Below are 142,558 nucleotides of genomic sequence, written 5' to 3'. Positions count from 1 at the left end.
AATCGTTAAAAAACCCGGTGTAATCACGGACAAAGACCCTCTAACTAATTAAAGTTACAAAGTGGTGTGTTTATTTGGGAGTGCCCGCCCCGAACAAGGTTCTTTGCCATGTATTTATTCCCCAAGGTCTCCCATACAATACACCTGCAGAACCCCAGCACCTCCCATCCCCACCCCATATTAAAATGAGCCCATTCGTCCTTCACACGTGCGCAGCTCTTCTCTTGAATTGGGTCGGTGGTCTCGAAATGGGTCAGTGGTCTCGAAGGATGAAGTCAGGAGAGTCTTCATCAGGTCTCAGTGACCCTCGGGCACCATCCAAGGCTTCATGATTAACGGTTTATTATTTTACGTTCTTCTGTACATAAACTTATAATAGCAGATAATTATACCAATTAGCTCTAGCCTAAGCATCTCGTAATTATTAACCTACCATTTACCTACCTCACTTACATCTTGGCCATGGAAAATACTTCTACCCTTAGCAAAAATCGTAACTTTTTAAAACCATGGTTCAGCAGCTGGGCTCAGCTGCCCCTGCTCAGCAGGGCTGTCCTGAAGGACAGGCTGTCATTGTCACCCAGCCTGGTGTGCCCCACTCGGTGTTTTCCCTTGGAGCCCGTGGTTCTCCCAAAACCACCCAGACCTGGCACAGGGTCCCAGATTTGCTGTGGCTGCCCCTGGATCCCTGGCAGTGCCCAAGGCCAGGTTGGACATTGGGACAGTGGGAGGTGTCCCTGCCATGGCAGGGGTGGAATGGGTGGGATTTGGGGTCCCTCCAAAGCCATTCCATGACTCCCTGACTCTCTCTGTCCCCAGGTTTTCCCAGGCAGAACATTCCCATTCCATTCTGAGCACCTGGCTGAATTTAGGCTCAGACCCAGGGCAAGGCCACGGCTCAGCTGCCAAACAACAGAGCCAAGAGCTCCAGTGATTTCCTGTCCCAAATTCACCCCCAGACCATGTGGGGTAAGCACCATCCCTCATTCCCCTGCTCTGCTGCTCCCTGCATGCAGCTCCAGCCCAGTCTGGGCATTTTAGCTCAGCACATCTTGGGTGGGACTGGCTAAACCCTGCCTAACTCTGAAATCTCAACTGGAGAGAGAAGAACTCTCACTTAGAGAGAGTTGGGGAAAAGTAAAATATTGTAGAGTGTGAGGATCTCACCTGTACAGTTTGTAAGGCTGGGGAATCCATTGAAAAGATGAATGATTTAATATTAACACCCCCCTCACCCTATGGGCAGGGGAAGTGGGTAATGTATGGCACAGGCACAGACTCTGCCTGCCCCTGCAGCCAGCATTGCCAGCGTTTATTTATTGCCAATATCATCAGCAATGTCCTGAGCCTGCGAGAGGCTGCTGCTCACAAACCACGGGAATGTTTCTAGATGAAATAGAAGATGGATAAAAAGGATCTTTATCCTGTCAGGTTGATGAATAATTACAGGATGGCAGCGACTAAAGAGCTGTGCTTGATGCAGGTTTCACTGGCAGGGTTGGGGCTGACAGAGAAATGGGGTTTTTTAGTGGATTAACAAAAGCTGTGTTTACAATCCAGAAATTGACTGGATGGCCCCAGTCCTTTATAGGGGTATTAATGCACGTTTAATTCAAATATATGGCATTGATCTGGGTTTGCTGAATATAATGGAGCTCCCAGCACGATGGGGCTCTCAGACTGCGAGTCTTTGCCTGACTCCACACTTTCCAAGTCTGTTTTTCTGCAATTAATGGCAATCCATGAGCTGCTGCCATTGGAAATCAGTGCTGTGATGAAGCTGTGCCACACCAGGAGAGGCTCCTTGGGGGTCACCTCTCCTGTGCTGTGTCTGTGTCTGTGTGTGTTCCTGGAGCTCCTCTGGGTGACTGAACGCTGAGACCCCGATTTGGACCCCCAGAAATCCCAGCTGGAAATGTGATCCTGGGAATGAGTGAGTGCTTGGAATCACTCTGCTCTGCAGGGAAGGGCTCTGTGCAGGCAGAGTCAAACCCCACTGATTTATCCCTGGAGACTGGGAGAGCACAGTGGGGATGGGACAAGGGGGGACAGCCTAGAGCTGGAGGAGGGTTTAGAGTGTGGATCGGGAAAAATCCCTCCCTGGGATGTCCAAGGGCAGCCTGGGCAGAGTTTGGAGCACCCTGGGACAGTGGAATCCCCAGGACTGTCCCCATTTGTGCTCCTGAGTGCTCTGAGCCCTCAGCTCTTTGCTGAGATCAGGATTTTGCTGTCGGGGAACAAAATCTGCCATCACCAGATGAGAAAATACGGGCAGGATGTCCCCAGCAAAGGCTTCAGCAGAGCTGGACTCGGGGTGATGTGCTCAGTGCCTCCTCACTTTTTGAAGAACATTTAGCTTGGAATTTAGCCCGGAAAGTGCATCTGCCCCAGCAATTTACACCTCATTGGCTAAGCCTAAGGAGGGAGGAAATGAAGGTGATTAATTAAGGACAAATAAATTAGTCTCACTTTGTGTGGACCGTGGCTGATTTGCCTTTGTAGAGAAAAGCTGTCGGGGGCTGGTTTGGCCTTGGATTCTGCAGCAACACCTGAAAGTGTGTGAGGGAGTGCCAGGGAGCAGCTCTGGGAGCTGAGCAGGGCTTTGTCGAGGAAGGGAAATGTGCAGTGCAGCTCAGAAGGGCTCTTCCCCCGTGCTGCCATTTGTCTTTCCATAAGGTTTTGTTCTCACTTCATTCTATGCTAAGGTTGATGCCAAATTTGCTATTTTTAAGACGTGAGAGTCTAAAGGAAAGTTAATCCTTGAGAGTGGAGAAAACTTTCCTGAAAGTATATTTATTTTGGTGAAAAAAAATAATCTTCTAATGGTGTTTGGGCTCTGGGTGGGATTCTTTCTTGATGCTGGTGTAAATCAGGAAAAAATCAAGACAAGTCTGGTCTGTCCTTGGGAGAGACTGAGGGGGGATGTTCCTCGAGTGCTTTGTGTGAACCCCTCAAACCATGGCAAGCAGGGGTCCCTGGTGCCCCTGAACTCCCATCCCAGGGGCTCTGGGGGGGCTCTAACTCAGTTTTTTTTGTCTCAGCAGCTCCCTGGGTAACTCCTGCTCTCCTGTGCCTGAGTGCCCTGGCATTGCAGAGGTGAGGGCATTTTATTCCTAATAAAGCACTCACAGCCTTCTCTTCTTTTAAATTTTAATGGGGCTGGGTTCTGTTGGTGGTTGGTTATTCTGTGTCCCTCATTACAGGGAAAAATCTCCTTTGGAGGATGCATCCAGGCTCTCCTTTGTGGGACACCAAAGGTTTGAGTTCATTTTGATATGTCAGAGTTAGAAAAAAAAATAAATTTATGAAGATGAAAAGACTCACGACCATCTCCTTTGGACTTTGCTCTCCCTTCAGCAGCAGCATCTTTACTGGCTCCAGAAGGAGGAAAATATTCTCTGAGATAATGAGACTGGCAACTTCAATCTAAATATGGTGGAGCTTGGAGCAGGGCAGAGATGGCCTCGTGCAAACTCTGGAGTTTCATTGCCTGACCCTCAAACTCACAAGAGAAGACCCAAAGGTCACCCTTGGGTGAGAACGAGCAAAGGATGTCCTGAGATGGGGACAGCAGAAAACTTGAAGCTGATCAAGCCTTTTGAAGTTAGTTTTGTTCTAGCTAGACTGAAACTTGTTTAAAAACCGGTCAATTAAGGTAATAGGCAGCACATTCCCGTGCTAGGGAGAGCCATAAATGAGCAGCACAAAAAAGAGAAGCATTTCCTCTGCGAAGCCACTTAGATGAAGCAGATCAATAAGGCACCTGTATCAGGGGAAAAACAGCCACGAGTGCCTCAGAACTCCTGGGTTTGAACAAATCTTTGGGCAGATGGGCACAGCCAGAGCTGCTCTGGGAGCTGTCCCTGCCCTGGCTGCGTTAATTGTTGTCACAGCACAGGAGCATGGCTGGGGAATGAGCCTTGAGGGGACACGGAATAAAGGAGCTCAGGAGTTCTGGGCCCTGCCGTGGATTTCACATCCAGCCTCGGCTCTGGCTGGGAGAGTGGGAAACTCCATCCCCCAGCACATCAAACTCTGCCCTGGAGGGAAACCCAGCTGTGAAAATGCATCTCCAGCTGCCTTCAGCCTGCCAGCCTGGGAGGGACAAGGGCCACTTGTGGCAAGTGCCTTCCTCCAGGGGGAGGGTCCATTGCTCTGACATTCCCGGGCCTGGGGGTGCTGAGGAGGGGATTTGGGGGCACTGGGATGGTGCCAGCAGCCCCAGTTTGGGGGCAGAGGGACAGCCCAGCAGCCCCAGTTTGGGGGCAGAGGGACAGCCCAGCAGTCCCAGTTTGGGGGCAGTGGGACAGCCCAGCAGCCCCAGTTTGGGGGCAGAGGGACAGCCCAGCAGTCCCAGTTTGGGGGCAGTGGGACAGCCCAGCAGCCCCAGTTTGGGGGCAGTGGGGCAGCCCAGCAGCCCCAGCAGCAGTTCCAGGATTTCCCAAGGAAAGGCCATTTCCAAGCAGAGCTTGGCCGGGTTCCTGCTGCTCCTTCCTGGCTTCCCAAAGGAGCTGCTGGCAATGTGGGGTCCGGGCTCACCCCTCTGTCCCCCTGCCAGGCTCTGTGGCTGTACCAGCCCGTGCTGAACCTTCCAAGGGTTCTTCTGCTGCTGGGAATGGGAGGGAGTGAGCAGGACAAGGACAGGGGACAGGGACAGGGACTGCAGGAGAGGGACAGGGGCTGCAGGAGTGAGGGGAAGGCACTCAGGGAAGCAGAGCTGTTTTTTTTTTCTCCCCTGCTCTCCAGTTCTCCTCAGGATAACAGGAGCTGCTGTTTGGAAAACAAACAAGGGCTTGCTCAGGTGTGAATTCCCTGTCCTGGGGCTGTGCAGCTTCACTCCCAGTCAGGCTGGAGCAGAGAAGCTCCAGGGAGAACTCAGAGCCCTTCCAGGGCCTAAAGGAGCTCCAGGAGAGCTGAGAGGGACTGGGGACAAGGGATGGAGGGACAGGAATGTGTCCCTGCCCATGGCAGGCAGCAGGTGACCCTATAGGATCTTTAAAGGATCTCTTCCAAGCCAAGCCATCCTCTGGCTCTGTTCCTTCTGCTCTGCAGCCCAGTCTGAAGAGATGCAGAATTTTTTCCATCTGACTTCTGCTAAACGAAATTTGATGGCAATAGTGCATCAATAAGCTCGCAGGGTTTGTGCTGAAGATGCTTGGCAGAGCTGAATGATTCCTTGGGGGGATTGCTCTGCACTTTGCAGCCTCCTCCATGAATCTCTCCTGGGGCTTTAAAGGGAGAGGCAGCAAAGGGGAGGGTGGGATTCGCCCATCAGCGGTTTTATCAGTTACCTCCAAAGCCGTGCAAAGAAAATGTTTTATAGGTGGCTCTGTTATCTGCTACTCCATCTTCTTATTACAAGAAATTTCTTAGCAGGATGTTTTAATATCGCTTTCTCTTGGCTTATCAGGGGATCTAATGCCGGGCAAACAGGTCCCAGCTGCTTGGTGGGGTTTATCTGAGCTCAGAAATGCAGTGTAATAACAGATCTTTAATAATGCAGCACGGGGCTGTGCCTGGCTGATTTATAAACTTCATAGCTGCAGCAAGTCCCAGCTAACAGGGATTTACTGCTCCCTGAGCACCAGCGTCCCAGCCATGATGGGGGAGCAGATGGGGACTTACAAGAGCATCACCATTTGTTCCCGCAGGGCTTGGGATAAATCTGTCCTGCCTTGCCTGTGGGCCGGGCAGAACCTGGGGACAAGGAATAAACCACGAGGGGAGATACAGCTGGGGAGGGGCAGGGCAGCTCAGTGCCCAGGAACTGCTCGTGTCCACCCTAAACCTTCTCCTCTTTCATCCTAACCCCTGAGAACTTGGCTCAGCGGTGGCACACCAGGGCCAGGAGCCCAGGCTGAGGCAGGAGAGGCCATTTGGGTGCTCGGTGCCCTGTTGGGCTGGGCTGGCCCCCTTTGGAGCCCTTGCACAGCCTGGTGCCAGCCCAGAGTGCTGCCAGGCCAGCACTGACCCTCCCTGGGCAGAGCCTGGCAGAGGGGAGCCTTTGGAACACCAGGAGGGGTTTGGGAAGAGGCTTTGGAGCAGCTCTGGGCTGGAGCTGGGAGAGCCTGGAGAGCTCTGAGAGCTCCATCTCACTCCAGCCTTGCTCTCCAGAATTGCAAACCCTCTGTTTTACAGAGCCTGAGTGCTCTGGATGTGTGCAGCCAGCTGGGCTTTGCCTGGGGGATAATCCATCATCCCTGTGACACTGCTCCTAACAGTGATAACAGCTCCAGATGGCACTGGGGGAGCTCCTGCCCCTGCAGTGACAAAACATCTTCAGTATCAGCTTTGAGTATCCACATCCAGGCCTTCCAAGAGAAGGATCACTGAGGTGAAGGGGTTAAATGTGATGCCAAGCTGGGAGATCTCAAGCTCTTGGGCCTTTTCCATCTGAAGGAAGGAAAGCTGCAATTGGAGATTCAGGGCAAACAAGGATTTGGGGTTTTTCCTGCAAGGAGCTTTTCAAACACCTTGGGTTATGTTAAAGCATTTGTACAAAGTGATGAGTGGGGAGGTTTGTCAACATCTTCAGTCTCAGCTGCCTTCAGAAACCCAAATGTCAGAGCCAAGAAAAACACAGTGAGAATTGGCTGAAAACTTTGAACTTTTCGGGGGAAAGAAACAATGACGACATTATCTACAAATTCCCTTGAAGGAGATCTTTGCAATGCTCCCAGGGCTCCTGAGAAGGAGGAATCATCCCTGCACTGGAACAGAAAGGAGTTAACTGCTGAGGGGGTGAGCCGAGCTTTTAAACAGACTGGGACGAGAATTCTTCATCCACCTCTTCTCATTCTTCAAATGAACAAACGGCAGAAATCTCCATGTTGTGGTTTTCAGCCCATTATTCTCGCTGGTTGTCAGGGCAGCTGCTCGCTCTCTTACAGAGCAGGGAAAGGGCTGTGCGAGCTCCAAAGGGCATCCTTTCACTTCTTCTGTTCCTGCTGCCACTTCCAGGGGAGATAAGGGAAATGAGGTTCTATTTTTCCCCGTGAATACCTGTTTATCCTCGTTGTCATGTCTCTGCTCTGAACCCTGGGGATGCGGTGGGAGGATTTCTCTCGCTCCTCCTGGGGCTGTTGCACAACTAAATCACAGCAGAAGGCAGAGGGTTCTGGCACAGCCTCCTCAGCTCGTGTGTGTCTCTGCGGGGAAAAATAGAATTGTGGAATCAGGGAGCTTGGAAAAGACCTCGAGGATCATCACAAACAGGCAGGGGCTGGGGAGGAGGGGTCAGGCTGAGCCTGGATTTTGTGGAGTCATGGAATGGGTTGGGTGGGAAGGAACCCCCAAATCCCACCCATTCCACCCCTGCCATGGCAGGGACACCTCCCACTGTCCCAATGTCCAACCTGGCCTTGGGCACTGCCAGGGATCCAGGGGCAGCCACAGCAAATCTGGGAATTCCATCCCCACCCTGCCAGGGAACAATTCCTGCCCAAAATCCCATCTCAGTCTAATCTCTCCTCATTCAGACACCTTGGTGGTGCCTCTCCAGCATTTCCTCAGGCTTCTCTGCCTTGCCCAGCCCCAAACCTCTCCCCTGCTCCTTGAAAGGCAGTTTTATGCCCTTGGTTCCAGCAGGAGGGCTCGTTCCCCCTGCTAGGTTGGCTTTTCTCTCAAATACATGGTTGAGAGCTTTAATCTGCTGCAAGCAGGTGTCACTGCAGGTGAGCTCTGCTAAGAGCATATGTTTAATTATGCTGCTGAAGTCAGAAAAAGCTGTTATTTTAAAAAACTTCCTTTAATAGTCTGGGTAAGCGTTGGCAGCCAAACATTCTCAGCTGCAGATGTATTCAGCTTATTATTTCAAAACAAATTTCAGACTTGCAAAAATATTGAATTGAAGGAGCTTAAGTACAAAGGGAAAATTGGAGAGGTTTCATTCAGGGAGCTGTGGTCAGCTCCCAGAATCCCTCAATTCCCAGGAACTCAACTGAACAGAGAAGCCTCAGCCCTGGAGGGAAATCTGGGATGAGAAGCTCTGGGTAAGTGGCTTTAAGAGATCAAAGAATGAAGGTGTGTGTGTGTGCTTGAAATCAAAGAACCCACGGTTTCCATGTCCCCAGGTGCCACAGGCACAGCTCTGTGCAATCCCTCCAGGGATGGGGACTCCCTGCACGGGCTGTGCCAGTGCCTGGCCACCCCTCCAGGGCAGGAATTTTCCCAATCTCCAACCCAAACCTCCCACGGAGAACTCCAGGCTGTTTGCTTTTGTCCCCTGCGAGCAGAGCCTGGCCCCAGCTGGCTGCAGCACCAAGGCTGGAGGGCTCAGGAGCCGGGGGGGACTGGGGGGACAGGACACCCCTCCATCCAAAACAGCTGGAATTTCCTGTGGTTTTCTGGGAAACAACAACTCACAGCTGACTCCAACATCAGTGAAATGTGGGTCTGTGCTTCCCAGGAAGCCTTTGGAGGGAGCAGGAAGGAGCCTTTGGAAGGGGAGAGGAGCCTTTGGAAGGGGGAAAGAGCCCTTGGAAGGGGAAAGGAGCCTTTGGAAGGGGAAAGGAGCCTTTGGAAGGGGCAGGAAGCCTCTGGAAGGAGCCTTTGGAAGGGGAAAGGAGGCTTTGGAAGGAGCCTCTGGAAGGGGCAGGAAGCCTCTGGAAGGAGCCTTTGGAAGGAGCAGGCAGCCCACGGTGGGAGTGCTCCAGCAGGATCCCGTTCCAGCTGCAGGGAAGGCTCTGCTGTGCATCACTGCAGACTCAGTGACTTGAGGGGAATTTTATTTATGGGTGAATAATCCTCAGCAGCGAGCATTAATCTCAAAGCAAGGGCTTTGCTCGCACATTTCCTGCTGCTGTGAAATGCCAGGTAAGATGCACCGGAGAGTGCTGCTCCAGTCTGAAGTGTCTGGGTTTGGTGTTTGCAGCCACAGCTGCACTCGCTGAGCTCTCCCCAGGCACATTTCCTGGGAGCCTCGTCTGTCTCCGAGTTCAAGCTGTAACAACCAGGTGCAAATCCGAGGCGATGTTTCCGCTGTCTCCTCTCCCGCTGAATTAGAGCCCTCTAATGATGCAACACTAAATCCATCCTGAAGGCTCCCAGCCAGCAGAGTTTCTCCGGGAAGTGTTGAATCATCACAGCAGACGAGTTTGGCTGCAACACAAAAGGTGATTGTGCCTCTCTGGATGTCGGTGACCTGGTTGCCCCCGGGGCAGGTGGATCCAATATCTCCTGGGCTGCTGGGACAGGAATTGGCAGCAGGGCTGGCAGGGGCAGGGATTGAGCCGGGAATTCTCCCTGCACGGGAGGCAGCGCCCAGCCCTGAGCAGGGAGACGCTGGAATCGCCTCCCTGGGGACATTCCTGGGGACGATTGTGCCCCCCATGTGCCATCCTGGCAGCCTGCTTGGTGGGAATGCCCTTCCAGTGCTCGTTTTTAGGAGAAAGTGTCACTAAAATGCCTCTGTGTGAGCAAATATCTCTGTTCACTCTGCTCCTGCCTCCGGGGCTGCTCCAGGGCTGCAGGGTCCTGCTGGGAATTCCCTCATTTCCATTCCAAACCCCTCCCTCCTGAACTCAACCTTCTGGAGACAAGGCAGTAAAATTGGGCTCTGAAGCTGCACGGAGCTGCTGCTGAAGCTTCTGATGCTCCAAGTGCCCGGTGTGCAGCACTTTCATTGATTCCCAGCCCAAATCAGCAGTGGGGACACAACTCCCACCCCTGGCATCAATCCCCACCAGTCCTGGGAATTTTGACCTCTCACAGAGCCGGGGTTCACTGCTCCCACACCCCCACTTAGAGATTTACTGGCCATGAACCTGTCTCAGAACGTCTTTTAACAAGAAATGTGCTCATTTACCTTTGTGGTGTGATGCGACATTTGCTTGATCCTGGTAAAAATAGGGAAGAGTTCCAGAGCTGAATCGAGCGAGGGGTAAATTATTCATATGCAGCGTCTGGAAATCTTTACATTGGTTTCCTGAATCGGAGGCACCAGGAAAATTGGAAAGCTCAGCTAATACCCTTGTAATAACGTGTCACCCTGGAAGGAATTAGAGCTCGGATTTTGTCACTTTTCAGCACTTTCTGCGAGAGCTGCTGCTCGGGAGGCTCCGTGATCACAGAGGGAAAGCTCCGTGTGGAGACTGCAGGGCTGGGAATGTTGTGGGAATGTCGCAGGGCTGGGAATGTTGTGGGAATATTGCAAGGCTGGGAATGTTGTGGGAATGTCGCAGGGCAGGGAATGTTGCAGGGCTGGGAATATTTTGGGCTCTCATCCCGAGCTACCCTGGGAAAGGATTCCTGGAAGAGAATCCCCAGAGTGGGGGAAAAGCAGGTCCCTGTGAGGGGAAGCAGAAGGAGCTCAGGAAGGGGAAGCAGGAGCTTGGGAAGGGTCAGGAGGATGCTCCGGGTGGGGATGAGGGGCAGGAGGAGCCTTGGGCACTGCCAGGGATCCAGGGGCAGCCACAGCAAAGCTGGGAATTCCATCCCCACCCTCACAGGGAACAATTCCTAATTCCCAAATCCCATCCAAATCTACCCATTGTCAGCTTAAAGCCATTCCCTGTGTCCTGTCCCTCCATCCCTTGTCCCCAGTCCCTCTCCAGCTCTCCTGGAGCCCCTTTAGGCTCTGCCAGGGGCTCTGAGCTCTCCCTGGATCCTTCTCCTCTCCAGGTGAACATTCCCAGCTCTCCCAGCCTGGCTCCAGCCCTGCAGCAGCTCCGTGGCTCCTCTGGATTCTCTCCAGCAGCTCCAGGTCCTTTTTGAGTTTGGGAATCCAGGGCTGGATGCAGAAGCAGCAGAGAGGGGTCCAGGTGGGCAAGGGCTCCTTAAAACCCATCAGGACCCTGACCAGGTGGGATCCATCTCCAAATCCCAAAATCCCAAAATCCCATCCCATCCCAAAATCCCATTATCCCAATATCCCATCCCATTATCCCATTATCCCACCCCACCCCGAGTGCTCTGTGTGTCCCCATGTCCCCTCAGCAGTGACCAGGAGCAGGCAGGGTGGCTTTGGGAATTCTTTCAGCACAGCAGGAATTCCTCTCAGCTCCGGTCTCGCCCCCCGAGCTGCTCAGGAGAGCCCGAACCAGATGGAGGCTGACGAGGTAAACATGGAAATAAAAAGCTCAGATATGGCTTTAATGTTCACTTTGAAGCAAAGTTATTTTAATGAATTCCAATTAACGTTAAAAAAGAAAAAAAAAATCCCTTTTGCTGGATGGTCCCTATGGTTAACAAGGGATGCAGATGTTTTTGGCACTAATTGTTCTAATCTAAGTGTTTCCCTGCTTTGCATTCTCAGTGCAAAACTCTCACTGCCCCACGGTATTGAAATAGGAGAAAGTGATTCCATGATGTTTTATTTCCCCAAAAAGCAGAAAAAAAATCCTGCTATACTTTGCATTTCAACGTTATCAGGCAATCTTGATGACCTTCCAATTAAAAAAAAAAAAAAAAAAAAAAAAGCCAGTATTTCAAAGATCTTTCACAACACAATAACCAAAACATCCCAATTCAGAATTTTGTTTATTGTCAAAACATTCATTTCACCCAACTCTTGTCCTGTACCCCAAAAACTCCTCACTCGAATGTCCTGTTCGGTGAGATCATCAAAGAGATTTGATGCAAAGAAAAAATAAACTGGAGTCATAAAAACCTGGTTAAACAGAACCTGAACCTGCACTTGCCTATAGGTGTTTGTTTATTTATATATTGCCAGGTCACCACAATTTCAGGGGAAAATCTTTTTAATCACAGCCAGTGGGGTTGCTTATATATTCATACATTTTTATATTTATATATTTGTATATTTATACATTTATACATTGATATATTTATACATTTATATATTTGTATATTTATACATTGATATATTTATATATTTAACACCAGTAGATGTAGCATATATAAAAAGCAAGTGTATCTACCACATAGATAAAACTAATATATAAGATATAGATATAACAAATATATACTATATACATAACAAATATGTATAGTATTTATACAGCATATAAATCAAATATATGCTATATACATAGAACATACATACACTATACATACATAACACAATTATATACTATATATAAAAAAAATCTATATATAATATAGATATAACATATATACTATATATAACACAAATATATCTAATATATACAACAAATATATGTATACACTATATATATAATATATATACTGTATATATAGAACAAATACGTTTACCATGTATATAATATATACACTATACATATATAACATATTTACATATCATGTATATAGAACAAATATATTTACCATATAGATAGGACAAATATATAGACTATATATATAAAAATAGATTGTGTATATATATATTTGTGTATATATATATATATATATATATATATATATATATGGTTTTAAGTGCATGTACACATGAACAGACACTAAATGGGAGCTGGGAGCCCATCTCACATTAATTAATTGCACTGATCTCTCCATTAATTCCAGCGCAGGGTTCATGGCTGCAGTCCCTGCCCTGGCTCTGTCCCCAGCGGTTCCTGCCACACTCAGTGTCCCCTCAGCTGTCCCCAAGGACATTGCGGATTTCTGTGTTTGTGGTGTCACTCAGGGTGCCCAGGGGAATTAGGAGCAGCCCAAACACACGCGGTGCAGCTCCTGGGCTCCGAGCTGGCCCTGGCTGGGCTCAGCCCCAGCATTTCCCAGTGCCGAGGTGCCAGGCAGCTCCCAGGGACACGGGGATGTCACACAGGGACACGGGGATGTCACACAGCTCACGGGCACATGGAGCCATGGAATGGTTGAGAGGGACCCCAAATCCCCTCCAGTGCCACCCCTGCCATGGCAGGGACACCTCCCACTGTCCCAATGTCCAACCTGGCCTTGGGCACTGCCAGGGATCCAGAGGCAGCCACAGCAAATCTGGGAATTCCATCCCCACCCTGCCAGGGAACAATTCCTGCCCCAAATCCCATCCAAATCTACTCTCAGTGTGATGCAGCACTGCAGTCAACTCTAAAAGCAGGGAATGTTCATGGAATGAATGTGTATTCCTGCTTTTCCCATTTAAAAACACACACTCAGTGCATGAACTGTTGCCATAAATCAAGAAAAAAACTAAACCCAGCTTAGACCTCAGCTTTTACTGAGCCCAATTCCTCCTGAGAGCTCTGAAGGCTGGGCTGGACAGGGCTTGGAGCATCCTGGGCTGGCTGGGCTTTGAGGTGCCCTGCCAGGCTGAGCTTCCCTGAGCTCCCCGAGTTCCCCGAGTGAGTTCCCGGCCATTCCAGGAACCTCAGGCACGCTGCCAAGCCCGGAGCTGCAGGCACCCAGAGAATTCTCGGTGCTGCGCCTCATTAGCAGCGAGCAGCTGCTGGTTCATTCACAATTAATGGCAGGGATAATGAACGACACCCACTGCAGGAAGGGCTGGAGCTGCTCCTGGCGCCAGGCACGGCTGGGTCACGTCCAGCCAGCCTTGGGAAGGGATGGGAAAGGCAGGGAATGTCCATCCACCCTCCTGAGCCACATCCACAGCTGGGAATTAATGCAACAGAAAGAACAGAGGCCGTTGCTGGCATGATTTCAAATACTGAGCCCTCAGAGATACAGATTTATATATATATTTTTATATATATTTATATATATGTGATGCTGTTCATGCGTGAGACAACCTGACTCTGCTGCTGCTGCATCAGAATTTTGCCCTGGAGAATATTTGAAAAAAAACAACCCCTCAAACCCTTCTGAAATGAAACTCACTTCATTTGTTTTCCACTTCTGAAAATATAGGAGAAGAGTTTACAAATCCTTAACCATTTTTCTGCCTTTTAAGAATTCAGAAGGAAACAGAAGGTCTGCAGTGAGAGTGTTCATTGTGTTCCAAACCCAGGAAACATAAAAGCCAGGCAAAGAATTTGCTGGAGGAAATGTGTTTTTATACAAATTACAGTGTCTATACAAATGACAACTTCTATCCAAATCACAATTTTAATTCAAATTACCAATATTTTGCAGAGATGAACGGTGATGGTGCCGCTGAATGAAGGGAGCCCAGGGTGAAGGAGAAAACGCCAGTACCCAGGGGTGGGGTGGGGAGGGGGGCAGGAGGCTGGGAGGGTGAACTGGGGGGGGCTCCAGGGTGAATTTTGGGAGCAGCTAAAGGTTTTAAATTCATCAGCCCTGCAGAGTGATTCTGTGGAGGTCAGACCCCCACGAGAGCACTGCGTGCTCCTGGGACACCCCGAGCTGTTCTCAGAGCAATGTGTGGGCTGCTGGAATCACAAGGAGCAGCGATCAGCCCAGGAACATTGAAATTAAAGCTGTAAAGGCACCGATTCCAGCACACACAAGCACGGGCTGGTGTCGTGCCGTGCCCTGGAGCCACGGTGACCGGTGTCACCCTGCCTGGCCCCTGCTCCCTCCCCTCTGCTGGGTGACAGCTGCCACACCGCCACAAGGAAAAGCCAAAGGACTCTGCCACTGAAAAGCCCCTTCTGAGCAGATTCGGGGCAGCTTTGCAGGTTTTCCTGTGCCAGCTCCGCAGATCAGGCCCTTCTGATCCTCCCCCTGCTCCAGGAGCTGCCAGTCCCTGAGGCAGAACAATTCCATGAGCAAAACCCTTCCCACCTTTCCCTGCTGGGGCCACCCCCGGCCACAGAAACAGGGGTGACAGAAACAGGGGTGGCAGTCACAGGGGTGACAGAAACAGGGGTGACAGAAACAGGGGTGACAGAAACAGGGGTGACAGAAACAGGGGTGACAGAAAGAAGGGTGACAGAAACAGGGGTGACAGAAACAGGGGTGACAGAAACAAGGGGGACAGAAATAGGGGTGACAGAAATAGGGGTGACAGAAACAGGGGTGACACCCCAGGGGTGACAGTCACAAGGGTGACAGAAACAAGGGGGACAGAAATAGGGGTGACAGAAATAGGGGTGACAGCCACAGAGGTGACAGCCAGAGGGGTGACAATCAGAGGGGTGACAGCCACAGGGGTGACAGCCACAGGGTTCTGGTTTGGGTGTTTCTGCAAGAATCCAGAGGGATGTGCAGCTCGTCCATGGGCTCTCCTCCAGCCCTGTCCCAGCAGGTCCCAGCTTTCAGCTCCCCTGGCTGCTGAGCCCAGGGACCAGGACAGAGGGAATTTGGTCCCTGGATGGCAGCAAATAACGGGTGTCAGGTGGGCTTTGGGTCAGCCCCTCCCTCTCCCCCTGCTCCTTCTCCTCACCAGGAGCTGCCCTGCCACTCCAGCAGGGCACTGGAATATCCAGAAAAAAAAAAAAAACAACCCTGGGGGAAGCTCCCACTGGCAGGATTTTAGGGTCCATTCCTGTCAGCACAGCTCTGCCACTCCTCAAATTCGGGGTGTGGGGGAATTTTGGCCACTCGGTGAGTTCTGTTTGCTTTTCCTTTTGCCTCCAATGCTCTCATGAGCTCATCAGCATTAGCTCCAGCCACATATTTTATGCAAATACTGGATCAGTTTATGAACTGCTCCTTCTTCTCAGTTTCAGGGGGGGGATAGTTATAAATACCCAGACCAAAAATAGGCTTATTACAAAAGCTCTGGGCTCATTAGGAGATTGAAAAGCACGCTGATTTCTCCTGTACATATATTAACTTGTCTGGTTTCAAGGGTTCCCAGGGAGTGATGTTATGGCTGGGCTTAGTCTGGGGGTCACAAGTGGTGGAAAAACCCCAATTTTTTCTATGTTGTTAATCTGATAAGAAATTAGAAGGTAATTTGAGCATGCAATGGGTTTTTAATTTTGGTTTTTCTGAAGCTCTGTGCCTTCTCCTGACCCTCCAAACCCCTCTGGTTTTGGGAGAGGGGCTGAGGTGAGGACGGTCCTTTCTCAAGTTGGGTGTTTAAGCTTAATGGAAAAAAAAAGTTCCAAAATGGGCATCTGTCATGACAGGAAGAAAGAGCCGAGTTTATTCACAAACACACTTGGGTTTATAGCAGGACTGCAACTCCCAGAGCAGAGAAAAGGTGATTGGTTCAGAGAGAAGACACCCCATGGCCAGGGCCTGGGCACACACCACAACAGGGCTTTGATTTTGGTATTAATTCCTTTTTATTGTGACCAAATCATCACCCTGGCAGAAATTCTCCCTGGCCTTGAGCTGGGAACAGAGCTGAGAAGCTCCAGCCTGGAAGATTTTTCAGGCTGTGATTTTCTTACTTTCTCAATATGTGTCTTAAATAGGGGGTCTGAGTTTCTTGGGCACACACGGGACTGGTTACAGTCACTCATTTCCTTGGCCAATGTTGCTGCATTTCCCAGGGACACAAATTCCCTGGGCAGGTGTGTGCAGGGGCTGCTCTGTGCCTGCTTTGCTGGGGAATGTTCTGTCTTCACTGAGGGACAACCCCATTGGTGCTTTAAATTTCAGCTTTTCTATTTCCCACATTCTGTCCTGCCCTGGGTGTGACTCTGAAGTGCACACAAAGTGTTCCCAGCTCTCCTCCCAGCTCAGGCACACCAAACAATCCTTTGCCAGCCCCACAACCAAGGACACGCTGCAGCTCCAGCCCCAAAAAGTGCAAAGAGCAGCGAGTGGAGGAGAGAATGTGGGAGGATGGGAGTGCAGAGCCTGGAGCTGGGATTGGACAATGAAGCCAAGGTGGGAATGGACCCAAAGTGATCCAAGTGTGAAACTCGGGACTCTGAGCCCATCTGGGGCTCCTGCACTGCCCAGGGTGGAGCCTTGGAAAGGCTTTTAATAAATCCCTGCTTTATTCCTTTTAATGAATCCCTGTTTTATTCCTTTAGCCCTGTTCCAGGTGGCCTCTTTGGGCATCACAAGGACAGCAAAGGCTCCCGAGGAGATCCTGGTGCTGCCAGGCTGCCAAAAATGAGTGGAGAGTTGAGCAAAGCACCCATGAAGGACAAAAGACAGCAGCAATAGCAGCAGTGGTGACACATGTGAGGCAACCTCTGTCACTGTGGGACTCCTGAATCCCACCAGTGCCAGCAGCACAAATGGAACCAATGGATGTTTTTATCCATCCTGTTTTACTCACTCCTGTGTCTCTCAGTGAGAGCACGGCTGTTTGGATGTGTCAGTTCTATGTCAGCTCCTCCTGCCAGCACCCCCTGATGGCTCCCAGCTGATGGGGGCAGGCAGTGGGGCCAGGTTTCCTTTATTTTCCATGTGATTGCTGTGATCTGCTGCAACCCTGAGGGCTGGGCATCCTGCTCGGCACCTGCATTCCTTCTATTTAGCAGCAGCAAATAAATCACAGGAACGGATGGATCCGTGCTGAGAGGGACTCCTGAAAGCTCTTTAGGTGAGGACAGCACCCCTGGGTGCTGGGGCAGTGCTGGGATGGAGCCAGGGCTGGCTGGGATCTCTGGGATGGGCATGGGGAGAACCCTGAATCACCCCAATAACCTCTGCACCACCCCAATGACCCCTGCACCACCCCAATGACCCCTGCACCACCCCAATGATCACTGAACCACCCCAATGACCCCCTGAATCACCCTAATGAACCCTGAACCACCCCAATGATCCCTGCACCACCCCAATTGCAATCATCTCTGTCCACATCCCAAAGTGATGGCTCTGTTCTCCTGCACAGCATCCCGAGATGGGAGCATACATCTTCTGCCAACTGTCCAATGAATATTAATCTGCTCATAATAAACTGTCTCATAAATAATTCCAGCTTCACAAAATGAGGGAGTTTAAGATACTGTGAAGTTAAATGAACCATTAGTGATGTGTCTCTTAGAAGTGCCACCAGTGATTGGATGTTGTTTCAGAGAGTTTTCCATCACGTACTTTTATTCATTTATGAACATGTGACAAAGAACCCTTAGCTTTTGTTCCTTATCTGTCTTTTTATTGTTTCTGCTGAAAGGTGAGATGGATTTATTTGGATTACAGTGGGTATGGCCCAGTTCTGAGAATGAAAAGGCTGCAGTGCTACCAGGCAGTGGAGAGCACAAAGCAGGAGATGGCAAAGCAGCTTCATAAAATCAGGCCTGGCTGGAGATTTTTGGATCTGCAATTCCCTGCCTTAGCCAGGACAGGACTTGCAGCCATCCCCATATGATAAAGTGAGGATTGCATTCCCTATTTTGTTTGAGAAATCCTTTCCTGGTGAGGATCCCTGGGCACGCTGCCCTTTCTGCACGAGTGTGGGAGAACACTCAGGGGAGGAAGTTCTGTTGGATTTCATTAATACCAAAGACTTGGCCAAGTCTAATCAAACGCAGCTTAGATAAGTGAAAAAATGAAATAAAAGCCTGAATGGTTGGTGTCAGGGCCATCCCATTGCACCCCTGCCATGGGCAGGGACAGCTCCCAGTGTCCCAAACCCTGTCCAGCCTGGCCTTGGGCACGTCCAGGACTCCAGCCCTGCCCTGGGCACTGTGCCAGGCCTGCACAGCCCCTTCCATGAGGAATCTTTTCCTCTTCTTACCATTGCTCTCTTATTTTGAAATAGGACACGGTGCTGTAGGTGAGTGTTGGGTGGGTGAGATGAAGATTTGCCTTTGAAATCACAGAACGAGTCAAACCACATGAGCTTAATTATCAATCACTAAAACTGCAGAGGAAAATTTGTGAAACTGCCTCCTCCAAAATAAAAGGTCTAATAAACTGTGGAAAAAGCAATTTTAAGGGAAATGTTTATCGCAGTGAGATGATTTATTCCCTGGGAACCACTCTCAGCTTGACTTTTCTGAATCTCTCAGTACAAAACAATAAATTGCTGCTTCAAGCCATGAAAAAATCTGAAGCAGACAAAGTCACAGTGACAGTGGCCGACTTTAACCTGCCATTTAAAGTGAATTAAAAGCTACCCTATTGATAGGTGTAGGTTTGAAAGCTGTTGGCATATCTGGTTCTAGGAATGCCTCTGGGATTTCTGAGATTCTCCCCTTTATGTTGTGGGCAAGGAAATGCTCTGGGTTTTGTTTGCAGGGATGGACAGAGGTTTTCCTGGGGTGAGCACAGAATGTTCCAGCACTGCCTGGGATTCCCAGGGAGTGCCAGAGCCTGGCTCTGCTCCTCTCACACCTGGAGAATCCATATTGTGGAGGGTTCATCCAACCCTCTGCAAACCCTGCACTAATTAGGAGGCAGCTGTACAGTGGCCATAAATCCATTTCCTCTGGGAAACGAGGTGAGACACGAATCTCTCGGCTCCCGAGCCGTGAGTGGTTAAGGAATTCAGTTATTTATAAAAATATGCAAGCTGTACCGAGGGAGATAAGCCTTGCTTATGAATAACATTACCCTAAAGTGCTCAGCTGAGCTCTCCTTCCCTCCCTGGCACTGCTCTGCAGATTGGAGAGGAGATAATGGCCATTTGTAAGGGCTGCTGGAAGTTACTCGAACATTTCAGCCCCGTTCTGCTTTTCCCACTCGCTGTTAATTCGGACCTGACCCCTTCCCATCTCTCTTGGTGAGGGGCCCAGCTCTTGGTGCCACCTGCCCCAGGAGCTGCCACACGTCGGGGGTGACCCCTGGAGAGTTTGGGCATGAACAGCAGAGGATTTTCCAGAGGATTAAACTTTATCCTCATTATTCCTGGCTGGCACAGGGTGCCCAGATTTGCTGTGGCTTCCCCTGGAGCCCTGGCAGTGCCCAAGGCCAGGCTGGACATTGGGGTTGGAGCAGCCTGGGACAGGGGGAGGTGTCCCTGTGTGGGACTGGGTGGGATTTAAGGTCCCTTCCAGCCCAAACCATTCCAAGATTGCCCTTGGATGACGCTGGTGCTGGAAGAAAGGACAGGTCACAATTCCTGAAGGAAGGACAGGTCACAATTCCATAAACTCTGCACAAAGCCAAGCTCTGGAGCCCAGCTCTGCCCTCCCCGGTGTGTCCATCCCCCCCTGGTTTGTCTGTCCATCCCCCCGGGCACAGCCATGGCAGTGTTGGGTACCACTGAAGATGCAGTTGGGTTTTTTGGAGGTGATTTTCCCACTTTGTTCTCTGACAGAAAATGTCTGAATTTCTATATTCATTTCTATATTTTTATATTTCTATATTATTATATTACTATATTTCTTATAGCGCATAGAACTATTTAATACATCTATTGCTATATTTTTAAATAAATATATAAATCAATATGTCTGAATCCCGGGGCTCCTCAGTTGCCATTCCGGGGTGTGTGGGTGCAGTCCTGGAGGTTTTCTCCATCCTTTCATCACCAGCCACGAGCGCAGCAGATCTGGAGGAGATTTGAGGCAAATATCAGCCGGTGGGGACGGGGGATGCGGGGACCCCTCAGCGCCTGCGGGGAGCACAGAAACCCCGAAAGAACAATTCCAGCTTTGACTCATCGCTCCGGGACACGGGGACACGGGGACACGGGGACATTCTGCTTTTCATGTCACTCTCCTCTCCAATCTGCCTCCACCCCGGGGGGTTCACAGCACCTTTAGCACTGCCAAGAGCTTTTTTTTTTTCTCCGCTAAAAAACCCAACTTTTCTATGTTCCCTCCTGGAAAAAAAAACAACAAAACCCTTCCCGTTCTCGCGTGGCTCCTGTGATTTCTCACTCAGGTTGTTTAAAAACAACCGCACACAGGGAAAGGGGTGGGAAGGGCTTTTAACCCTTTAAGTGCAGCAGAAATAAGATGCTCAGCTCCATGGGCGTCTGTCACGACAGGAAGAAAGAGCCGAGTTTATTCACAAACACACTTGGGTTTATAGCAGGACTGCAACTCCCAGAGCAGAGAAAAGGAGATTGGTTCAGAGAGAAGACACCCCATGGCCAGGGCCTGGGCACACACCACAACAGGGCTTTGATTTTGGTATTAATTCCTTTTTATTGTGACCAAATGATCACCCTGGCAGAAATTCTGAGCTGAGAAGCTCCAGCCTGGAAGATTTTTCAGGCTGTGATTTTCTCATTTTCTCAATGTGTGTCCCCCACACACAGGCTGGGTGTCCCTGGCACAGGAAAATCCCTTAAATTCCTGTTTCCATGGAAAATCCGCACCCGTCACCCAGCTGGGACTGGGGTTTGCTCCATAACCTCTATTTATTTATTAATTTATCTATTTATATACTTGATAAAAACATTTTTATATAATACAAAACTATTTAATACATTATTTCTATATAAATATATATTTTATATATATTATATATATATTTTAATATTTTTATATATTTATTTTTCCGTTTAAATAATATATAAAACATTTTTATATCACATGGAACTATTTAATGCAGCTATTTCTATATTTCTATATTTCTATATTATTTTTATATTATTATATTACTATTTTACTATATTTCTTTATTTTCTATCTATATATTTATATATTCATATATTTATATCCCTCTATATTTATATATTTATACAATATGTTTAAACCTTTTATATCACATAGAAATATTTAATACAGCTTTTGAGATATTTATTTATATATTTATAGAAAATATATTAATATCTCTCTAGATTTATCTACTTATATATCTAGATTTATGTATTTTATATTTAGATATACTTACATATTTATTAAAATATATTTATAAATTTATATATCTCTAGATTTATATATCTTTATATTTGTATATCTCTCGATTTATATACTTATATATAGATTTATATATTTTATATATATATTTATATCCTTATATATTTCTAGAAATTTATTTATATATTAACATATTTCTAGACTTCTATATTTATATCTCTCGAGATTTATATATTTGTATGGTTATTATATATAGATTTATATATTTATGCACTTATATATTTATATCGCTCTAGATTTCTATATTTATATCTCTCTAATTTTTATATTTCTATATAAAATAAACCTCCCCAAACCCAAGCAGATTTCATGGGTGGCTTCCAGATCCCTTGGATGGGCAAATAAAACATCTGGACCTTGGCACACCAAATTTCCTCCAAAAAAAAAAAAAAAAAAATCATCAGGGAAAGACCCGGGGCTTCTTTTTCTCTGCTGACCCAAAAGTCTGAGCTCTGAAATGTTAAGGCCCGTTTTAATTTTAATTTTTATTTTAATTTTTTAAAAAATTTAATTTTTTTAAAATTTTAATTTTAATTTTAATTTTTATTTTTATTTTTTCCGTTTTATTTTCAGCTGTTCCCAAGCCAGGGGAAGGAGAGGGGCTGGGCCAGGGGGGTCAGCATTCCATGGGGTGGGGAAGGGAATGACGGGAACCCCAGAGCACAGAGAGCCCACACGGCTTTGGGGTTTTCTTCCTTCCCGGCAGGGAGGGGGCCCTGGGTGGGATTTGGGATCCTCCCAACCCCAACATTCCAGGATCCCATCATCAGCCCCTGCAGCGCTCCCCGAACCTGCAATGCCACAAGGATTGCTGGGGCTGCGGATTCTGAGCAGCCTTTGGTGCCAGGAAAACTCCACCAAAGCTCTTCTTGTTCCGTGACCATCCCTGGATCCTCCCCGTGCAATTGTGGAGAGCTGGAATTCTGATCCCGCACGGAATTCTGATCCTGCACGGAATTCTGATTCTGCACGGAATTCTGATCCCGCACGGGATTCTGATCCCGCACGGAATTATCATTCTGAACGGAATTCTGATTCTGAACGGAATTCTCATTCTTCACAGAATTCCGATCCCGCACGGAATTCTGATCCTGCACGAGATTCTGATCCCGAGGACAGGCATTAGTCAGTGAAAGAAATGAAAACCCCATCTAATAACCTGTAATAACTCATAATGTCAAGCCCGAAATTGTGTTTCTGTGGCATTGAGATTGGCACTGAGATTACACAAAGGTTTTCCTCCAGCAGAGGCTCCGGGAAACCTGAATATTCCGTGGTGTTGATGAAGACAAATCCTCCCCGTGCTCCGCGGGGCTCGGCTGATGTCTGAGCGCGTTTCCTCTGGAAGATGATGATAAATGAGAGGGGCTGGAGCTGGGCACACGTGTGCAGGGTGAGGTTCTCTCACACACAGACCCCCTCTCGCTGTAAATATATTTCTATTGATATTTTTATTTCATGTGCTGCTGCCATCACCTCTGCTGCTGCTCCTCCCTGTCCGGGCTCAGCTGAGGCTTTGGAGTTTTCCAGACCCGTCTTTGCCCAGGATTTGGACTCAGTCCTGTGGGTCCCTTCAAACTCAGCTCTGCTGTGATTCTGGGATTTGCCTCTCCTGAGCAGGGCTCACCTGACGTGGAAAATTCCTCTGGAACCTTCCACCTCTGTCCAGCCTGGCTTTCCTCATGTCAGAAATGTTCATTTGTGAGGTGGTTTAAAACATGTTCTAACTGACTTTCCTCGTTCTCTTTGTTTTATTTTCCTTCCATCATGTTTTATACATCAGTCTGTTTCTCCCCTGTTTTATTTACCTTTCTTGGTTTCTTACCCCAAGGACAGGACACGGGAATTGCTGTAAGTGAAAGAGGGGAGGACAAGATCGGATTTTAGGAGGAAATCTTTCCCTGGCAGGGTGGGCAGGGCTGGCACAGGGTGCCCAGAGCAGCTGTGGCTGCCCCTGGATCCCTGGCAGTGCCCAAGGCCAGGTTGGACAGTGGGACAGTGGGAGGTGTCCCTGCCATGGCAGGGGTGGCTCTGGGTGGGGTTTGGGGTCCCTTCCCACCCAAACCATTCTGGGATCTTCTCTCAGTCCCTCCCTCTGCCTTTCCCTATCATTGCTGTCTTACATTTCCCTTTTCCAGCGCTCCCTTCTGGATACACGATTTGAAAAGCTGCCAGGGTGCCAGGGTGAAGTCCTTGGAATGAGGTTTCATCCACTCCCTGCTTTCCATCCAAGCAAAAATCCAATTCCTGCTGCCAGCCTTGAATGCAGCTGTGCCTTCCAGAGCCGGGCAGTGCCAGCCAGGTGTGAACTCAGAGGTGATCCTTGGTGGCACTTGGGGACTTTGCTCCCATTGGGCTCCCCTGGGGAGGGTGGCCCTGGTGCTCTGCACCACTCAAGGGCTGGTCAGATGTCAATGGAATCATTTCTCCTGATGTCATCTCCTGCTTCTCTAATGCCATCAAAAGGAGGGAGAGAGGGAGGAAAAAAAAGTGATTCAGAATGGGTTTGACTCAAGAGAACGCTGCTCCTGCCTCAAACACAGCTTGACCATCTATGGAAGAATTATGATCTATTTAGTTTAATATTTCAGCCTTCTTCACTTCCAGCGAGTGCAGCAGTAATGAGTCACTGACCCTGGAAAAATATCACTGATTTGATTAATTAGCACTTAAAAAGGACTCCTCAGAAAGGCAACTTTCAAAGGTTGGCAATAATGCTGGTATTTTATTTGTCCTTTCATTAGCTGGAGCACTAAGAAATTCTGACAGGAGCTTTATGTGATTACTTTCCAGTTGGTGCAGTGCAACCCCTGAAATATTCCTACACGGAGATCAGAAGGAAAATTCAAAGAGAGGGAGACTGAATTTCTCTTTAAACTCAACTTTTTAAAGTGAGGAAGCAGGGGATTATTCAGGGTGGGTAATGAACATTTTCCTGCTCTGCTGCCCCTGCAGAGCTGGGGCTTTGTGGTGTTATGGACTGGTTTGGGTTGGAAAGGATCCCAAATCCCATCCAGAGCCACCCCAGCCATGGCAGGGACACCTCCCACTGTCCCAGGTGCTCCAACCCCAGTGTCCAACCTGGCCTTGGGCACTGCCAGGGATCCAGGGGCAGCCACAGCAAAGCTGGGAATTCCATCCCCACCCTGTCTGTAGAAGAACTCCCCAGAGAGCTCCCAGAGCCTCATTAGTGGATCCAGTTAATGAACGAGGCAGGAAAAGCTCCCTTGGAGAGCAGCCCTGGCTGTGCTCCAGCCCTGGGGATGTTCCCCAGCAGGGCTCGGGGGGTTTGGGATTGAAGCTGTGCCAGCAGGACAGGGGAGCTGGGGTCTGCAGGAGCTCACAGAGGGTCCCAGGGCTGGGGACAGGAGGTGACAGAGTCACAGGGCTGGGGACAGGAGCTCAGCCCTGCTGGGGGCCCCGAGGGTGCTCAGGGTCAGGCACAGACACCCACAGGAGGATGAGGGTGGGAAATCTCCAGTGGAATTGCAGGAACAGGAGGATGAGGATGAGGATGAGGATGAGGATGAGGATGAGGATGGGAAGTCTCCAGTGGAATTGCAGGAACAGGGATTTCCCAGGCTCCTGCTGCTGCTGTCCTGCCTTGGGGCTCCTTCTGTCCCTCTCCTGCATCCCAGCACTGGGATCCCTGTCCTTCCCACAGGACCTGGCCCCTGCCCAGGCTGATCCTGTCACTGTCACTGTGTCCCCAAGGATGGGGCTGACAGGGAAACCTCTCCTGAGCCCCACGGGGCCAGCGTGGCTTTGGGTTTTTCCAGCAGAGCAGAGTGGGATTTCAAAGGGCCCAGGGTGACAGGGAGGGAAGGAGAGGCTCAGCTGGGCTGTGGGCACCTCACTGGGAGGGGATTCCCAGTTCCCTGGGAGGACTGGGAGGGTGGGGATGGGAGATGGGCTCCAGATAAATCCTTGGGTGGGAAAAGAGCTGAAATGCTGGAGGGGTGTCAGGAATGGTGGCCGGTGTGGGGGTTTGGTCACCCTTTAGGACTTGGGTCAGGTCTGGGGATGGATGAGGCAGGGAGGGCCAAGCCCATGCCCAGGGAGGGCTCTCATGTCCCATTCCAGGCACTGGTGCCAGCACTCAGTGATTCAAGAGGCCCAGAGTGTTGGATTAATCAACACCTCTGGATTTCACACAATCCATCCATTCACCTGATGAATTCTGATTCCCAGCCTTCTGCCTGTGCCTGCTGGGAAGGAAAGGGGGAAGAGCAGCTTCCCTTCGGTTCCAGCTATGGCTGTGCTCTATGGTAAATTCGGGATTTAATCTGAAAACGTGCTGCAGCCTTCTCGTGGCGTGATGTAATGTTATTGCCTGCTAATTAAATTAATTGGGATGTGCTCCCCGGTGATTAACCAGGCTCTCTAATGGCACAGTCGGGTAAGGGGTGCACACATCCTGCAGAGCCCCACCCTGGGCTGGCTGGGGGAGCAGGAGCAGCCCTGGCATTTGCTGTGCTGAACTTTACCCGATGTCTCTGTGCCCCCGGGGCCTCCTTTGATCCGTGCTGTTTGTGTTTGATTGGATTAAAATCGCTTTAATAACTGCGCGGAGCCCTGTTTGGATTAGGGAGCCAAATTAATGCTACGAGGAAGGAAATAATGAGGCTGATGCCACGGCTGGTGCTCTGCCCTGCCTGCAGCCTCCTCGCACAGCAACACACCAGGGGTGGCTTTGGTGGGGACATGGGGACAGCTCCTGGCTGCTGTGCCTGGCTGGCCACGCTTGCCTGGCTCCTGCAGGGTCACAAACAGGGAAAACGAGGGGATGGGGGAAGTTTTGGGTGTTTGGTGGAGTTTTCTGGGTTCCTGCAGGGTTTATCTCTTGTCTTCGGGGCAGGAGGCGGGGCAGGGTCTCTGTCTGTGCGGGGTCCTCACCCAGTGTCACTCTGTGTTTGGGGACAGCAGTGCTGGACACGTTTCCCACAGTGCTTGGGGCCAGCTCTGTGTGCTGCTTGAGAGCGGAGCTCACCTGGACAGGAGAAGGCTCCAGGGAGAGCTCAGAGCCCCTAAAGCCCCTAAAGGGGCTCCAGGAGAGCTGGAGAGGGACTGGGGACAAGGATGGAGGGACAGGACACAGGGAATGGCTTTAAACTGACAATGGGTAGATTTGGATGGGATTTGGGCAGGAATTGTTCCCTGGCAGGGTGGGGATGGAATTCCCAGCTCTGCTGTGGCTGCCCCTGGATCCCTGGCAGTGCCCAAGGCCAGGTTGGACATTGGGACAGTGGGAGGTGTCCCTGCCATGGCTGGAGTGGGATGGGTGGGATTTGGGGTCCTTCCAACCCAACCCATCCCATGATCCCGTAATTCTGGAGGAGCAGTGAGCTGGGGTGAATCCCAGGGCTGATCTGGGATGCTCCATGCTGGGATCCATCAGGATCCAGGGACAGACTGGCCCCACCAGGACCAGCAGTGCAGCACTGGGGGCTGGAGGAGCTGCTGGGAAATCCTCCTGCTCATCCCCATTCCATGGGAAAAGGAAAATCCCCCATGTCCCCTGTGCTGGCCCATCGTGGCACATCTTCTGCTGCAGCAGGCAGGGAGAAGTGGTTTTTGGTTTTTTTTCAAGCTTTTATTGGTATTCAACAAACAATAATAATGTAATCAGAGCGATCAAATCCTCAAGTAGTGTCAAATTATTTCTGGGAGATGAAAGCATGAAATGTTCTGTGCTGCTGGCAGTTTGTGCTACAGAACCTGAGCAAACTGCAGAGCTTGAGAATGCATTAATGGCACTGGTTTTCACAGGAGCTGCCTGAAATGCCACATTTCCCTGTCACACGAGCACTGGGGGTATTTTTTCTGTCGTTTGATGTGTTGGGGTTTTTCTCTCCCATCTCTGACCAGCATTGCCAGCCCTGGCACTGAGCCCTGCATTGTCCCCAGAGACCTGGGGACAGAAACTGCCCCTGATGGGGACACTGAGAAACCTGGGGACAATTATAGAATTGTCTGGGGACAATTCTGGGTTCTATCACTGCCCCTGATAGTGACACCTCAGGGATCTGGGGAACCAAACCCCTCTGTGGTTAAATCTTTGGGTATTTTTTATATTGTTTTTTCTCTCTGAACAAAGCCATGAAAACCCTTAAAGAAATCAAGAAAAAAGCCCCAGGCCAGAAGATCCCACAAAAGCCTGGGGTCCCTCAGGGACCTTCCCCCCCACTTTCTCCAGGGTCACAACAAGACACAGAATTTCCTCACCACGCAGGATTCCCTCATGGATGGAACTGTCACTGCCAGCAGGACCCTCTGGAATTGATTCCCTTTTCCCTTCAGGACTTTGGTTGAGCTTTACCTGCATTCAAACATTTCTTTTTTCTTTCCATTTTCATCTGCTCAAAAATATCCTAAAAAGAAACTGAGGGGTTTTTTTGTTGTTTTTTTTCTCTCTCTCTAGTAGGATGGCACTACCAGCAGTTGCTCAGGGTATTTTTAAATCAAACAGAGCAGAGGAATTTTCTAATAGAGAGGGAGGATTTCAGTGATTGTGAGCCCTCCTTAAAGCCCAAGGCCAGGCAGATTTCCCCATCCCCAGCTGCTCCATTTGGGGAGGGAAGGGATGAGTCTGTGGGGTTGGTTTGGGGTTTGCTTTTTTGTTGGAAAGCTTCTGTCTTAAATTGTTCAGGCAGTGTTCAGGTCTGGAGAATCCAATGCTTGAGGTCAATCAAATCTTTGCTGAGCTGTAAAAGTGATTTTATTAGTGGCTTTAAGGGTATTTCCTCAAAACAAACAAACCAAAAAAAAAAAAAAAAAAACAAACCAAAAAACCCAAAAAAAGACAATCAGAGAATGGTTTGGATTGGAATGGACCTTAAATATAATCTCATTGCTGCCCCTGCCATGGGCACTGCCAGGGATCCAGGGGCAGCCACAGCTGCTCTGGGCACCCTGTGCCAGCCCTGCCCACCCTGCCAGGGACAATTCCTGCCCAAAATCCCATCCAGCCCTGCCCTCTGGCACTGGGAGCCATTCCCTGTGTCCCTGTGTGTGTCCCTGTGTGTGTCCCTGTGTCCCCGTGTCTGTCCCCGTGTCCCCCTGTCCTGCAGCTCATCCTGGAGCTGCCCAGCCCCTGCAGGACCAGGAAATCTCTGGATCACAGAAGTCCAAAGTCAGATTCCAGCGGTGGCCCGGGGCTGGGGAGGGAGAAGGGGCTGAGGCAGAGCCGAGGGCACAGAAATCGTCCTGCAGTGGGCAGGGAGGCAGGAGGAGAAGTGGCTGCACTGAGGAGAGAAGGGGAAGCTCCATCCTGGCAATTCCGTGGGAGCAGAGCAGAGCAGAGCCCATTTCAGCTGAGTGCCTGTGCAGCATTCTGAGCCTTTAGTGCCGGGGAAATGAAACGGGAAGGGCTCCAGATGGAATAATTAGTTCTTGGTACCTTGTTTTTGTGCCTTGCCGCTGCTATTCCCACATTTGGTGCCTGGAGAAGTGTGCTCTGGGATTTGGGGCTCTGGCTCCAGCTGAACCCGGAGTAATGGTGATGTTACTTAAGAGCAATAATCTGGGAAGGGAAATAATTAGGAAACAAAAGTATATTAAAGTTACTGCGAAGAGGATAAAGCCCATAAAACTGTAATTGCTCGGCTGATAAAGTGAAGTTTAAAACTTGCAATCAGCTTTGACATAATCACGTTAATGTGGGGAGGTAAAAACACCTCATTAAGGAGCCAAAGCCATGTGTTTTACCTTGGGATAATGGGAGAAAAGCAGAGGTGGGGAGGATTCCCCCGTGTGACACAGCAGTGCTCACAAATCCTCTCCCTGCACTCGTGCATTGAACTCCTGAGGCTCAGGCTGGGATCCTGGGGCAGCCCTGGAGAGCCCTGGAGGAGTGGAGGGGGTCCAGGGCAGGGAATGGGGCTGGGAAGGGGCTGGAGAATCCCTGAGGGAGCTGGGAAGGGGCTGGAGAATTCCTGAGGGAGCTGGGCAGGGGCTCAGCCTGGAGAAAAGGAGGCTCAGGGGGGCCCTTGTGGCTCTGCACAACTCCCTGACAGGAGGGGACAGCCGGGGGGATTTGGGATCTGGGAACAGGGACAGGAGGAGAGGGAACGGCCTCAGGCTGGGCCAGGGGAGCTCAGGGGGGACAGCAGCAGGAATTTCCCCATGGAAAGGGTGGGCAGGGATTGGAAGTGCCCAGGGAGGGTTGGATCCCCATCCCTGGAGTGTCCCAGCAATTCCTGGAGGATTCTGAGTGCTCTGGACAAGGTGGGGATGGGCACAGGCTGCCCTGGATGATCCTGGAGGGCTTTTCCAGCCTCAGGGATTCCAGAATTGTGCTGCCATGACCATCCCCCAAGGAGCAGCAGTCCCTGTCCATGCTGGCAACAGCAGCATGTCTGCAGCTTCTGCCACAGAGCTTCTGCTGGAATTCATGGAAGAGTGAATTTCCAGACAAGTTCTTTGGGGTGACCTCATTGCTGTGCCTGCACTGAGAAGCTGCAATGCTCACAATTTCTCCCTCAGCTCCCTGAGGTTCCTGGAATGCTTGTGAGATGAGTGGTGGTGCAGAGGACCAGCTCTCCAGGCTTCCAGGGGTGGCTGAAGAATGGAAATGAAATAAAAATAATAATAAAAAAGAAACAGAATTCCAGCACCCCTGGAAACAGCGGGGGCTGCAGCAGCTGCTCCATCCTCTCCTCAAAGCCTCGATGCCTCTGGAGTGTCTGCAGGGCTCGGAGGTGCAGGGCTCAGAACGCTGTGTTTCTGCAGTGTCTCCTTGGAGATCCACAGAGCCCTCCAGACAATCTGCTGCCTCTGGAACCGCGGGGGGAAGGAGGGAATTTGTCTCTCCTGTGGCCAGCAGTGCCTGCCAGGGGGGTCTCATGGGAAGGGGAAATGTTGGAACCCTTCTGGAGCAGCCCCAGGGCAGCAGATCCAGGGAATGAGGGAGCCCCAGCCTGGTTTGGGATGGGAGGGAGCTCAGAGCCCATCCAGGGACACGGCAGGGACACCTGCCACTGTGCCAGGGGCTCCAGCCCGGCCTTGGGCACTGCCAGGAGCCGGGACAGCCACAGCTGCTCTGGGCACCTGTGCCAGCCTCTCTGGCATCGGCAATGCCAGCGTTTGGGGGAGTTCCCACCTCCCTGAGGGCATCACCAGGTGTCATTCGTGAATTCCAGGTGTGTTTTGTGAATTCCAGGTGTTTTTGTGAATTCCAGATGTGCTTTGTGCATAACCAGGTGTACTTTGTGAATTCCAGGTGTATTTTTTCATCACCAGGTGTGTTTTGTGAATTACAGGAGTGTTTTGTGAATTCCAGGTGTGTTTTGTGAATTCCAGGTGTGTTTTGTGCATCACCAGGTGTGTTTTGTGACTTCCAGGTGGGTTGGCATTGCCCTGAGGGTGGGTTTAGCCACCGTGCCCCTTTCTCTGGATGCACAGAGGAGCTGAGCTGCTGCACCCACCCATTGCTGAGCCCCCAGCTGAGCACGGAAACTTTGTTGGACTCTCTCAGACGGATTCCTGCATCCAGGAGAGGCGTGAGTGCTCTCAGGAGAGCTCTGGCACAAAGGGGGCAAGGCAGGTGTGTTTATCCCGGTCTCTTTTATCTTCCTGCTGCTGTGGAGTGGCGCTGGGGCTGATTCCCCTCAAGGGTTAAATCCCTGCGCTGGAGGTGAGCTCCAAGGAGCTGCTCCAAAGCCAACCCTCGGCGGCTGACTGTGCTCTTTATTCTGCAATTCACAAAGAGAATGTTTGCAGCCTCTCCAGCTCTCTCATGCACACACAAAAGATGCTTTTTTTTAAAAAAAAATAAATTTATTTTGTATTTCTCTTGGTTTGAATGTTTTCTGTTTCTTCTCGCAGCTACCTGAAGTGATCTCTGTGTGCAGACCCTGCCGAGCCTTACCCTGCACCGGGCTGGTTGGAAAGAACAAAAAATGTCTTCAACTTCTGCAGCCAACAGGATTAGAAGAAATTCAGGATATGAGTGTGCAGTGGTTTGGGTTTGTTAAGTTGAATTTTTTTTTTTTTTTGTTGTGAGATAGGATTAGGAGGGACAGGTTTAAATGGTATAAAGAAAAAGTTTATTGCTACAAACTATAAGAAAAAAGGATAAAATTGTTAGAGTACTTTTTCTCTCCCAACATACTTTTTTTTTTACACTGATAATGTACAGAAAACTAATTAGTTAATTATTTTTAATTGGTTTTTTACTGATTTACTTGGGAGAGGAGACTTATTTTTTTAGTCTATGGAGATGATTTTAATAAGGAATAGTTTTTTTGTGGCTTCAATGTTATAGTGAGAATGAAAATCTGATTATTATATAAAAATTTTTTTTTACTAACTAGTTTTTTTTACAACTATTATTGAGGGCTATATTAACTTATGGGGCACACTTTAAAGATTATAACAGTTTAAACAAAAGTTTTTTTCATCTTGAAGTGAATTCAGATATGACCCAAAGAGGCTGTGGCTGCCCCTGGATCCCTGGCAGTGCCCAAGGCCAGGTTGGACATTGGGACAGTGGGAGGTGTCCCTGCCATGGCTGGGGTGGCTCTGGGGGGGATTTGGGTCCCTCCCAACCCAAACCAATCCATGATTCTGAATTTTCCTGTGCCCTCTTGTTCTGCTTTCAGCTGCCCAGGAACTGAAGGGCACTGAGCCCTCGTCTGCTTTTCCTTCCTAAATTTACCAGAGTTTGAAGTTTTGGTATCAATAATTCCGATTTTAGATAAAAGCAGCTTGTGAATATTCTATACGTACCAGAAAACAAATTGATTGAGTGGAGTGGAAAGGAAACTGATATTCTACAGAGGGAATTTTCCAGCAGGAATGCTGCTCCCTCCTTTTCTCCCCTCAGTCTGCCGGAGCTGCCCGAGGGCTGGGGGAGCCTCCCGAGGAGCCCGGGGCAATTCCCACCATCCCAGAGAGAGGAAAATCCTGGAGGCTGCAGTCCTGCCTCACACAGGTAACCCTGCCACGGTTTGGGCTGCACTGAAGCTGCTCCTCATTCACCTCCTCTTTTTCTGATATCTCCTAATGGGCTTGTAACGAGGCTCGTGGAAATCAATGGAATTCAGTAAAAAATCCCATCAAAGACCGGGTATTTCACGTGCCAGGAGCCGAAACATGGGGTCATCCTATGGCAACCTTGGATTTGATTTGATTTCATTTGATTTGATGTGTTTGCCCGGGGCTCTGCTCGGTGGAGACTTGGCTTGGGCTCGGAGGAGCGGTGGGAGCTGCTCCGGCACCCACCACGGACACCCACGGGAACCCCAAATATCCCATGGGAACCCCAAAGATCCCACGGGAACCCCAAATATCCCACGGGAGCCCTGAAATCCACGGGAACCCCAAACATCCCATTGGAACCCCAGACATCCCATGGGAACCTGCTGTGGTTTGGGATTTGGGAGTTCATCCCAAAACCAAAAAGAGGGAATTTATCAAAGATTCCGATGACAACAAAAGCAGTGCCTGTGCTGGAATGAACAGGCAACGAATCCCGGGGCTCCAGGTCGGAGCTCATTTCCCTGGATGCCATCGCACAGTTTGTGGCTTTGTTCGGTCCATTCTGGAATCTTCACTCCTCAGCGCTGCTGGTAACAAAGGAGTGAGGCAGAGATCGGGATTACCCCGGGACAGCCCGTCAGTCCGGGCTGGGCTGGGAAAAGTGCCCAGAGTAATCCCCTCAGTGCCCCAGGGGGGTCCTTTATCCGGGGTCATTTATCCGGGGTCATTTATCCGGGGTCATTGTTCCAGGGTCATTGTTCCAGGGTCATTTATCTGGGGTCACTGGTCCGGGGTCATTGGTCCCGGGTCACTGGTCCGGGATCATTTGTCCCAGGGTCATTTGTCCGGGGTCATTTATCTGGGATCACTGGTCCGGGGTCATTGTTCCAGGGTCACTGGTCCCGGGTCATTTGTCCCGGGTCATTTGTCCCGGGTCATTTGTCCGGCTGGGGCTGTGCCAGCTCCAGCAGCTCCTCCAGGGGCTCCGGGTGCTGCCGTGCCCGGGGGATGGGCTCAGGGAGGAGCTCAGGAGGAATCTGGGTGTGATCACCCCCCCTCTGTCCCACAGCACCGGAGGACGAGATTCCCTGTCCCTGCTGCTGCTGACAGGCAGGGATTGATTCCCTGGGATCGGCTGAGTGCGGGATTGTGCCGGGATTGTGTCGGGATTGTACCGGGACTGTGCCAGGACTGTGCCGGGATTGTGCCGGGATTCTGCCAGGATTGTACCGGGACTGTGCCGGGATTGTGCCGGGATTCTGCCAGGATTGTACCGGGACTGTGCCGGGATTGTACCAGGACTCTGCCAGGACTGTGCCGGGATTGTGTCAGGATTGTGTCGGGACTGTGCCAGGATTGTGCCGGGATTCTGGGTTATTTTGGCACCTTCAGAGGCTCAAACGTGCCCCAGGTGCACTCAGGGCATCCCATGGGATGCCTTTGGTGCAGGATCTGGGCTGTCTGTGGCCACCTCTCCAAATGAAACGTGGCCACCTCTCCAAATTAAACGGATCCCCGTGGATGGCTGCTGATGCACAGCGCCCCTTCCTCGAACCTTTCAGTGCTTCACCCTCAGAGTTGGGTCATTACCCGACATTGCCTCACCAGACAGCCCCGCCCTGAGGAAAGGTGGTTACGAATGTCCTCAGGGAGAGAAATCCATAATGTAGATATTAACAAAAGGGATGTCTCTTTGGAGTGCTCAGACTCATTTTTCAGACTTAAAAATGAAGATGATGGGTCTAAGCCTTTTATTTCAGTGCTAAATTGGCTTTTTGGCTGCCTAAAGTGCTCTTTGCAGTGTTCAAGGGCCAAGGTGTGCCCCAGAGGTGACACTGATGAACTGTCTCAGGTGCCTTTTCCCCTCATTGCATCCAAACCCAGCTCCTCGAGCACCACTGCATCTCACAGGAAACAGCATTTTTCTGTTTGTTGTTTTTTGACTGGTGATTTTGTCATTGTGTTTCTGTTCCTCTGCACAGTCCCAATTACCAGGATGTGGTTTTGAGTTTTACAAACAGCCACACACTAAAACATTTAGCAGTGATCCTCTGTTCATCTGATTTCTGTCACTTTGTGCATTATTCCAATCTCCATTTCCCAGTGAATCTCAGGGTAATTAGAAACAATGTACTCATTTCCCTGATCTCGTGTTCAGCCACAGATCGTCATTTGATTCCAAAACTTTTTGGGGATTACCTTTACTAAGGTTATTTGCTGCCATGGGAATTGCATTCCTCTGCAACGATTTTGAGCTGTGATGCCGAAACATTTGTGTGTTGTGTGAATTCAGGCTTGGCCCATTTTGCTGTTATTCATTCCTTTAATTTTTTGCAGGAGCTGCTGGAAGCTGCGATGCCGTCAGCAGAGCTCGCTCAGCTCCTTCATTTCCCAGCAGGGAGGAGACAACAGGAGGGACAAACCCACAGGTGGGGAGGGGACAAACTCACAGGTGGGGAGGGACAAACCCACGGGTGGGAAAGGGACAAACCCACAGGTTCTAAAGGGACAAACCCGGGTTGTTTGGGAACATTGGCAGCCCTGGGAGGGCACGGGAGCCGCTCTCGGGCAGCAGCAGCGGCCCCAGGCTCCTCTCCTCTCGTCTGCCGGGAAATCCACAGGGTCCCGGGCTGGTCTGGGATGAAAGGGAACTTCAAATCCCACCCAGTGCCACCCCTGCCATGGCAGGGACACCTCCCACTGTCCCAGGTGCTCCAATCCCAATGTCCAACCTGACAATTCCAGGGATCCAGGGGCAGCCACAGCTGCTCTGGGCACCCTGTCCCCTGTCCCCGGGGAAGAATTTCCTCCCAGTATCCCACCTAACCCTGTCCCCCGGCAGTTTAGATCCATGTTATTTTTTCCCCGGCAGTTTAAATCCATGGTATTTCTTTCCCTGCCGATGGAAGGGTCTCGGCTGAGGGGCAGCCGTGGGACTCCTGAACTCGCTGCTGCTCTGATGCCGAGGCACTCGCACGGCCTGGGGAAAGGGGACATTGAGAGGCTCAGAAAGGTTTTGGGGGGCTGAGGCTTCTGGGGATGGCGAGGAGCTTGGAGACCTCTGGGAGTCGGAGATGTTGGGGAGATCTGGGGGATTTTAGTGCTGAGAGGGGCTCAGGGAACTTGGGGCTATCGGGGGTCCCGGGGGTACCGCGTGCAGGGGATGACTCCGAAAATTTCAATTGCTCCTGCACCGGCGGAGCCGCTCTCCTAGCGGGGGCTGCACCGGGCCCGGTACCCCCTCCCTCCATCCCTCCATCCCTCCCTCCGTCCCCCCGTCCCTCCCCCATCCCGCCCCCTCCCCGGGCGGAGCCTGCCCGCGGTGCCGCGGGCTCGGAGTTGCGCCGGGCGGCGGAGGCGAGCGGAGCGCGGCGCTCCCGGCCCCGGTCCCGTTTGTGTCCGGGATGCAGGATGCTCCCGGCCGCCGCCCCGCGCCCTCCTCCTCTTCTGTGGCCTCCGCCCGCCGAGCCCCCCGCTCCCCCCTGGGCCTGGGTGCTGCCCGCGGCCGCGGGGCTGCTCCGGGTGGGCGCTGCCACCGCCGGGGCTCCGCCACCGCCGCCACCGCCGCCACCACCGCCACCAGCGCTGCTGCTGCCGCCCCCCGCGCTGGTGCGGCCCGGGCCGGGCTGGCGCGGCCCCGCAGAGCCCCCGCTGCTGCCGCTGCTGCCCGGAGAGCCGCTCCTGCACGGCCAGGTAAGGGCGGAGCCGCCGTGCGGGGACACAACTTTGCCGGAGCCGCTGCTCCGGTGTCAGCCCCGGCACCGAGACCCCCGCCCGAGGGATGGGGGCGGCGGTGGGACAGACCCCGCGGGGCGGCGGGGGCTCCCCGGGATCTGCATCCTCCCCTTCCCAAGCTCTGCATCCTCCCCTTCCCAAGCGCTGCATCTCCTCTTTTCCCGGCTTCTACATCTCCCTTCCCCGAGCTCTGCAGCATCCTCCTTCCCAAGGTTTGCATCTCCTCTTCCTCAGGTTCTACATCTCCCTTCCCTGTGCTCTGCATCCCCCTTCCTGGCTTTTACATCCCCCTCCTTCGAGGCGCTGCATCTTCCCCTTCCTAAGCTCTCCATCCCCCCTTTCCCTGGGTTCTCCATCCCCCCTTTTCCTTGGTTCTCCATCCCCCCTTTCCCTGGGTTCTCAGTCCCCCTTCCCAAGCTCTGCATCCCCCCTTTCCCCGGGCTCTGCACCCCCTTCCCGATGCTCTGCGCCCCTCGGGCTCTGTCGCGGCACTTCCAGCGGCTCTGGAAACGTGCGGCGGGGATTTTTCCGGGAGGAGAGGGGCTGGGGGGTCCCTCCGGCGGGGTTTTGGGGTCCCTCCGGCCGGGCTGGGCTCCCCGCAGGATTCGCTTTCCGCAGCCGCAGCCGGAACGGGAGCGATGCTCCAGGCGCGCTCCGGCAGCCGGGGCAGCATCGGCGCTGAGCGTTCCGTGAATATTTATAAAGCCGAAAGTTTTGAGCCGTGTCACTGGAACCAGCGTGTCGCGCCAGTGCTTTCCCTGATGAATATTTCAATTATTAATTGCTGCCGTGAGGCTGCTCGCAGGAGCCGAGCCCTCAGCCGGGTGTTCGCCTCTCACAGCGGCAGAGCCGGGGCTGTGCGCGCAGTTTTGCGTCGGATTTATGGTTTTTTGGGAGACAGAAGTAAAAATAAACGCGAGCCGCGAGCGCGGTGGCGTCCGCTCCATTCCGTGTGATGATTTCCAGCCTTTTCGAGCTCGAGCGTCTCTTGCGGTTCGCGAGGAAACAGTCGGCGCTGCTCTAATGAAACGGGAACATCAATTATTCCCCAGCGGGAGAGCGCTCCACGAACCTGCCGAGGTGGTTTTGCTGTGGGAACGCATTTGCCAGGCGGATTTAAGTTGAGGAAAAAGACATTTCTGGCGTTTCCTTTGGCTCTGCGGACGCGTTTGGAGGCGCTCGCTGGTTCGGGGTGAGCACAGAATCTCACGCTGCAGCCATGGCCGGTGCTGCCGCTCCACGTTCTGCTCTGGGGCTCCCGAACCGGGCTGTGCCCGTGCTGCCAGGGTGCTGCTCACCCTGCGGTGCCCGAGCGAACACAAACCCTTGGGCTTGAAGGGACTTTGCTGACGTTTTCCGTGCTCATCAATTAGGAGATCATGGAAAGTATCGCTTACTCAGCGTACAATTCTGTTAATTCCTCTTGTGTTTGTTTGTTTTCCCCTCCGAAGTGGATATTTGGAGCTCATTCGCCGGTCGTAGGATTTTCCCCTTCTTCCAGCGTGGAATTCGTGCCGGTGCTCCCTCCCGTGTACACAGCCACGGTGCCGCCCCACGCTGGGAAGGGCTGGATTGATAAAAGGCTGCCCAACTGCAAAGTAAGTGCGATCCTGGCGTGCTGGAGGCTTGCTGAGGCTGCAGTACATGGAGTACATAAAGTGATGTGGCTTTAGGGCTGGGAGGGCTCGGTGTTTGTCAGGAAAACCTGCGGAGGAGGAATGTTGGAAAGGGCAGGTGATGCTTCACCATTCCCAACTTTTAATAAGACTAAAATATCTTTAATCTTTATTCCTTTGAGTAGAACGTCTTTATTTTCCTACGAGAAGTGATCATGGGGGTTTTCCCAGTGTTTGTCCCAATGTGTGCCACAGTCCAGCGTTGGCAGAGCGCTGTCACCGCGGGCAGTGCCACATCCCTGGTGCCACATCGGGGTCCCGTGTCCCCATCCCAGCTCTGTTCCCATGTCTGTCCCTTTGTCAGCTGAGTGCTGAACACTCAGGTTTGTGTCGCTGTCCCTCAGCTGGTTCTGTGCCTTTGTCCCACCCCGTCCCTGAGCTGGTTCTGTGCCTTTGTCCCCTGCTGTCCCTCACCCCTGTCCTGGCTGGGGAGGTGGCACAGTCCCTGAGCCCATGGGGTCACTCAGATTTGGGGAGGTGGCACAGTCCCTGAGCCCATGGGGTCACTTGCAGTGGCTGTGTCACGACAGCTCTGCCTTCAGGGGTTCCTTGTCTCCCGTGCTGCTGCAGCAGCTGATGAGTCATGTCAAAGCCAATTAATTTTTAAGTGCTCACTTCACTTCAGCCTCAGCACTGAGGGAGCAGGAACCCGCCTGGTTTGGGAGGTTTGTCCCCAGCTGAGGCTCTGCCTGTTGAAATCCCGAGTTAAAGACCCTTTATTCTCACTTGTACTGCTGAATTCTGGATGTCAGACTGTAACATTTTTCTTTCTTTCTCTTGGACAGATCTACCTGAACAATGCCTTTGCCCTGGACTCGGCCTGGGTCCAGCCTGAGGAGTCCAGGCTGTTCCAGGGGGCTGAGAAGCCTCTGCTGCTGAGCAGCCAAGTAGCCATGGCTGTAGCCAGGCCAGCTGCTGCCTCCAGGCCACTGCCCACGCTCGTCCTGGCCCCTCAGCTGATCCCAGGTCAGGAAATAAGTACATCAATAATGAAGTCTTTAACTTGCCTGTTTCTTGATGGTTTCCCCTTAATGCATCCCCCAGAGAGGCAAAGCTGCTCTCTAAAGCAAAGGTTTGTTTCCACTCTGCTGCAAATCTCTCGTTTGGGCAGAACCTTGATGGCCAAGTGCAGCTCAGCCTGTGCATGGCTGTGAGAGGAGGAAAGGCTGTGTGTGATCACAGCAGATTGTGCCAGGCTGTGCTGTAGCTGCTTGGTGACCTCTGCAAGGAAGGCACCAACCACTCCCCATCCTCCCGAGTCTGTTTTTCAAACAAGAAATCGCTGACAGCCTAAAGGAGCCCGTGATTCCATGGCACAGCCCCTGCAGGGCTCTGCTGGCTGCTCGTTTTCAGGGTTTGGTGGGGTCTGTGCAGACAGGCAGCAGCAGAGAGGAGCAGTGGATCCATCATCCCATTAAGGCTCAGTCATTTGTGGAATAAATTCCATTAATCTGCATAACTGAACAGAAGAACTACAAGTTATAAATATAAATATAACTATAAACTGTATAAATATTCTGTGGTGCTTCAGGTAACTGAGATTTATACCTGGAAAAGAACGTTTATCCTTGGACAAGAGCAGGCCACACATTCCAGTAGGGCTGAACCTCTGTTTTGTCACTGCAGGAGTAAATTAAAATAGCAGCTCTGTACAGAAGGTTGAGGAGAAAAGCACCAGTGATGTTTCAGCCCCTAAATACACTCCTAAAGTGGGAATTAGAATTACTGCCTGCTGTTCCTGCCTTGCTCAGAGCAGAGGTGCTGTCCCTGGGGTGGAGAGCAGAGCCCCCCTTTCCGTGGGCTGTCCCCAGCAGCAGTTTGTGTTTCAGAGGTTTTTATTATTTTGTATTGTGCAGCTCCCAGGACGTTGTGTTTGCCACCAGTGCTGGGTTCAGAGTGTGCAGGGGGAGATCCTCGCTCCTGGGCTCGTTTGCCAGCCTGATTAATGAGCAGGGAATGCCCTGGCACACGTTGGCCCCTTCAGGCTGGGTCTGTATTTTGTTTTTTTAGCAAAGCTGTGGCTCAGCCATCCTCTCCTCCTGCCAGCACTGCCCAGGGCTCAGCTGGAGGAGCCACTGCTGTGAGGAAACCTGGTATTCATTCATTTCTGTTTATTAGAGGATTTATTGGTGTTTATTACACATAAAAGCACTGCCTGGGGAATCACAGGATGGGTTTGCTGCCGAGGGAGGGGTCTGGGCAGGGGAGTCCCAGCCCCTCCTGTTGCTGCACGTTTAAAAGACTTCAAGATTTTCAAATATTTCAGTATTTTAAACGTGCACAAGTGTTATTTTATCACATGAAAAGTGGCAGATAGATGACAAGAGTGTTCCTGGGAGCAGGGCCAGGCAGAACAGGGGCACTGCCAGCCTGGTGCCACCTCTGTGGGCTGCAGGGAGCCCCGGCAGGGGAAGGGTTTCCTCCCCTGGACAGGGCAGGTGCCCGTGGCTGTTTGTCCCTGCAGCTCTTCCTCCTGCAGCAGGTTCAGTGCTGGCTGCCAGATGAGCTCCCCGGGGTGGGAGAAGTGAGGGAGGAACCCAAACCCCACCCCAACCATCTCTGTAAACAATGGGATCACAGAATCCTGGAAAGGGACCCCAAATCCCCCCCAGAGCCACCCCTGCCATGGCAGGGACACCTCCCACTGTCCCAATGTCCAGCCTGGCCTTGGGCACTGCCAGGGATCCAGGGGCAGCCACAGCTGCTCTGGGCACCCTGTGCCAGTGAAGAATTCCTTCCCATCCTTGGGATGTTGCTGTGGTTGGTGCCAATCCCTCACATCCCAGGCTGTGGATCCAGGTCACCCATTCCTGCTGGGTGACCCCATCCCTGTCCTGCAGCCAGAAGCAGGAGCTGCTCCTCCAGCTGCTCCAGCAGCACTGGAAGTATTTCCTATGTAATATCTGCACTTAATGTGAAGAGTAATAAAAATCCTGGGAGCAAATTGCTCAGTTAAGTGGGATAAAGGGGAAGTTAATCACGTTTCTGCACGGGATTCATTTCGGGAGCAGCTCTGACGGCAGCTCTGCTTCCCCAGTTATCAGTAATGATATAATTGTTTTCTCAATGGAGCTGCAGCTCCTCAGATAAAGCAGTGAGCACGGGGGCTGGCCAAGGGTAATGTGCAGAACTCAACAGCTGCAGCTGCAGCTCCTCCGAGGTGTTGTTTGCTGTGAGAAGCAGCAGGTATTGTTCTCTCACAAAGTGCCAAGCGTGGATGGCTGTGCTCTGGGTCGTGTTTCTGAGGAGAAGGGTGGCCTTTGTCCCTGCCGGTGATCCTGGCTCGTGCCTGTGCTTTGGGGAGGAAGGCAGCGTTTCTGTGTTTCTGCAAAAAAAATATTGGTGTTTGTGTAAAGGAAGGGATTGGATTGCTGAGATGTCTGGGGGAGCTTAGGGCTGGCAGTGCCCTGTGCCAGCCGGGTGTGCTGAACATCCCTGGTGCCCTGTGCCACCTCTGCTGTGCCATCTGGGTGTGCTGAACATCCCTGGTGACCTGTGCCACCTCTGCTGTGCCATCTGGGTGTGCTGAACATCCCTGGTGTCCTGTGCCACCCCTGCTGTGCCATCTGGGTGTCCTGAACATCCCTGGTGCCCTGTGCCACCTCTGCTGTGCCATCTGGGTGTCCTGAACATCCCTGGTGTCCTGTGCCACCTCTGCTGTGCCATCTGGGTGTGCTGAACATCCCTGGTGTCCTGTGCCACCTCTGCTGTGCCATCTGGGTGTCCTGCTCACCCCTGGCAGCTCAGGGGCTGCTGGATGGGGTGAGGGAGCGCTGGCAGGAGCCGGTGGTGGCACTGTGAGATGGAGCTGTGGCACAGGGACACTCGGTGTGAGATGTCCCCTCTGCACAGGACACTCGGTGTGAGATGTCCCCTGTGCTCAGGGACACTGGGTGTGAGATGTCCCCTGTGCTCAGGGACACTCGGTGTGAGATGTCCCCTGGGGCACAGGACACTCGGTGTGAGATGTCCCCTCTGCACAGGACACTCGGTGTGAGATGTCCCCTGTGCTCAGGGACACTGGGTGTGAGATGTCCCCTGTGCTCAGGGACACTCGGTGTGAGATGTCCCCTGGGGCACAGGACACTCGGTGTGAGATGTCCCCTTTGCTCAGGGACACTCCCTGATGCCATTGGAGCTGTGCTGGGGTCCTTTGGCACTCGTGGCTCTCAGGACCATCGCCAGCCCTGCTCCCTGGCCAAGGGGCTGCTCTTGTGCTGTATCTGGGAAGGTTTTCATGGAATTGTGGAATGGTTTGGGTTGGAATGGACCTTAAAGCTCATCTGGTTCCACGTGTCTCCTGCTTGGCACAAGGATGTGTGTGGGACATCCCAAGGACGTTAACATTTGATCCTTCTCATTCATTTCCTTTCTCCTGATGCCAGAACCCTTTACAGACCTGGCAGTGGCAGCAGTGGCACTGCCATGCACATCCTCATCCAAACACAGGCCCAGTTTGCTAATTCCAGTTCACAGATTAGGAATTAAATAGGGCTGCTCTCTGTTAAATTTGGGTTCTATTTTCTCGTGAAATTCACGACCCAGGACCTCTGACCTCCTCTCTTTCCTCAGCACAGCTCTGTTTGAAGCACATCTCCCTTTGCAAACACTCAGATTTTCGTTTCCCAAATTGGATTAACTTGTATTTAAGCGTGTGCTGGGGCTCCTCGCTGTTTGGGGACAGAGAAAAGCACAGCAGGACCCCATTCACGTCCCTGCAAAGCCATCAAACCTCTCTTTGTCTGTGGAGCGTTCAAGCACTGCCAAGCCCAGTGCTTTATTAGGTCTGGGAATGCTTGGCTTTAACCACAGCCTTCACAAAGTTTTTGTTTTGCTCATTAAGTTCATGGGGTTTTTTGATGCTTTTCCTGTTATCCCCTCAAATCAAGAGAAACTTTGAGTGAAGTTTGTTTTCCCACTCAAATGACAGAAATAAACCCACGAGCAACGTCTTTATGGGGAGGGCTGGTGGTTGTGACCATTCCATCCCATCCCATCCTCCTGGCTGTCCCCAGACCCTCGGTGAATAAACCCAGCTCTCCTGCAGCTCTCCGGGACACAGGGGCTGTCTGTGAGCAGCCAGGGATTTCTATTTATTGCACACGGGCAGAAAAGTGAGCGAGGCTGTTCCTGGCCATCACTGCAGGTGACAATGGCACTGCCAGCACCTGTTCTCTCCCTTGGAAAGCAGGGACATCCCTGGGTTCGTCTTTCCAGGGTTATTGGTGTCTTTGTTTCTATTTCCAGGGCTATTGGTGTGTTTGTTTTCCTTTGCAGGGACATCCCTGTATTTCCCTTTATCCCTGGGTTTCTTTTTGCAGGAATATCCCTGTGTTTCCCTTTGTAGGGATATCCCTGTTTCCCTTTATCCCTGTGTTTCCCTGTTCAGGGATATCCCTGTATTTCCCTTTATCCCTATATTTCCCTTTATCCCTGGGTTTCTTTTTGCAGGAATATCCCTTGTTTCCTGTTCAGGGATATCCCTGTTTCCCTTTATCCCTGTGTTTCCCTGTATTTCCCTTTATCCCTGTGTTGTGTTTCCCTATATTTTCCTGTACTTTCCTTTATCCCTGTATTTTCCTGTATTTTCCTTTATTCCTGTGTTTCTTTTTGCAGGAATATCCCTGTGTTGTGTTTCCCTGTATTTTCCTATATTTCCCTTTATCCCTGTGTTTCCCTGTGTTTCCCTGTATTTCCCTTTATCCCCGTGTCTCCCTTTGCAGGGACACCCCCGTGACTGGATTTTTTTAGGAACTCTAAACACAAACAAAGGCTCAGGTTGAGAAAAGGAGTCTTTTATTCCACATGGGCTGGAAGTTTCCCACAAATCCTCCTGTTCAATACTCATCATCACCAGAATCCTTTCCCTACGATGTCTCTGCACCTTCGGGGTCTCTGGCGTCGTTTGGGGACTCAGGTTTGAGCCGAGCTCACAGAAGCCCAGGAGGAGGTGCCAGGTCCCCTCGGGCCATTGCCGAGGTTGTAAAGCACAAAAGATTTCAGTAAACACCGAGCAACAGCTGGAACATCTGTCTGCAGTCAGAAGGGCGGTGAGGGTGACAATGGCACCCTCAGGCTCCCTCTGCAGCTGAGGTCAAAGGAAGGGACAACGAATTCTGCTTCGAGTCCCGGGGCTTAAAAATGCAGAGAATCCTGCTTAAAACCAGTGAAAATTCTGCCTAAAGACTCAGAGCTTAAAGATGAAGAGAATCCGACTTAAAAATACTGAAAATTCTACTTAAAGGCATCAGAGCTTAAAGATGCTGAGAATCCTTCTTAAAAATCCAGAGAATTCTGCTTAAAGCCATCAGCTGGGCTGGATGCAGGCACTGAGCTCCTTCCAAGAGACTTTGGGAGCTCCTGGTGCAGCAGGACTGCTGCCAGGTAATGATGGTGATGATGATGATGGGTTTTGGAGCAGGAACACTGGAAGTGCCCAGGGAGGGTTGGATCCCCATCCCTGGAGTGTCCCAGCAATTCCTGGGGGATTCTGAGTGCTCTGGGACAAGGTGGGGATGGGCACAGGGTGGACTCGATGATCCTGGAGGGCTTTTCCAGCCTCAGGGACTCTGGGATTTGAGGACAAGTTTTTCCCTCACTGCCAGGGTGAGCCATGACCTGGCAAAGATCTGAGGAAAACATCACTGCTAGAAAAAAATCCTGCATTTTCCCCCCTAATTGCAGTATCAATGACGGTATTTTACTCCTCTTTTCATGGCATTTGACTTTTGAAATCCCCCCTGCAAATGCAGGGTGATTAATGGTAACTCTAAAACCCTTTCAAGGCCTTTCTTAGAAAAAAAAAAAAAAACAAACCCAAAAAAAAAGTTACAGCAAGATCTGGTTTGTTTGTGGCTCTCAGGGAGTGCTGGGCCAGCTCCCAGGGGCTTTGGGGCTGTTTTGGAGTGGGTGAAGTGGGGGATGCTGTTGAGCCGAGGCACAGCAGGACACAGGGATGGCCCTTCCTCCATGGAATAATTCAGCAGGAGGGAAGGAGAGAGAGCTTCATCAAAGGAGGGGAAAGCACCCCAACTCCTCTCAGCTGAGTGATGAAACTTTGATAAGGTTTGATGAAAGTTTAATGAGGAAGCCCAGCTCCAGGAGCTCTGCTCATCGCTGCCCCCACAGCCCAGGCTCGCTCATTTTCCTGCTTCCCTGCCCTCTTTGGGGAAATCACATCCTCCTCTCCAGAAGAAAAGAATCAAATGAGAAGTAAACAACCTTTCTGCTCGTGTGCCCTGCAGGAAGGCACAGCAGAGTGGTGTTTGCAGACAGCATTCGTCTTCACAGGAGCTGCAGGAGGTGTTGTGTGGGCTTTTCCCAGCAGCAGGCAGCTGGAATTGGGAATGAGCACAGGCTCTTGTGTTTGACCTCACCGAAGGATTGTTCCACTCCCAGGTGAATGAACAATGAGCTTGTGTTTAACACTCGGGTTGGTTGGACGCTGATTTTTTGATTTTTTTATTTTGGTTTTTAATGTCCATTGTCGGGCTGGCAGAAAAATCTGGTTTTGTTTATCCATTACTGAATGATCAAAACTTAAATATTTGTGTTTTTTTTTTTTTTTTTTGGCTTTTTTCCTGCTACTTAGTGCATCTGCAGGTGTTCCTTGGCATGGAGGAATAAGGACTGTAGAAATAATGGCCCTTTTTTTTGTGACACTGAAAATATTAAACTTCTCTTTTATTAATGCAGGGCTTATTTTGTTGGGAAATAATTGTTGGTAAAGCTGGGAGAGCTGGGGGTGCTCACCTGGAGAAGGGAAGGATCCAGGGAGGGCTCAGAGCCCCTGGCAGGACTGGAGAGGGACTGGGGACAAGGATGGAGGGACAGGACACAGGGAATGGCTTTAAGCTGACAATGGGTAGGTTGGGATGGGATTTGGGGCAGGAATTGTTCCCTGGCAGGGTGGGGATGGAATTCCCAGATTTGCTGTGGCTGCCCCTGGATCCCTGGCAGTGCCCAAGGCCAGGTTGGACATTGGGACAGTGGGAGGTGTCCCTGCCATAGCAGGGGTGGCACTGGGGTGGCACTGGGTGATTTTCCAGCTCCTTCCCAACCCAACCCATTCCCTCTGATCTTATCCAAGGCCCCTCTGTGCTTCTCCTACCTGGAATTATTGTGAGGGGGGTTCATCCCCCACCCACAGCCACCCTTCCCAAACTCCCATTCCCTGTTTTCCTTGCCCAGGGAAAGCTCGGGCTGATGGAAAGGCTGCAGTGGGGAGTGGGATCAGATGGGGATTTGTGGAGTCACAGTTGTCTCCCACTGCCTGCAGGGTTTGCACCCGGGCTGAGCTTTGCTGGCTGCCATAATGAGCTGATGATTGCTTAATTTTTGAATCCCGAGCTCAGCGTGGAGGGAGGAACAGCTGCTGTTTGTCAGATTTGCTTTGCTCCTCAAGAGTTTTACGGCTCCTGTTCTTGTTTATTTAACATAATGAGCCAGGATTGAGCTCGGAAGGTCTTCCCTGCCACTGCCAGGCCGGGGAGGGAATGGTGCAGGGGCTAAAGGGTGCTCAGGGTTTGATTTGGGACATTCCTGGGTTCCAGTGGCAGGGGCTGCCCGGGGAGGGCTGGATCCCCATCCCTGGAGGTGTCCAAGGAATTTCTGGAGGTGGCACTGGGTGCTCTGGGCTGGGGACAAGGTGGGGATGGGACAGTCACAGAGTGGGCTCCATGGGCTGGGAGGGCTTTCCCAACCCCAGGGATTCCATGAAGTGTCCTGTTGATCCTGTTGAGCTTTTGGGATGAAGGAGATGAGATGCAGAGCTTGTCGAGCTCAGGGATTTGTGTGCAGGACACAGCAGGTGAGGGAGCAGTGGGTGCCTAATATAGCAAGGAATAAATTCAGGTTTGGCATCAGACAGTTACACTTAGGAAAGTTGAGAATAATTGTGTTCCTTGTGCTCAAATATTTGACTTCTTTATTAAGTTTTTTCATTTAAATGTAATAACTCTGCACAGTCTGTGTGTGAGTCACTGCTGCCTGGTCCCCCTGGGTTATGGTTTTGTGTTCACATCTGTGGGGTTTCAGGGCTAAAAATGCTCCAGCCACGAGCTGGGCTTTGGAATCCTGATTAGCAGAGGGGCTCTGGGAGTGCTGCAGAAACATCTCAGCCCCAGAACAGCTGGGCTTGGAGGGGAGCTCTGGAGATGATCCAGTCCAGCCCCCTGCCCAGCAGGGTCACCTGGAGCAGGTGACACGGGAACGTGTCCAGGAGGGTTTGGAATGGCTCTGCACAGGGAGACCCCAGCCCCTCCCTGGGCAGCTGCTCCAGGGCTCTGCCCCTCCATGGAAAGAAGTTCTTGCTCACCTTGGGCTGGAACTTGTTGTGGTTTAGTTTTTGGCCATTGCTCCCTGTCCTGTCTCTGGCACCGTCCTGTGACAGCCCTGGGGAGATTTGTGTGGATTGCTGGATCCCCTCTCAGCCTTCCCTTCTCCAGCCTGACCAGGCTCAGTCCCACAGCCTCTCCTCAGCTCAGAGATGCTCCAGTCCCAAAATGACCTCTGTGGCCTCTGCTGGACCCTCTCCAGTAGCTCCTTGGCTTTCAGGGAACAGGGACAGGAGGAGAGGGAACTCATTCTGGGCCAGGAGAGCTCAGGGGGGACAGCAGCAGGAATTTCCCCATGGAAAGGGTGGGCAGGGATTGGAAGTGCCCAGGGAGGGTTGGATCCCCATCCCTGGAGTGTCCCAGCAATTCCTGGGGGTGGCACTGAGTGCTCTGGGCTGGGGACAAGGTGGGGGTTGGTCAAGATTTGGACTTGATGACCCTGCAGGTCTTTTCCCACGTAAATGATTCTGTGATCCCTGAGCTCTGCAGACCAGGACTGAACACAACAAACACATAAATTCCACAGAACACCAGCTCAGGCTCTGGGGTCTCTCTGAGGGGACACACGGGGCTGGGTGTGACGTGCTGCACCTTGTCCCACCTTGTGCCAAAATTCCCATTTTTGGGAAGCAGAACCATTCCCCCAAGCCCTGCCCTCCCCTCCTGCTCACACTCGTGTCTCTCTGTCTCTCCACAGGTGGTTGCCAGAACAGCCTTAAAGCCATGGGTGGCACCCAGAGCCTGGCCCTGGTGTCCCTGGAGCCCGAGCCCCCCCAGGGTCCCCCGGGGCCGAGCCTCCAGCCCTGCCACCTCCTCACCTTGTCCCCCATCAAAGTCCCACTGCTGGCCTCGCCCTTCCCAGGTAAGGTCCCTGGGGAGCAGCCCTGGGCAGCACAGGGTGTTGGCACAGGTTGGGCACTGCTGGGGTTAAATTTGGGGCTTCTGGAGCAGTTTGGAGGTGTTTTCTGGGACTGTGAGCCAGGAGTGCCTTCAGAGCTCCGTGGATGTTTGTCATGGGCATGGATGGCTCTGTGACATTTAGGGGTGGCTGAGCTGGCTCCTCCCTCATCTCAGCTGGGAAAAGCTTCTCTGAACCCCAGCAGCACAGCCTCAGCTGAAATGGGCACTCAGAGGTGTCTGCTCCACGTGGGATAAGATTTGATAAAGTCCTGAGCAGATCTGTTTATAGTTACAGCTGAAATGGGCACTCAGAGGTGTCTGCTCCACGTGGGATAAGATTTGATAAAGTCCTGAGCAGATCCTCTGGGTGTTTGGAGCTGAAATGGGCACTCAGAGGTGTCTGCTCCACGTGGGATAAGATTTGATAAAGTCCTGAGCAGATCTGTTTATAGCTACAGCTGAAATGGGCACTCAGAGGTGTCTGCTCCATGTGGGATAATATTTAATGAACCCTGAGCAGATCCTCTGGGTGTTTGTAGTTACAAACCTGCTGGGAGAGCACAGCCGGGATCTTTTCCCAGAGGCTGAGAGGTGATTGCTGCCTGGAATAATCGCTCTTTTCTGGCTGTTGAGTGAAACTTTTCTGCAGGTGGCAGCTGAGGAGGCACTGGGGCATCCCTGCCTGCCTGGGCAGCTCGGGCTCACCGGGAGCCTTCAGGGCAATGCTTGTACCTGCACTTGAGGCTATTTTTAGAGCAGTTATCTGCCAATTAAGTTAAAAATGTAAATGAGGGTGTGTTTTCTGTCTTTTTGGTAATTGAGGTGTAGCACAGCAAGGCACAGGGAGATTGGATTCTGCAGAAGGTGCAGTTGTGGTTTGATGGGAGAGATTTAATGAGAAATGGATCCAGGGATTCTCATTCCTGCCCAGCTGTCAGGGCAGTCACCTGCAGAAACACCAGGGTGGGGAGAGAAAACGGACCCAGAGGAGGGAAGGTGCAGGAAAAGGAGCCTCAGGGGGGACAGCAGCAGGAATTTCCCCATGGAAAGGGTGGGCAGGGATTGGAAGTGCCCAGGGAGGGTTGGATCCCCATCCCTGGAGTGTCCCAGCAATTCCTGGAGGATTCTGAGTGCTCTGGACAGGGTGGGGATGGGCACAGCCTGCCCTGGATGATCCTGGAGGGCTTTTCCAGCCTCAGGGGTTCTGTGGAATGATTGAAAATGTTTTGTACTTAATCCAAAGAGGCTGAACTTAGAGCAGAAAGCAGAATTCATGCTGCTGTGGGGCAGGAGCTGGTGCTGCTTCCCATGGAAAATCCGTTTTGGCTCCTGGAAAACATTTTTCCTTTTTAGAAGTGTTTTAGAGGAGGAACCAAAGGAGGAAAAAAAATCCCTGTTTACCCAAAAAATAGGATTACATTTGAGACGTGCTCTCAGTGGAGTGTGGGGAGGAGCTGGGTGCTGTCATTCCAGGAATCTCTGTCCCTCCAGAACTTCCTGGGTTCTGTGACAACAAACCAGGCCAGGAGAATTGTCCCTGAATTGTCCCTGTGCTGTGCCAGGGTGTGTGATGGGCCATGAAACAGCACACTCTGAATGCCCCAGCCATAATTTTCATCCCTTTATCAATCACTCATGGCAATCCCACACTCTGCTGCATGGAGAGCAGCTTTTTGGGAAAAAAAACTTGGGAATGCCTGGCATGTGAGCAATGAAGCTGAAACCCAGCTCCTTGTTTTTCTCTGTTATCCCCATCCCTGGGGGAAGGCTGGGCCTTTGCAGAGCTGCCATAAAACAGGTTTATAGGATTCATCCTACTGTGCTGGATGGAAGGGGTTGGGGTTTTGTCTCAGCTGCCCTGGCAGGGTGGGAAGGAGCCTTGGGGTGCCCCCGGGGCAGGGACCCCTGTGTGGTGTCCTTGGGCTGGCAGAAAGGGCTGAGGAAGGGGGGGAAAAGCAGGGGAAAAGCAGGGGCAGAAACCTGAAATGCAGCCCACAGCTGCAGGCTGGGGCCAGATGTGATGGGACAAGGTTTAAACTGCAGGATGGTCACTTGGGAAGGAATTCCTCCCCCTGACCTAAAAAGTGACCTTGGGTTAATGACCTTTGGGGTTAATGACCTGTGACCTTAATGACCTTCCCACGTTCCCCTCGTCTGAGGTTTATGAAAGGCCATGGGCACACAGCAGCAATGAACTTTAAAAACCCCCAAATTAAATTATTTCCAGCTTCAGTCTCCATGTTTATTGGTGCCTGGAAGGCTGAGCATTGTGTGTGTGATTGCCTCAGTTAATTGATTATCCCCTGTTAATTGATTCTTTTAGAGATCAGTGTCCTACTCCTGCCTTGTGTAGTTCTGTGTCTCCAGTCACAGGGATTTGCTCGATCAATAGTCTTAGGAGTGAATATTTCTTTTTTTGGGCCTTTGATAATGGTTGGTTTTGCAGCCTTGCAATTAATTTCTGGCAGCCTAATTAGTACCTTTGGGAACAGCAGGGTGGTAACACAAGGTGGGAGGTGTGGGAAGGGCACAGGGCAGGGGAGGATCCAGGCTCTGCTCCTTTTCCATCCTCACAGAGGAAATTCCTTGGAATTCCCTTGAAGCAAACCACCAGGAATTCGGGGGAACTGAGACCATGCACAATGCAGTGGTCATTTTTAAAAATTCATTTTGGATACAATTCATTTCACATTTTGTGAAGGAAGATCAGAAGCAAAGCTACGAGAGAGCAGAGGATATTTTGGGAATGGAAAACCAGTGCAGCCTCTCCCTGCAGGATGCTCTGAAGGATCCCAGCTGGGTCCCTGCAAATGGGGCTGGGCTGGGAGGTTGTTGTGCCTTGGCTCTGCAGTCTGTGCTGCTCTTGGGGATTGTTTTGTCACTGTGCTGAGCCTAGAAAAACTTGTAATGATCAAATAAACGTATGGGAGAGAAGCAGCATAAAAAAAACCCTGGGTTTAATAGCAACATAAAACGCTGTTTTATATGGAATCAAATCCTGGAGCTTGAGGAGCCTGTCCATGGAGTGATGTGTGCCTGGAAAGGCTCCAGCTCAGGCTCTGTGCACTGAGAGGGGCCTTGGCCCCACATTTCTGTGCTCTCTGCTCCCACACCAGCGAGGTGAATGGAGAGAAGGTTCCAGCAATGCCATTTCAGCCCCGTTTTGGGTTAGCGTTGCTTTTATTTCCTTTCTTTAATTTCGCATCTACTGGTGGTGCTGCTCGTGCGTCTCCCAGGCAAATGTTCCCTTAAATATTTCATGGCAGCCTGGCTGTGAGTGTGGATTTTGTGCCAGGTTTAACATAAAGACTAAACAGGAGCTTGTGGAGATGCAGCTCCTCACTGTGCTGCATCTTCCTGCGCTCTGAATTCTGTCTCCAGGAAACCCTAAATGCACTAAACTTTGCAAACACCAGCACTTACCTGCAGTAATTAAGGAATGGGGTGTCTGGTAATCTCTAACACCCCTCTGCAGCTAATGCATAAAGAAGTGGGTGTTTATTTTCCTCACATGCAGGTTTTTAATGGGAGGAGTGAAGAAGGTAAGAGATGAGTCTGTGGTTATGGACTCTGTAAATTAGCAGTGAGCACAAATATTAAAAAAGGCACCATCTGCCATAGAATCCATTTGCCACCTGTTCCCTGGCTCTCAGCATTATTTAAGGGTTTAAATGTGGTGGTTTAGGCTGCCACGGAGCAGCTGGGAAGTGACTGAGCCTTTTTCCTCCCAGCACCTCCGTGCTGTGTGTCAAGCCCAGCTCGGTGCCAGCTTTGTGTCTGAGCTCTGTCTGTGCCTGTCAGTCCCTCCTTAGCAGGGGCTGCTGCTTGAGCCAGGCTTTAGAGCAGGATCAGTGATGGTTCAGGGTGGGGCTGGCAGGAAACAGCTCCTGCTGCAGCAGAGACTGGCCCAGAGTGGCCACAGAACCTGGCAAGGGCTCGGTGCTGGGGGAAGGTGAAGAGGTCCTGGGGTTATTCCCATTAAACCCTTGAGCTCAGCCTAAAATCCTCAGGGAATCTTAGGCTGGGTTGGTTTGGAGGGACCTCAGAGCTATGGCAGGGACACCTTCCCTGTCCCAGGCTGCTCCCAGCCCCAATGGCCAACCTGGCCTTGGTGTTCCAGCATTTCCCAGATGTTTCCTGGCCAACCTCATCCTTCCCAGTTCGTTACTGGGAGGGCTGGGCTGAGCCATTTGTCCAGCCTCTGTGCAAACTCCAAACTCTTTCCTTCCTCCTGTAAATGAAATTAATTAGCAGCTGCAATCCAGTGAATCATTGCAGCTCTGGGCACTGGGGGGTTCCTGCTGGCTCTGCCAGGCTGGCTCTGTGCTGGGCTCCCTCCCATCCCTTAGGGATCCACTCAGGGGGAATTCTCCTCAATCTCCAGATTAGTCCAGCCCTTCTCTGCACCAGAATTCCAAGGTATTGGGTGAGCAGAAATGAGCAATTTTGGGAAAGATGGCAATATTCCCAGCAGGAATGTGATGCTCCTGTCCTGAGGAAGCTCCTCTTGGTATTGGGTGAACAGAAATGATAATTTTGGAAAGCTGGCAGTATTCCCAGCAGGAATGTGATGCCCTTGTCCTGAAGAACTCCCCCCTGGCCCTGCTGGGTGTCCCTGGCACTGAACGGGCTGGGAGTGCAGAGCAGCTCAAACGAGCTCCTGGTAAATGATGGGCCCAGCTCTAATGCTGGGTAACGAAGCAATAAATGAATGTTTATAGTTATTAAAGTGATAACTTCCTAGCCTGCCTAATACTCAGCACACAGTCTCGTTGTGGGCCCGGGTCTGTGCTGGCACACAGGGAAGGTGAGCTGGCACAGGGCACAGGTGGTGCCCGTGGAAATGGTGCCAGGTCCCTCCTCCCTGCAGAGAATCCCTGCTGGAAGCTGGGAGTGCCCCCCCAGGACCCTGAGAGGAGTGGGGTGATGGCTCTTGGACTGGGAGGGCTCGGGAATTCAGATTTTTGGGGTTTCCAAGGCAAAGTGCAGGAGGAGGAGGGGCAGGGGGAGGTCAGGCACAGCTTTGTGACCTTGCACATTTGTGACACTGCCCTGTGTGACACTGCCCTGTGTGACCCTGCACATTTGTGACCCTGCACATTTGTGACCCTGCACGTTTGTGACCCTGCACGTTTGTGACCCTGCACATTTGTGACCCTGCACATTTGTGACACTGCACGTTTGTGACACTGCACATGTGTGACACTGCCCTGTGTGACACTGCACGTTTGTGACCCTGCACATTTGTGACCCTGCACATTTGTGACCCTGCACATTTGTGCACCCTCCACGCTGAAAGCCAAGGCAGCCTTGGGGATTTATTGGTGCCAGTACAGGGATGGAGCAGACTGGATTTATGGCATTTATGGATCACAGTGCACTTTGTTCAAACAGGGATTCCCAAGGTTTTGGGATGTCTGGGGAGCAGGGACAGGACCTGAGGGTCAGGCTGGACACCAGGGAAAGGTCACAGCTCAGTCCTGGTTAGGCCAGGCTCATGGTTCAGCTGCTTCCATGTTGTGTTCCAGAAGAGACTCTCAGTGCTGGGATGTAATAGCAAGGTATTGACAAAAGGGAAAATATCAATACTCCAGTGGCAGTTACAAAAGACAAACAACCCAAATCCTCTCAGTCGTGCCCAGCTCCTGGTAAATGTCATGAGAGTCAGAGTTAATTTACTGTATCTGTAACTGCCTGTTAAACAGGAGTTGGGATTTTCTGGGAGAAGCTGTGCAGTGTTTCAGTCAGGTTTCACCCTCAGGAGCAGCAGATCCTCTGTTCAGATCCCTGCCAGGTGGGTTTTCCCCACAGGCTGGAGCTGTTCCCAGTGCTGGGGCTGGCAGGGGTGACCCTGGGACAGGAATTTGTATTTTCCCCGTGTCCTTCTGGGCAGCTTGGGCTGCTCTGGGCACATTGGACTCTCCTCCTTTCTGCTGCAGCCTCAAATTAATTGAGATTTATGTAGCCTAAAGAGTGCTCACTAAACTGGATGTATTTCTTGTAAATGGAGCAGAAGTCTTCGAAGGAAAAACCAAAGTGAGTGACACGAAGGAATAAGGCTTGGAAGGATAATGGGATCATTCCTGCCTTGTCCCTCTGCAGAAGATGAATGAATGAGAATTCCTGTGAGAATTCCAGGAGTTTTATATCAGAGCTGAGGGAGCACCTTGTTTTGGTGGCTGCAGCTGCATCCTTAAATTTATTTTTGCAATGAAACCATTGGGAGCTCTGCATTGTGGCCAAGGCTCAGTGGAATGGTGCTGGGATGCAAAATAATTCCCAGGGGATGTTCAGGTGCAGCTGGGGGTTCCCAGCAGGAATACTGGGAGACTTGGAGAGGGGAACCAGGGAGCAAATCTTGCTGTGAAAGATGGGAGAGATGTTGCTTTGTGTGCTTTTGTCTTGCTTGTTAGTGAGGAAAAAAAAAAAGAATTTAAAATTTGTTTTTTATGTGTTCAGCCAACTTTATTATTCAGTTTTTTGGGAACTGATTTTGTTGCTGTAACATGAAGCCACACACAGTGGATTTCAACTGATATATTCCCAATGTTCGGCCTGAATCAGGGCTGGATGTGGAATAAACTCAGTGCAAAACTGAACCTGATGGAGGGAGAAATTCCACAATCCCAGTGGGTTCATCTCCACTTTCAGGATTTGCACCTTGCAGGCTCTTGTAGCTCCTGGGGAGCCCCTGGAAGGCTGAGGGTTCATTTTGTGCAGTGGGGTTGAGAGCTGAGCAAACCCTGTGCTACAAAACATCCTTGGAATCATTCAAAAATATTGCTGCACTTCAGCTTGGAAACTCCAATTAATGCAGAAACACCTGATGGGGAATTTATTGTGAAGGAATAGAAATGCCAGGGCACCATGGGCACGACCTGGGGGGGCTGCAAGGCTGACAGCTCAGGGTTTGTACTATTATTATTATTATTATTATTATTATTATTATTATTATTATTATTATTATTATTATTATTACTATTATCATTATTATTATTATTACTATTATCATTATTATTATTACTATTACTATTATTTTTATTTTTTTTTTATTATTCTTCCTCAATCAAACAGCTATTCCTATTCAGCCCCTTGGATGGTGAGAGCCAAATCCACAGGGATTTTCCTGGTGTTTTACCCATTTTCCTTTGGAGCTGTGGATGTTTCCTGGGTGCCTCCCCCCTGTTCCTCAATCAGGCCCCACTAAAGTGTAAAGAAATGCAACGAGGTAAAATGAATCTTCCTTCCTGGCCAGAATATAAATAAGGGAAATTAATTACATTTCCCGATTTTAAGTGTGCCACAGGAGCTTCCCCCGAGTACTGAGTGGAATTTCAGGGATTTTATTGCAGGATGTGGTGATGGTGGAAGGGAAAAGGAGAAGGGTTTGGGGGTGTTGGGTGTTGGTGGCTGCCTCCCAAAATCCCGTCCCTGAGGCTGTGGCTCATGTCAAGAGCCTGGGACCTTAAACCTGACTCGGGATCCACCCTAAAAATGGAGCACGAGAGTTTTTCACATTCCTGGTTTCTGCCTGGCCGGGTTCAAAATTCCAAACCTCATTTCTGACTCAAATCCTCCCAGAAATGAGTGAAGATTTCACTCCAAAACACAAAGGATTGGTTGGTGCAGAAATAATGAAATAATTAATGAAAAGGATTGGTTGGTGCAGAAATAATGAAAGAATTAATGAAAAGGATTGGTTGGTGCAGAAATAATAAAATAATTAATGAAAAGAATTGGTTGGTGCAGAAATAACGTGCTGGACAGGGAGGGAGGGCAGGTTCTGAGGGTCTGGTTCTCCATAATTCAGTGAATTTTTCCAGAATTCCATCCCACAGTGAGGAGATGGGAATTGGCTCCTGGAGTTTGTGGCAGGCTGGAAAAGAATGATGAAAGTTGGGGAGATGGGATTGGATGGAGCAGTGAGAGGGGCTGTGTGGGGTGATCATCACCATCCTCATCCTCATCCCCATCCCCTCGCTCCTGCTGTGGGCAGAGGCTCCCTGGCCCCGGGGGCTGCAGGGTGGTCCCAGCTGCCCTGCCTGGCTTTAGCAAAGCTCAGTTCCAGCCCGGGACACTCCCAAAGGTGCCCAGCCAGGCTCAGCCCAAATCCCTGCCCTGCCTTTGGCCACCTCCAGCCTTGTTTTCCAATTTTCTCTGATGGCTCCATGAATAATTCACGAGGAGTCTTTTATCAGCTCGGGAGCTCCCTGTGTGCAGGGAGGTCACCCGGGTCAGGAGCTGCTGCTCAGAACCTGCCCAAAAATCCAATACAAGCTTTTTTTTTCTCTTCCCCCTAATTTAGAGAGTCCATTAAGGTGTGTAATGCAGCAGGAGCCAGCAGGGAGATCTCCGTGGAGTTTTACACACTCAGGAACCACTGGGAAAACTCCCCCTCACTGCTCTGAGCCGTGGGCTGTGTTCTGTTCATATCAGGGCAGTTAAAAAAAAAAAAAAAAGAGAAAAGCTGAATTTAACTCTGGGATCAGGGAACATCCTGAGCTGGAAGGGTCCAGCCCAGCTCCTGGCCTGGCACAGGCACCTCAGCAATCCCCCCATGCCTGACAGCCTCGTCTCAACACTCCTGTTTATCCTACAAAATAAAACCAGAGGGAAAGCTTCCAGCAGGGGCTGTAATCCCAGTCTGGAGCTGCAATCCCAGTCTGGAGCTGCAATCCCAGTCTGGAGCTGTAATCCCAGTCTGGGGCTGTAATCCCAGTCTGGAGCTGCAATCCCAGCCTAAACCCAGCAGGGCTCAGCTCAGCAGGGACTCGAGCTCAGCCTGCCAGGATTTGCATCATTTGCTGTTCCAAGCAAGGCTTGAATGGGCTTTAATAATCCTGCTATTTTTGTTATTAAATGTGTCACCTTCAATTCCATCATGGTGAGTCCTGCTCTTACAGCTCTTGTGATCAGAAATCTCATCAGAAGTTGGGAGAGGCTTTCTGTTAAATTCTGCTGCTCACAGAACTCTTGTTTCAGTTTGAACTTTTTTTTTTTTTTTTTTTTTTTTGCCAATTCCTGTCTGGGATCACAAGGGCAGCACCAGAGGAGATCAGGGCTGGGCAAGGGCTTTGTTGGGATGGGCACAGGGGCTGGAACAGCCTTTCCCCCGAAGGGGAAGAAATGAGGATGCTAAACCTTGTTTAAAATGATTCCTTGGAGGAATTTTTAAACTGGGACTCTCCATTTTCCCCAAATGCTGCTGCAGGGTTTTGAAGGGCAGTCAGAGCTGTGGCTTCCCAGGATTATCCCTGTGTGGTGGCAGAGAGGAGCAGGACGCTGCACAGGGTTTTGGGGGATTTTTCATGCCCCCTGAACCCAGCAGGTTTGGGGTTTGGGGCTCTGCTGGTGCTGCCATGGAATCACTGAATAATTTGGTTTTGAGGGGACCTTCAGAGGCCCCCCTGCCCCACAGCCTCAGTGCAGGGAGCGTTTCCCTGGCGTGGTTTAACATTTCAGGCACCCACAGCACAGGACAGAAGTGTAAAATGTGGCTGAATGTGACACTCCAGCTTCTGGGGGGGTTGATTTGGTTTGATTTCACTTTGCTCTTGAAGCCTCCGTGCCTTGCCTCGTTTCGCTGCTCATTTGGTGGAAATTACAAAAACCCAGGTTGTTAAAAGAAGAGCAAAGGGAGAGGGAAATGTTCCCCCAGCACAGCTCGCTGCAGAAGGTGCTCATTGTCACTCAGCCCTGACTCTGCAGATTTTCAGGAATTCTTGCTGACTTCCCATCTCCCTTCCCGCTCCAATAAGCAATTTACTCCAGCATTCACCAGTTCCTGAAGTGGTTATGGCAATGCATATTGAAATGAAAGCTCCAAATTATCCTGCAGGAACAAAAGTGCAGCTCCTGCTCGTGCTGGGGTCGGGCTGGGAGCCAGCAGGGTTTGGGATTTGTGGAGATCCAGATCCATGGGATGGCTTGGGATGTCCCTAAATCCCTTCCAGTGCCAAGGGCAGGGACAGGTCCCACTGTCCCAGGCTGCTCCAAACCTGTCCAGCCTGGCCTTGGACACTTCCAGGGAATTATTGTATGGAACAGACTGGTGATGTCTCTCCATGGTTGTGTTCTGCTCTACACTGATTTATCTGGGTGTAAATCTCTCTCCAGCTGTGGTTCCCAGCAGGAATGGTGAGCAGGGATTGCCATTCCCAGCCATTCCCAGTCATTCCCAGTGCCCTGTGCCCCCTGGCACAGATCCCAGCAGGAATGGTGAGCAGGGATTGCCATTCCCAGCCATTCCCAGTACCCTGTGCCCCCTGGCACAGATCCCAGCAGGAATGGTGAGCAGGGATTGCCATTCCCAGTCATTCCCAGTGCCCTGTGCCCCCTGGCACAGATCCCAGCAGGAAAGGTGAGCAGGGATTGCCATTCCCAGTCATTCCCAGTGCCCTGTGCCCCCTGGCACAGATCCCAGCAGGAATGGTGAGCAGGGATTGCCATTCCCAGCCATTCCCAGTCATTCCCAGTGCCCTGTGCCCCCCTGGCACAGATCCCAGCAGGAATGGTGAGCAGGGATTGCCATTCCCAGTCCCACTGGGGCTGGGAGCTCCCAGAGCATCCCAAAGCACTGCAGGGGGCTGGGGGCTCTCTCCATCACCCAGGGAGCTCCAGCTCAGCCTGGGGCTGAATTTGGGGTGGCAGAGAGGGCAGGGCAGCTGTGCTGAGCCCTGCAGCAGCTGTGCCAGCTGTGCCAGCTGTGCTGGGCTGTTCTCCCCAGCAGCCCCTGTGCAGGGCAGCTGCTGCTCAGGGAACACCCCACGTTCCTGAGGCACAGGGAAGGGGCATCATCACACTCAGAAAGTGCTGAATGTTTGTGATGAACGTGTCTGGGCCTCACAGAGGAGCAGAGGAAAGAAGGGAAATTTTCTCCGAGGGGGCTCCTGGGCAGGCTCGTGTTTCCCCAACAAGAATTGCCTTGAGGAGGAGCCTGGTGTGTCCTTGAGGGGAAGGGGGAGCAGAGCTCAGGGGCTGCACGAGCTGAAGGAGGCTGCCTGCTCGGTAAAAAGTCGATTTTTTTTTAATTACTCAAGTCTTCCTTGTTATTAAGCAAAGAGACTTCTCTTGTCCTTTGCAGATTGGCAGGACTGCCCCAAATTATCTCATCAGGATGGACTGTGCTGGGCCCTGATCTCCAGAAGCTTCTGGGGTCAGGGGATGATGACAGCAGCAATAATGAACGTGGCTGGGTGCATTTCTGGGCCTGCCTGTTGGACACAGTGGCTGCAGTTGCTGATTTCCCTGTCCTTGCCCTCAGACTGGCTGTTGATGTCCCAGGATGTCACCAGCTCCTCCTCCCTGTGCCTGGGGACAGTTTGGATGGCCCAGGATGAGCCCTGGGGGCTCCTCTCAATGGGCAGGGGAGGTTTAGATCAGATATTAGGGAAGGGGTTGTAAAGCACAGGAACAGGGAATGGTGGAATCTCCATCTCTGGAGGGGTTTCAGTGCTGTGGATGTGGCACTTGGGGACATGGTTTAATGGTGACCATGGTGGTGCTGCTGCTGGGACTTGAAGGTTTTTTTCCAGCCATAGTGACTCTGGGATTTCCTGATCCCAGCTGGTGCTGGTGGCACCCACCTGGGAATGGGCAAATTCCTCCAGAGTGAAGTTCCAATGGTGACTGAATTTAATGAGATATGGATTTATTCTGGTTCCTTCTCCCCCAAACCATCCTGCACTCCTGGAATGGGCAAATTCCTCCAGAGTGATGTTCTAGTAATGACAGAAATGGATGAGATATGGATTTATTCTGATTTTTTTCTCCCCACACTATCCTGCACCCCTGGAATGGGCAAATTCCTCCAGAGTGAAGTTCCAGTAGTGACAGAATTTAATGAGATATGGATTTATTCTGGTTCCTTCTCCCCACTCCATTCTGCACTCCTGGAATGGGCAAATTCCTCCAGAGTGATGTTCCAATAGTGACAGAATTTAATGAGATATGGATTTATTCTGATTTTTTTTCTCCCCACACCATCCTGCACCCCTGGTCTCCTCTGCCTGGAATGGGCAAATTCCTCCAGAGTGAAGTTCCAATGATGACAGCTCACCCCTGTCCCTGTCCCCTCTGTCCCTGCTCACCTGTCCCTGCTCACCTGTCCCTGGGGAAGGTTTTTGCTGCCACAGGGACAGAGCAGGTGGGGCTGTGGATCTGGGGGATCCCAGCCCAGCCCTGGAGCCTCAGCAGCCCAGATCTCCCCTCTGGATCCCATCATCAGCCAAACCAATCAGGGCACAGATCTGCACCAGGATCCTCAGATTTCCTCAGATTTCCTCAGATTTCCTGTCCTTCCCCTTCTGCCTTCAGCTGCTCTGTCCCTGCTGCAGTTCCTGGAAGTGTGGGTGGCTCTGTGTTTGGAACATGCTGGGAAATGCCTGAAATAATCTCAGGAATGGGCAGATGTTCTCCAAACGCCCTGTTTGCCTCTCCAGGCCTCCCTGGCTCTGCAATCACCCAAAACTTCACAGTGAAGAACATTTTCCTCCTCCCTCCCCCTCCTCAGGCTTGCTTTTGAGTAAAATTGGCCTCAATGGAATAATGAAGCCCTCGGAGTGTGGGTTCACATGCAGGTGTAATTCCAGCCCAGGTTATGTTCAGTTCAGACCAGAGGCTGATATTGCATCGTGACATTCAACTCCATCCAGCCTTTATTTGTATTCCAAAGCCATCCATTGCAAAGACTGCTCTTCATAAGCACAAAGAGCTCCAAAGCATAAATATTTATTCCTTAAAGGTTAAGATTGCCTTAAATCATTCCTGCTTATTTGGTGAGCAGCAGTTATAATTAAAATAAGCAGTTGAACTCGATGTGCATGTATGAAATGCATATATATGTGTATATAAATATATATTTATATATACTTGACTCTGGTGAGGATGGAAGCCGTGGGATAATTGCTTCCATCACATCAAAAGATGCAGTGATATTGTTCCTGGATTGGGTAATAAATCAACATAAAGAAGCAGCTGAAATTCTCTGATGGCAAGTCACGTTTGAGCAGGCGAGGTGGGGAATGAGCACAGCTCGTCTCGAGTGCTGCCTGCAATTGCAGGGGATAATTATGCAAGTTATGGAAATTATGCCAGGTTTGGGTGTAGAGAATTCATAGAGCCCAAGGACAGGGCTTGGAGCAGCCTGGGACAGGGGAAGGTGTCCCTGCCATGGCACTGGGTGGGATTTGGGGTCCCTTCAACCCAAAGTGCTCTGGGATTCCGTGGGGAGCAAACCGGCCTCGAGTGCTGGCAGGAATTGCAGGGGATGATTGTGCAAATTATGGAAATTATGCCAGGTTTGGGTGTAGAGACTCCAAGCACGGGGCTTGGAGCAGCCTGGGACAGTGGGGGGTGGCACTGGGTGGGATTTAGGATCCCTTCCAGCCCAAATCCCAGTCTGGGATTCCGTGTTCTGTGCTGGAATATGGTCCTGTGGAATTGTAGGGACACAGATCCCTGGGAACGTTCAGGGTGTGTGAGTGGGCTTTGCTGACACACTGAAGGGTTCAGAAATGATCCAAGTCATTCCAGAGTGTGGAGGAGTTGGGATGGGAGCTGTGTGAGTAGCTGCTGAAAGGAAGGGGCAGGAAATCCTGCAGCCTGGGAATTGTGTTATTCCCAACTAGAGCAGGGATGTGTCTGAACAGTTTGTAAATGGGACATGGGGACAGCTGGACACCTGGATTTACCCTGGCAGGACGTGGGCTTGTGTGGCTCAGCTTCTGAAGAGCTTGTGCCCAGTTAATTGGAAATAAATGCTGATATAAATGGAATAAATCTGAGGTTTGACCTCAGATTTGGCAGCGGGCAGGAATTCTGCAGGCCTGGGAGCCTGGTTGAACTGGGCTGGCTCTAGCAGCAGCCCTGGGTTACTGATTGCTCATGAATAATGCACAGGAACAAATCAGAGAGTTCCTGGTTTGGCCTTGTCCGAGCAGGCTGTGAATCCCTGGATAAAGCTGCACTTTTAAAGTATTGGCAAAATAATTTCCCGTGGACAGAGTGGGACACAAAAGTTGTGATGAGTAACAGTGGAAACCAGAGGAGTGTTATTTAAAATGAGAACACTGATCTTGCTGTGACCTGCTGGGAGAGCATTGATCTACCCTGGCAAATTCTTACTTTGAGGGCCACATTTTCATTGATTTTAAATTTCTGGCGCTGTTTATTGGCTGAGGATCCGTGGGCATCGTGGCCAGGAATTGAGCTGAGCACAAACCTTGTTTTAACCCTGCAGTGGGGGCAGGAGATGTATTCAGGAGATGAATTCACTGAATCACTGAGGCTGGAGAAGCTCCCTGAGATCCCCAAGTGCAGCTGCTGGTGCTGACCACTGCCCATGGCCTCGAGTGCCACTCCTGCCTTCATGTCCCTTCTCATGCCAGAGCTGCTGCCTGGAAAGGCTGAGCTGGAGCAGAGACTGGGCAGAGCAAAAGGGATAAAATAGGAATTTATTGAAAGGATTCACCTTGGGCTGTGCAAGAGCCTGGATGGGGCTGCACCCAAATCAAATCCCAGATGGATCCTGAGTTTTACACTTGGATAAGTTTTGGTTCATTTACACATTGGGGTCAATTATCCAAACACAGCCCCAGGCTATGGAGGCTCAGCCCCCTGGTTTGCCCCTCTTTCCTTCCCTGTTGATGATTTTTGGGTCCCAGTTGTCCTTGATTCTCCAGCTGGGAATTGTTTTGTCCAGCTCTCCTGTGAAGAGACCTCAGTAACACCTAATTTGAAGTTTCAGAGTTACACACTAACCAGCAGAGAGACTGAAAAATACAAAAGCTCGAACCCGAGGCATCACCACGAGCTGGGGGAAAAAGCCAAGGCTTTTAAAGGGAATCTTTATCTACCAGGGCAAAACTCCACTCTTCCACTCTTCTCCATTCTTCTCCACTTGCACTCTTCCCTTCTGGTTTGCTGGCAGGTTCTGCCTCCAGGCTGGACACTGCCGTGGGCCCCTTGGTGCCAGCACAGGTCACCCGTGTCACCGCCGTGTCCGCGCCCGCCGTCACCCTGGTGGCCACCAACCTGATGGAGCAGGCACGAGCAGGTGGGTGCTGCTTCCAGGGCTGGAACCCCTGAGATCCCATGGCTGGAACCTGTGTGATCCCATGGATGGAACCCCTGTGATCCCATGGCTGGAACCCCTGAGATCCCATGGCTGTGATCCCATGGATGGAACCCCTGTGATCCCATGGATGGAACCATGGCAGGGGTGGCACTGGTTGGGATTTAGGATCCCTTCCAACCCAGCCAGTTCCATGGTTTGTATTAAAGCTTCCAAAGGCAGGGAATGTTTTCCTGTCTCTGAAGGCCACGTGCCTGTTGCAGTAATAATTTATGGATTAAATCCATGGCTGCTTCTCCAACCAACTGCCAATGGTGTCTAGAAAACACCACCATCACCTCTGGCCATTGCTGGTGCCCTCTCCAGGTGCTCCCTGGGGCACTGCTGGTCCCAGGCCAGTGGCCCTGTGCCACCCCCCTGTGCCCCCCTTGCTGAGGGATGTCCTTCCCTGCCAGCAGCCAGGCAGGAGCTGGGCACTGACACCGGGGTGACCTCCCTGTGTCCAGAGGACCAAAGTGCCTGGGAAAGCTTTGATTCCCAATTATCAGATATGCAGGGAAGGAAGATGAATTTAGAGCCCCTTTTGATGTGGATCAGCAGCTCCCTGCTCCTGGCTCCTTTAATGTGGAAATTAATGGCTCTGGCTTGTAAATCTTCTTTTTTGCTCCCTATAAAGGCACCTTCTGAGCAAAATGCCATGGATTTAATGTTTTATTATTCTGAGATATTCTGAGGGAAGCAGAGTCAAATGGGGACCTGTTCTGTACCCGGAGTACTTTTGAAATAATTGCAGTAGCATTTAGAGGTGAATGTGAATGGACACAGAACCACAGAATCCAGACTGGTTTGGGCTGGAAGTTCATCCAGTGTCACCTCAGCCATGGCAGGGACACCTCCCACTGTCCCAGGTGCTCCAACCCCAATGTCCATCCTGGCCTGGGACACTGCCAGGGACACCCAGGGACATTTGGGAGGGGCTGGGGACACCCCCCAGCACTGGGGACTGTGCAGAGGTGTCACACACACCTTGTCCTCTCTGCTGCACGAGGGGTGGCCCAGCTCACCTCAGCTCAGACCCCAAATATGTGTTTGGAGAGGACAAGCAGACAAAAAAACCCCCAAATTAAGGAAATCTCCTATTTCCTTCTGCCTCCCTGTGCACACTGGTTTGTTGGGATGGGTGGCTCTCTGTGTCAGCCCTGCTGTCCCTGTCCCTCTGCTGTCACACACGCTGCTGTAGGCAGCACACCCTGCAGGGTTTGGGATTCCAGGATGGAGACAGTCTGCAAAGGGCAGGGAAATGTGATTTCCCTGCTTCCAGTGGAAACCAATCCAGCATTCCCTGGGATTCCCACAGGGGTTACCTGAGCACAGCAGGAACAAGGGGGAAGAGGATCACAGAGTCAGGGAATGCTTTAGGTTGGGAAAACCCTCTGAGATCCCAGCCATGAACCCAGCCCTGCCCTGCCCTGGGGACCTTGTGTCCCTAAGGATGTCCCTGGGGGCTCAGGACACCACACCCAGGGCAATAGAGAGCCTGGGAATGTGTTCCACTGAAATGGGGGGTTTGGAGAGGAGATGTGTCCTGGGCACCGGGGGGGTGTGTGGATAAAGGAGGAGGAGGTGGCAGGAGGAGCTCAGAGCCACAGGCAGAGTTTGGGATTTTGTTGAGTTTTCTTCAAAGAGACAAGAGCAGTTGTTGGCTGCTGTAAAGTTGTTTATTGCAGGAATGCATCAGTCTGGGAGGCAAAGAGCTCAGAGGGTTCAAGTCTGTGCTGGAGATTTCTGCTGTAGAGTCTGAGCAGCAGCAGCTCCCCAGCATTTCTTCTTCTTCTTCCTCCTTTTCTTCTTCCTCTTCCTTTTCTTCTTCCTCTCTCACCCCAATACAGGAGATTTTATTCATAAATCATCCAATTAACCAAAACCACGACTCTAAAACATTCTTCCTACACCTATCAGAGCTCAATTCTAAAGTACAAAAGTGGTGTCAGTCCTTACACATCATTTACACAAATCGTTTTATTTATTCACATCAATGGTTTTATTTGTTTTATCTGGAAATACAAGCAATGTTCTGCTATGTTTTTGTTATGTCTGGAGCTAAGTTACTGGACTTTAAACTCGGCTTGGACTTTAAACTCGGCTTTAGGGCTTTTTATCCCTTAAAGTATATTCCCACTTACTTAAAACTAAAGCTTACACTTCTATTTTAAGTCTGTGTGGTTCAATATATTTTAATTTCTCTGAAGGCTTTAGTTCAACCCCTGCATTGTTTTCTCTCTCTGAGGGACTCAGGTTTCTGTTTCACACACCCTGACAGGTTTTCTGCAGCACTTTTGGCTTGCTGTGTTTGTTTATCCCACATTAAAAAGCTCCTTTCCCCTCGCAGATCGTGGCAAGGACCCGAGCAGAGGCTCCTGCCCCCCGACGCTGATCCTGCACACCGAGAGGAAGAGTGTCCCCACGGGCAGTGACAGGGACAAGGTCTGCACAGACCCGGGCCAGGGGCAGCCTCGGGATCCCTCCCTGCAGCGGGTTTGAAATGGATTTCATTTCTCCTGGAGCTGTGCAGGAGCTCTGGCATTGGCACAGGATCGGGGGGACACTCGTGGTTTGCTCCCCGTGGAATCCCAAAGAACTTTGGGATTGAAGGGGTCCCAAATCCCCCCCAGAGCCACCCCAGCCATGGCAGGGACACCTCCCACTGTCCCAATGTCCAACCTGGCCTTGGGCACTGCCAGGGATCCAGGGGCAGCCACAGCAAATCTGGGAATTCCATCCCCACCCTGCCAGGGAACAATTCCTGCCCAAAATCCCATCCAGCCCTGTCCTCTGGCAGTGGGGAAGCACCCCAAGGGTAATTAAAGACTTTTTTTTTTCTCATGTCTCCCATTAAATTGATGCTCTGGGGCCCAAGCTGGGGAATGGAAGCCATTCCCTGTGTCCTGTCCCTCCATCCCTTGTCCCCAGTCCCTCTCCAGGCTCTGCCAGGGGCTCTGAGCTCTCCCTGGATCCTTCTCCTCTCCAGGTGAGCTCCCCCAGGTGTCCCAGCCTGGCTCCAGGGCAGACTCCAGCTCTGGGATCATTTGGTGCCTCCTCCAGGCTCCCTCCAGCCCCTCTGAACATTTTTTTTTGGCTGTGTGGTGGGGACAGAGGGACAGCCTGGGGACAATCGGTCTGTGCAGAGCTGCTGGCAGGGGCAGTGCTGGCACAGGGCACCCCTGGGCTCATTCCTGTCGTGGCTGGTGCCACCCTCGGGGTTTGCCCTCATCCCACCCCCACGGGAGCTCTCGGTGTGGCCAGAAGGTGGTGGCTGATTTTCCACTCACGCTGCTCTCCGTGGGGAGGCATTGCAGGAACAGAGGACTTTGGAACAGCTAATGAATGTGATTAAGCAGAAGCCACTTGATTGTTTACTTTATGCCTGACTTACACATTTTTAAACTACTGTCTGTGTGACCCCACGATTGGTGCCTTTATTTTGTCCTCACACTTTGCAGGAAATGTGATTGGTCACAGTCCAGTGCTTCACCACCCACCTTTATTTGAGTTCTTGCCAACTTGCTATTCTCTTTTCCAGTTTCTTTTTCCCCAATTTTGCACAATTTATGTTTCAGTAGCCCTGACAAATTCCAGAGTGTTTGACAAGAATACCCAAAAATGGCTTGGCTGGTGCACCTGGTATAAACTGTGACCTAGGCTGTTCTACAGAGGCATTTTTATAATTCCAATTCATAATTCCCATTCACCTGTGCTGTTCCATGCTTTATGGGTGTCCCTAAAGCCTCTCCTGGAATTCTGGGGTGGTTTGACACCAGGACAGCTCTGTGCACCTGCTTTATTTGCTGTCCCCCCTCTGTGTCTCTCCAGGATCCCTCCTTCAAGCTCCTGAGCGAGGCTGATGGTGCTGCCAAGGGGAACAAGCCCGTGGCATCCACCCCAGTGCCAGGATCCCCGTGGTGAGCAGCTGCCAGGACCCTTCCCCAATGCCATCCCTTCCCCAAAGTGCTTTCCTGGGCTGGATCCCCGTGGTGTGGAGCTGCCAGGACCTTTCCCAATCCCATCCCCTACCCAAAGCGTTTTCCTGGGCTTGGGACTGTTCCTGCCCATCCCCACAGTGCTGGGGGAGAACAGAGCTTCCCACAGTCCCACAACTCTTCCATTGTATTCCTGGTCTCTGGCCGGGCTGGGGTCCCTGTGGTGTCCCTGGGCTGTCCCTGGGCTGTCACCCAGGGCGCAGTCCTGGTCTCTGGCCGGGCTCTAAGGCAGGTTTGTCGCTTGGAGCAGGTGTGTGGTCTGGACTGGAGATGACCGCGTGTTCTTCTTCAACCCCACCATGCAGCTGTCAGTGTGGGAGCGGCCGCTGGACCTGCGGCACCGCGGGGACATCAAGCGGCTGCTCGAGGACCCCCCGCACAAACGCAAACTGGAGGCGGCAGCAAGTAACCAAAGCTGGCATTGTCCCCTGTCCCTAAAGCCCAGCAGCCCCCGGGAGATGGAGCTGGGAGAGCTGGGATGTACTGGGTGTGCTGGGAGAGCTGGGTGTTCTGGTTGTGGTGTGCTGGGATGTACTGGGAGTGCTGGGATGTACTGGGAGTGCTGGGAGTGCTGGCTGGATGTTTGAGACCTGGGATTACAGTGGGGAGATTCCCAGTGAAGGGAGAATCGATGTTTGCTGTAAAATCCTTGTTTTGGTTGGAATGCTGAGCTGGAGGATTGAGCCCCCAGGGGGTTCCTGACACTGAATTCAGGATTCAGCCAGGAGGATTCTGGCAGGGAATTCAGGATTCAGCCAGGAGGATTCTGGCAGTGAATTCAGGGTTCAACCAGGAGGATTCTGGCAGGGAATTCAGGGTTCAACCAGGAGGATTCTGGCAGTGAATTCAGGATTCAGTCAGGAGGATTCTGGCAGGGAATTCAGGGTCCAACCAGGAGGATTCTGGCAGGGAATTCAGGATTCAGCCAGGAGGATTGTGGCAGTGAATTCAGGGTCCAACCAGGAGGATTGTGGCAGTGAATTCAGGGTCCAACCAGGAGGATTCTGGCAGTGAATTCAGGGTTCAACCAGGAGGATTGTGGCAGGGATTCCCAGAGGAGATGAAGCTTTGATGGGTGCAGTCCCTGTCAGGAGGCACAGGGTGTTTTGTTGGCTGTCGTTAGGAATCCATCAGCTGCTCCCAGAGCACACCCTGCACGGCCAGGGATCAGCAGCAGGGAATCTCCAGTGGGCACGGAGAGATCCCCAGCCTTTACTGGGAGTGTGTCCCTTGCTGGGACAGCCATGGCAGTCACTGAACTGCTCCTGGCTGGAATTGGTGAATGTTGTGGTTTTGGTGTGAAGGAAGGGTCACCATCCTTCAGCTGCTGCTTGTTCCTCACTGGGGAGGGAGGAGAGTGGAGAGGGAAAGAAGTGAAATTTCTGTGGTTGTTCCCAGGGCTGTGTTTTGTACCTGAATTGAGGTGGGGGCACTGCCAGGACCTGCCCCGTGTCCCCAGGCCAGCAGGGATGGGCACGGGCTTTGATCCAGGGGGACAGCTGCCAGTGAACCCCTGCCAACCCCAATTAACCACTGCAACCCCTAATTAACCACTGCAGACCCCAAAGAACCACTGCAAACCCCTAATTAATCACTGCAAACCCTAATTACCCACTGCAAACCCCAAAGACCGTGCAGCCCCGTGCCTGCAGGGAGATAAAATGAGCCATTATCAGCTTTTCTGTGAGCAGAAAAGCAGCTCCAAGGAGGCTTCTCTGCCTGTGCTCTCCTGTAATTCCATTTTTCTCTCGGAATTTCCATAGCTGGTGCTTGGATTTGTATTTCTGTGTCATTTGAAGAACTTTAGCTGTAGTGGGTGTAATTCCTGCAAAGCCTCTCTGCTGAAATTCATTCTTCAGGGGGAAAACAGAGCTTTTTTTTTTTTTTTTTTTGTACATGGTGTATTGAGAGCTCAGTGAATTCCTGCCAAGGGATGGCCAAAGACAAAGCTGAGGGTCGTTCTTCATGGTCTTTATCATTGTTCCTGCTCTGTAATTAATTAACAGAAAAGACTCGAGTCAGGGCTCATAGGTGCCACTTCAAAAATCTATTTTTTTTTCCTCAGTTCCATCCTTTTCATTTGTTATCTCTACCACAAAGATTTGATTCATGCTGCTGGTTTTTTATGGCCATGACTTTCATTGTTATTAAATAGTCTTAATCTTCCCTGCTGTAATTGGGCCTTGTGGCTGCTTAGGGTTGGAGCAGCTAATAATTAGTATAGATTAGCTCTGAGGTGAAGGGGATTATTTGTTACCTCTTCTCTGAGCTTGTAATCTCCAGTAAATAAATAACACAAACGAGCTGAGTGTTCCCAACAATGCTTCCCACCTTTATTTAACTGAGTGGCTGCTGCTGAGTTTTAATTAGAGGTTTTTCAAATCAAACATCTTAAAAATAAAGAAGATGTCGAGTGAAGCTGTCCACGGGATGCTCTGGGTTGTCTCTGCTGAAGGATGGAGTGGTTTTTAAATTCGGGCATAAATGAAGAATTGCTCATTTCTCAATTGCTCCTCCTCCTCCTCCTGGTTTGTCCCAGGAGGTTGATGTGGCTCTTCCCTGATGGGTTCCACCCCCATGGGGTTGGAGAGGAGGGGCAGCTCCTGTTTATTTATTTTCTGTTTAATTGATCTGCTGTGATCTCATCCTGTAGCTGCCCAAGGGCCTGTCTGGGTGCTCAGGCTCTGGAAGTTTTTCCGGCTAATTAATAGAAAATGGAGATTATGGAATCATCAAATCATGGAAGGGTTGGGTTGAAGGGACCCCAAATCCCACCCAGTGCCATGGCAGGGACACCTTCCCCTGTCCCAGCTGCTCCAGTCCTGGCCCTGGGCACGGTTGGTAGAATTCCTCCTGAAAAGCAATCATTTCCTGAATCCCCCCAGATCTTTTGGACCCTTTGGCACTCAGACAAGTCTGAAGCCATCCCTGGGAAGAGCCCAGGAGCATTTCCCAGACAGCCCATGTGCAGGGATGTCACTTCTGCTGTCCTTGGGGCTTCTGGTGACAACTGCAGCTGGTGGAGGGGAAGAGAAAACATTTGAGAATTCAGGTTTTGCTCCCTTGTCTGTGACTGAAAATCCAAGCTCTGAGTCCCCCCAGGAGCCGTGTCCAGCCCAGGGCTGGGCTGAGCTGGCCTTGGAGCTGCTCTGGAGGTTGTGGGATCTCCCCAACCCTGCAGCAATTCCTGGGAGAGAACCCCAAGGTTGGCTGATCCCAAGAGGGGAAATGGGAAAAGCTCTGGTGGGAATTTCCTCCAGAAATGATTCTGCAGGAATGTCCTGAGTTAAATTTTGAAGGGAAGGGAGGATCAGGTGAAACAATCATAAGATTTAAAGCAATCATGTCATGAATGAAAAATGAGGAATTTTGCTGGCTGGAAATGGTCACTTCATTGCTGTCACTTCCATTTGGATGAAGGCAATTCTGAGGATTTTAGAAAATATTTTTTATTTTAAAAACCCTCTGTGGGGGTGAAAGCCAGGAAATACCTGAGCAGCAGAGACAAGGGAAGAGAAGTCACTTTGAGGAATTTGTGTTCCCATTTCTCTCGTTCAAATCTGATCAATATTTACTTCTTTTCAGCAGACAAATGTGTGAGCTCTTGTCCAGGGGATGAAAATGATGATCTGAGCATCAAAACAAAGAGAAATAAGTAAGTTCTAATGTTTACTTCTCTGTATTTAATGGTGGGAAGGGTCGGTGTGGTAGTTTGTAAAGGTTTTTTGAAATTTTTATTTGTTAAGATTTGGGTAATAACTTACTACCAACTGACTGAGTTGTTTCCTGTACATTTTCAATGTGAAAGAAAAAAAAGTGTGTAAGAGAAGGAAAAATAGTCTAAAGTTTTATCCTAAGGTTTTTTTTTTCCTTAAAGTTTCTAGTAATAAAATTTCTCTTTGTACCATTTAAAGTTAACCCTGTTTTACCTCCCTCCTAATCCTATCTCACAACATAAAAATTTCAAATTAGTGAACCAAAACCACTACATTAATTGGTGTTTCCCCCCAGTTTCGAGCTGAAACCAGGATATCCTGTGCAAAGAAGGTTAAATGCAGTTTTTATTCTTGTGAGTAAATGATGGGAGCCATTCCCCAGGTGTCCAGGATTCTCTGTAGCCTCTGTTCCCCATGGACATCACCCATTTGTGTCTGGGGAATTCTTCTTTTATGAAATGCTTCCAAACAAAGCTGCCAGGCTGTGAGTTATCTCAAAAAAAAAAAAAAAAAAAAAAAGTTTTCCCTGTCTGAAGTGCAGCGTTTTTTTCCTGCTCTCAGGTTTGCAGGCTCAGAACCAGCCCCGACTGCTGCTGGTACTGATCTTTGTTACCTTTATTACCTTTATTACCTTTATTACCTTTATTAATGCTTCACATTCTCCTGAAGTCAGGACTGAAAAAGCAATTCCGAGGTGTGCACACTTCCCAGATCCATGGCAGGGTCCTTCCCAGCGTGCAGGCACAGGGTTTGTGTGGATTCTTACAGATGTGCTGAACTGGATCCTTTATTGCAGTTCTTGGCATGGACAAAGATCCTTTAAGGTGGCCCCTCCTTGGTCACTTTGCTGTGCCTGGAATTTCGGTGTCAGATCCCTGTGCTGGCCCTGAGTGACTGTCCTGTCTCAGCAGGACCCCTGCAGGTGCCAGCAGCCCCAGGTCTGGTAGCCAGCTGCAGCTTTTTGGGAAATGCCCATCCCTGAGCAGCCAGTGGCTCCAGGCTGGGCAGCTCCTGGGGCATCCCAGGGAGGATGGAAAGGATGGAAAGGATGAAAAGGATGAAAAAAAAGATGGAGAGGATGGAGAGGGTGGGAAGGATGGGAAGGGATGGAAAGGATGAAAAAAAAATGGAGAGGATGGAAAGGATGAAAAGGATGGAATTAATGGAAAGGATGGAGTGGATAGAAAGGATGAAGAGGATGGAAAGGATGGAAAGGATGGAGAGGATGGAATGGATGAAAATGATGGAATGAATGGAAAGGATGAAAATGATGGAAAGGATGGAGAGAATGAAAAGGATGGAAAGGATGGAGAGAATGAAAAGGATGGAAAAGATGGAGAGGATGGAAAAGATGGAGAGGATGGAATGGATGGAGAGGATGGAGAGGATGGAGTGAATGGAATGAATGGAAAGGATGGAGAGGATGGAAAGGATGATGGAGAGGATGGAATGGTTGGAGATGATGGAATGGTTGGAGAGGATGAAGAGGATGGAATGCATGGAGAGGATGGAATCTCCTGCCCAGGTGGGCAGTGCTGACCTGTTGTCCCTGCTCCCTGTAAAGAACAGAGCAGTGCCAGGCTGCGGGCGCTGAGGAGGAGCAGGGAGGGGAGGAAGGCTCGGCCACGCGGATCTCGCCGCCCCTGGAGGAGAGGATCACCCACTTCAGGGACATGCTGCTGGAGAGGGGGGTGAGCAACAGCCCTGCCCGCCCCTGGAGCCCCTCCCTGCCTCTGGCTCTGTGTCCCTGAGCCTGCCCTTGGTGACACTGCCCGTGACATTTCCCCTCTGCCACCCTGGGGACCTGGGAGCCCTTTCCAGACAAATTCCCAGGGATATCCAGAGGCTCTTCCAGCAGGGTCAGGGGCTGTGGGCACAGCCATGCCAGGGCTCCACAGGAACCCCAGAGGACAAGGGACGTGTCCTGGGCAGCACCTCCCTGTCCTGGGGAGCTCCTGAGTGTCCCTCACCACAAACTCCAGGGATTCCAGCATGGGGAGCCAATTTCACTGCCTGGCCATCCAAAATCATGGAATCATGAATGGTTTGGGCTGGAAGGGACCTTAAATCAGGGCAGGGACACCTCCCACTGTCCCAATGTCCAACCTGGCCTTGGGCACTGCCAGGGATCCAGGGGCAGCCACAGCAAATCTGGGAATTCCATCCCCACCCTGCCAGGGAACAATTCCTGCCCAAAATCCCATCCATCCCCACCCTCGAGCAGCCATGACTGCTTATCCAAAGGATGTTCTGGAGATGGTTCCAGCTGTGCTGAGCTGCAGGAGCAGGGAATGCTCCGGGTTTGGGCTGGCTGGGGACAGGGAGGTGTAAAATGAGAAGTGGGTGCAGATTTTCTGCCTCCCCCCACATGCATCCCATCAAGGGAATGTCATCCCTGCAGGGAAATGCAGCCCAAGGTGGCTGTTGTCAGGCACTAAAGCCCATCAAATTTATCCCAGTAATCAGCAGGCTTTAAAGGGGGATAATTAGAGCTTCAGCAGCTCAGCAGTGAATTATCCCCACGCCAGAGCTGCTTTATTAATGCAGCTTGTTATTTATGCTGCAGAAATGCAGAAGGGCCATAAAGGAGCCCTGGGTGAAGACACTGCTGCAGATTGGAACTCGGGGGACACTAAGTCAATATTTGGAAGGATTAGGGGTGTTCTAGAACAGGAGTCTCAGGTGTTTCTGTGCAAGATTTGCTCCTCAAATTAAGAATTTTGGGAAATTCACTGTTTGGATTTGCTAATGGTTAAAAATGGGGAGAGAAGAGGTCGCTTTGGTTTTACTCTGAACATTTTTGAGCTGTCCAGCTCAGCAGCAGCTGCTTGGCATGGCTGAAGCACAGAGACCATTAATGCCATTTAAATCTGATTATTTGATGGCCATGCCCTGCCCTTCCCTCCTCAAGGAGTTGCTGGATGGAATCACAAGGAGCTCGAAGCAGATGGAGTTTGCCAGTGGAGTTTGCAGCTTCCTACAGAAATCGTGTCCACAGAAGAATATTTATTGTAACATTTTATAAAACAGAGGGGATTTTGGGGAGCTCCAAGACACAGGCACCCTTTATTCTGAAGTCTGGGGTGAGTTTTCATGTGTCAAAATGGAATCTGGATATTCTTCTGGAAGTTTCCACAAAATTCCAAAAGGAAGAGGAAAAATTCAGGTTCTTCCTGACTCCCTCTCCCACCCAGCATCAAAATATCCACGTTCTAGGCCAGCATTTCCAGGAGATGCTCTCAAGACTTCTGAAAGGATTCCACAGGATGTTTTTTTTCTCCTCAAGGTTTTCCCTTCTTAATCCCGGGGAGAGAGGGGGATTTGTGTGTGAAGTGTGACAGGAATGAAAGCAGAAATCCCAGGTTATTTTAGGTGACGTTTGCCAAACGTGCAATGCAATAATTGCTAAGCACGAAAGCATCAGCTGCAATGATCACGTGGTGAATTAGTCGAGCTTAATTAGCTTTGAGCTCAGAGTGGGCTTTGTGCTGGGATGGAGGCTGGTGTCCAGGAGGGTGGGAAAGACACCAGGAAAAGAGAATTCCTGGAGCTGGAACCCCCAGAGATCAGAACAGGGGGCACAGGGAGGGGAGCTCGGGCTGTGGGAAGGGGATCTTGGGGGGACATGGCCTTAAATCCCCAAAGTCTGCCTGAACTTGGGATTTCTCAATGGCCTCAGATCCCAAAGTCAGCCTGAACTTTGGATTTTCCAATCTCAAACTTCTCAGAGAGGAAAACGAGTCCACTTAAAACCACTTTGCTTCATCAGAGCTTTCCTGCTGGAGTGTTAATTACTGTTTAATTATACTTCACATCCTTGGTTTTTTTTAGTGAATTCACTCTTTTGTAATTAGTTGGAGTGATTAGAATATTTTATTTCCTTCAGATTTTTCTGTTGTCAACGAATTCCCAGGGATTGTTGTAGAAGCTTCTGAAACAGTGGGAATTGTCCCTGCCCAGGCAGGGATGGACCTGGGTGGTCTTTGAGGTCCCTTCCAAGCCAAAGTCTCCAAGATTCCAAGATTCCATGAGGCTGGAGCAGCCCTGCAGGGTGTGACATTCCCATGCAGGATGTGACATTCCCATTACATACCCATGCAGGATGTGACATTCCCATGACATTCCCATGACATTCCCATGTAGGATGTGAAATTCCCATGCAGGATGTGACAATCCCATGCAGGATGTGACATTCCCATGACATTCCCATGCAAGGTGTGACAATCCCATTTAGAATGTGACATTCCCATGTGTGATCTGACATTCCCATGCAGGATGTGACATTCCCATGACATTCCCATGTGACATTTCCCATCCCAGTGGCTGTGCTTCCCTGAAGCTGTTCACTGCCACCTTTCCCTGTGTGCCTCAGCTGGGTGCCAATGCCAGCTCTGGAGTTGGAATTGTCCCTTCCATGGGGATTGGTGCCTGTTCTGCACTAACAGCCCCACAAAATGGCATTTCCTGGGCCATGGGGGGTGAGCATCTCCCATTTCACCCCCGGAGGGCTCTGGGATCTGACTGTGACACCAAAGCCCTGAGGAAACTCCTTTCCCTGCCTTGGTTTAGGCACACAATGAGGGAAATAAATCCCAAATGTTTGCAATAAAAATCCGCTCGCCGAGGAACAAATCGATCCTGATGGGGTAGGGGCAAGCAGATGAAAATTAAAATTCCCCTTCAGCTACCCCAGGAATCGTGCCCAGGGTTCCTCAGCTTCCTCCCCATGCCTGTGAAATGCCCTGCCCCTGGTCTGTGCCCCCAGGTGTCGGCGTTCTCCACCTGGGAGAAGGAGCTGCACAAGATCGTGTTCGACCCCCGCTACCTCCTGCTCAACCCCGAGGAGAGGAGGCAGGTGAGTGGCTGTGCTGGTTTGGGAGCAAAACCTGAGAGAGACTGCAAGTCAGAAATACAATTTAATAGGAAATAAAAAAATAAAATACATGCAATAGTACAAAAGAAAAGCAGTGTCAGAGTGAGAATCCAAGGTGCCCCCGTCAGTCAGTCAGGGTTGGTGCAGTCCCATTCCATGGTGGCTGCATCCTCCTGCAGTGACAGATGTGGTTCTGCTGGAGCAGGGCTCCTGCACAAGGTGCAGTTTTCCTCCAAAGCTGCAGGGATGATGTGCAAGGCTCTGGTTTTCCTCTGGGATCCAGTGGGAAAAGGCTGCTCTGCTGTTCCAAATCTCCCCTTTGATCTGGGTAGGAAATGCTCGGCTCCTGCCCTGGCTGGAGCATCTCCCAATGGGATGATGGAATTTGATCAGCCCTGCCCTGGGACTGCACGGCCATGAACAGGAGAGATCTCCTGGAGGGAGGATGGGCTGTGGGCAAGATAAAGAACACTGCCACAGCTGGGTGAACAGCTGGAACATGAACAGCAGAGATCCCCACAGAGATCGGGATCACTGCCACAGCTGGGTGAACAGCTGGAACATGAACAGCAGAGATCCCCACAGAGATCAGGATCACTGCCACAGCTGGGTGAACAGCTGGAACATGAACAGCAGAGATCCCCACAGAGATCGGGATCACTGCCACAGCTGGGTGAACAGCTGGAACATGAACAGCAGAGATCCCCACAGAGATCGGGATCACTGCCACAGCTGGGTGAACAGCTGGAACATGAACAGCAGAGATCCCCACAGAGATCAGGATCACTGCCACAGCTGGGTGAACAGCTGGTGATAGAATCCAGACTTTTGGACACATCTTTACATTGTAACCCAGCACAGTGACTCTGCCCCCAGCCAACACCTCCCAAACCAACCAGGATCCTGGAGCACGTGGGAGGATAAATCATGAAATCAGAATTTCCCTGTGGAGGCTTGTTGAGTTTTTAATAGGTTTGTGTTTTTGGAAGAGACAAGAGCAGTTGTTGGCTGCTGTAAAGTTGTTTATTGCAGGAATGCATCAGTGTGGAAGGCAAAGAGCTCAGAGGGTTCAAGTCTGTGCTGGAGATTTCTGCTGTAGAGTCTGAGCAGCAGCAGCTCCCTGGCTGCCCTGGGGTTACAGAAACCCCCCAAAGGCTCTGCCACTTGTCACTGACTTCTGGTCCTGTGTCCCTGTCCCTTGTCCTGTGTCCCTTCCTTGGGCAGATTTTCGAGCAGTTTGTCAAGACCCGGGTCAGGGAGGAGTACAAAGAGAAGAAGAACAAGTTGCTGTTGGCCAAGGAAGAATTCAAGAAGCTTCTGGAAGAATCCAAGTTATCCCCAAGGTGGGCATTGCCTTAGGAAGGGTTGGGAAGCTCGGCTTTGTCATTTAGGCTGAGCTTTTCAGCCCAGAATTCTTCATAGCAAGTGGAAGATCCCTGTTCCAATGGGCATTTCTTCCCTGATATTTCCCAGTATTTTATTGTATTCCTGGGAGAGGAAATATTCCATCCCTCCCTCTCTCTGTCCCTTCCCTCTTCCCTCTCACCCTCACAATATCCAATACTGTGCACAGCACATTTATTTTATATTCCTGTATATGCTGTGGTGATAGAACACACATTACTTATGGAAAATCAGTAGCACAATGTTCAGCCTCATCTACATTACACATGCAGGTGTAATTACTCAGAAATTGTATTTAGCCTGAGCGTTTGGTGGAAGAGAAATATAATTTCATGAAGTTCCTGTTAATGCCACGCCATTAAATTTGGAGAATGTGTCCCTGTCCATGGCAGGGGGTTGGAACAAGATGATCTGTGAGGTCTCTCCCAGCCCAAAGCCTTCTGTGACTCTACAATTCTGTGATTAAATTAAAATACAGGAGCAAGGCACAATTTCTGCTTTACTTTGTTTTTCAAGTGATGGCCCCAGACTCGAAGTGGCAGTGGCAGTGCTCAGGGCAGTGCTTCCTCATTTGTAAATTACATGCAAATAAAGGGGTTTCTATTATAAATATTGTTAAATTGCTGGAACAAAGAAATTACTGTTTTCTTCGATAAAATATGCAGATAATTATTCAGCACGACCTGTGTGGGCACACGGATCCAAACAGCATGTGGGCTGTAATAATTGTAATTACAAGAAATCTTTTACAGCAGAATTAGGAATGTTTTGGGCTGATGTCCCACCCAAACTCTGATATTCCCAGTCCCCAAGGGAAAAGCTGTGCTGGCCCAGAGGCCAGGAGCATTTCACCCCTGGAGGGCTCTGGGAGCTGACTGATTTAGGCACACAATGAGGGAAATAAATCCCAAATATTTGCAATAAAAAGCAAAGCATCACCTTGGGGAAAGGAGCTGGGCATGCAGCCTGAAAGGCAATGAAGGTGGAAAACCCTGCCAGGAGAGTGCTCACATTGGAAATACAAAATCTGCAGGAGCTTCAGTAAAAACTCCTGTCACAGCTCTGTGAACGTTGTGAGCGTGGTCCAGCAGCCTCCTGCCAACCTGCAATCCATTCCTCAATCCCAAAATTAATCCTTGCTCCTTGCAGCTGCTCCAGGTACCCAAAGCCCTGGTGTGGCCTCACATTCCTCAATCCCAAAATTAATCCTTGCTCCTTGCAGCTGCTCCAGGTTTCCAAAGCCCCGGTGTGGTCTCGCCTCCCTCCGTCCCAGATTTTCCATCCTGTTGCTGTCAGACATTCCCAGATTCCCTCGTTTTTGGTGTGGATGCAGGTGCAGGAACCTGGGGGTGCCTTGGCACAGCCCCAGCTTCCCAAAAATCTCCTTTTCCACAGGACAACCTTCAAGGAATTCGCGGAGAAGCACGGCCGGGACCAGCGCTTCCGCCTCGTGCAGAAGAAGAAGGACCAGGAGCATTTTTTCAATCAGTTCATCCTCATTCTCAAAAAGAGGGACAAGGAGAACAGGATAAGGCTACGGAAAATGAGATAAAAGCGGCAGTGAAGGCACAGTGGCTGCGGGAGGGGATCCCAAGGATGCTCGGGGTCCAGGAGTGGCAGATCCCGAGGGAAAATCTCCTCTGGAAGGAGCCCCTGGAGCAGCCAGTGCAGCTGGGGAGGCTCTTCTGCAGCAATGGGAAGGATCTTTCGTTCTCAAAGAATTAATGTTTCATATTGAAGCTCTCTTTTGTACAACATCCCGAGTTCGATGCATTTCTAATTGCCGTGATATGTCGATCCCTTAATTGTTTTAATTATGCAAAATTACTTGTAATATACACAAGTTACGACTCCAATGCAGATTTATAATTAAGCAGAAGCAGATGCCATCCAGAGCGATCTCAAGGCGTTTTCCATCATTCCGGGGAATTCTCTCAAGCAATCTTTTTGGCAACTCTGCATTTGCACCAAGTGTGGGGGGTCTGGTGGTGTGCAGGACCCGCTCCCGCTGCTCATCCGTCTCTGTCCAGTCCTCTGAGTAGTAGTGATCAGCTTTTAATCGTTAATCTTGGTGAAGAGTGTGACAATCTTGGCACATGTTCCATCCAGAACTTCCCGTGGGCCCCTGAGCCTTCCAACCCCAGTTCTGTGGTGAAGCCATCCCAGTCGGATTTGGGTTCTGTTCCTGTGCGTGAAGAGTCTGCATGAGATTTTTCTCATCATATTTGTATAAATAAATATTTAACTTTTGTAATTATGAAGCATTTCAAGCCTGTTTTCAGGGGTGAAACTTTTGGAGAGTTTGATGGGTTTTGGTTTTTTTTGCCAGAACTCAAGTGGAAAATGCTGTCAGGGTCAAGGGGGGGTTGTTGGGGTGGATCCTTGTGGGTCCCTTCCAGCTCTGGGATCCATGAAATAATGGGGAAAATACCCCAGGGCTGGTGATTTTTACTGGAGAGATGGGAAACCAGAGGGGGCTCCTGCCAGTCATGATTTGTGTGCAAATTCCAGTGGGATCCATCAGAAATCTGAGGATCTTGGGAACAAAAGAATCACTCTGGCTGCACACGTGGGATGTCGTGACTGGAGGATCATCAGGACATCTCTGCCTTTGTGCTGCTCCAAAGATGCTCTGATTGCATTTTTTTTTTTTTTCTCAGGAGACCTAAAATTTAAGTTATTTCTCCTTAAATCCACAGATTTCTGTTTGCTGGAGTGACGGGGATACTTCCTCCAGCTCACAGTCGTTTTTATTTAGGTGTGGGCTGGATATTTTCATAATCAAGGAGATCAAATCCTGCTGCCTTGGAAAAATGGACTGGGAATAATTCAGAGTGGCAGAACGAGGGGGAACATCTTCCCAGTGCCAGAGGGCAGGAAAAGTGGCAACAATGGGATTTGGGAAGGAATTCCTGGCTCTGGGGGTGGGGAGGGACAGGGAAAAGGGATTCTCCAGGTGTTGGCACCTGTCCCAGGCCACATCCAGGTGCTCTGAGTTTCCCATCAGCTGCTCCAGGTTTCCCCAGCTCTGAGGGATCTCCTGGCTGTGCTCCTGCTCAGGTAAGTGCCCTGGGGATTTTGGATAGCTGCATTATTTTTTATTTTTTAATTTTTTTTTCGGTTTTCAAGGTGGAGAAACATTCCAAGGAGTGGACTGGTGTTAATGGTTGTTAATGGTTTTGAGTGGTTTCAAATGGGTTTTGATGGTTTGGAATGTTTTTTATTGGTTTTGAATTGTTTTCAATGGTTTTGAATGGTTTTGAATTGTTTTGAATGGTTTTTAATAGTTTTGAATTGCTTTGAACAGTTTTCAATGGTTTTGAATAGTTTGTTATGGTTTTGAATATTGTTTCATGGTTTTGAATGGTTTTGAATTGTTTTGAACAGTTTTCAATGGTTTTGAAGTTTGTTATGGTTTTGAATATTGTTTCATGGTTTTGAATGGTTTTGAATTGTTTTTATTGGTTTTGAATAGTTTGTTATGGTTTTGAATGGTTTTGAATGTTGTTTAATATTTTTGAATGGTATTTATTGGTTTTGAATTGTCTTGAATGGTTTTTATTGATTTTGAATGGTTTTGAATGCTGTTTAATGGTTTTAAATGGTTTTTTTTTAATTATTTTTATTGGTTTTGAATGCTATTTAATGGTTTTTATTGGTTTTGAATGCTGTTTAGTGGTTTTTATTTGTTTTGAATCGTTTTGAATTGTTTTGAAAAGTTTTGAATAGTTTTTTTAATGGTTTTTGAATGATTTTGAATGGTTTTCAGTTCCACCAAGAGCCTTGAGAAGCTGAAACCTCCCCAGGTGCCCAGGCCAGGGCATGGGGGGCAGCTGCATTTGGAATTGTTGGATCAAATGAGGGGGAGGAGAAAAAACCCAGGGAATGCTCCAGATGGAGCTCAGGGTTTGCCTCCCCAAGGATGAGACCCTAAAAATTAGGAAAGCTGTAATTAAAATGTGAATTAAGGTGGAATGGGCTGCCAAGGGCTCGAGTTTGTTCATAAAATGCTGATAATGACTTTGCTTGGCTGATGGGAGGAACAATTTGTGTGCTGATATCCTTGGCTGGATTGTATTGGTGTGAACCCAGGATAAATAGGAGGAAAAATCAAAGGTGGTGATGCCACGTGGCTTTTCTTTATTTAAGAAAAAGGCAAAATCCTTAGGGAAGAAATCGTGCACAATGTGGAGAATAGGCAAAAAGTGATTTGGGGAGGTTTTGGTGAGTTTGGAATGGTTTTTTTTTTCTCTGCTTTTCAACCTCTCATCGAGGCTACAGATTTTTTTTTAGTGGTTGAGCAAGAGTTAAAGCCATTTTTTTCTCTTTTTGAAGTACTTTGTGACTGGTTTTTTTGGTTTTTTTTTTACTTCACTCTTCATATTTTGATTTCTTCTCTCGAGTTTACTTTGGTAAATATTGCTTTCATCCCATTCCCCTGGGAGCAGCTTTCCAATTGCTGTGATCATTGTTGGGAGAGCTAATCCCGAGCAGAAATGAAGTCAGAGAAATGAAAACAAATGGAGGCAAAGTTCCCAGGAGGCCCCGAATTTGCTCTTGTGGATTCTCAGTGAGATGCTCTGGGTTGGCTGCTGTGAAAATTCCCCCAATTTATTCTCCAGGTGTCAGTGCAATGTCCTGGCATTGGGTTTCCTTGGCAGTGACTCTGGGAATTCACTTTTCTGGGACCTTGCTCACCTTGAGGTTGTTGTGTTTAAAACCTCCACACTGGGAAGGGAAACTGGGACAAACTGGGATTGCAGAAATGATGTTTTTCCTTGGAAAGGGGATGGAGTTTTCCCCTTTTTGTGGTTGTTCAGGCCCAGAAAAAACTCTTGTGAGAGTTTTTCCAGTCCAGCTTTCTCAGGCTCAGCCTGGGATTTTTCCCAAAGCTAACCTCCTTTCTCTAATGTAAATATAAGAATTAATAATAAAGATCAGACACCTGCCAGACACGTGTCTAGGTCGACTTTCTCTGCACCAATCAGCTTTTTTGTGTTTTTTTGGGGCTGCAAAATGCTCTCCTTTTTACAATAAACTCATCTCTTTCCTATCACGACAGGGACCATGTAGCTGTGCCTTATTTCCACCACCCCAAAGGGTTAAATCCCCTAACCCACACCTACACCCTTTCTGCAGACACCTGGAGCTGCCCTGGAGCTTTTCAGCAGTTCCAGAAGTTCGTGGTTACTGCACTGGAGAGAGAGAGAAAAAGAGCCAGCAAAGACAGCAACACACACGGGCGTCTTTAGGGAAAAAAAAATAACTTTATTGAACGGACAGCCTGTATTTAAAGCGTGTTATGGAGAGCTAAGACAGGGCAGGAGCTCATTGGATAATTGGGAAAAACATTTATGAGAATAGACTAGAACCTTAGAATGTGTCCCACAGAAAAACACCAGGTGTTCATTTTTATTGTGAATTTCGTATTGTTTTGACTGGATTTCGTTCTGTTTTGACTAAATTATTACCCCGGGAGAATTTCTCCCCAGCTGAAGCTAAAATCCAGCTTATCAGCCTGGGAATGGAGCTGAACATTTTCCAGGCTGTAATTTTCTGTGTGTCCACAGAAGTTCCTCTCAGACACTGAACTGGGTTGCCCTGTCTGGATGCTTCCCGTTTGTCAGAATTGCTCTGAATTGAATTTTTTTTCTCCTCCTTTCCTATGAGGAGCCTACAAAAAAAAACCCTACAACTGCTTTTTGATCTGTTGTATTTCCTTATCCAGGCTCAGCAGGGTTTGGCTTTGGGGGAGAATCGAGGATTTATTTTTTTTGTTCTTTATTTTTTTACACTCAGAGAGTTGATCCTGCCCTCTCATCTTCACTGCAGACCACAACCCCATCCTTTTCCTTCTCCTTCTTTAATATAAATGAATACTTTGCCAATATTTAACTCCATTTCAAGATCATTTTCAAGAAAAATCATTGAATGGTCTGGCTTGGAAGGGACCTTAAAAATCATCTCCTTCCCCCCAGTGCCTTCTGTGGCTGATCATTTTGCAGTTAGCTGCTGATAAAAATGAAGGGGTTGATTTAAAAAAGGCAAAGAAATCTTTGCCAGTTCACTGAACTTTCTCTGATCACTCCTTTCTCGGCTTGGTATTTATTTAGAGAGGAAAAAAAAAACAAAACCTGTCTTTGTGAATTCTCCTGCTCTTTTAAAGTGCACATCTCAGGCAGCTTTTCAGGGGCACTGGAGTCTCCAGTTCTTCTGGGAATTTCCTGAGCTGGAATTGGAAAATTCCCAAATGAATTTTTCCACGTTTACCTGTTGGAATCAATTTGGCCATCATTGGTTTTTGAAGCAATGACACCAAAAATTCCCAAATTAATCTAAAATTAATCCGAAATTAATCCAAATTCCCAGCTTTGCTGTGGCTGCCCCTGGATCCCTGGCAGTGCCCAAGGCCAGGTTGGACATTGGGACAGTGGGAGGTGTCCCTGCCATGGCTGGGGTGGCTCTGGGGGGGATTTGGGGTCCCTCCAACCCAAACCAGTCAATTCTTCGATCTTAGATTCTTTACCCCACGAAACCAAATATATTTTATCTATTTCTCCTTTTTCTCCTTCGAAGAGCAAAGCCTTTCCCTGGAATCACAGCAAAGCTGCTTGGAACAGGCAGTGCCTGCAAAACAAGAACATATTTAACTTTAAAGAGCATTTTTAATAAAGACTTCTCCATCTGAGGGGGCTGTGATTGTAGGCTGAGACTTTCAAGGCCCGTGTTTTGTTTGTATTAAAAATAATTTTTCCCCTCAGATGCGATGTTTTCCCTCCTAAAAGAATAAAATATTGATTTAATAATTCAGACACAGTCAGCTGGAGGTTGATGTGTCTGGGTCTTCTGCACTGATCTCCTTACAAATTGTTTTTATGATTTTATTGTGAACCAAAAGCTGCTCCTGTATTCTCCAAAATGCCCAGGGTAGCTGGGATGTTACAAAGGCAGGGAAAATTCTCTTCTGCAGAGCTGGAGGTGATGCCCAGAGTGGAGGGAAACAGCTCTGGGTGGCTTTGGGGGAGTGCCCGTCCCTGGGGGGGTGACAGGGCTGTGGGTGGCACTTGGGGACACACACGGGGCAGAGATAAAGGAATAAAAGAGGGATTTATTAAAAGCCCTTCCAAGGATTCACCCTGGGAATAAAAAAAAAGGGAATTTTTGGGAATAAATAAAGGGAATTTCTGGGAATAAATAAATAAAGGGAATTTCTGGGAATGAATAAAGGGAATTTCTAGGAATAAATAAATAAAGGGAATTTCTGGCAATGAATAAATAAAGGGAATTACTGGGAATAAATAAATAAAGGGAATTTCTGGGAATAAATAAAGGGAATTTCTGGGAATGAATAAAGGGAATTTCTAGGAATAAATGAATAAAGGGAATTTCTAGGAATAAATGAATAAAGGGAATTTCTAGGAATAAATAAATAAAGGGAATTTCTAGGAATAAATAAATAAAGGGAATTTCTAGGAATGAATAAATAAAGGGAATTTCTGGGATAAATAAAGGGAATTTTTGGGAATAAATAAATAAATAAAGGGAATTTCTGGCAATGAATAAAGGGAATTTCTTGAAATACAGGGAATTATTGGAAATACAAGTAAATACTGGGAATACAGGGAATTACTGGGAGTACAGGGAATTTCTTGGAATAAATAAAAGGAATTTCTGGAAATATATAGTATTGCTTGAAATAAAGGGAATTACTGGACATACGGGGAATTTCTAGGAATACATGGAATTTCTGGGAATAAAAAAGGGGAAATTTTGGAAATAAATAAAGAGAATTTCTGGGAATAGATGGAATTACTAGAAATACATGGAATTACTAGAAATACATGGAATTACTAGAAATACATGGAATTTCTGGGTGGGTGCAGGCTCAGCCAGGAGCCAGGACAGGTCTGAGCACAATTGCTGAGCTCTTCTCTGGCACTGGCAGAAGTGCAGCCGAGGCACTGATGGATTTTTGGCTTCTCACTAATTAAAAATGAGAAAATCTTTCACATCACTGCCACTGCTTTCTGCTGCTGAGGTCTCAGCAGTGAACAGAGAGAGTTTGCTCCGTGTCAGCTTCTGAAATTGCTACACCAAAAACTCCATTGCCCTGGGATGCTTTGGGGAGAGCAGAGCAGTGGAGTGCTTTAAAATTAAAGTCTTTGCTTTGGGCAGTTTTGGAAAAAAAAAAAAATCCATTTTGCTTTATAATTTGAAATAAAAAAATCAAAGGAAATGACGAATTCCAAAGCAGAAATGAAGAGCAGGACTATCCTGCTCGCTGCTTCCATGAGCTGCACGAGTCAGGTCGAAATTTTTTTTTTGTTTATTGGGAGAGGTGACTCCAGAAGTGAGGCCCAACATCAGAAGGATTTGGAAAGGGAAGGGCAGCACTTTCCTCCGGGCTTGGCTGAGGCTCCAAGTATTCCACACTCGTCCTCTCCTGCAGAAAAGCCTTGCCCGAGGGGAAATCCTGGGCAAAAGCAAACCCAAAACGCTGGGAGGTTGTTTCTTCGTGCCCTGGGGATGAGAGGGGACACGGTGGGGAGAGCTCAGAGAGGGAATGGCTGGGATGGGAATGGTTGGGATGGGAATGCTGAACTCCCATCCCAGTATCCCATTATCCCATTATCCCAGTATCCCATCCCTGTATCCCATTATCCCATCCCAGTATCCCAGTATCCCATCCCAGTATCCCATCCCAGTATCCCATTATCCCATCCCATTATCCCATCCCATTATCCCATCATCCCATCCCAGTATCCCAAACCCGGATCCTCCTGCTCCTCCCATCCCCCCTCACACATCCCAGGGGCTCTGGGGGGATTCTCACCCCTTGGACCCCCCCATTCCCAGACCTCTGCCCTGTTCCTCCATGCCTTTAATCCTGGTTCCTGTGGCAGGAGAAAGGATTTCCTTTCCCTCTCTGCTGTGCATGATAAAACCTCGGTGCTGAGAAATCCTGGGTGTTTTCCACCTGGAGCCTGCTGGGGCTGGGCAGGATGAGGGATTTTCTCTAATATGTTTATTTTGAAGCAGCAGACAAGGTGAGGAGCTTTCCTGACTCCAGAACACTCAGGAACACGAGGCTTTACATTTTTCATCTCACCTCTCTCCTCCCAGAGGCTCCTTGATGTGTATTTAACAATCTTCTGCCAGCAATGGGAGCTGCATCTAAAGGAGCAGGAAAAATCCGAGTATTCCCTGACTGGGACATGTGGTGGGATCAGCCCTGGCTGGGGCACCGAGGGCCACACTTCCATATGAGCATCCCGAGGGTTGCCAGGGAAACCAGGCTGGAATCAGGCACGTTCCTCTCGCTGCAGACAGCCCCGAGCTGGATCCAGCTCCGCCAAAGCAGCCAAGGCACACAAGGAGAGCTGGGCAGAGCCCCGTGCCTGCTGCCCTCCATAATCCCGGGCTGGGCTGGCTCTTGGGAGTGCCCCAGCCCGGGGACAGCAGTGGCACCAGCAGATGGCTTGGCACGTGGCTTTTGTTCCTGTTTCCATGGACAAGTGTTTATTGTGGCTGTGCTAAACACGAGGGGTTTGTGGGATGGGATGGGATGGGATATGGGGATGGGATGGGGAATGGGATGGGGATGGGGATGGGATGGGATGGGATGGGGATGGGGATGGGGATGGGATGGGGATGGGGATGGGATGGGATGGGGATGGGGATGGGGATGGGGATGGGGATGGGATGGGGATGGGGATGGGGATGGGGATGGGATGGGATGGGATGGGGATGGGGATGGGGATGGGGATGGGATGGGGATGGGGATGGGATGGGATGGGGATGGGGATGGGGATGGGATGGGGATGGGATGGGGATGGGGATGGGGATGGGATGGGATTGGGATGGGATGGGGATGGGGATGGGGATGGGGATGGGATGGGATATGGGGATGGGATGGGGAATGGGATGGGGATGGGGATCAGCCCAGGGTTTGTCCCCAGTGGGATCCCATTGCCTCACAGCAGTGAAGGTGGGATCCATCAGTCCCAGGGATTTATGGATGCAGCCATGGCACCCCCACATCTGGCACGTGCTGATGGGCAGGGCCACCTTCAGCTGCCACTCCCGACAGTGCCAAAGCACCTGGGGCTGTGCCCTGGCCCTGCCCCGCTCCCTGTGCCCCACAGCCCACCCCAAAGCCACCAGGAGTGGGGACATGGGCCAGCAGGGTGGCTGTGGTGTGAGCCCAGCACTGAGCCCAGCTGGGATTATCCTTGACTCGACTTTGCTGATCTCTCTTCATTCTGCTCCGTGGATGTCCTTCCAAACTGCAGCTCCTGGTTTTTTCACTCTAATTCCTGAACTCCATTATCCACTCTCCCCAGTGTTGAAGCCAGTTTTGGTTCATTTGCTTCACACTTATCTTTTTCAAAACCTGTTTGTGTTTTCAGTTTAACTCATTTAACTTTCGTTTTCCTGCCTCTCTCGCCACCATTTCCCATCTCTCCCCACAATTATGTGTTACAGCTGATCATTCATGTTCTGGGGGGTAAAAAAAAAAGGCAGATTTTGTTCCAAACCTGCCTGGCTGTTCAGCAAAGCCATCTCCTTCCAACACTGCAGGTTCCTGGAGAACCACCTGGAATTCTGCCTCCAGCCCTGGGATTTCCAGCACAGGAGGGACCTGGAGCTGCTGGAGCCAGCCCAGAGCAGGCACCAAATGATCAGAGCTGGAGCAGCTCTGCTGGGAGGGAAGGCTGGGACACCTGGGATTGTTCACCTGGCCAGGAGAAGTTTGGGGTGACCTCACTGTGGCCTCACAGCACCTGGAGGAGCCACAGGAAAAAGATGGAGAGGGACTGGGGACAAGGATGGAGGGACAGGACACAGGGAATGGATTTAAGCTGACAATGGGTAGATTTGGATGGGATTTGGGGCAGGAATTGTTCCCTGGCAGGGTGGGGATGGAATTCCCAGATTTGCTGTGGCTGCCCCTGGATCCCTGGCAGTGCCCAGGGCCAGGTTGGACATTGGGACATTGGGAGGTGTCCCTGCCATGGCTGGGGTGGCTCTGGGGTGGGATTTGGGATCCCTTTTAACCCAAACCATGCCCGGATCCTGCCCCAGCTTTGCCCAGAGCTCCCTCCAGGTGATGGGGGTTGGGGATCCCCTTTCCCCCATCCCAGCCCCGCTGAGGAGCTGTGGGAATTGTCCCCAAACAGGGCTGGCAGAGCCCTGGCTGGTAGAAATGTCTCATTTCCAGGTTCGTGACGCTCCCAGGCCCTTCTCCCTGTGTGTAATCAACATTTCCAACAGCTCCTGCTCCCCTCATCTCCTGATGGAAGGGGAAGCATTCAATTAGCAAACAGAGGCTCTAAAAGGGTGATTAAGCAGAGCTCAGGAAATAATAAACCCGTTTAACGAGCGAGGGCTTTCTCAGCTGCCATTTCAGCTGCTTTTGTTCTTTGCCAGCAGGAGAGCTGCGCTGAAGGAACATCTCCGTGCTGTGTGACCAGGCAGCTCCGGGCTCCCATGGGCACCTCGGGGACCTTCCCAAGCTGCTCCTGGATATTCTGCATCCCTGCTGGGCTCCTGGATGGGGAGGGGGGAATGCTGAGCATGCCGAGGATGAGTTCCCAGCTGTTGCACAAGGACAGGGGAGGCAGGAGGAAAATGGAATTTCCCTCTGGGCTCCCTTCCTGCAGGGCTGTTTGTCCCACCTTGGTGCCACCGAGGGGTGACAGGTGACAGAGCTAAGCCTAGGCAGGCTTGAGAAGAGGTTTACACCCCCCCCCAGCCCGCAGCCACTGCTCTGCAGAGCCACATCACAGGAAATTGGATTTTGTTATCGCCAAAATGTCTCATTTTTGCAAGGAAGTGCCACTGTAAAAGTTTCTTTTCAGCAGGAGAAAATATTCTTCCCTGATTGTGTGTGTGGCTAAGCCAAGTCCAGGGAGGGGAGCAGATTGTAATTTCTTTAATCTCGTGGCTGCTGGAAGGCTGCAGTGTGTGTTGTGAGGATCACAGGGAGCTGCTTTATTACTGCTGGGATTGCTGATGTGCCCGGGCTCAGGCACTGCTTAATGGAAATCCCTGTGCCTCTTCCTGGAGATCACATCTCCCTCATTAATCTTTTAATGTGCTTCAGTGAGAAAAGAGAACAAGGCTGAGCTTTTTCCTTTTGTAGCAGAGTGTTTGGGATTTGTGTTCTGCCCTTTCCACGCCCTGGCACTGCTCCTTCCTCTGCTGTTTCCCAGAGCTCCAGCAGTTTTCCAGGGCATTAAACCGGGAGGAATCCTCTCTGTTGGAGTCCCCAGAGGGCCCTGTCCCATCCTGGCTCCAGGAATTCAGCATTGCCAGGGGAGGAGCCAGCACACAGGGGCAGCTTCACCTGGCTCAGTGCTCAGTTTGAGGATGCTCCAAACCCATCCAGCCTGGCCCTGGATGTTCCCAGAGATGCAGGGGCAGCCACAGCAGCTCTGGGCACCCTGTGCCACTCTTTAGACCAATATCTCAATTAATGAGGTGTTAATATTTAACCCTTGTCGTTGGAAAGCAGGAGAAGCTCTGCTGCTCCCCTGGGAATGCAGGAGCTGGAAAATCAGGGAGAAGAATCACCCCAGGAAAAGCAAAGTGCAGAAACCAGGGTGGGAATCAATCTTCCCAATGATTCAATTGATCAGCAGAGCCACAGTCCCTAATTCCTAACAAGGGAAGTCATTATTGAGAGAAAGTCATTAATTGAGGGAAGGTTTTTATTGACTCTGCTGCTGGGCTGTTCTTGCAGACATTGGGGGTTGCTGGTTTGTGTGGGAGAGGAAACAAATCCCTGGGATGTCCCTGGAAGGACTCGTGGGGATGGAGCAGGTCCCACCTGAGCCTGGAAACTCCCAGATTTGGTTTAAAATTCGAAATGTTTAAAAAAATCAGAGTCCAAGGCCAGGCTGGATGGGGCTGGGAGCAGCCTGGGATGGTGGGAGGGGTCCCTGCCATGGCAGGGGGGGCACTGGGTGGGTTTAAATCCCTTCCAGCCCAAACCAGGCTGGAATTCTGTTTCTGGATCATTGCCCAGGATGCCCAAAGCCCGTGGAGCTGGTGGAAATGGGCGGTGTGGGGCTGCAGGAGGGGCTGCAGGAGGGACGGGGTCCTGCCCTGCTCCATCCTGCCCTGCTCCATCCTGGCCTCCTTCCAGCACGGGGCATTCCCAGCCGGCTGCTCCTGCTGGGATTGGGATCCTTGTCTTACCTTGAATAGGAAATATTTTCTCTTTGCAGCCCCTCCAGCCTGGCCAGGTGACACAGAGCACCCAGGGAATCTGTCCTGTCCACCCCCACACCTCCACACACAAAGTGCTGAGGGAAAAAAAACAATTTTCTCCTTGGAGAATAAAGGGAATGAGAGGCTGAAACAAGCTCCTCTGTCATTGCAGCTTCATCTGTCCGGGCTTTTCTGCTGCTGGGCTTTGTTACTGAGGCTGAGTTCATTCCCTAATTACCAGCTCTGCCTCCAATCCTGTTTTGTTCCAGCTGATGGAGAGCACCGAGAGCTGTGTGTGTGTGTGTGTGTGTGTGTGCAGCCCCAGGGCTGGGCTGGGCTGGGCTGGGCTGGGCTGGGCTGCTCAGTCTGGGGAACTCCCTGGCCCTGAAACCCTAAAACCTGCCTGTGGGATCCCAAATCCTTGTGCTCTGGGAAGCAGTGGGATCCCAAACCCACCCAGGGTTTGTCTGTGTGACCCCAAACCCACCCAGGGCTCCTCTGTATGACCCCAAACCCATCCAGAGTTGCACTGTGTGACCCCCCAACCCACCAGGGCTGGTCTGTGTGACCCCAAACCCACCAGGGCTGCACTGTGTGACCCCAAACCCACCCAGGGTTTGTCTGTGTGACCCCAAAGCCACCAGGGCTCCTCTGTGTGACCCCAAAGCCACCAGGGCTCAGCCTGGCTCTGTGCTGACACTCCTCGGGGGCCAATCTGCTCAAGGTGGGTTTAAAACACGAACTGAACAAGCCAGCAGCAGGAAAAGCCTGGAATTGTGAGCTGGATGTGTGGGACCCCTGGCTCTGAGGCTGAGCAGGGTTTTATTTTCAGAGGGTGCAGAATTAGGAGCCTCCAAAGCCCCTCCATGCCCCAGCTGGTGTTTCCAGCAGCTCCAGTTCAGGTCCATTCACTCTTTCCATGCTGCTCCACCTGCCTCTCCCTGCAATCAGCAACATTAATTAATTAATGCCCCGGACTGAAGAGTTACAGGAATTTATTCAGGAAATTGATTTTTGGCTGTGATCAGGAGATTGATCCAAGGCCCCCATGATTGCAGCAATCTGTCCCCAGAGTGGGTAATCAGGAGTGGCACCAGGAGACAAACGAGCAGGGCTGGGAATGGCAGGGCAGGCACCGAGCTGATCTCCAGAAATATTCCAGAAAGATTCCAGAAAGATTCCAGAAATATTCCAGAAAGATTCCATCCTTCAGTGTGCTTTGTATGTTAGGGGATTAACTCTTTGTAATAAGATAAACTTGTCTTTTTTAAGGTAGGAAAGAGACAACTTTATTTTAATATATTTTGTTTAAATATACTTAGGATGTTAACTTAAGAACAAAACACAGTTTATTGGTTTAGAAAAAAACTTTCTTAGTTTTTTTTTTCACTTATTTAGTAGGTGTTTATCTTTGTTTTTTTTTTAATTATTTTTTTAATGTTTACATTAGAGAAAAGTGGCTAACTTTGGGAAAGAACCTCGGTTGAGCTTGAAAAAGTTGGACTGGAAAAATCCTCATCAGAAGTTTTCCTGGGCCTGACAGTCACACCTCAGAGCAGGGCTTCCTCCACAGTGGGATTGGGAATGAAATCATTGATTCCCCTGCCTGTAATGGGGAGAAAAACGACATCATAAGGCAAAGGGAACAAACAGCAGAATGGAATGGAATGATATTAACTCATCCTAATTCAAGCACTGGCATGAATTTCACCTTCTTCTGCCTGGAAGGGAATTGTTTTCCAAGGAATGGATGGAGGAGTTTGTGGCAGGATCCTGCGGGGAATTTCCCCACGGGAAGGTGCCCAGGGAGGGTTGGGGTGCCCCTCCCTGCAGGTGTCCCAGGAAGGAGCTGAAGTTTCCCCTCGGGGCCTGGGGAAGGTGTGGCAGAAGCTGCTGACACCTCTCAGGTCAAAACTGATCCGAGCTGAACCTTTGGGTTTTTCTTTCCTCCCTGTGATGCTCCTGGGAGCTCCTAAACCTGCTGGGCTGTACAGGCTCTTCTTGGCACACACATTTCCAGTGGCCTGGCTGCTACAGTGCTGTGATCTCCTCTGATCATCACTCGCCTGTGCTGAGGAAAAGCCTCTTAGCTGGGATTAGTCCTTCCAAACCCAATTAGTTAATCCTGGAATTAGGCCGGGGCTTTGTTTGCTGTAAGCCAGCCCAGCAGGCTGGGATATTCCCAGGGATGGTTTCCCAGCATTGATTCGGTTGATCTCGTGTGATTTGTGTTGATCTCCCTGCTCCAGAGCATCCCTGGGACCAGGCTGGGCACACTCCAGGGAAGGGGGGGGCTGCAGGCAGGAGGTCCCGTCCCCCGTGGGCTCCCCTGTGCTCTGGCAGCTCCTTTGCCATGGAAATGTCACTGCAGGACGCTGCTTCGCTCCACGGAAGCCTTTGGTGGCACTGTAAGTCACAAGGAAAATTGGTTCTGTGTTAGGATTGATATTTTATACCCAGCAAGAGAGATCGAGTATCAGCTTTGCTGCCTCTTGCTCATCTCTTTGTAATTCCATGGATCTCTACAGGATCCCCTCTGATTTATTTCCTCTTGACCAGAGCTATCCCAGATTTTGGATTTTCCATCTCCTGCCTGACCATGGCAGCTTTCTGCCTGCCCAGCTCTTGTGAGGCAGTGAGGAACACTCGGTGCATTCTCCAAGTGAGGCCACTCTGATTTAAACAATGCAAATTCAGGCTGGGACAAAGGTTCTGCACCAGGTCAGATGCAACCTTCGGTATTTGGGAGAGCTGGGGGAGCTCACCTGGAGAGGAGAAGGATCCAGGGAGAGCTCAGAGCCCCTGGCAGAGCCTAAAGGGGCTCCAGGAGAGCTGGAGAGGGACTGGGGACAAGGATGGAGGGACAGGACACAGGGAATGGTTTCCATTCCCCAACTTGGGCCCCAGAGCATCAATTTCATGGGAGACATGAGAAAAAAAAAACCCTCTTTAATTCCCCTTGGGGTGCTTCTGATTCCCCATTCCTGTTCTGGGGGATATTCCTCTTCTCTTCCCAGCCACTGGCATTCCACTCAAGGATAACTCAGGATTAATCATGCAGCCATTGGTGGCTCATCTGAGGATTTATCTTGTTTCCCAAAGAGCAGAGCTCAGCCTTGTGAATCACATCAGTGTCACTGCCCAGACAGGGCAGGATTAATGGGTGTTTTCCTTTAAAATCTGATCTTTGGGAAAGGAAATTCTTCATGCATTTTATTTTTATTACACTTGCCACACCAGCACTGAGCTGCAAGGAGGGTTCTGAGGAGGAGGAATTTGGAGCTGGAGCCAGAAGTGTGGGGTGCAGGTGGGTTTATGGGGGTGCAGGTGGGTTTATGGGGCTGCACCAGGCGTTCATTCCCTCCACAGGGCCAGGAGAAAGGCTGGAAATACGGAATTGCCAAGAAAATTCTAGAAGGGAATCACAGGACAACGGGATGCTTGGCTTGGAAAAGACCTTCAGGATGCTGAGGGGGCTGGAGCATCCCTGTGCCCAGGAGAGGCTGAGGGAGCTGGGGCTGCTCAGCCTGGAGAGGAGACAAACGACAGGGAACCTCAGCCCTGGCTGTCCCCATGTGTCCCTGAGTGTCCCTGGATGTCCCTGGGTGTCCCTGGATATCCTTGTGTGTCCATGAGTGTCCCTGGGTGTCCCTGGCTGTTCCTGACTGTCCCTTTCTCTCCTTGTCTATCCCTGAGTGTCCCTGTGTATCCCTAGCTGTCCCTGAGTGTCATTTTGTGTCCCTGGGTGTCCTTGTGTGTCCCTGACTGTCATTTTCTCTCCCTGTCTATTCCTGGGTGTCTCTGAGTGTCCCTGTCTGTCCCTGGGTGTCCTTGAGTGTCCCTGTGTCAGGCAGGGGCTGATTCCAGGAACTGCCCCTGCACAGAACTCCTGCCCTGGGCAGTGCCAGCCCTGAGCCCCCTGGGCTGGAATCTCCTCCCTGGGGATGTTCCAGAGCCCTCTGCACACAACCCTGGGGTGGCCGTGTCCCCTGGGGTGGCCCTGTCCCCTGGGGTGGCCCTGTTGGAGCAGGTGCCTCCCTGGGGTCCCTTCCAGCCTGACCCAGCCTGGCATCCTGGCACCATCAGGTCCAACCTGGTGGTTCTGTCCCCAGAGAGGAGCCCCCACCACCCCCTCTGGGCTGGTGCCACCCCAACCCAGAGTCCCCATCCCATCCCACAGCCCCCACCCCCCACTTCTGGGGCAGTTTTGGTGCCCAAAGAGAGGCTGTGCCAGCCTGGTTCTCACACAGCCCTTCACAGGGTCATTCATAGCACGAGGGTAGCAGGAACCTCAGGCACTGAGCTCTGGGCTCTGCCAGGTTCCCAAACTCATCAACCCCAGCATTCAATAATGTCTTAATTCAGGAAAACTAATTTCCCCAGCCATTAAACGGTGTTTAGCAAATTAGCTCAAATTTATTTTTCCAAACTTGGAATTAAATTTGCTGTACATCTCCATCATGGTCTGGTTTCCCTTCTCTCCAGAACCAAATTTCAGCTGTTCTGCCTCCCTGCAGCCCAGGGCTGGAGTTCAGCAGTGCCCCCTGCTCCTCTCTATGGACTCACCAGACAATTCCCATTTAGCAACTGGGCTGTCCTGGGAGTGACTCCAGCTCTGTGTGGAGCAGAATTCTGTATTCCAGAGCTGCTGCCTGAGCCGGTGCTCAGGTTTGTGAGCAGGTTTTATGCTCGTTGTGATGTGTGCTCCAACGAGAGCTTTTCCTGCTGCAGGTGGGAGCAGAGTTAGGGATGGTCAGGGCTGGAGCTGCTGCCAGGAGCTCTGTGCTGGCCCTGGGCACACCCTGAGCAGGAATTCTGCTGCTTTGTGCAGGAGCAACAAGAGCCGTGACTGCAACTTTAAAGTTTCCGAGATTAATCCGTGTTGCTCGTAAATTTTCTGGGTTCCCCCACACAGCAGGCAGAAGGGATAAAAGCTGCTTTTTCCTTTTCCATCCTTCCTGCTCTGAGGGACCCCTTTGTTCCCTGCCCAGGCTGAGTTTCCCATGGATGGCAGAGCTTGTTCCCAACTGGAATTGATGGAATTCCCACTGCTCGCCTGGGGGTGGGCAGGGCAGGCAGGATTAGGATGGAGAAGATGGAAAATGAGCTGTGCCCTTCTGCTGCTGTGGGGAAACACAAACCTGCACCCCTGAACGAGCAGGGGTCTCTCACCACAATCAGTTTCTGGCTGATTTTCCTTGTTCCATGTGCCAGATCTCTCACCACAATCAGTTTCTGGTTGATTTTCCTTGTTCCATGTGCCAGATCTCTCACCACAATCAGGTTTCTGGCTGATTTTCCTTGTTCCATGTGCCAGATCTCTCACCACAATCAGGTTTCTGGCTGATTTTCCTTTGCCATGTGCCAGAGTTAACTCTGGGCTCTGTGTTTGCTGCCCAGCTCCCCCCGGGCAGTGCTGCAGGACAAGGGCACTGAACTCTGCTCCCGGGGTTGCTTTGGGGTTTTCAGTGCTGAAGGCAAATATTCTGTTTTCTGTGGGGAAGGCGTGAAATTCCCATCCCTTGTCCTCATCCCATGTCCCATAATTTGAGGAGAGGTTGGGAGGTTTCTCTGGAGCAGCTGCTTCACCAGGGGCTCCCAGCACATTCCCAGATGTGAACAGCTGCTTTCCCCCTCCAGGCTCCCTGCAGCTGCCTGAGTGATGGGAATTTGGGGAAACCTGGCTGAAATCTCTGTCTTTTCCCTGGCAGGAATCCTCCCTCAGACACAAGCACTCACTCAGGCTTCCATCCCATTGCAGATCAGGAAATCAGGGACAAAGAAGGGTTTGCTCATCAAAGCTGGTCCTTGTCCCCAGCCCAGGGCTCTGGGGTCCCTCCCAACCCTGGAGTGATTCCTGTTCCACTTACACCGATTTCCACTGGGAAAATACTGGGCTGTATAAACGACCCCAAATCAAATCTCAATACAAATTCTCCATGCCCCCAAAGCTCAGGAAATCAATCCCTCACATTGAGCAGCTGCCAATAGGGGCAGCTCAGTGAAGGGCTGCCCAAGGTACATTGGCTCATTCCAATTTTCTCCTTCTTATCAGGGGCTGTTTTCACTGGAGAAGTGCTGACCCTCTGAGCAGAAACTGCTCTCCCAGCAATGAGAAATGTCACAGGATTCTCTAATCAGCACTCCTGGGATGGTGGTGGGGTGCTGGCAGTGCCCCTGTCCCAGCTGGAGCCACAGGGGAAAAGCAGGAAGGAACATCCTGAGGAGAATTCCTGACTCCTCCTCTGCTGGGCTCCCTGCCTGCCACACCGAGAATCTTCAGCCTGTCTGCTGAATCCATTTTTTTTTAATACATTCTGCAGGAAAATCCAGCTGGGATTTGTCTCTGAGCACTTGCCCAGTCAGACGAAGTTCAGGATGGGGAAAGATGACAGCTCCCATGTTCTGTCCATGCTGAAGGATGGCAGTGAAAGCTGGCCCAGCCCTGCAAGGTGAGGATCCCCCTTGTTGGAACCAGCATTTAGAATTTGAGATTTTCTGTGCTGACCCCCAGGAGAATTCTGCACTTGACCTGAGGCCGTGGAGAAGCTTCCAAAATTGAATAATAAAACTGGGATTATGGGTGTGTGGGTTGAATAGAAGTGTGAAGTATCACGTGCTGGAAAACTTAGAGTTTAAGGTTTTAAAATGTAGTCATATATTTTAAAAATACAGTAAAATATGATATAGTATAGTTTTACTATAGTAAAGTTTAGTAATATATCCATAGCAAGATGGAGGTTTTAGGGCAGAGGTTTGTTCTTCTTGTTCATCTTTTTCTTCATGGGTCTAGGTGGAATTTTGTAATTGGATAGAAAATTCCACATTGTGGGCCATGGGTGGTTGGTTATTGGGTTAAAAGTAAAAATAATTTAGGTGCCATTTCCTAATTAGAGAGTTTATCCTTAAAAAGCTTTGTAGACAGAGAGAGAGATAGGGCTCCATTTTTAACTTGTTAGCTTGAAGTGCTGTAGAACTCAGGGTTTGTTAGAATGTATTATAGATAAGATTTAATAAATATCTGAGTCCAAACAAGAAATACCGTAGGAAAAAAAAAAAAAACATAGCAAAAAAAAAAAAAAAAAAAAAAAAAAAAAAAAACAACCCAAAAAAACCCAAAAACCCACAAATGGCACAGAATCACCACCCCATTATTGCAGAGCTGCCAGTGCAGGTATCTCCCAGCCAGGGGTAATAACAGCAAAAAAAAAAAAAAAAATTAAATCTTTCCAAATTAGCTGAACCCAACATTCCCAGCAACATCAAAACATGCTCTCTTAAAAAAAAAAAAAAAAAAAAAAAAGAGGAATGTTTCACTTTAGTCCAAGGAGATGAGAGGGAATGGAAATGAAATGGAAAATTATTGATCACCAGAATCTCCTCCAGAGCCTGAGAGTGAATTATTCCACGCTCATGTTCCCATCAGAGAGGGAAAGTCAGGGCTTTAACCTGGCCAGAACCAGGCCCAGGTGCAGCTGCACTTTGATCCGGGATTTCTTTTGAAGATCCACTGCTTGGTTTGAGAATATCAGATGGAATAAATAACAAGAGCATCAGTGCAGAGCAGGAGCTGAAAGATAAATGGCAGAGGAGGCAGAGGCTGAAATTGAGAGGGGATGGATGCCAGGAGCCACCAAGCATCTTCATCTGTCACCAGGACAGTGCTGGGGCTTAACCTGCTCCTGATGCCACTAATTACACACTAATTACACACTAATTACACATCAACTGCTCCTGCCCACCACTAAGGGCACCCTGGCCATCTCATGGAGCATTTCATGGAACTGGATCTCCCCAGGGTGCTCCCATGTCCTGAAGGAGGAGGATGGACCTGGGAGAAGGTAACTCGAGAGGAATTTGGGAATATTTTCTTTAGAAAAAACCTCTGGAATTCCCTGTACGGGTTGCCCTGGAAAAGGAGACCTGCAGGAGGAGCAGGACAGCCAGGAGTGGGAATTTTTATGGATCATACAATCCCCCCACTCCCCTCTTTAAGTAGATGAAAAGGTCTAATTGGTTTCTCTGGAAGAGAAAAGAGCTCAGGCTGGTTACAGAGCAAACAACAAGAATTTGCTTCTCCCCTTTTATCCAGGAGAACTCGATCCAAACGTGACAAGAGCACTTTAAATTGCTGTTTATTCTGCTCCTACGAGCCCTGTGCTGCTGCTTTGTCAGGTTTACAAAGCACAGCCCCCTGCTAAATGAGGATTAATTAATAACTGGATGTATTGGAGGGGCTGGGGGAGGCTGGGCAGGGATTTGCTGCTCATCCCATCGGCACCAGGAAATCCCAGAGCTCCTGGACACAAACTGGGAGCAGCCTTGGCTGAGGGCTGGGCTGGCTCTGGGCTCAGGGATGGATGGAGCAGGAGGGGCCTTTGGGATGTGTGCCAGAATCCCAGAATCCCGAATCCCAGAATCCTGAATCCCAGAATCCCCAAATCCCAAATCCCAAGCCCCAGACTGGCCCGAAGCCCCTCGCAGGCAGGGCCACCCCCCTCAGGGCAGTTCCCACCCTGGCAGGTTTAACCTCTCCTGTCCCACAGAGCTCCTGCTCCTGCCGACACCCGGGAGCCACGGGGGAGTGACAGCATGGGGACACCACAATGACACGACAATGGCACCATGATGACACCGTGGTGACACCACAGTGACACCACAATGACAATGCAGTGACGTCACATTGATACCATAATGACACCACAGTGACATCACAATATCACAGTGACACCTCAGTGACAATGCAGTGACACCTCAATGACATCACAGTGACACCTCAATGACACTGCAGTGCTCAGCAGTAACCAGTGATTCTCTTACCCACGCCCCGGTTTTTATTGCTATTTTTAATTGCTATTTTTATTGTTCCTTTGCTGTTTTTTATTGTTCCTTTGCTGTTTTTTATTGTTCCTTTGCTGTTTTTTATTGTTCTTTCCCCTCTCCATCCCCTCTGGCCTGGCTCTGCTCCCCAGCTCCTGCCTGGAAGCTGTTTGGAATCCTCGGGAAATCCCTGCAGTGGGTGAGTGTGGAGCTGTGAACTCACCTTTCCATAGAAATAGAACATAAATTCTGTATAAATCTGGGATTATTTGGGGTGTGCCAGGAGGAGCCAGCCCAGCCCTGGGAACAGGGAAAGGAGGGAACACAAACCCTGGAATGTTTTCATCAGTGGATGAATTTTCCTTTTGGGAGTGCTCAGCACATCCCACAGCCACGGGAGCTGCCAGTGCCTTTCACACAGCAGAATTTTTTCTTTTTCAAGATGCTGGCAGCTCTGGAGGCTGCTGGAGCCCCACATCAAAAAGCAGCGCAGGGAGCTGGGGATGAGCTGGGAAAGCCCCAGCAGAGCAGGAACAAAGGCAGCAGGTACCAGGGAAATGGGAGGGGAGGTGTGCAAACAGAAATCCCTGCATTAACATTTCATTCCAAAGCTTCATCCATTTTTTGTGAGCCTGGCTGACTCTTGCAGCTCCCAAAATTCACATCTGATAAATCCAGATTTTTTTTTTTTTTTTTCTCAGCTGTTGCTGTACTCAGGGCTCCTCAGAACTCTGGATTTGCACCACTTTGGAGTGAAGGATTTTTAAGGAATATTGACACACACCATGCCCTTCTTCATCTGCCACCACGATGCTCTTTGAGGTGCCTTCACTTCCTGCAGGGTGATAAAATCTGTTCTGAGCAAAGTGAGGGATTCCTCTGCTGGGAAAAAGAGAAAAGAAAAGAAAAGAAAAGAAAAGAAAAGAAAAGAAAAGAAAAGAAAAGAAAAGAAAAGAAAAGAAAAGAAAAGAAAAGAAAAGAAAAGAAAAGAAAAGAAAAGAAAAGAAAAGAAAAGAAAAGAAAAGAAAAGAGAAAAACCTTTTGGGTTTGTTTCCAGGAGGGTTGCACGTGGTGATTTTCTTTCTGAAGGTTAAAATGGGGAGGTTCAATCCCTCTGGATTTCTGAATTTCTGAAAATCTGTCTGCTCAGATCTGTGGCATCCTCCAAGGAATCCAATGGTTTTTATGGAACCCAGTGGTTTTTATGGAACCCAGTGGATTTTATGGAAATCCTGGCTGAGGCAGCACAGCTCTCAGCTCTGGGGAAATTCCAATGTGCACAGCCAGGAGCCTTCACCTGGCTGGGTATTTCCTACAAAAAAAAACAGATAAACAGGATTTAAATAGGATTTTATAAAGGAAAATTACATCCAGTGTTATTGCATTGTAATAACTAATGGGAAATATATTTTATTGGATGAATATACAATTTCTGGTCGATGCAAGTAACACATTTTTTGCTGCAGCTGCTCTTTATAAGGCACCCCGAGGGCAGGGATAGGAGGGATTTGGGGAGGGAATTAATCCCTGGGAGGGTGGGGAGACCCTGGATCCCTGGGAGTGTCCAAGGCCAGCCTGGATGAGCTTGGAGCAGCCTGGGACAGTGGAAGGTGTCCCAAATTCAAAGTCACTTTGCTTGTAAGAGCTGAGAGATTCGAAAAGGAGAATTTCATGGAATGAATGTAGGGATAAAGCAATACATATTTTTATTTCTATAGATTTTAGCATGTAGAATTGTATTTATTTATATTGAAATTGATATAAAATAATTTTTATTCCACTCCAAGTCCCTTGGAACTCGTCCCACCTTTGTCTCTGGGAACATCCTTACAGGAGGAAAATGATTAATCTGACACACAGGAGACCAGAAGAAAACAGGTAAATCATTTTGCAAAAGAACATCTCATATTTTCTGTATCTATTTTTTAATATCTTTCATATAAAGTAACAGGTCTAAACACCCCAGTTTGCTGTGGGACTTATTGAATATCACTGATTCTTTTTTTTTTTTCTAAACCACATTTTAAACAGCTTCTATCACTTCCCAAAGCTTTGACTTCAGGCTTAGTTAAGTCCTGCTCTGAGATGTCAATTAGCCTTATCAAATATGGCAGGATTGTCTCAGAGCCTGAATTTCCCCATAAATCCCAGGGAATTAGGGCCCCATTATCCCATTTGCAGAAGTGGGGTGTGAGCTGAGGGATGAATGCAGGCAGCCAGAGCTGCTCTGGAAAATCAGCAGAGCTGCCAAGGATGCCAAGGACTCTTCCCAGGCATTTGCTGGGAGTCAGGATATTCCAGATCAGAAAAAACCTGATTTATTACTGAAGTGCCTTTATCCCATTTATTTATTTAATCCAATTGGAAGCCCAGGTCACTTCCCATCACAGGTGTCTCAGCTTGGCTGAGGAGGAATTTCACAAAGCCCCATGGAAGTGCCTGATGAAATAATCTTTGGGAAGAGCCCTGCAGCTGGCACTTGGAATCCCCCAAAGTCCTCATTACAGCTCAGACCTTTTTATTAAACCTAATTTGGGGAGTTTTCTTGTCATTTGTCTCGGGCCTGATTTCCACAATGTCTTCATTAATCTGCTGCAGCAGGAGCTGTTCAGGCTGAGGAAATCCAGGAAGGAGAGGGCTCTGATCTCAGAATCCCTTTGGCTGGAAATAAAAACCCTCCAAGATTTGGGCTCCAAATGTCCCCAGGTGCCACATCCAGGTGACACCTCCAGGGATGGGCATTCCAAACCTCCCTGGGCACCCTTTCCATGGGTGAAATCAATTAATGTTCTAGAAATGAAAAATAACCCTTTGAAAAAACCCTTCAGAGCTGAACCCCCAGGGATGTGAGCCCTGGGTTTCTGACCTGCTTGAGGGGGTCTCTAAATCTCAGTTTTGGTTTCTCTCCCTGTTCTGGATGAAGTTCAGGGATCTCATTCCCAAAGATCCCTGTGGATATTGGGGCAGATGCCCAGGTCTTGTTTGGGTTCCTGCCCTGAGGCAGCTCTCGATGCCTTCTCTAGCTCATTAACATGTTAATTATTATTGAGATATTATCAAAGTCTTATAAAATGTGGTTTGGGCCCTGCTACTCCAGCCAAGCTAACAGTTAGTTTGTAAGTCCCCATGTGAAAAATTATAAAAATGAAAGCAGTTAGCACAACAAACTGTTCTGCTAAAAGAACCATTTACACCTGTAAAAACCAGGAAATCTGTCCCATGGCAATCATCCAAGAATTATCCAAGAACAGAAAGATTTGATAAATATATAAAATGCCATTTCCTAACCAATAACTGAACAGCAACAAAGTTATGAACCAGTTATACACCAGGTTTTGAAAATTCTATCAAAATGGGCTGTGACATTAAAGATTGAGTCATACAATTGTTTGGAAAACTGTATTGAAAATGGGCTGTAGATTAAAGATTGCCTTTTCTGCGTGAAGAAACGCAGTCCTGTCTAATTGTTGCTGCAGCAAATATGCAGGAGGCAGCTGAGCTGTGCCAGCTGTGCCAGCTGTGCCAGTCAGGGTGTTCCTGGCACATCCCCAGCCTGGGATATTCTGTCCCGAGCTCCTGCTGTGCCAAACGTGCTGCTCTGGGGGGGATTTTTGGATCCTTTCGTTGAGGCTGGAGGAATCTGCCCCAGGAATCTGCTGAATTTCCCAGGAATTCCCAAGGAGAAGGGAGCGTGGGGTTTGCATCCAGGGGGTTGGGATGGGCTCGGTCCCAAAGGGGAGCAGCTGGGAATGGGGGGCTGAGCTCTGCAGGAGCTCAAGGCTCCAGGGATTCACAGGAGGAAAACTCAGGGGAGTTGTTGGAACCCACTGGGATTCAAAGGTGGCCTGGGAGGAGCTGCTGGGTGGAACCTGGGGGAGGGAGAGATGTGACAGCACGCTGGGAGGTAAAAATGAGCCTTTTCTCTGCAAAATTGTGCTGATTTTTCCTAATGGGCTTTAAGGCACCACAGGTAAGAGGGGAAATTCATCTCCTGTGAATTCCTGCCCTGTTCTCACCAGTGGATGTGGGCAGAAATCAGAGTTATTCCAGCCCAAGCAAAAAAACAGCTCCTGAGTTCTTTTAAAGCACAAAATCTCCCTCAGCAGCCTCATAAACATGAGCCAGGAGCAGGGAAAGCCAAAGGGGTTGGTGCTTCCAGATTCCCACAGACCAAATCATCCATCCTGTCTAAACAGGCAGGAGAAACAGCCTTGGACCTCTAAAGCACTTGGATTTATTGAGTGGCAGCCTCGTGAGCAGCCCACAGTTTAATTTGGGAGCTGTCAGGGAGCAGGGCTGAGCTCCTCAGCCTTCATCACACACAAACTGGCAGCTTGGCACGAGGGACAGCATCCTTTTGAACTTTCCTTTCTGGCTGCAGAGTCACCAGCTCTGTGTCCCCAGTGTCCCCTGGGTGTGGGCAGACACCTCGTCCTGAGCTGGGGTCACACACAGCTCCGTGCTGGGCTGGGACCCCTGGGAAAGGTTTGATCCATGAGAAGGGTCTGATCCATGGGATCTGATCCCTGGAAAGGATTTGATCCATGGGCAGGGTCTGTGGCACCTGGTGGCTCACAGCCAGCTCAGTGGCATTGAAGGACTTCCTTCCAAACAAGCAATCCTATTTATATTTCGATTTTGGCTCTTCCCCATCCCTTCTCCCCAGTCTTTTGGGCTCATTAAGGAGGCCTGGGAGGATTTTTTGGCTTTCTTTTGTCAGGCAAGGACATTTTGATAGATACCAAAACGTTCCAGCTGCAGCAAAAATCAGGAGTGTTAATGAGCAAAGAGCTCCAGGATCATGGAACCCAAAGCAGCACTGGGATTTTGGGAATGGACAAGGTGCCTGTCCCAAGCTCCAAACCCGGGAGCAGCTGACCTTAGGAAAAGGAGGAGATTGCTCCTCGGAAAGCTGCAGGGACTGTTTGCATAGAGCAGCTTTTACCTGCTACAAGCAACCCCATAAATCCTCTCCTGGAAATAATAAGACCCAGTAGAATAGCAGTGCAAGGCTTCAGCTCCTGCCCAGGAGCTGTTTTCCATGAGAAAACACACAAAGCCCATCAAAGCCTCTGTTCCAGCTTTTATGGGAAGGTTCAGTGTCGTTTAACAAAGGATAACAACAGCAAATCCATCGGGGAGGGGGGGAAGTGCAGCAAGTTTGCTGTGTAATATAAATTACCTCGTTGTTGAGGTAATTACCTAAATTACCTGTGCGGTATAAATTACCTGGCATGAATGATGCCTCTTAGCCTAATGAATCCCGTTAGTTTACAAAAAAAAAAAAAAAAAAAAAAAAAAAAGTGGGATCTTTCTGGAGTTATCAGCCATCAGTCAGTGCCGCTGGGCTGGGCTGGAGCTGATTTCTGCACTTGGGGCTTTGTTCTCTGCCACCCTGGGCACGTTTCCCTCTTGCTGTGGGTTTGTGTGGGCTGGGGGAGTGCGAGGAGGGAATCAAACACATCAAACATCCTGCCCCCACCCTTCCAGCGCTAATTAACTCTGTTAATTCATCAGCAGGGAGCTGGGGGCTCCTGAGCTGCAGGTGGGGCCTTCATCATCCTCATCTTCATTAAAAGGCCAGGAAAGAGGCACAGGGAGCCAGGAGGGAGCACGGGGGGAAGGTGAGGGGGTGCTCGCTGTTCCTGCACTCATTTCACTCGGGTTTAGGGGAGGAGTTTGGATCCAGGGAGGGTCGCAGGTCAATTTTATCCCAGAGCTGGAAAATCCCTCCAAGGTCCCCAAATCCGAGCTGGTCCCCACTTTGTCACCAGCCTGAGCACACGTCCAGTTGTCCCTGGGCACAGTCAATGCTCCATGCCCATGTTTTCCATGGAAACTCCAGATCTTCCATGGGATCCAGGGCCTCCCCACCCTCCCAGGGAACAATTCCCTCCCCAAATCCCTCCTATCCCTGCCCTCGGGGTGCCTTATAAAGAGCAGCTGCAGCAAAAAATGTGTTACTTGCATCGACCAGAAATTGTATATTCATCCAATAAAATATATTTCCCATTAGTTATTACAATGCAATAACACTGGATGTAATTTTCTTTTATAAAATCCTATTTAAATCCTGTTTATCTGATTTTTTTTTTTCTTGGTAGGAAAATACCCAGCCAGGTGAAGGCTCCTGGCTGTGCACATTGGAATTTCCCCAGAGCTGAGAGCTGTGCTGCCTCAGCCAGGATTTCCATAAAATCCACTGGGTTCCATAAAAACCACCGGGTTCCTTGGAGTGCTCTCAGCGTCTGGTGGGGCAGAGGGAAGAAACTTCTGGTGCAAAAAAAAGCCCCCAAATAAATCCTCTCCTCGTGCATGCTGAGCACAGTCAGCAGGGACAACAAACACTCCAAATGTGTTAATATTTAAAGGTGCTGTAAAATTATGTTTGCTTTAAAGGCAGAGCATATTAGCAAAGGCAAAAAAAAAAAAATCTCCTGCTCCTTAAGCAGTTTCATCTTTATTGACTTTGGTTTTTTAAGTGAGCTGACAGCATGGGGAGTGACAGTGACAATTTGGGAATTGGTGGGGAACCAGTAGTGCCTGGATTGGGAACGATTTGGGTAAACCAGCTGGTTTTTTGTTGTTGTTGTTGTTTTTCAGGAGCTGTGCCGGTTACCATTGGAGCAGGGCTGTTCAGAGCTGGCAGGTACAGAGCCCCTGGGCATTCTCAACATCGTTCTCCCAAGGTGACAAAAATCTTGCTTGATTTGGCACAAAAAAAAAGCCTGTAAGAGCAGTGGGAGGTGGGAGTGAAATTCCTGCAGGCAGGGTTTAAAAGCCCGAGGTACTTCCCCATTGTCCATTTGCTTCCCCTGTAAAACACTATTTATTTATTCTCATTTCCATTTATTCCAACTGCAGCTTCCCCAGCTCGTGGGTTAAGATGTCAAACTGCATCGTGGATGGATAAATCCACGGATAAATCACTTTTACTGCTCCCTCCCTGCTGCTGTTGGAATTCCAAACACATCCCACGAAATTTTGTGCTGCTCTGCCAGCACGGAGCAGGGGGGGAGTTCCAGCTCCTTCTTCCCTTCACGACAAATTCATCCTCAGCCAGGACAGCTCGGGCTGGAACAGAAATCCTGTAATTATCAATAATGCACTTTCAGATAAGCCCGAAGCCACTTGGTTTTCCTGTCTCATTTTAAGGCAATCGTTGGGGGAGCAGATAAAGCAGTGCACAAAGGAAAGGGATTTCTCAGATGGGATAAGTGAGATAACTCCTCGGGCCTGATGTTTTCCGATTATTTGTGACTCCTTGGGTGATTTCTTGCAGCGCTAAAGGGAATAAAAGCTGGCATCAGTCATCGGAGTGGGAGTGAAATGGGGCAAAGCTTCTCTCTTCTTCCATCCACCCAAACATTCAGGACAGCGTGCATATTTCAAGATTTATATTTCCAGAGACTATCCCAGTGGAAATGTGTGTTGAAAAGACAAATCAGAGTTTCTGTAAGCTCTGTTTATTCCTGGAGCAAGCTGTCAGTTTGCAGGCAGGCAAATCTTCATTCCTTGCATCGCTGGACCAAAACTTCCCACCACGGCAGCCTCCAGGTGACACAGGGACCAAAAAAAAAAAAAAAAAACAAAAAAAAACCCCAAGCAGGGAATAATTGGGGATGTTTTTTTTCCTCTCCTCCCTGCAGGAAAAGGTGTCTGGAGAGACCCAGCCCAGGGGGGGTTCCAGGTCCTGGCAGGTGTGGGGGTTTAAGCTGGGCTTTGCAGCACTCACTCATCAGTGCTTTGTCATCAGTCTCTGTTTTCCCTCAGAGCCAGGATTAATTAATCACGATTGAGGAGATTCTCGTGTTTGGGTGTGGATGTTTATTGGATCTGATCAGAAATTACACAAAGTGTGGCAGCACCTCCAACTCCTTCTAGAAGTGACAAAAATGGCCCAGCTGAGGCTGCTCCAAGGCCTTTTAAAGCCAAATAAACAAAAAACAGTTTAACCCCTCCATTATTGATCCTTTTGACCCAATAATGGATTCCCAGCACCCTTGGAGTGACATTTGACCAACCAAAGGTCACTGCCCGAGTTCTGTGAGGAAGAAGAAGATGAAGAAAGAAAAAGACACCACCCCAAATTCTCCATCGTGTCCCACACCCACCACAATTCTATAAAAACCTCAAATTTAAACCCCAACACCCAGTGACAACACACACCTGACCCACTGCACACTGGGGATTTCTCACTCATTATTCACATTTCCTAACTCATTATTCACATTTCCTAACTCATTATTCACATTTCCTAACTCATTATTCACATTTCCAGGCCTTCTCCAAGGTTCCAGCTCCAGAGCAGTGTTTTCCAGGGGGTCTGTGCCTGGGAGCACAGAAAGCTCCAAAATTCCAAATTCCTGGGATCCAACAGCAGGGACCCTTTCCCCCAGCATTATGGGATGGTTTGGGTTGGGAGGGATCCCAAATCCCACCCAGTGCCAGCCCTGCCATGGCAGGGACCCTTCCCTTGGCTGGCTGGGGCAGGAGCAGCAGTGGTGGCCATGGGGTGACCATGGGTGGCCATGGGGAGGTGCCAGCCCTGCTCCAGCTCCTGCCAGCCCCTCCAGGGCCCACATTTCAGTTTTATCCAGACTGCTGAGTGCTTTGAGGATTCTGCCTATGGAGAACAGGCTCGTTTTTCTTCCTTCCCCCAGTGCTGCTGAGGGACATTAATGGGCCTTGGAGCTGTTTCTGTGTCTCTCGTTTTAAAAAGCAGCCGGGGCTTAACTGGGGGAATTAAAAGGCTGACACCCAATTGTGCTCATTGATCACGGCCTCCCTTCATTAACTTTGAGTGGCTTTTGTGTCCCTGGGGCTTTTGCAGAGCTCAGATTGGGCAGGAAAGGAGCAGAGGAACCTGGAAATAAATCTGCTGGAATTCCAGGCTGGGATCATTGGGTGGGTTTGAAGGTGGATGGATGATGGGGAAGGGGCTTGGAGAGCTCAAGGGGATGGATCTCCACAAAATGTGCAGCTCATTGATTGTCTTTGATTTTATTCATCTATTGTACAGCATATATTCTATTATCATGTATAATATCAGAATATATTCGATTGTATTTAATGGGAATATTTGGCTGTAAGTTGGAGCTCTCCTGATCATGCTCTGCCCTTCCCAAGGGAATCTTTAGGATGATAAAACTCGGGCAAACACAACCTAAAACATTATAAAGATGACAAATGTTCCCGTTGATTATGATGAAACTTTAAGGGATTTTTATCAGAAAATCCTGGTGGTGTAATTTTAATTTTTCATAAACTCTACCCTGGGTGCAGCTTCCTAAACCAGAGTGTTCAAACCCCGCTGAGGTCTCTTTGTATTTTGCAAGCTGTTGTGGGCAACAAATAATATTAAAATTAATATTACATTTCTTTTGTTTCCCCCTCTCCTGAGGGAGAGAGCACATTTCTTGTTTCCTCCTGTACCAAAGCTGTAATGTGAAATATTTCAGTGTGTGTGTGATGAATGGATTGCAGCTCCCAGCCCCACGTCTGCCTTGGCACCATCTGTGCACGGATTTCTCTGCAGCCTGAGGTTTCTGTTGGAGCAGGATCCCAGGGAAGGGCTGGAGGTTCCACCCCTGGGAGGGCTCAGAGCCCTGGGGATGAACCTGAGGGCAGGGATCAGGGCTGGGCATGGCTGGGCTTGAGGGAGTTTTCCAACCTCAATGATTCCATGGACAGGGAACAGGAGGAGAGGGAACGGCCCCAGGCTGGGCCAGGGGAGCTCAGGGGGGACAGCAGCAGGAATTTCCCCATGGAAAGGGTGGGCAGGGATTGGAAGTGCCCAGGGAGGGTTGGATCCCCATCCCTGGAGTGTCCCAGCAATTCCTGGAGGATTCTGAGTGCTCTGGACAAGGTGGGGATGGGCACAGGGTGGACTCGATGATCCTGGAGTTGTTTTCCAACCTCAGGAATTCCACAAAATAACACAAGCAATGTCCTGGGAAAGAAATCCAACCTTTTGTTGGGGAGGAATTCAGGCTCTGTGCCCTTGCCCGGGCGAGGCCAATCCCCAGCTCAGCTCTCACTGCAAGGTATCTCCAGCTTTAATTGTGGCACTAATTAACTACGGAGGCAGCTGCCGTTAATTATCCCTTGTAATGAGGCAGCCTGTCCCGCCGGCTCCTGCCAGCAGCAGCTGCACATCTGGGAGCTCCCTGCTCACCCCTGGCACCTCTGCAGCAGCTGCCAGCTCCCAGCCTGCTCCCTGCCAGGCTGCCCCAGCTCCCCAGGCTCTGCTGTGGGGCTGCAGGGATCCCCCAGAACTGCCTGGGAAGGGGAAAATCCTTGGGAATCATTTCTGGAGTTGTACAGGAGGCAACAGCACGGGCAGAGCTCTGCCAGGGGAAGGGCAAAGTGAGTGTAGGAATGGCCCAGCCCTCGGTGCTGAGGATGTGTTATTTCCCCTAAAAAGTTTTAGCGTGGTTTTTTAGCCTTTGAAGCGTTTTGATCAATTTATTCTTCCAGCACGGCTGATCTTTCCTTTCTGCGAGTTTATTCTGTGGAATTGTGGTTGGCATTTGTTGTGAAACGCTGAATAACAAAATTGTGTTTGCTTTAAATTGCCTTTGCACGCCCAGAGATCGTTTGTTCAAAGGAATGTGATTCAGGGAGATCCCTTCTCATCCCTTCCCAGAACCATTCGGGGAGTTAATGGGGGAGGTAATTGTGGCACCCCCAATCCCCAAACCACCAATATCTGAAAATTATGAGTGTGTGTGTGTTTAACAGGTGTGACAAGAGCTGCAAAAACGAGAGGGAAATCCATCAAACCCATCAACCTTTCTGCTTTGTGAAGATGCTAAACAGGAGTCACTTTATCAAATAAAAACAAATGGCATTTTCATAACAAAGAGTAATAGGGAATTATTTTATTTGAGGCAGGGAATGATTGCCCATCTCCTGCAGGAGGCTGGGGGTGATGTGCAGTTGTAGAACACAGAGCAGGCACAGATACAATCACATTACAGGCCTTGTTGGAGCATTTGTTCCAATAAAAGCAGCGTGGGGCTGCCATCGATCACAGCTCTGAGCTCGGTGACACGGGCTCCTCTGTCACCTTTAGGCACAGCAGGGACTGCTGGTAAACAACTGCAGCTCTCTCCACCATGGGGCTTTGCTCTTCATTAGATCAGAGCTGGAGCACAAATCCCCTCCTGATGGCTCTGGGCTGGGCTGGGCTGGGCTGGGGGGGATTTATTGCCTTCAGTTCCACGCTTGGAAATGGATGCTGAGCCTTGGGAAGTGACTGGAGCAGCTCTGGGGACAATCTGGGGTTCAGCAGGGCTTCAATCACCTTCCTGGGGCTCGGGTTTGACAGCCAGAAGCATGGGAGGGAATACCATCCTTCCACGTGGTTTAGGGAATCCTGCCCCCGTGCCCAGGTGAGCCTCACCTGCAGAGCTGCCCCAGCACAGGAGGGACCTGGAGCTGCTGGGAGGGAAGGCTGGGACACCTGGGATTGTTCACCTGGCCAGGAGAGGTTTGGGGTGACCTCACTGTGGCCTCACAGCACCTGGAGGAGCCACAGGAAAAAGATGGAGAGGGACTGGGGAGCTGGAAAAGGGAAATGTGGGACAGTGAGAGGAGCCCAGCCAGGGTGATCCATGGAAGGGACTGCAGGGACCTGGCCTTGCTCTGCCCGTGCCCCACAGCCAGGGTGGGCTGACAAAGCCTGGTTGAGCCAGGTTTGTGATCTCACCCCCCCAGCTGGGCTTTTCCAGTCCAAAAGTGGCTTTGCACGGGACTCTGAGTGGGGATTTTGCATTCTCACGTTTGTCAGTTCAGGTGCTGACAGCCACACACCTGACAGAGATCCCAGCATTAAAGCTCCTGTTCAATTTTTAATTGTGCTTTATGGATAAAAGAAGTCTCTACATCAGTGCAGTCTAATAGCATTGATTTCAGCATGGACTTATCAATTATTATTCAGAATTCTCTGTTATCTCGCTGCAGTTCTGCAGCCTGAGCTGGTAATTCGATGTTTCATGTGATAGCCTTTAACTACCATCACTGTCAGGAGTGAATTCCTGGGTGAAATCCCAATTTTTTCCTGCTGTGCTCCCTGGGTAAATAAAGCATTTGTTGCTTTGACAGGGAGCTGATGCACTGAGAACTCCCTGACTTGTGATGCTGTTTGCAGAATCAGCTGATCCAGAAATAACAACTTTGAGCTGGGCTCAAACTTCCTGGGCTGCAGTTGGAGTGGCTGCAGTTGCCCCATTGCAGGGAAAAGGGAAAAGCAGGAAAATTCCAGCAAGGCCTGTCAGGTTACACCTGAGCATTAAACAGAGTGCATCAGTGAAGTGCTGAATGTTTATTTATTCTGTGGGAGTGGAAATCCCCTGGATCCCTGGCAGTGCCCCAGGCCAGGTTGGACATTGGGACAGTGGGAGGTGTCCCTGCCATGGCTGGGGTGGGATGGGGGGGATTTGGGGTCCCTGTCCAGCCCGGCCTTGGGCACTCCCAAGGAAAAATGCAATTTTGTTTCTGCACAGGAAATTGAGGAAGGGCAGTTGCCAGGTGGAGAGTGCTGGGAGGCCAGTGAATATTTCCATTTCCCAGCATCAATTATTCCTTTCATTTCCCCCCTCCTTTCAGTCTGTTGTAACCATAACTTTATTTAAAAGCCTCTTTTCATTCCAGTGTGACTGCAATCATTTCCTAAAGAACATATTTTCATAGCTTGCCTATATGCTCAGGATTTCTCTTTGCTCTCATAATTGCTCCTTAATTATTTTCCAATTGCTGAAACAACAGTTTTCACAGTTTATTAAAAAGCTTTTTTGAAAGCGTTCCCCCAAGGCATTGTCAGGTTTTATGGCTGTCACTGAGAGCCAGAGCAAGTGAAAAATCAGCACAGGGGCAATGGGGAGCTCAGGCAGGGACCTGCAGAGCCCCAGCTGACATGTGGCACTTCAGGTGGCTCTTGAAATCTATTTATTGCATCCAGATGATATAGAAATTTATTATTTTAAATGCTATTTATTGCATCCAGATGATATAGAAATTTATTATTTTAATGCTATTTATTGTACCCAGATGATATAGAAATTTATTTATTATTTTAAATGCTGTTTATTGTACCCAGGTGATACAGAAATTTATGTATTATTTAAAATATTGTTTATTGTATCCAAATGATACAGAAATTTATTTATTCTTTAAAATACTGTTTATTGTATCCAGATGATCCAGCAATTTATTTATTATCTTAAATTCTGTTTATTGTATCCAAATGATACAACAATTTATTTATTTATTTATTATTTAAAATGCTATTTATTGTATTTAATGATTCAGCAATTGAGGGGTTGTGGGTGACAGAGCCCAGCCCTGTCACCTCAGGTTTGTCTGAAGCCTCTCTAGTTCTGTTACAATATAATTTTATATTAAATATAATATTAATAATTAATTTATATTAATAGCAATTAATGCTTTTACTGTTATTTATAGCCTAGTGTAACTACTAATATTACTATATTCACGTTACTATATTTTAATTATGAAATATTAGTGTGTTGCTAATTAGTAACACCAGTGTCCAGTTTAATGTGTCTACTCTAAGCTAAAAGTTGTTTTTTCAGTTTTCTCACAGTGGAAAATTTTGAGATATTTCTCTGTTTGCACCGTTGCCTTTCTTGTTTGCCTGTAAAATGTTTTTGCTTGGTAAAAACTTCTTTTGTTTGAGGTGGATTTATCCTTTGCTCTGAGCCATAAAAACCCTTCCAACTCATTTTACCCTTTGCCTTCTCATTACCCACTCAGACTGGCTCAGAATTCTTTTCTTCTGTATCACAACTTGTTTTCATTTCTATTCCTTCTTCAGATTCTGCATTCAAAGATCTTTGTTTTACACACACACACATCTGTGAGAGTTTCTTGTCAAACTTTCATCAACACAGAGCTCCAGGATGTTCCATGGGAGCCTGGATTTCCTTCAGGGCAGGAGCACAGGCAGATCTAAATTATCCCAAATAAATATCCTAAATATCCCAGTAAATATCCCAAATATCCCAAATAAATATCCTAAATAAATATCCCAAATAAATATCCCAAATAAATATCCTAAATATCCCAAATAAATATCCTAAATATCCCAAATAAATATCCTAAATAAATATCCCAAATAAATATCCTAAATATCCCAAATAAATATCCTAAATATATATCCCAAATAAATATCCCAAATAAATATCCCAAATAAATATCCCAAATATATATCCCAAATATATATCCCAAATAAATATCCCAAATAGCCGAAATAAATATCCAAAATAAATATCCCAAATAAATATCCCAAATATCCCAAATCCCACTGGGACAGAGGGAGTGTCCCTGTCCCTGGTGGTGCCTTTTTGGGGCTGTCTAAAACCAGAGGCCTGACAAAATTAAAGGAATAAAAAGCTGTTCTATTTATTGAAAAGCCTCCAGGTGCATTTAGGGCAGATAAAACCCCCCAAAAATGAACCATGGGTCACGAATTTTCATATTTTTATAAGTTTGGTTCATTTGCATATTGAGGGGTCGATGTTCCAATTAGAGCTCCAGCTAATGAAGTCATTTACCCCCAGTTTGCTCCCCCCAAGTCACTTTTATTTCCATTTCTCAGGCCTGGGGCAGTGAGGGGTCCTTGATTTCCAGCCCAGAGAGGAATTGTTGTGTGTGCCCAAACTGGGGGAGCAGCAGCCAGCACTGGCTGTGGAATTTGGAATTAGACACCAAAGAATTGCAGGGTTACAAATATACATGAAAATATTACAAAATTTTAGAAATATAAAATCTTATAGCGTAGAAATATTTTATAGAAGAGAAAATATGGATCCATGGGATCCATGGCAGGGCTGGAATGGGATGGGCTCCATCCAAGCCGGCCTTGGGCACTGCCAGGGGCAGCCACAGCAAAGCTGGGCACCTGTGCCAGCCCTGCCCACCCTCCCAAAATCCCATTTATCCCTGGCAGTGGGAACCATTCCCCCTTGTGCTCACACAGAACTTTTATATCCTCTGACGACTTTGCAAACTTCTGATACAGAGAACCATAACGAGGGTCTCTAATTAGATTAATTCCCTCCCTGCTCCAGCCCCATGCAGGTTTAAACAAATTACCTGAGAATAAGGAAACCGAACTCCCTCTGTCCCAGATCCCAGGGATTTAGCAGCACTTCCACTGCTGGCTCTTCATTTCTCACTCCTGGGAAGAGTTGTGTGTCTTTTTATGAGCTGGAGATGCAGAGATGCTTTACAGCCTCCTATCCCAAGCACGTGCAGGGAAATGGCCAAGTGCAGTCCTTAAAGAGGGGATTTTTAGGAAAAGAGGAGCTGTCTGTGCGTGTGGAATTGCTGGAATTGTTAAAAGTTCAAATCCTGGGAATTCTCATCAGTCTCAGCTTCTCCCCAGGCTGGGCAGCTCCAGCTCTGCCACTCACCCCGTGTCCCTTTGTGTCACCTCTGAACAATTCACTGACAGGTTCATGAATGGCCTGGATTCCTCTTTCCAGGGGAAGTTTGGGAATCTGGGCTCCCAACCAAACCTGGGAAGTTTGGGAATCTGGGGTCCCCCTGACCTCCTTTAGAAATTAGGAATATTCATCTTTAAAATGATCTCACTTTCTAAAATTCATCGTTTCAAGATTCGTCTAAAATTCATCATTTCAAGATTAATCTAAAATCATCATTTCATGAACCTCCCTTTTCCACAGAAGGAATTTTGGGGCTGTAGTGCTGCCTGGGGGATAGTGGCCCCCATCAGTGCATTTAAACCTGCATTAATGTCATTTTCCTGCGTGGGGGCTGTGGGTTCTGGGTGGTTTGTGGGATCCCTTTCTGCCCCTCAGCTGAGATAATGAGCACTTTGCACGGGGGATTCATGGCCAGAGCCACCCCCTGCTGGCACCCGGATTTCGTTTATTTTTTAAAATTATTTTCTATTATTTTCATTTTTTGATTGGATTTTATGGATTTTGCCATGCTCTGCTCTGTTGTGTCTTATTTTCTTTTTGCCAGGGTTGGGATTAAATGAGTGAGAAGGAATTTCTTGTTGGGATTCAGATGTTTATTAGTTCATATCTACATTACAGTCCCACAAACCCTGAGTTCTACAGCACTTCAAGCTACCAAACTAAAAATGGAGATGGATCTCTCTCTAAGGCCTTTGAAGGGTAAACTGTCCAATTAAGAAATGACACCTAAATTATTTTTTACTTTTAACCTGCACCACAACAGGAGAATTCTGGAGTGAGTCCAGGGAGAAATTTGCTTAAGTTAAGAGAGGGAGAAATCCTTCTCAGAAGAGGGAAAATAAATTTTGGCAGCTTGGATGTTACTCCAGCACCCAGAAAGTCCTGCCCTGCCCCAGGGAAGGCAAAAGCAGAGAGAAAACTGCTCTGGGTGGCAGCAGGTACCCAAAATATTCCATTTTCCATCCCTGCTGCTGCTGCCTCGGGAAATGCTGCATTTTTAGGGACAGCAGAATGGTGCAGGAATGCTGTCATGCACTACAGATAAAAGCTTTTCCCACTCTTTGCCATCTCTGCCATTAAATTCTGCTCAGGAGAGTTCATTATTTAATGCTCCTGCTGCTGACTCAGCACCTGGCTGATCTCTGGGCCTTCCCAGTCCCAGCCTCTGCCCAGCCTGCTTTTTGTTTCCCCTGCTGAATAAATTGCAAATGCTAATTTCTGCTCCCCGGAAGGGAAGATGAAGGCAGCAGCACAGAACAGGGATGCCAAAGCGTTTATTGAATGAGTTGCAGAAGTGAAACAGAGCCTGTGGATTTCCCATGGAGCTCAGAGCAGGACTCCAACCCTGAATTTAACATCAAGTCCTTTACTTACCCACAATCCAATTTAGTGCAAATACATCACATCCAACATCTGTATTCTGCAACCCACTGCTGAACAACCCTTGAAAATGTTATTTTCTCTCGTTGCTGTGTGTACTTGCCCACGGTTCTTGCTCAATCACAGTAATGACCCTAATTCCACATGAAGGACCTCAAACAAATCCTGTGTCCCTGCACTGATCTCCACTCCATGGTTTTCCTTCATTTCATCGGCAGAAATGAGACACAGCCACACGGTCGCCCCTCAGCATAGGAAGGAGACAAAAGTTTTATTCAGAAACACACTTGTTTAAATGGAATTACTCACAACTCCAAGGGCAGAACAAAGGTGATTGTTTCAGAGAGAAGATCCCCCATTGCCAGGGCCTGAGCACACACCACAACAGGTCTTCTATCTTTGTTATCAATTCCTCTTTATTTTGACCAGATTTTATTTTGTTTTGACCAGCTTATCATCCTGGGAGAGTTCCTCCTCAACTGGAGCTACAACCAGCTTACCAGGCTGGGAGCAGAGCTGAGAAGCTCCAGCCTGGAATATTTTTCAGGCTGTGATTTCCTTGCTCTCTCAAGTGCGTGTCCACATTGGATGGGCACATCCAGGGAGTGCAGGAATGGCAGGGCTGTGCTCACGGCAGGAAAAGTTGTCATGGAAACAGAGCAGAGGAGCTGGGATTCCCTGAAGGAGCAGCCAGGATGGAGAGGGCTGTGCCAGGTCAGGGAGAGCCAGCCCTGCTGCTCCTCTGCTCAAAACTTCGGGATAACAGCAAACAAACATCCGTGCTGGAGAGAACACTGGGATAACAACAAACAAACATCCAACCTGGAGACAACACTGGGATAACAACAAACAAACATCCAACCTGGAGACAACACTGGGATAACAACAAACAAACATCCGTGCTGGAGACAACACTGGGATAACAACAAACAAACATCCAACCTGGAGACAACACTGGGATAACAACATCCAACCTACAACCTGGAGAGAATTTCGGGATAACAACATCCTTGCTGGAGTTGGGGGGCATTCCATGGAAGCAGAGAAAAGCAGGAGTTATCCACCCATGATTCCATCATTATCCACCCAAAATTCTTGTATGATCCACTGAGGATTCCATCATTATCCACTCATAATTCCATCATTACCCACTGATGATTCCATCATGATCCACCCAAGATTCCTGCATTACACACCCATTTTTCCATCACTGTCCACTCGTAATTCCATCATTATCCACTCATGAATCCTGCATTATCCATTCAAGATTCCTGCATTATCCACTCATAATTCCTGCATTATCCATTCAAGATTCCTGCATTATTCACTCATAATTCCATCATTATCCACTCATAATTCCTGTGTTATCTACCCGAGATTCCATCATGATCCACCCAAAATTCCATCATTATCCACTCATGAATCCTGCATTATCCACTCATAATTCCACCATTACCCACCCAAGACTCCACCATTACCCAGCCACGCTGCCCTCCTGCTCCCAAGGCAAGGGAAGCACTGCTGGGGTTGTTCAGCTGGGGCTGTGACTGGCATGAAGAGCAGGGCCAGGACATTCTCCTGACAAGTCCCATCAACGTTAATTGGCTTCATTTCTCCTTCAGTGTCTGGGTCGTTAATGAGATTTGTGATCTAATTTCTCATCTCTTTGTCATATCAGCTGGGAATAATCTTCCTAACAAACATTTATGGACATAATATTCACACATCCATCCAGTACGTCCTTTACAGCCCAGAAAGATTTCTACTTTGACAGATGAGTTTAATAAAATAAAAAAAAAAATAAAAATCTTGGAGCTGAGCATTCCTAAACTGGAGAATTCAATAATAATAAAAACTTCCCCCAAAGCAGAGTGTTCCTTCTAAAGTGAGAGAGGAAGAGGGAACATCTTCATATTGAGTCCATTGCAGCCCTTGGATGGGAAATGTTATTCCCATTTTCCCATGAGGCTACAAAAACTACAGGATTTGACAAGTCTGGCTCTCAGTTCTCTTCCTAAATTTGCTTTCAGCTTTTTAAAAAGTGTAAAAATTAAATTGGAAGGCCAGGTTGGAGCACTCTGGGACAGTGGAAGATCCTCAAGGTCAGTGGGTGATTTTTAAGGTCCTTCCAACCCAAACCATTCCAGGATTCTACAATAAATTCCAACCCCACTCTCCACCCCTGGGCACAGACTTCAGCAAGCACTGAAGGGTTTCTTGCAGAAAGGGAAAACCCACAGAGGGAATTTGAGGGAGTTTTGTTTTGAGGTTCCCCCATTCTCTGGGTCACAGCAAATCCCAGCTCTGGGTGCACACATTGCTCCAAGGCCAGTGTGCTTTGATTCCAGGCAGTTCCTTACAGAAACCCCTCCTGGGAGCACAGGAATATCCTCAGAGGACTTTTTCCTTCTCACTGATCCTTTTTTTAAGGCAAAACAAACCTTACAGTTCATAAACAACATTTTTTCCCTCTCCACCCCTCTGAGCAGCATCAGCAGCATCCCTTGGCCCAGAGCTCTGGGAGAATTAAAAGTTTCTGCAAATCTTCTGGAGATCTTCAGGTTTTCCCTTTGGCTGCAGCTGGGAGGATCTCACGTGGGCAGAGTGGGGATTTTGGGCTGTCCTGTGCCCTGCCCATCCCATGGATGTTCTCCCCCAGCTCCCTCTGCTTCCCTGGCCCACCTGAGAGGAATGAGGGATTTGTCTTTCCAAACAACTGTGGGTAGATAAAACCAGCACTGAGAGAGAAAAGGAACAATGGGAAGGATCCCACTGATTGATGAATGGAAAAAGAGATTTGTCTTTACAAATAAGCTGTAGGTTTGCTGAGAAATGAAATTGGATATTGAAAGATGAAAGAAGCAATGGGGAAAAACCATGAATTCCATAAGAATTAAAAATGCCAAGGGAGGGTTGTACATCAGAGGGGAATCTCAGGGATCAGGGTTTGGGCAGTCTGGGCCTCTCCAGTCCCTCAGCAATGGGGAAAGAGAGAGGGAAATTGGGATAAAAAGGGAGGGGAGTCCTCCAAAAATCTGAGAGAGCCCAGGGGAATGTCCCATGGGCTCTGCCTTTATTCCAGAAAGGAAAAGGACTCCTCTGGCTCCTTTTTGGACATGAACCTCTGGTGTTTGTGGATTCATTTTCCTGGCCCATCCAACCCCTCCCAGGTGCTCACCGATATTTCCTGAGCCCTCTCGTGCCATCCTGGCCCAGGTTCCTTCAGTCCAGGGCTGTGAGAGGAGAACATCAATGACCAGGGGAGCTGTGCTGGCTCAGGGCTAAAAATTCCTGCTTTAACGTGTGCCAGGAATTTCTGCTTGCAGTGCTGAGAGGGTGAAGTGCTTGCAGCTCCCTGCAGGAGAGCTTTCCTTTGGAAATTCCCTTTTGGAATATTTTACTGAGGGGTGGGACAGAGGGCAGTGGCTCCATGTCCTGCCCTGGCCAGCCTGTCACCCACAGCAGCCACGGCTGCTTCTCTCCCAGAGCCATTCCCAGCAATCAAAAATCCTCCCTGCTGCCTCAATTGCCTCTAACGAGATGGATTCCCGTTTCCATGGGAGAGGTAATTCCCCAAACACACGGGCTTTTAAATAATTTCTTATTTTAGGATGCCACGCTACTGTTAACCTTATAATCGTTTTCTCTAGGAAGTCATTCCAGAATTTACATACTCTTCTGTGTCTGTGCTGCTGCACCCTGTGTATAAATCACACATAATTACTCGGAGAAGGAGATCTGACCTGTCTGTTTAGTCTTTCTTCTCAATTACCCCTGCAATTACAGCAAATGGAGTCGAGCAGCACTTCCCTAACCACACTGTGCCAGGGCTGGCAGCATTCCCAGCTCCCAGAGAAACCATGGGAGACATCCCAGCCCTTGGGTGGGAAACGGCCCCGGTTTGGGGGAGAAACTGCCCCGGTTTGGGGGAGAAACAGCCCCGGTTTGGGGGGGAAACTGCCCCGGGTTGGGGGGGAAACTGCCCCGGTTTGGGGGGAAACAGCCCCAGGGTGTTTTGGATGGGTTTGTTGGGAGATGCTCAGAGTTACTCACAATAATGCAGGAAGGACTCTGAAAATTCACGTTGCTGTTGTTCATAAAGTTCACGTTGGCCTCAAAGCACCCGAATTCCTGGCTGGGGAGGCTCTGGTGTCTCTGCTCCCAGGGGACAGTGCAGAGCTGCCTTGGTGCTGGCAGATCGTGGAGATGAGCTGAGCCAGGACTGCAGGACCACGGGGACCAGTCATGGGCATTAACCCAGGCACAGCATTCCAATTCTTTACTCTCCTTTCTGTGAAAAAAAATCACTGAATTCACAGAATTTGGGGTTGGAAGAGACCTCCAAAATCATCGAGCCCAACCCAGCCCCAACCCCTCAAGTGGCCCAGGGCACCCAGTGCCACACCCAGGATTTTATAAACACATCCAGGGATGGTGACTGCACCCCTCCCCAGGCACAGCATTCCAATTCTTTATTCTTCTTTCTGTGAAAAAAATTCTTCCCGATTCCCGGCCTGTCCCTCCCTGGGTGCAGTGTTTGTACCAGGCTCTCAGGCTCGGGGGGCATTGCTGGGGGGTCTGGGCTTGCCCTGCACCATCCCTGGGGGTCCCTGCCAGCCCAGCATTCAGATTTCACAGCCCCCTCTTGGTACCAAATGGCACAAACCCCACATTGCTCAACAACAACATTCCCACATTAACAGGAGTTTTATCAGAGAGATGATTTAAAGTTGTTGGTTTTTTTTTTTCAGGCCCCAAAAATGGTGAATCAAAGCAATGATGTCACTTCACCAAGTGCCAGCTCTCACACAGACAGACAGGGACACCTCCCACTGTCCCAATGTCCAACCTGGCCTTGGGCACTGCCAGGGATCCAGGGGCAGCCACAGCAAAGCTGGGAATTCCATCCCCACCCTGCCAGGGAACAATTCCTGCCCCAAATCCCATCCATGCCTTCAGCTGAAGGCCATAAAGGAATGCTTCACTCCTGAACTCCCCACAACTGTGTGTGTTTTGGTCTCTGTGTGTCACCTGCCTGCTCTGAATTCCCCTTTTCCAGCACACCCAGTTATCTGAGGCTGCTGATTAATTGCTGTCAAGAAAATGAGAACTTTATGTGTGTCATCAAGGAGATGATGGGCACGGTTTGACAGCTGCACACATATTTTCCAGAACATATTTCCAGTATGTATTTCAAAGATCTAGAGAATGTATGTGGGAATTGTTCCTCCTTCAATCCCATTTCTAATATTAGTAAAACTGTCAAGTCTCATTAGCTGCAGGTTAATTCTGCCTTTCACAGGTGATTAAAATACAGGCACTGTGGAGCAGATGTCACCTTTTCTTTGGGTTCTAATAAAAGGGGAGGAAAAGCAACAGCACTGAAATGAATATTTGAGAGATTTCTGACATTTCAGACAATTCAGCAGTGGGGCAGCACCAGGGAGAGTTTCAATTTAAAGGTGACATTCAGGGACAGTCACACCCTAGGGCAGGACCCACTGAATTACAGAATTATTTAGGTAGGAAAAGACCTTTAGGATGATGGAGTGTGACCATTCCCAGCAGGGCCAAGGCCACCCCGTGTCCCCAAGTGCCACATCCACATGGATTTCACATCCCTCCAGGGATGGGGACTCCAGCCCTGCCCTGGGAGCTCTGCCAGGGCTGGGAACCCTTTCCAGAAAGGAATTTTTCTGAATATCCACCTGAACTTCCCCTGGCTGTTTCTTTCCTCTTGTCCTTTTTTCCTCCTGTCCTCTTTCCTCTGCTCCTCCCCCTTGTCACCTGGGACAGGACACTGGCCCCCACCTGGCCACAGCCTCTGGACATCACCAAGCCAGGAGGGATCACTCTGGGGGAAAGTTCTGGGTGTTTTCAGGTCTTTTTCTAGAGTTACTCAAGGATTTGGAAGTGAAACTGGGAATGCTGTGGAGCAGGACCACAGCTCTCAGAAAATTCTGAATTCATTCTAAATTCTGGAGTTCAGAGCTGTGAGCTCTTTGTTCTCTGCAGGTGCTGCTGTCACTGCCCTGAAGGGACCTTTTCCATCTTTTCCATCTTTTCCATCTTTTCCATCTTTTCCATCTATATTTTCCATCTTTTCCATCTTTTCCAGGGTTGCTCACTTGGTGTTGGGGGATTTCACCCCAGGACCTCCCTCCAAGTGTGCTTTCCTCTGAGCTGACCTTCATTTCATAACTCCACAAATAATTTACTTCATTTGTTACATTTATTTAATTTATTAATTGGCAATTTATTCCATTACTTTAAATTTATAATTCCACAAATTCCCCACCAAGCTGGTGAGTTTTTACAAGCAGCCACCCAGCCCCAGCCCCTGGCAGGAATTTGGGCACTTGGAGTGAGATTTGTGTGAGATCTGTGTAAAACCCTTCACGCTCCACACTGAGCTCAGATTTACAGCCCAGTGCAGCCAGAGGTGACTCTGCCCTGAGGAAAAGGTTCCCTGCAAACAACCTGGATTTGTAATGGGGGAATTTTATAATCTTTTCACAGATTACTGAATTGTGGTGATGACAATAAATCAGAAAGTACATTAAAGCCTTTAAGGGATTTATTCTCCTGATTCCAGGTGAAATAAAGAAGAACCAAGCACTTCAGTACCTTTAAATCCTGTATTTATTCCCTAAGATAGGATGTGACCTAAGCAAAGGAGAACACTCATGTCCCTGCAGCACTGGCTGTGGATTGCAACTAATTTAAATTAAATTTAAGCTCGTATCTTATCATTAAAAATTAAATTTATTTTCAGCATGTTTTTCAAGGCACTCAGCTCCAGAGCAGTTATTGATGATTGCCAATGTTACATCAGTTTCCAGTGGGGATGTTACCAAGAAAATGCCAATGTCTTGTTGCACTGACTACAAAAAAAAAAAAGGTTTATTTATGAGTCAAAACCCAGCATTTGTTTTTTGTCTCTTGCATGCATTGCTGGAAGTGTAAATATCAGCCTTGCTTTGCTCTGGTAATAAAGACAAATGAGGTACATGCAAAGAGGAGCCACGGCAATGAGAGAACACCACAGACAGAAAATTACACAATGAGGAATGGTGGCTCCCTGGCTTTCGCCTGGTTTTTACACCACGGTGACAGAAAGTTGTGTCCAAAGAGCTCAGAGCCTTGTGCTGGGATCACAGGGAAGGAATTTCAGCTGGGTTGGGATTTCCTTGGGGAGGGGCTGGGGCTGTCCTGGTGCCAGGGAGCAGAGATGGAGAGAAGGATCCAGGGAGAGCTCAGAGCCCTGCCAGGACCTAAAGGGGCTCCAGGAGAGGGACTGGGGACAGGGATGGAGGGACAGGACACAGGGAATGGCTTTAAGCTGACAATGGGTAGATTTGGATGGGATTTGGGGCAGGAATTGTTCCCTGGCAGGGTGGGGATGGAATTCCCAGCTTTGCTGTGGCTGCCCCTGGATCCCTGGCAGTGCCCAGGGCCAGGTTGGACATTGGGACAGTGGGAGGTGTCCCTGCCATGGCTGGGGTGGAATGGGTGGGATTTGGGATCCCTTCCCACCCAAACCATGCCATGATTCTTTTGAAACTCTGCTTCCTTTTCCTCCCATCATCCCCCAAAGCCTGCTTGTGATGTTTTCCGTGTTTGCCATTTGTATTTTATTTAGGGGACAGCTGGAAATGGAGCTGAGCTCTGCAGAGGAGGACTCTGGGTGTGCTGGGAAGGTGCAGCCTGCCCTGCCCTGGCTGTGGGGCTGAGCAGGACCATCAGCATTTCCACCCTGGGCTCAAACTGAGCAGGACATCAGCATTTCCACCCTGGATTCAATGGTGAACAGGACATCAGCATTTCCACCCTGGGCTCACAGTGAACAGGACATCAGCATTTCCACCCTGGGCTCACAGTGAACAGGACATCAGCATTTCCACCCTGGGCTCAAACTGAACAGGACATCAGCATTTCCACCCTGGGCTCAAACTGAACAGGACATCAGCATTTCCACCCTGGCTCAGAGGTGATGACCCTGCCTGAGCTCTCCTCACATTTGTGCACAGAGATGCTGAAAAGACCAAAACAGCAGAAAGAGAATAAAATGTGACTGACCTGAGGGCAAAGCCCTGGGTGATGGGTGAGATCAGGGTGAATGCCAAGCACAGGCTGCTGGAGGAGGAAAAGGGGTCAGAGAAGGGAAACACTGATGAGTCAAACAGCAGCTCAGGGTGCCCAGGGTCTGGGAGAAGATTTTGGGGAGGTAAATGGAGTTTAAAGGGGGTTCCAATCCCACAGCTGGAAAATCCTAAAGGTTTTCAGAGGGGAGGAACTGAGCATGGCACAGGCTGGGGGTGGAGCAGGGCTTGGAGGGGTGTGGAGCCAGTGAAGGATGGTTCATAAACAGCAGCACGAGCTCCTGCAGGACGTGCAAACTGAGCATAAATAATTCACAGTTCAGCAGAGATGAAAAGACACCAGAACGGGGATCTCACATCCAAACCCATCTTCTGCTTTTTGCTCCTTCTCAGCGATGCAGGGGGAGTTCAGGAGTTGAGGAGGATGTCCCAGTGCTTGTGGCACAGCCCTTTGAAGCTGCCAGGGCCCTAAGGAGGCTGCTGGCATTAGCAGGGAGCCAGGCTGGTACAGGGACATCTTGATCTCCTGCCTGCTGCCCAAACATCAGCAGATGAAGCTGCTGTGCCCTCTGAGCTGGGGACAGAGGAGGGCTCACTGCAGGGCAGGCTCACCCCTGGTGATGGGCTCGTGTCCTCTGTGCTGCAGTAAAGCAGACAGGACAGGATTCCATTTGTCCATGCAGGAAAAGGCAGTTCTTTACTCACAGAACTCAATTTTATACAGATTTTACAGACTGGAATTGGCTGCTAGTGTTCTTGCCACTCAGCCCATTGGTTGAAAGGTGTTTTGTGTTCATGTGCTAAGACTCCCTCTTTTACTCCAGTGTTTACATTTCTTCCTTTGGGGATTCTCCTGGGACACATCGATGGTTTGTGCAGGTGCAGATTTACTTTTCTTGCTGGAACAGGTTGTTGTGTTAACTGACTTTTCATTCCCAGGGCTGTTCTGCATGGGAGCCTGCTGAGCTGCACTAGGAACAAAGAATTCCCAGCTGGGAATTCAGCAGAGCAAGGCCTGCTTTTATGAGGCCTTTCTTTTATAATTTTACCTGTCTGCAGCACTTTGTACCACCCTGAGCCCTCTCCTCTCTGAGCAGGTACCCCTGGAGTGCCCCTGGCACAGCTGGATCAGCCAGGGATTCCTCTCAGGTTTGGGATGAGGTTCCTCTCCTCTCTGACACATCAGTCCACAGCTGGATCAGCCAGGGATTCCTCCCAGGTTTGGGATGAGGTTCCTCTCCTCCCTGGCTCCCCTTCCTCCCCCAGACCACACACAGGCTTTAGGAGAGCCAGGATTAAAGCTGGCAGATGTCAAATTGCCGTGGCACTGAGAGGAGCATTTCTCAGCTCATAAATTGGTTTATGACTTTTCATGTAGCAGTCGGAGTAAAATAAATTTATGGACTCAAGAACAGCTTTTTAATGGAAGAGCAATGGAGCTGAGGCAGAAGTTCTTGGCACAGAGTGTTTGCAGCATAATCAGGACCTGACTGAACAAGGTTTTAACACTGACCAGGCAGTGAGCAGGACTTGGGGCTAAACATCCAATCTGTGCCTTTTTAATGGATTTTGATTGCTTTTATTGATTTTCATAATGTTATTTGAGTAATTATCAAAACATACCTGCCCGTAAGAAACACACCACGAGAATTGAAGTGGAGAAACCTTCCAGGTGAGCATTAGAAACACAAGGACTGGATTGTTCTGGGTCTGCAGGAGTTGCTTCACATTTCATGGAGCCTTTGCCATGGCAGGGTCAGTCCCTGGAGGTGACAGCACAGGGGGAGGTGAGGGAATGAAACTGGGACCAGCATGGGAATGAAACTGGGACATCAATGGGAATGAAACTGGGACCAGCATGGGAATAAAACTGGGACCAGCAATGGGAATGAAACTGGGACCAGCATGGGAATGAAACTGGGACATCAATGGGAATGAAACTGGGACCAGCATGGGAATAAAACTGGGACCAGCATGGGAATAAAACTGGAACCAGCATGGAAATGAAACTGGGACCAGCATGGGAATAAAACTGGGACAACCACGGAGACTGGAAATGCCAGGCAGAAGCTTGGCCCAGCCTGTGGGTTATGAATCCTCATTTTCATGGACTCATGCAGGTGTGGTTTGGGTGCTCAGTTGCTCAAAGCTGAGGAATAATGGGATTTCTGCAATTCCAAACCCCAAAGACATATGCTTTGGTGATGAAAGATCTGTCCATACAAATGTGACTCCTGATAATTAAATATGCCCTTCCATCAAGCTGGGAAAGACATGGAGCCAAGATTTAGGGGCAGCAGAGGGAATCTAAAATTAGATCTGAGCCATAAGCTGCATTACTTAGGGAAAGCAGAATTTATTTGCTCCAGTTGTGGAGTCACTAATATTCCCAGGGAGAGACTTTCTCCTGCAATACATTGAGAAGATGGATCATGTTTTAAGACTTCCAGGGTTTTTGGTGCAAGCTGCTTTGTTAGGGAATGGCACACATCTCAAAATGGGGAAATCAGCCCATCCTGGAGTTATTGATGTTGAATACAGAAATTACAGAATGACACAATCAGTGAGGCTGGAAAAGCCAAGCCCCACCATTGCTTTCCCCTCTGGGTATCTGTCTCCCCCTGCCTAAAACAGGAATTTCCCCCTTCCCCTGTGTCCCATGAGCAGCCTGGGTGAAACCCTGGGGGTGAGTCCCTGGGGGTGACAGATATCAGGATATGTACAGATATCAGGATTTATCCAGATATCACCACCCTGGGGTGACAGATATCAGGATTTATCCAGATATCACCACCCTGGAGTGACAGATATCAGGATTTATCCAGATATCACCTAACAGCAGCAGGCTTGGCTCTCCTTGCTCCAAACCAGGAAATCTGCAGAACACAGAATTGAGAGCTCTCAAAGTGCCACAAAAACAAACCCTGGCTCAATGAATGGAATGGAAGCCTCCAGTCCTGAATCCATAATTAATTAATTAAAGGTGATTAGTATTTACTCTGCCATCCATGGAAAGCCAATGGCTATCTGTGGTCCTGCTGACAGATCCCAGCACATCGACCTTTCCCTCCCTATAAAGATTTTCCTTTAGGAATAATTCTCATTTTTACCAGGGAATTTTAAGCAAAGGATGAAGCTGAGCTTGTCTGAGCTTCACTGGACTTGCTGAGAGAACAAGGCTTTGAGAACAAGAGAAATCTCTGGGAATTAATTGGTTTTTCCCCTAAAGTGGCTCGGATCAGCCCAGCTTTTGCAGCTGCCCGAGAGTTCATAGGAACAAATAAAAAATCCCTGCCCTTCAGCTGGGCTTTAATGCAGCTTTCCCCTCCCATCCAGGAGATTTTTTTTCCTCTCACTCACTCCACCCTCATGTTCTAACCCATGTAATAGATTAAAAATTAATGGATTAATTCCAGTTTTCTCCCAAGCTTCCCCTGAATCAGGCAAAATTTAGCTCCTGGGACAAACTGAGAGATCTCAAAATTAGTTGTAAGAAATAATCAACTTAGGGGATTCCTTTAATAATGATTTAGTCGTATCAGTGGATGCCATGACCTAACTTAAATAGTTTGCCTACTTTTTAAAATTTAATTTAAATGTGCCTTCAAGACTTTTAAATACACACAATCATTTCATTTCATCCCTGGAAGGTATTTCCCCCTTGGAGGATTTTGTTTCCCTGTTCAAAGCAAGAAGTAAAATCTTTCATGGCCGAGTCTGAACAAACAGAAATATTGCACCTCATCCTGAAAAAAGCTGTGTTCAGTAATCAAACAATTAATTGCCTCAGACAGAATAGAAGAAAAAAAAATTCCAATTCTCTCTATTTCAACCAGCAGCAGTTTTTGGAAGCGTTTCCCCATGAAGAATTAAATGAAGTTAAAACCCTTCCCTGAATTGCCCCCTTAGGAATTGTTGGTTTGAGCTCAACCTTGGGAACAAACAGAGGGAATCCTGCAGGGATTAAACCTCAGCTTAAGCATAAATCCAGAACAAGAGAGGTTTTGGCCACAGGTACAAGGCAGACTTTGCTTTACACAACAAATTTGGTGTTCTCTGCTCTGCTGGGGCTTTGCAGAGAGAGAGGGGAAGGGGGAAAATACAGAAAGGAAGGAAATAAAAACGAGCAGGAGAAAGGCACGAGGGAAATTGTTCATGTTTCCCACACTGAGCTCAGTATCTTATAGAAAAAATATCAATATGTGCATGGAGAATAATTATTTTATCCACCTCCTTCCTGCTGTTATCCCTGCACAAGGCAGAAATTACCAATTCCTGGGAAAATATCTTTTAATTCTGTCTCTTTTTATTGGAATCCCCATCCAATTCCTGCGAGCTCTGCTGTGTGCAAACGTTAAATAACAACAATGGGGAGCACGTTTGGAGAGCCCATGTCAAGCTGCTCATGCAGAAATTTCACATTTTCCATCCTGCCAGTGGATGGGAGGAAAAGGATTTTCCCAACTGGTTTTATTGCCTGTGGGGGTGAAATTTCACCCCCACAGGCAATAAAACCAGTTGGGAAAATCCTCATGCTGTTTCATGATAATTTTGGGAACAAAAGAATTAAAAAAAAAAAAAAAAAAAAAAGATAATTTAGGAATTGCCATGAAATGATGCACCCTGCTCCTGCATCACTTCTGTCTGCAGATTGTTCAGATGACTTCAGTGCAATGTTTTCCTACACAAAGATCAGCCAATTTTCATAGGGAATTTTATTTTCCCACCTATTTTCCCATTTTCCCTACCCCGTGGTGTGGATTTCAAAGTGACAATTCCCCACCCCAGGGAATTCAGGGGTTGTTGTTGGTAAATTCCCTCTCACCAATGGAATCAGGGGATTTCCTGTGCCTGCTTTTCCTAAAAAAAAAACCAAACCACAAAAAACCCCAAACATTTTCAAATCACAGAATCCTTCAGGTTGGAAGAGACCTCCAAGACCAACAATTCCAACCTTTGAATTCCTCTGTGTCCACTGAACCTTATCCCAAAGTGCCAAAATCAATCAATCAATCAATCAATCAATCAGAAAAAAAAAATTGTAACAGATTTCATTCCAAACTCTGCAAAACTCCAGGTGTGTGACCTGGGGGGTGTCAATATTCATTTTTCTGGAGTCATTTCTTTTTAAACATTTCATTTTAAACATCTTTCCAAAGCAAAGGCTGTTCCATAAAGATATTTCTTGGGGGGGGGGGGGGGGGGGCTTTCCTTATCTTTTCAATAAATCAGTTAAAAATTGATTCAGGAAATGCTCTAATCCAATATAAAAATAATGTCCCAAAGATCTGAGGGGATTCTTATCATGGGTTCCTTGTCTTTACCTGTTCAGGTGTTGCACCTGAGAGGAGTGAGGGATTTGTCTTTCCAAACAACTGTGGGTAGATAAAACCAGCACTGAGAGAGAAAAGGAACAATGGGATGGATCCCACTGATTGATGAATGGAATAAAAAATGAAATTGGATATTGAAAGATGAAAGAAGCAATGGGGAAAAACCATGAATTCCATAAGAATTAAAAATGCCAAGGGAGGGTTGTACATCAGAGGGGAATCTCAGGGATCAGGGTTTGGGCAGTCTGGGCCTCTCCAGTCCCTCAGCAATGGGGAAAGAGAGAGGGAAATTGGGATAAAAAGGGAGGGGAGTCCTCCAAAAATCTGAGAGAGCCCAGGGGAATGTCCCATGGACTCTGCCTTTATTCCATAAAGGAAAAGGACTCCTCTGGCTCCTTTTTGGACACAACCAAAGCTCCCAAGTCCTCCTTGACTCAAAGCAGAGCCCTGTGCCATGGAAGGCTGGGAACAGGGATGTGCTGTGCTTGGAACAGCAGCAGAGGCACCAGGGAAGCTGCAGGAGAAACCAAGGATGGCTGTGGGACATCCCAGATCATGGAATGTGAAATCCCATCCCACTCCCATGGCAGGGACACCTCCCACTGTCCCAGGGCCACCGCCAGGGATCCAGGGGCAGCCACAGCTCCCGGGTTTGTCCCAATTCCAGGAGAATTCCCAGCCCAGCAGCAGGGCAGGGACACTCAGCACATTCTGCTGCAGCAGGAAAAGCCAAACTGTGGGACACAGATTGAGAAAGTAAGAAAATCACAGCCTGAAAAATCTTCCAGGCTGGAGCTTCTCAGCTCAGAATTTCTGCCAGGGTGATCATTTGGTGACAATAAAAAGGAATTAATACCAAAATCAAAGCCCTGTTGTGGTGTGTGCCCAGGCCCTGGCCATGGGGTGTCTTCTCTCTGAACCAATCTCCTTTTCTCTGCTCTGGGAGTTGCAGTCCTGCTATAAACCCAAGTGTGTTTGTGAATAAACTTGGCTCTTTCTTCCTGTCGTGACAGACGCCCATGGAGCTGAGCATCTTATTTCTGCTGCCCTTAAAGGGTTAAAAGCCCTTCCCACGGCTCCACCAAACCGAGCTGGAGATGGGAGGGAAGCAGCAGGGCAGGAATTTGCTGGGCAGACACAAAGCCTGGGATGGGCTGGGGATCCAAAGGGACAGGAGGGAGCTCCGGGGGCACAAATCCATCCCGTCCTGTTTGGAATTTGCTTTTTGTGTTCGCAGCAGCCGGTGGGGCTGGGAGCTGCCCTGCTCCATCTCTAAGGACTCCAGGAACACGCAGATCCCAGCAGCCACCCAGCCCCTGCAATGTCATTATTCAAATTGTTCGCAATTATCAGCTCAATTATCAGGCAGACAAAACAAGGGGATTGTTATTCTGGGCGATCCTCTCGGAGATGAATGGGGGCAAACAAAAGGAAAGGGAAAACTGTGCTAACCTTCAAAAAGGAGCTCCCAACCCATCTCCTCCTCTGCTCCCACATTCATCTCCTCCCTGCAAGGTGCAGGCTGCTGTCCCCCAGCTCCCGGAGCTTTGTTTCTGTCACAAACATTTCTCTTTTCCCTGCACTTCCACACCGAACACATTCATGGGATCCGTTTTTAACCTGTAAAACCTCAAAAAACCAGGGACACCTGGCCTGGAATGGGGTCTCCAAGGAGGCCCTGGTGTCACCTCCAACGTCCCCATGCTCTGGTGAAGCAGAAATGTCACCAAGGTGCTGAGACAGGTTCGCTCTCAGAACACTCAGGGTGAAAATCTATTCTTGAACCCCGAAATGAACATTAATAGGATCACACAGCACCTATTGCTGCACCCCAAAATGAACAGGAATAGGATCACACATCTCCTATTGCTGCACCCCAAAATGAACATTAATAGGATCACAGTTCCTATTGCTGCACCCCAAAATGAACAGGAATAGGGTCACACAGCTCCTATTGCTGCACCCCAAAATGAACAGGAATAGGGTCACACAGCTCCTATTGCTGCACCCCAAAATGAACAGGAATAGGGTCACACAGCTCCTATTGCTGCACCCCAAAATGATCCCCATGGGATTTGGGCTGGAAAAACCTCCCAGCCCAAGCCCAGCTTTTACCCACTCCAGGCACCAGTTTGTCCCTGGACACTCCCCAGACTTGGGAATTGGCTGAAATGGTTTGAAATGAACCCCTGGGAGTTGTCCCCAAACTGCTGTCCCCGTGCCACGCTGGGGGCTGGCAGTGCCACTGCGACTCAGCCCAAAGCCAGGGACTGCTCTTCCCATCAAAGAATTGGAACTGAATTTATTCCCCTGAGTTGCAAAAGCCCAGGCTGCCATCAGCTGCAGCAACTTTTTAATGTATTTATTTAGTTATTTGATATGGAAGAAACAATAACCAAAAAAAAAAAAAAAAAAAAAAAAAAAAAAGGGAGATAAAACCTTCCCAACATTAGCCATGGCAAGCTTATCAAGCAGTTCATTAACAAATTCATTTCACTGATTAAAGCCAATAATGAGCCTTCAATAGAAACGCAGAGATGATAAGAGGAGAAAGGAATTGGTGCCAGCAGTCCCTGGGAACGGGGAGTTTGTTGGAAATGAGGGATGCAGGGCTGGGATGTTCCCCTGTGGGGCAGGACAGGGGTTAATGACAGCTCCGAATTTGGGATTGCAATTGCCCAGAGCAGATGTGGCTGCCCCGGATCCCTGGAAGTGTCCAAGGCCAGGTTGGAGCAGCCTGGGATCCCTCCCAGCTCCCTTTATTCCATGGTTCTCTTCAAGTACAATTTGTGTTTAACCGAGAGCAGAGGGGGAGGCAGGGAGCAGTGACAATCCTGGGGGTTCTGTCCCTGGCATGTGCCAGCAGGGAAAAGCCTGGCTGGGAAGGACCCCAAAACTCCCCCATCCCCACCCCTGCCATGGGCAGGGACATCTCCCACCAGCCCAGGGTGCTCCAAGCCTCCCCCAGTAAAAATGGGGGATCCCAAAGAGAACAAAAATCCCTTTGTCCTAAAACCTGGGGGTTTAGAGGGGGGAAAAGGACACAGAGCTGGCTGGGATGTGTGGGGTCCCTGGGTGGTGTCCAGGGACTGGAAACACTAAAGGAGAGGGGGATGAGGCACCAGTCCTGCAGACAGAGAGCTCAAATAAAGCATTTTCCCTTCTTTGTTTCTCATTAAGGGATTATTCCTTCCCCCCTCGCAGATGAGTTTTATGAGAGGGTAAAACACCTTATTGAATTAAAGCGAGAAAAATCGTATTTTTAATTTAGAAGTTTTGATTTCTGCTCTCTCTGAACAAAAAAAAAAAAAAAAAAAAAAAAAAAAAAACAAAAAAAAAAACCAAACTATTTTTTTCAGCCCATTCAATGTTTCCTCAGGTAATCCCAGTGTACACAACGAGCCCAGAGCAGCTCCCGGGGCTTTGATGAGGAGCTGCTTTTCCATCCTCAGATATTTCAGCTCACTGAGCGGAATATTGCAGTCTCTGATGGAAGGAAGAACCATAAAGCCATGCAAGAAATAGATTAAAGGTTCTGCAAGTAAATGACAAAGCTGGAGAAAATTAACAGCGCTGCTGTGGATTGTCACATTTGCAGTTTCCATCCATCAGGACACGAGCACGCTTTGGGAAGCGCTGCGGTGCCTCAGGGGGGATGTGGGAATGGTCATCCCAACACCTCCCAGGGTTACAGCCTGCCTGTCAGAGCTGAGCAATCGAAAACTGCTTTATTGTGCTTTATTGTGCTTTATTGTGCTTTATTGTTTGTTTTCTGAGCCTGCGTTCTGGGATCTATAAATAACACGCGGGGTTGTTATTATCTCTGTCTGTGATTTCCATCAATCCCAACTCCCTGCTCTGGGTTTGGAGAGCCCGGGGACAGCGATGGGAACCATCGGGGAGGCAAACACGGAGCAGGAATTGAGGAAATCATCTCAGCATCCCCTGTGCTGGCACACGGGCAAGGCTGGAAATGACCCCAGAGGGCTCCTGGGCTGCGACAGGAGCCCAGGATAGAGCCCAAAACAGGAGCCTGGGCTGGGGACAGGGACAGGAGCCCAGGATAGAGCCCAAAACAGGAGCCTGGGCTGGGGACAGGAGCCCAGGATGGGACAGGAGACCAGGACAGGAGCCCGGGTTGGGGACAGGAGCCTGTGTTGGGGACAGAGCCCAGGCTGGGGACAGGGACAGGAGAACAGGATGGGGACAGGAGACCAGGACAGGAAACCAGGCTGGGGACAGGGACAGGAGTCCAGGACAGGAATCTGAGCTGGGACAGGAGCCTGGGTTGGGGACAGGAGCTCAGGCTGGGGACAGGGACAGGAGTCCAGGACAGGAATCTGGGCTGGGACAGGAGCCCAGGCTGTGCCCAGCCCCAGGGACCTCCCCAGCCCCAGGGACGTCCCCAGCGTGGCCAGCACTGGCCCAGTGGCACAGCCAGCTTTGTCACTGCCGTTTCCTCCTGTCCCTGCAGGAAACCAAGGCCACATTCAGCAAAGCCACGGAGCTCAGGCAATTCCCTGGAAAAATTGCTCCAGAAATCCTCCAGCACCTCTCTCATGGTGACAAATGGCACCTTGGAGCAGGCTCTGGGAGCCACTGGGCCACTGCAGTGTCTGAGCTCCACCACCTCACTCTGCCCTCTCCTTCTTTTTTTTTGGCTTTTTTTTTTTTTTTCTCCCCAAACCACAAATCAATCGGTTATTTATTTGTTATTTCATATTTATACAGGAAAGAGAGAAATATTTCCTCCCCCTAAAGCAAATCGGGGCTAGAATAAAAACCTGGGAAAGGTCAGCATCCCTCTGCCTCGTTAATTAAATTAATTCCAGTTTTCCAAGGGCAGGGATATCAAAATAATGGAAGGAAATTTGGAGGAATTGATACTGGATAAGGACACACCAAGTGCAGCCTCTGCTTCCAATCTCCTCTCAAGGAACCATCAGCCCTGGGAAATTTTATTATTTTCTCAAGGTGAATGGTTCCAGGAGGTTTTAATCCTCCAGGGTTGGTCCCCAAGGGTGTAAATTCTCCTTAATGCTCCAATTATTTACAGCCTGAGATGCTCCAGCAGTTCCAGATGTTTGATGAAAATGGGTTTGTGATGTTTGACCATGCATAAAATATCTGAAATTCCTCAGTGTCCTGATCTGCCACAGCATCCCTGAAGGGAAAAAAAAGGAAAAAAAAAAACAAAACAAAACAAAAAAAAACAATCTTCAATTGGGAAATCAGCTGAATGATTAAATACCTGAAAATTAAATAATTTGGAAATCAACTGAACAATTCTTTAGCTTGGAAATCAGCTGAAAAGTTATTTAATTTGGAAATAAACGGAATAATTCTTTAACTTGGACATTAACTGAAAAAAATTAATTTGGATATTAACTGAAAAGTGATTTAATTTGGAAATCAACAGAACAATTCTTTAACTTGTAAATTAACTAAAAAGTTATTTAATTTGGAAATCAACTGAACAATCCTTAAACTTGGAAATCAACTGAAAAAAATTAATTTGGAAATAAATTGAAAAGTTACTTAATTTGGAAATCAACTGAACAATTCTTTAACTTGTAAATTAACTAAAAAGTTATTTAATTTGGAAATCAACTGAACAATCCTTAAACTTGGAAATCAACTGAAAAAAAATTAATTTGGAAATAAATTGAAAAGTTACTTAATTTGGAAATCAACTGAACAATTCCTTAACTTGAAAATTAACTGAAAAGTTATTTCATTTGGAAATCAATTGAACAATTCTTAAATTTGGATATTAATGGAAAAATTATTTAATTTGGAAATCAACTGAACCATTCTTAATCTTGGAAATTAACTGAAAAGTTATTTAATTTGGAAATCAATTGAATAATTCTTAAACTTGGAAATCAACTGAAAAATATTTAATTTGGATATTAATTGAAAAGTTATTTAATTTGGAAATCAACTGAACAATTCTTAAACTTGGAAATCAATTGAAAATTTATTTAATTTGGAAATAAACGGAATAATTCTTTAACTTGGATATTAACTGAAAAAAAATAAATTGGAAATCAAGTGAACAATTCTTTAACTTGGATATTAACTGAAAAAATTTAATTTGGAAATTAATTGAAAAGTTATTTCATTTGGAAATCAATTGAACAATTCTTAAACTTGGAAATTAACTGAAAATTTATTTAATTTGGAAATAAACTGAATAATTCTTAAACTTGGAAATTAACTGAAAATTTATTTAATTTGGAAATAAACTGAATAATTGTAATAATTATAATTTAAAACCCCAGAAATTAATCCCAGCCTGATTTTTTTTTCTACCCGTCTGTGTGTTGTGATGGCTTCAAATTGTTCCTGGTGAAACATCTCGAGGATATGAAATCGTTCTTGTTGTGAGCCTGAATTCAAAGGTGTCCCCGAGGAAAGGGGTTTGGTGATCAAAAAAAAGGGCAAAATTCACTTTAAAAATGGCAATATTCCTCAGCCCCCAGGAAATGAGTTTGGTGCTCAAAGAAAGGCAAAATTCACTGTAGAAATTACAATATTCATTCTGGGGGTGCCTCAGCGCCCAGGAAAGGAGTTTGGTGCCCAAAAAAAGGGCAAAATTCCCTTTAAAAATGACAATATTCATTCTAGGGGTGCCTCAGCCCCCCAGGAAATGAGTCTGGTGCTCAAAGGCACAATTAATTTTAAAAATGACCGAGTTCTCTTGGGGCCCTGCCTCTCCCGGAGCTGCCCAGGTCCTGCTGTGACACGGGAACCAACGAAGCCAAAGCAACCAGCGCCATTCCCTCCCTTTTACACGGCGACTTTTTGTTCCTCAAAGCTGCTTTAACGGAGCCTGGAGGTGCCACTGCCACTGCTGTGGGGCAGGACAGTGATGCACAGGCTAATGAGCGGGGCTAATGACACCCTAATTAATCCTGGGCCATGGTGGCCCTGCCAGCTCCCCAGCGGTGCTGCTGAAATATCCTCCGTGCCCGCGGGAAATTCACGGCAGCTCCTTCCCCACGGCCATTATTTCTTTGTGGAAAGGAGAATTAATAATTAGGGAAAAGGCTGGAATGGCCTGGGGAAAGGAGTGAAATGGCTCAGAGGGTCGGTTCAGTGAACATTCCCTGAGCACAGCCCAGGTGGGTGGAGATGCCTGAGCTGGGATGGTTTCACACAATTCCGGAGTCACCGAGGCTGCAAAAGCCCTCCAGGATCACCAAATCCAAGCTCTGCCCATCCCAACCTTGGCCCAGAGCACTCCAGGAATTCCTGGGACACTCCAACCCTCCCTGGCTGCCCCTGCCAGAGCTTCACAGCCTTGTCCAGTCGGGAATTCTCACCTGGAAAAGGACCCAGAGCAGCTGAAAACTCACCTGGGCACGGCTTTTATCCCATTGAAAACTTCCCATCATCAACAGAACTGGGAAAAGGAATCTCCAGGCTAGGTGGGACAGGAGCAGGTGACCCTCAGCCCATGGATGCAGACACCAGAATTCCCTGCCCTGGGCAGAGCCACAATCCCCTGGAAGCACCCCCAGACCCACCCAGGCTGCCCTGGAGCCCAGGTGAGGGAGAATGGCATGGACGGGGCTGGAGGAACTGAGCAGAGCAAAAGGAATTGAGCAGAACTGAAGGAACTGGACAGAATTGAAGGAACTGGATAGAACTGAAGGAATTGGTCAGAACTGAAGGAATTGGTCAGAACTGAAGGAGTTGAGCAGAACTGAAGGAACTGAGCAGAACTGAAGGAATCAGACAGCCCTGAAAGCAAAGGACTTGGAGAAAACCCAAAACATATTCCCTGTCTCCAGGCACTGTGGGAAGACTTGTGAGGCCCAGAGTTCTTCAGATGCAAGTGATTAAGAAACCCAATTTTTCACTTTGTCCAGGAAAGAACAGAGCACACAGCAGACACTGATCTTCTCATTAAAGCTCTAGTGCTAATTAAACTAATTACACACATGAGGCTGGCAAATTGCTGGAGCCTCACAGTCGAAAGAGCCTCACATAATTCAAAAGGGCAATGATTTTTTAAGCATAAAATTGTTGGGAAAAGATATGTAAATGAAATGGAACAATCCATTAGTACAAAATTATTGCCTTCCTTGCCTTAATACCAGGCTTGTTTTAATGTCAGGCTGATCATTTCTCAATTGTGTGCAAAGTGCTGCACTAGAAACATTCGAGTTCATAAATATCCTCCTTTCCAAGCCATTATCTTTGCCTTAAATTTGGGATCCTGATAACGACTTCCTGTTTGATAAGAGCAGCTCAGCATTTGGTGAGTGGGAGGTTTCTCTCTGAGCTGGGCCTGGGCAGCAGAAGGACAATTAAAATGTGATTTTGCCAAAAAGAGAAAGTGTGGAACTGGAGAATCAGAGAATTCCAGATGGTTTGGATTGGGAGGGACCTCAAATCCCATCCAGTGCCACCCCAGCCATGGCAGGGACACCTCCCACTGTCCCAATGTCCAACCTGGCCTTGGGCACTGCCAGGGATCCAGGGGCAGCCACAGCAAATCTGGGAATTCCATCCCCACCCTGCCAGGGAGCAATTCCTGCCCCAAATCCCATCCAAATCCACCCATTGTCAGCTTAAAGCCATTCCCTGTGTCCTGTCCCTCCATCCCTTGTCCCCATCCCTCTCCATTTTTCTCCCAGGCATTTTAAACACAGATTTAGTTCCCAATCCCAAATACTTCAGGAATTCCTTCAGTTACACACACAAACCATTGGGACAAGGGAGGGATTCCCACATTCCTGTGCTCCCAGTGCCTGCCCAGGGCTGCCCCTGTGCTGCTGTCACGAGCCAGCAAAGCCATCTGTGCTGAGCTCCAACAAAAAACATCCTGGGGGATGGAATTTCCCCCGGTTCCCATTCTCTCCCCGAGCTGCTGATGGATTGCACGACGTGCCCAGGAATTATTCTCCTCCAGAGCAGCTCCATCAAGTGCAAAATCCCATTCACCTCTTTCCCCAGCTCTATTAACTCAAGCAAACCCTTCTTCCCCTGCAATTGATGCCAACATTTTATATTCCTTAATGGAATGTGTGAGTTCCATGTAGAACACGGAGCCACATCTCTTTTTGCAAATAGTGGAGTTTTACACAGAATATTTTATATCCAGGGCTGTAGATCACTCCCATTTCTATTGCACTGAGGAAATTTCCATTTTTCCCCTGTTTACAAGCTGTTTGCTGTTCAGAACAACATCTGTAAAGGAACCTGAGTGAAAAATAAGCACGGAGAGTTTGGAAAAGCTGGAGAGATGTTTTCTAAGCATTCCCATTTTGGGGTGTAGGTTTCAATTAGGAACAAAGTCTTTTCTCAGAGGGTGCAGGACAGATTTCCCAGAGAAGCTGAGATCCCTGGAAGTTCCCAAGGCCAGGTTGGACATTGGGGTTGGAGCACTCTGGGACAGTGGGAGGTGTCCCTGCCATGGCAGGGGTGGAAATGGGTCAGGATTTAAGGGCTGGGATTTAAGTGCTGATATTTAAGGGCTGGGATTTAAGGTCCCTTCCCACCCAAACCATTCCGTGTTCCACCTTCTGGACTCCTACAGGGATGCTGCAACACCTCCTGCACTCCAGATGTTGCCAGATGTGCTCTCCTTACCTTGAAACCCCCTGGCTGAAGGAACATGGGATGGAACCCCACCCATTCCCATGGGAGCAGGCAGCTCCTGACCTCAACATTTCCACAGGAATTCTCACCCTGGGCGAGCCCAGACAGCTTCTGTGAGCTGAGAAAAGGAGCTGGAAAAGCTGGAAAAGCTGATGGAACCCCCCAGGGTCTCACTGCAGCGATCCCTACAAGTTCCAGGTTGTTTTCCCCCTTTTCCCTGGGCCACAGGAGCTGCAGCACAGCGTGCCTGGCACTCGCAGTTTGCAGGGAGAAAGGAACAGAAATTCTCCTGTGAGCGATTTTTCTTGTCCCAGTCAGAGGCAGCAAAGGCAGCTGGAGATGGAATTTCATCCTGCCTGCGTGTGACTGTGGTTAAACAGAGTTTGGAGTTATAACTGGAGCAGAAATTGCCCCTCTCTTTCTCTCTCTCTGTTTCTCCTTGACACGCACCCAAAAGCACATCAATATTTCTGTTCTGACATCCCAGACCCCACTGCTGGGATGCCACCATCACTCTTCCCTCCCCTTTAATTATTTTCTCCTGTATATAACAATTTGTTTTCCCCCACTGATAAATATCATCAATTTAAGGAATGTTACTATAATATAAGCCATGAATATATTTAGCATATAGAAAGCGTGCTCTCCCTTTGTCACTGGAACAGAAACACAGCTTGATTTAGAATGTTATTCTGCCCCACAGTCAATTCGTTTTTCCAGTGGAAAAGCTGCAGGTGTGGAATAGAGAGGAGGGAGGAATTGCCAGGCTGCTCCCAGCCCTGTCCCAGCCTGGCCTTGGGCACTGCCAGGGATCCAGGGGCAGCCACAGCAAAGCTGGGAATTCCATCCCCACCCTGCCAGGTGTGGGGCAAAAATCCCATCCAAATCTACCCATTGTCAGCTTAAAGCCATTCCCTGTGTCCTGTCCCTCCATCCCTTGTCCCCATCCCTCTCCAGCTCTCCTGGAGCCCCTTTAGGTCCTGCCAGGGGCTCTGAGCTCTCCCTGGATCCTTCTCCTCTCCAGGTGAGCACCCCCAGCTCTCCCAGCCTGGCTCCAGCCCTTGGAGCAGCTCCGTGGCTGCTGTGGCAGTGGCAGATCTGATTTACAGCCACAGTGTTGGGTGGGAATCCTTTGAAATCCGTGTCTCAAACCCCTCCTCTTCCATCTCCATAAAATGAGCCATGGCTGTAATCCTCATTTTCTGCCCTCCTTCCTAATTGGGAATTACAACCAAGCCCTGCCTGCTTGGACCTTCCCTTTCAATATTTGCTCCAGCCTCTCCCGTGCTTGGATTTGTGCCCTGTCAGTTATTAAGAAACCCTTCCCTTTGTGACATAAATACTCCCTGGTTGTGCACGGTGAAATTTCCCTTTTGTCTGCACAGCAAACACGAGCTCGGAGCTGCCCAGGAAAGGAGAGCAGAGCCTGTCCTTGGATGATGGACAGAGCAGGAGCCTTGTCCTGAGGGATTTTCCTGAACATCACCCTCCTTGTATCTAAACATCAAAATATCTTTTCTTCCCCCTTCCCAACAGCAGTACACAGATAAATTTCCTGATGGATTTTCTGTTTGCCTGTCACTTGGGCTGATCCAGCAGACAAAAATATAACAGCAATATCCACTTATTCTGAGAGTACCTGAGCAATCCCAGCGAGCCTCTGGATGGGCTTGGATGCTCTGGGGCTCTGGGAATTGCAGCAGGATCGTTTCTTTTCGCACTCCTTCCTCCTTTCCATGAGGACAATTCTCGGGGCTGGGTGGAGGTGACAAAGCCACTAAAGCCATTGCTGAGTGTGGGGGTTCAAATAAAGAGAACAAAGCTGGGAAGTTGGGGTGTCCCAGTCCCCTGTCCCCTCCCACCCCTGCAGCTCTGCCTGAGCTGCCAATTGCCCCAAATCGCTGCATTTTGTCCTCTCAGTGGTGTCCTGTGATGAGCTGGGGGACAGCAGCAGGACAGGGCTGTTGTGCATGTCCAACACAGGTGTGATTCTTATTCCTTATTCTTATTCCTTATTCTTATTCCTTATCCATGCAGAACTCTTCCCAGTGTGTCCTTAGGGGTGGCTGCAGCTCCTGGTGCCTGACCCGGTGATGTCGATGGAGCTGGGGCTGATCCTCCCCTGGGACACCGGGAATCCCAGAACTGAGGCTGGAAAAGCTCTCCCAGGGCAGGCTGTGCCCATCCCCACCTTGTCCCAGAGCACTCAGAATCCTCCAGGAATTGCTGGGACACTCCAGGGATGGGGATCCAACCCTCCCTGGGCACTTCCAATCCCTGCCCACCCTTTCCATGGGGAAATTCCTGCTGCTGTCCCCCCTGAGCTCCCCTGGTGCCACCTGAGCCTGTTCCCTGCTGTCCTCCCCCTGTCCCCACAGTTTTAGCCCTGCCCAGTATGAATTTGGCACATGGGAATTCCAAGCTCAGCCTCCAGCCCGGGCTGAGCTCAGTCCTGCTGAGCTCCAGGCTCAGCTCTAACCACAGAAATGCAATTTTCTGTCACCACCTCTCGGGGAACAACCTGCAGAGGTGCTGGCGTGTCCTTTCCCAGCTGTGCCTGGCCTGGCTGGGAGGATGGAGCAGTGCTGCTCTCCATCCATCCATCCATCCATCCATCCATCCATCCATCCATCCATCCATCCATCCATCCATCCATCCATCCCTCAGTGCCACAGTGCTCCTGCCTCCCAGGCTGGCCCAGCTCCAGGCTGTGCTGGGATATTGCTTTGGGATGGATTAGCCCTGGGCCTGTCTTTAGCTGTCTGGCAGGGGAGTTATTGTGCCATAATCCTCTGTAATTACAGCTCACAGGGGATCTTTTCCACTCAGTGCCCAGGATGGAAATGGATGGGCGAGCAGCAAGGGTGCAGGGACAAACAGGGCTGTGACCTTCAAGGGCTTGCCTTTGCAATTCCAAACGTTCCTTCCTAATTCTGCAGGGCCCTGATCTGCAGGTGACACTGAACAGCAAAATTCCTGCTCTGGTGCAGAGCCAGGAACCAGTGCAGAGTGTCAGGGAATTCATGGACACAGCAGGCAGGGAAGGCAGGGCAGAGCAACATTTCCAACAGAGGGAACCTGCAGGAATTCCCTTCTTTGATGCCTCTCTTTGCAGCCCTTTCCCTAAAAAATTTGGATTCATCCCAGTGCTGTGCTTATAACCCTCCAAAAAAAAAAATTCCCTGGGGGTGGAGGAATCTTCCCAGCACGAGGGGGTTCCATGGCCAGGGAGCACAGCTAGGGATGGCCAGAAGGGAATCCCAGAGTCCCAGAAGGGACAGAGCAAGTCCCACCCACCTGGGGTGATTTATCCAGTGGATGATTTGTCCAATGAATGATTTATCCAATGGATTATTTGCCCAATGGATGATTTTTCCAATGGATGATTTGCCCAGGGGATGATTTATCCAGTGGATGATTTTTCCAGGGG

At 49.2% G+C, this 142,558-nt stretch overlaps 1 protein-coding gene and 1 long non-coding RNA gene across 2 annotated transcripts; both read left to right on the top strand.

The window, feature by feature from the left end:
* The first annotated feature begins 35,855 nt into the window (after positions 1-35,855).
* TCERG1L (transcription elongation regulator 1 like) lies at positions 35,856-79,450 on the top strand. Its single transcript, XM_088169471.1, has 13 exons — positions 35,856-36,137; positions 37,631-37,777; positions 38,641-38,821; positions 47,888-48,052; positions 63,020-63,145; positions 65,553-65,647; positions 67,034-67,122; positions 67,451-67,605; positions 70,786-70,855; positions 72,481-72,607; positions 75,682-75,771; positions 77,014-77,132; positions 78,589-79,450. The coding sequence occupies exons 1-13, from the start codon at positions 35,856-35,858 to the stop codon at positions 78,743-78,745; spliced, it is 1,803 nt and encodes a 600-aa protein (XP_088025597.1). The 3' UTR covers positions 78,746-79,450.
* LOC148223070 (uncharacterized) lies at positions 48,068-53,263 on the top strand. The gene is made up of 3 exons (XR_015805225.1): positions 48,068-48,323; positions 48,405-48,486; positions 48,568-53,263. It is a non-coding gene; the product is annotated as an uncharacterized LOC148223070 (long non-coding RNA).
* Positions 79,451-142,558: the final 63,108 nt, after the last annotated feature.

This window comes from Sturnus vulgaris, chromosome 8 (assembly GCF_052056855.1).
Source record: "Sturnus vulgaris isolate bStuVul1 chromosome 8, bStuVul1.hap1, whole genome shotgun sequence".
Classification (NCBI taxonomy): Eukaryota; Metazoa; Chordata; class Aves; order Passeriformes; family Sturnidae; genus Sturnus; species Sturnus vulgaris.
The sequence above is the reverse complement of the archived record's forward strand: the minus strand, read 5'-3'. Positions and strand labels throughout refer to the sequence as shown.

What these genes read in the sequence shown, in the direction of transcription:
- TCERG1L (XM_088169471.1), top strand. Translation starts at nt 35,856, where the DNA reads ATGCTCCCGGCCGCCGCCCCGCGCCCTCCTCCTCTTCTGTGGCCTCCG. An exon ending in CGGGCAGTGACAGGGACAAG is followed by an intron (nt 65,648 to 67,033) that starts GTCTGCACAGAC and finishes GTGTCTCTCCAG; the next exon opens with GATCCCTCCTTCAAGCTCCT. An exon ending in CCAGTGCCAGGATCCCCGTG is followed by an intron (nt 67,123 to 67,450) that starts GTGAGCAGCTGC and finishes CGCTTGGAGCAG; the next exon opens with GTGTGTGGTCTGGACTGGAG.